The sequence below is a fragment of the Dermacentor albipictus genome, chromosome 7 (genome assembly GCF_038994185.2).
Source record: "Dermacentor albipictus isolate Rhodes 1998 colony chromosome 7, USDA_Dalb.pri_finalv2, whole genome shotgun sequence".
Classification (NCBI taxonomy): domain Eukaryota; kingdom Metazoa; phylum Arthropoda; class Arachnida; order Ixodida; family Ixodidae; genus Dermacentor; species Dermacentor albipictus.
This window is the reverse complement of record NC_091827.1, coordinates 108,207,779-108,313,058: the sequence shown is the minus strand read 5'-3', so window position 1 is coordinate 108,313,058 and position 105,280 is coordinate 108,207,779. Positions and strand designations below refer to the sequence as shown.

At 46.3% G+C, this 105,280-nt stretch overlaps 2 protein-coding genes across 2 annotated transcripts; both read left to right on the top strand.

The window, feature by feature from the left end:
- Positions 1 to 339: 339 nt before the first annotated feature.
- Positions 340 to 63,108, top strand: LOC135903488 (amine sulfotransferase-like). Its single transcript, XM_070522065.1, has 8 exons — positions 340 to 458; positions 4,120 to 4,244; positions 7,339 to 7,445; positions 11,521 to 11,665; positions 25,237 to 25,352; positions 30,601 to 30,856; positions 32,261 to 32,451; positions 62,108 to 63,108. The coding sequence occupies exons 5-8, from the start codon at positions 25,304 to 25,306 to the stop codon at positions 63,106 to 63,108; spliced, it is 1,497 nt and encodes a 498-aa protein (XP_070378166.1). The 5' UTR covers positions 340 to 458; positions 4,120 to 4,244; positions 7,339 to 7,445; positions 11,521 to 11,665; positions 25,237 to 25,303.
- A 31,641-nt stretch (positions 63,109 to 94,749) lies between these two features.
- LOC139047889 (uncharacterized) lies at positions 94,750 to 99,077 on the top strand. The gene is made up of 5 exons (XM_070522064.1): positions 94,750 to 94,906; positions 97,719 to 97,966; positions 98,047 to 98,106; positions 98,205 to 98,468; positions 98,691 to 99,077. Exons 1-5 carry the CDS (start codon positions 94,750 to 94,752, stop codon positions 99,075 to 99,077), a joined length of 1,116 nt encoding a protein of 371 aa, XP_070378165.1.
- Positions 99,078 to 105,280: the final 6,203 nt, after the last annotated feature.

Genomic DNA, 105,280 nt, shown 5'->3' with positions numbered 1-105,280 from the left:
GCGGTTCGTTGGTGGTTCATGGCATGTAGCGCCATCTGTTTAACGAGAGAAAACTTTTGCCAGAACAGACGAGCAAGTTACATCATATTGATTAAAAAAAAGGGTGAAGTTGTTTTTGCTGTCAAAGTTCAAAATTTATTTAGGTTGCATGTCCTTAGAGCAATTATTGAGAGGCCCCACCATTCAATTTGATGGCACTCAAAGAGCTTTTAGCGTGGAAACCGATGCAGCGAAACGCCAGTGATACCGCAGTCGCAGTCGCAGCCAAGCACAGAACACCGTTTGCTTGCGGGCCGGCTGCGTCTTTTGGCTGCCGGCCCGGCTTGCGCAGTGAAGTAAGGCAGCCAAACGAACAATGATTTGGTGGTTTAAATCAATACTGCTTACTGAACAAGTTGTACAGTCGGTGGAACACGCATTGGAAACACAACGCTACCACTATTCATGGAGAAATCAAGGTAAAAATTGAGGCAGCATGTTACGCCCCTATAACACGCGAAGGCGAAAGCTTGCTGCGCATGTGGCAATGCATTCAGTTATACCGTCGGAGTGGTCAGACGTCTTGCGCGACATACGAGCTGATGTGTGAAGCAAAGATAAGTCCCTGTGGCTTGACCTTCTCAACGGCACTTGCGAGCACATAATGCACTACCTAAATGCTCTTGCGTTCTTCCTTTCCTTCTTTCTTTCCGTTTTCTTTAGTTCTTTCGGTCTTTGTTGTTTTGTTCGTTCTTTCGTTACTCCTTTATTGCGCTTCTTTTATATTCAGCCATTAGATGTAGGCTTGCTACGGTGGTATGAGCTGTTCCTTATAATGGCGTTTCTCGCATCACTGGGCTAGACGGCGTTTTTGTCGGGCATGAGCCACTGCAACAAGCCACTTAAGGCTCTCTCCTTTATAATATATTTAGCTGATTGAATACTACGAAATGGATGATTGAAGTAGTAACTAGCAGTAGTAGTAACCAGTACATTTCCTGCCGCCACAGGCCTGTAGTTCCTAAATTTAAAGCTCTCTTTTGAAGCCGCTCACGTCTGCTGGGCCCATCAATTGCTGCCGTTTGATTCCGCACATTCGAAAGTGGTAAAACGAGCAGTAGGTAGCATTTGCTTACATTCAGCTTTGCGAAAATCGTGCGTGAACCAAATGCAGTCTAGTTTCTCAAACCAAGTTGGACGTATTTTGGCAGCTTCTTTCCCTATGACGGTTGTCAAAGCTATAGTAGAGCCTCTTCTGCAAAAAGTAAAGCTTGTAGTACGAAGGGCAAGAGCAGAGGTCCAATGACCGAAGGGAAGACTGGAGGTTATACCCTACGTGCAAAATGTGTCACACATCAATAAAAAGGTTGTTAACCGCCATGGTATTCATCCGTTTATTTTTTTTTCTGCGGCCAACAAGCTTTCGAAGCTGTGCTCTAGAGTTTGCTATGTGAGGAGGCGGGGCTGCCGCACGAACCATGAGAAGCCCTCTGTAAAGTACACCAGAGAGGTTGTATATGCAATTCCTTTGTGGGCAGATCTACACTGGAGAAACCGGGGGTTGCTGAATGACTGTTTAAGAGAACATGCGTGAAAACTGAAGAAAAAAGAGGATGAGTGCGCGCACACATGGTGGGTCATGTTACCGCGAGTGGTTGTGACGCCCGATTTTCTGTGACTACTATTCTGGGTAGGAGCGCAACGCCTCTTCTAGTGTTGCACTTGAGGCCTTCTTTATCAAGAAGAATAGAGATAGGTGTATAAATGAGCCTTCTATCTCATTACTAGATGCCGAATTCGACTTGCGCAACCGCCCTTGATGTGCATTTGCCTGTTCTCTTTAACTTGGTATGCGCAGTCTTAACAAGAGAATATATATCTACGATTATATTCTTTCTTTAAGAAGTTGTGAGTGTAGCGCTTTGCTTTGTCCACTTTTCTTGTCTCCGTAGTTTTGGCGCGCTAAGTTATTACTTCAATTACGGAAAACCACCTAGCCCAACACTCAACTCTTCTAGAATAATATGTACATAAATGAACTGAGACAGATTTAAAATTGGTTCGCGTAAGAGAATGCTCTTGTGATGTTTTTTCGTATTGTGGATTACAGCTTTCTCCGTAGACTTGCCTTTTCTAAAGTCGAAATGCTGATTTGTAATCGCATTCTTTCAAAGAAAAAATTAATAAACATGCACGTAAATTGCGTTATGCAACATCTTAATGCAACGATGTCACGCAAATGTGTCTGTAATGTTTAGTTCATCATACTGACCACGCATCTAAATTAAGTGACGGGAGCAACTTTTATTCAATTTGATAAAAATCACATCTTTGCACATTATTTAAAATATAATTTAAAACTTGTGCAGCTTCAGATGTAACTGCTTTTATTCGTACAGCCTTAACACCTCCCCTCTGAATGATTATCACGAGGTTGGAAATTACAATATCATAGTCGTAGGTAGGAGTGAGAAACAAACGGTCATAGACAGTATAGTTTATGTAAATGAAGAGTCTCTGTGCAAGAGGGAAGTTTATGAGAATTGCCTGACAGCAACATTGCAAACGTAATCGTTAAACAAATTTGATTCGTGCTTTTGTCACGTAAAACCCTATAATTTATTTTTTTTTATTTAGCAAATTTGATAAACATATTTTCTTCAATGACGTTGTATGCCTAATGGCACACCAGCGTTATGTGTGTTATATAATTCACCAAAGAGTTTCCACGTTTCCTCACACTTTTGCTGTGATAGCAAGTACATGCAAACTACAAACAAATTTTCGCCATCACCGTCAGCGTGGGCGTCGCCATGTGGCCGCGCATAATTTTAAGCATATGTATGGAATATGCTTATCCATGCCGTACATGTGGGTTATACTGGTACACTATTCAGTCACTAATGTTGCTCATACCAGGTCTTAGGTTCTTTAGTAAATGTTATTTTTCAGACTTTTGAAAAATTCCGAGCAACAAACAAATGCATGGAAATAAATCATTGACAATGGATACCTGTTATGCTTAATCTTCTCAGAAAAAACAATTTTGTTAAAGTGAAGCAAGCTATCGGTGCCGAAATCTGAAAGTGATGTCTTTTTATTGGCACAGCTCTTTTTGGGCAGTGGTGCAGGAACCTGTGCAATGTCATTACAGGCCTTACACGATGTGGAGAAAATTTTGTAGGTGCCAATAATTTTCACGTACCCGCATATTTCGCATGTTCTTCGTCGAAGCCACGTGTAGTTGGAACACCGCCTGAGACATTCAAGCACAACGCTAAAGCTTGCTATCATGGTCATTGCGGCGCCCTTCGGATGAAACTCACTACCTCAGTCACCACTCCTTCCTCATTTTACAGGCTGTTTCACTTAAGCTCCGAAATGCTACTTTCGCTTTCCGTAGATAAATATATAACTGATTTGTAAATATTTTTTTCGTGATCGCGTGATTTCTGTGTCGCGTGGCTTCAAAGCTGATTGAGTAGCCTTTCTGTCCCTTTGATGCGGCTAAAGACATATTTAGTTATCGAGGCGTTCATTGGATATTTTACTTTGTTATTGTCGTTAAGGCAAATGTAGTGTGATAACAACATACCGGCGCCAAAATAAAATTGTTTTTGTTAGATATCTCGCACCTACTAAAATAATCAACGTCTTTTACTCATTTCAGACACCTAACCTTTATTTACTATTCACAATGGCTACTGTCTCTTTTATTTATAAGTTCATGAATTCTCATGCAACTTAGCATGCTTATACAGTAATATTTTTTAAACGACTACTTTCACTGCAGGGTAACGTGAAGAAATATTGAACTCAACTTACTGTCTCTCACGAACTTTACAGAAATACTTTGCTTCCGCCACTAAAAGAAATTTAACAAGCAATGCGGAGTTAGTTTAGTTTTATCAACGCCGCTCAGCTATATGTGAGATTTGCTTGAACCGTCTACGTCTAGAAAATCAAGAAAGGAGAATTCGTCCACTTGCTTAGGTCCTCATATTTGGACACATTTGCTTGAAACCAAAGAATATAACACACATTACATTTTCATGCAGTTTGAAGTTTTGCAAACTTGCGAATGTATCAAACTGCCTCCATACTGACATGCATGGCTCATATCATTTTCTTTTCCGGTAGATTGAACCTGAACTTTACGGATGTGGTTGTACTGAGTGATGTAAACAGTATCAAGAAATTCTGCAAAAATAGCGATGGACTGTACCGTTCTGGTTGTTTTATCGTCGGTCGCGACTACAACAAAGGTAAGACAAAACATGACTTCTAATGCCACAACTTTATTTTTTTTAATGCTCTAGTACACTTAGGGACAAATTACGCTCTAAGCTTTAGTCGCCTCTTCGCGGAGTATTTCTAAAGCTAATACAGCGGTAACTTAGTGCCACATGAGACCGAAATGCGTTAGAATTATATCGCACCTCTTTGAGATCCTGGATACATTATTTAAGCCGCATTTACCACATTGCACAGTTTTGTTAAGTAGCTCACTAGAGACACGTCTTTCCTCTCCAAGGAGCTAATTGCAACTGATGGTGGTCCTGAGAACCGACTGTGAGTTGCATTAAATATGTATCATATGTATTTATCATTACCAGCTAATAGGCTTCGCACACTTCCCACAGACACCCGTTTTCGCTTTTCGACATACCCAGTGACCCTTTGGTTCACTGTAGAGTGGCACAAACCTAATGTGTCACACAGTGCCACAATTTAGCATGAAAAGGGGGCACATACCTGGTGGTACATACTTATCCATACTGTTTTTGGAACACCGTTCCATGATCACAGTAGCCCAGTGTTCTACACATTATACCATGACCACTCCTCAACCCTGGCAAATCTTCATTGGAACTGACAACTTGCCGTCCAATAGCACTGGCCAGCTGTTTCAGTAACGTAATGGAGCGAATGATCATTACACGGTGAGAATGCTACTTGGAATGTTACAACGTCTCTGTAGAGGTAATGGCTACCTTGTGACGCAGACGCTTGTCAACAAATAGCGTCATTGACCTTGTAAGGTATGTGCAGCAACAGAAACATCTGAAGTAAGTAAATGAAAGGTGTCTACGACAGAAAAAATTACGCGCCAATTCTAGACTTCTTAGAAGCTGTAGGGATTGGTGGAGACGCCTTTCGCTGGACACGCAGCTATCTTAAATGAATGTCTGCTAAATTTGATTGAAAACGGACCAACGCGGTGTAGCTATACAAGTAGCGGGGTACCGCAAGGTGGAGTACTCAGCCCTACCCTGTTCAAAATTGGGCTAGTTGGTCTCCCCGATTTGTTACCGCAAATCGTAATGCTTTCCGTATAGGCAGTCGGCATTTAGAAATGGGCTTCAGCAGTGACACATGTACAATCCATGTATGACTCTGAGGGCTTCAACGGCCGCGGAAACATACCTAACCAGGCAAGGCCTCAAGCTTTCGCCTGGGAAGTGTGCACTGGTTGCTTTTACTCGGAAAGCGATGGCCCCATATGTTTTGCGGATTAATGATAAAACTGCACCATACACATGATTGGGCCAATTTACTGGCGTCATCATTGATAGAGGCATGTCACGACGCCATCACGTCTCGTACATGACAAAGCGTTTCGCCGCCATTGTGGGCTATGTCGTTTTCTCGGCGGGAAGAGCTGGGGTGCCACAGCAACATCAATCTCGCAATTATATCGAGCACTCTTTTTTGGCTTCTTGCGGTACAGCTTACCTGTATTAGGAAATACTTGCACTATGAATATCCGCCGACTCCAGAGTGCGCAAGCCCAAGCACTCGGAACTTGCCTTGGTCTCCCAAAAACTACGTCATCGATTACGACAGTGACTATTGCCAGAGGCGCTTCTTTGACAGTCTACATTGCTACAGATGCCCTGAGAGCACACATGCGGTCCCTGAATCCGATTTCCTCATACCATTTTGCTTACTTGCCGGCAAAGAGGCCACATTCAACATCTGCCAAAAGAATTATAAGACATCAGTCCTACTTGCCATCCCAATTAACGCCTACTACACGATTGTCAAATTCAATGTCGGGTCTGCGTAGGCCGCAAGTGCACTGACAATGCCAGGAATAAAAAAAAACGCTAAAGGCCGTTGCAAGCTATGAAACAGTCAACTTTGGAACACATTCAGAACATGCACAGATTCCAGCAACATGTCTACACAGATGATTCGGCAAAACTCAACAGCTCTGCTGCTGCAGTCATCATCCCGGCACACTCCAAAAAAGCCAAACTTCATGCGTGACCACATCAACGGGTACACAGTTGCGGCACTCCATGCTGCACCTGGTTTCATTAATAAGGAATCACCGCAACAATGTACAGTCTTTAGTGACTCTAGGACGGCCCTTCACTACATACAAAGCCCAATGCTGCACAGACCCAATGAACAACTCGCCTCAGAAATTCGACAGATATATCATCGAAGCAATGACAAGGAACTCAACACACTTTTTCAATGGCTTCCTAGAGATTGCAGCGTAAGTGGGAATGACCACGCCGACGTAGCCATCCACATGAACATGCGGAGTCTGCTTTCGCGAACAGGCACTTCGACAGGTCTGCAATTAATGTCCCGTGAATGTACTTCGCCCCTGTGGGACTAGAATGTATTCACAACGTGTCGTTTCCGTTCGTTCTTTCCGGATATACGTATGCATCTACCGGCTGGGTTGCCCCGACATGAACAGACTACGCTGTACCGTCTGTGGTTAGGCGTAGCAGTTACGAACGAATACACCTTCCTTATTTGTTTGAACAACAGCCCCACGTCTGAGACGTGCAGCAGCGAAGAGACGCTCGCACTCATTATCTGTATCTGCTCACGATATACTGCCCAGAGACAAGTGATGTCCAGAGTGCTGGACCAGATAGTCAATCATCCACTATCAAAAATAAATGCTTTAGGTCAATTCTTCCAAAGAACATCCGCGCTCAAGGCCCCATTTGCGTTAGTAACGTTCCTGTGGTCTACGGGCCTTCACGATAGACTTTAATAAAGCCGCCCCCTACCTCTGTATAGTGCACGTGGTTTGTTTATGCTCCTCTCTTTCTCTCTCTTTATGTCCCCCTTCCAGTCCTTTTCCTCCTTTTATCCCCCTACTCCTTCCCCCAGTGCAAGGTAGCCAACCGTAACTACCTCTGGCTAACCTCCCTGCCTTTCTATACATCATGTTCTATACACATTAAAGTTTTGCGTACACCATTTCCTGAGTGCACGACTTTTTCCTCATCTATTTCCACTACACTCTCGCGCATAGGCATGCTGCTGTGCTGCTCAAATATTTTATGTGTGTTTGCGCTGTAAGCATCTTGTTCTAATTGTTTTCAGGGCTGGCAACGCAAAACGGGGATTGCTGGATTGCAAACAAGCGGTATTGCATGAGCGTGCTACGAGACCTTGGTTTTGCAAAAACCTCAATGGAGGAACGCATGATGGTGAGAACAAATTACCGCAACGTATAAAAAGGGATATTGTTCTGTCGGGTACGTAAATATAGCAAAACAATCGTATACTACGAATAAGTGACTCAAAAGGCTGCCATCTCTGGTTTTACGTTCTTTTGAAGCAGCCTGGCTTGGTCAAAATTCGCATAGGATAGAGAGCACAACGTTGCAATGACCATGCGAAGCAACACTTATAAAAACACATAAGAATGGATACAGGCATCAAATCACATATGACTCTAAAGATGGCCCTTGTATACGACTCTTAGACAAGACAAACTTCCATAACAAGGCGCGACGAAGAGGAAACCTGAAACCGCGAGTGCACTTTGCCTGAGTAAATCTGGTATAAATGTGTCTGCGCACCATGAATAGCCCTTTTCAATTAAATAGTGATGTTCCTAAGCAATTAACATGGATCTCTCTCTAATTGTGAGCATGCCCGCTTTCTTAAATCTGCAAATTTCTGCTGCATGGGTGTCATATGCTGCATGGTGCATATTATGCAGCATATTTATTTAAAAAATTGGTTACTCAGTGTTATGTCTGCCATGTGTTTTTCATACAATCTTTCGCACTTATTCATGCATACAAATCAATTCATCAAGTTGTCATTACAAATTTTTGTAGCAAAACCACCAACTGAAAGAAAAGGCAAATGCAATTTTCTCATTTCACCGTATTCTGCATAAAAACCCAGATCTCTGGTAAGCATCTTTTGAAGAATAATATCTTCTAACCGGAATGGTGCATATGTCAAGGCCATGGTGGTTACCTTCAGTCATACGCATGCAGACAAGCCTCACCTAAGCCGGTGTTTTCTACCTCAATCCCCCAAAACGAAGAATATTTTTTCAACATTTACTCGTATAATGTGAGAATACGTTCAGGAGCTGTTCGCGAATTCTCTTTAAATGCGATGCATTTCTTTACCTAGCCGGAGCCAAGCTTAGAACAAGGTCACGCCCAAGGAGGCGCCACATATGTCTCCAAAACATGTGAGCCGATGCTGGAGATGGGGCAGCTCGAAAGAACACCATACATAGGCCAAACCAACATTGCATAGAGTGCAAAATTATGTAGCCTGCGGCTGCAGCAGATGCACGTGAGCGTAGACTTGATTTCGAACAGCACCACACAGTGATCGTCATGCTGAAGTCGTCGTTCCATAGCCGTCATTTCATTGGTTCATGACACTCTTATCATTCTCCTGTTCACATGTCATCATCTTAATCCCACCATTTTTGCTTTGTTGCTGTCAGTGAGTTGTCAGGTCCTCATCACGCCGTCTTAAACCCGTCCATGTCGTTAGTCCATCGTCCTCAAACCATTGCCGACTTCGCGTCGTCATCACAAATTCACGGCGACGCCATTATGGTGGTTCCATTGTTTTAGAGCACAGCTCTTTGGGGTCCGTTCCTGGGTTTCGCGTCGTCGTCGGCGTTGTCGTCGGCCTCGTAACCAGCTGCGCCCTCCTTTCATCCCCCCAGCGCTAGCAGCGACCGACTGATACCGCTGGATGCCGCTGACGCCGCTAGAGAGTCAAGATAACGTGACTGCATAGAACACCGTCGCCACCATGCAGAAAGAGGAGGAAAGGGTCCCCCCCCACCCTTGTTCTTGTGTGGCGGATAGGGTGCTCTTCAGTTGCCGACGCGCCGGTTATTTCACGTAGGCCCCGGCACGTCGACGAATACGTGACCACCTTCCCACGGCTAGACCTGGTTCTTAGCGCTGCGGAAGCGAGGGTATCATATTGTTTGTGTCGGCATCGGCGGCGTTGTCCCTGAAACCAACTCCGCAGCTGGGGTTGACTCACTATCGGCGTCAGCGGCATCAGTCAGTCGCTGCTATCTCTTCCCTCCTCCCTTTATCGTGTTGTCCGCTTGCTGCGCGCGCTTCTGCCCCCATCGTTTGCCGCTGGGTGTACACGCCGCCCCCCTCCCTCCTCTTCCTGCGAGTCTCCGGTTGTCAAAGCGTCGGCTCGAACTTAATTCCTTTCTTCGCTCCTCCTCCAATGCAACCCCTGTGCGGTGGCAATCAGAGAGCCAGATCGGTTACGGCGGATCTGTATATGTGCACCGCCCGAGCCGAAATTGCCGCTGCCGTTCGCCCTGTGCGGTGGCAATCAGAGAGCCAGATCGGTGGCGGCGGATCTGTATATGTGCACCGCCCGTTTGCTGCGCTCAAATTTCGCATTAGGAAGTAACGTAATCGTCGGTAATTTTTTATTCTTTTTCATAGCACTTGTACTGTCGGTAATCATTGTCATCATACCTTTTTTGTCAAGCCATCATCATAATATCACATTGATCATCTCTTTCTTGCCGTACCAGCGCCGCCATACGGTGCTCGTCACATTGTCGTCCTTATGCCGTAGTCATACTGTTGTACTCATTTCAACATAGTCACTCCAGCGACATGACTGCAGCAGCGGTATCACATTGCCGTCGCACGGTCGTCATCACACCACCGTAGTCATTGCATGGTCATCATGCAGTAGTCTTTGCAACGCCGTCATCATAGCATGGTCATTACTCCGCCATTGTCACACTATTATAATGCCATCATTGTCACTCTAGCGCCATCATCCGATGGTCGTCATCATCACACGGTCGCTGCTCTCTACCCACATTTGTGTCATTTATCCCTGTCAGGAATGCTTCGCATGGATAACATAATCATGACGTATGGATCCTTCCCTAATTTTTAAATGCCTATTACATACTTTTTTTCAAAAAGCAATTTTTTTAGGCACAAACAACGATAATAAGACGCCGCGTTGGCTTAGAGTGAGCTAAACGCGAGGTTACGGGCGGAAATGCCAACAATGGAGTCGGATTTTAATGCGGGTTCAACTTTAAAATGTCCCTGCACAGTGCATTGGCACACGGTAAAAAAAACTTGAGGTGTTCTCATTTAACCCGGAGCATCCCACTACGCAGTATCGCATACTGAGATCGCGCTTTGTGCACCTAAAGCTCTAAAACATCCTAAACAAGAACACTATTCGTTCAAGCTGCCGAGCAGAATTAAAAACCAAATGGCGGCATAACGTGTTTCTTCTGACTGGGTTCATGTTACCGTATAGACGCACAAATACTCTGAAGCTCATTATTGAGTGATAAATGCGCAAAAAATAACTGCTCTGAGCTTACTTACAAATAATGAAAGAACCGGCACGTGTACAGCTAAAATTGTTATTTTACGCGGGCTTCGCTTCTATGAAGGTGCTAAAGTCTGGCACAGTCCAAGTCCTCGAGTTTCATGCCCGTACCTGCCCCCCAATGCAGTGCATCATTGTGTTCGTGAAATTCTGTTCGCGTCCTTAGGATGCGAATATATGCAGCCTTTCATCACTACGCATCTTAAATGAGTAGTGACGTGATATTTGTGACTTATCTTGTTTTGCATAAAATGAAGGTCCTATACTTAGAAACCTTAGAAAAGATATGGGCATGTCCTGTTGCTGCATAAAAATTTACCACCATAGCCTTTCTACGAATTCTTTTGATCTCATTTTCAAAGAGCCGCATGTTTCCTGACGTCACGACAGTGGAAGTCGTCACATTGGAGCAAGTCATCGCGACGTCTTGGCTTTCTTCCGGGCTTGCTCATTGCTATGTCAGCTTACTACATCGGGCCGAGCAATTAGTAGCGGCAGAACACACGACCGATTCAGCCGGAGCTAAGACCGAATCGTCGCAATGTCGTGCTCTACACTGACCTCCCATCTCATGAAATTAGTACGGATACAGTTTCAATCGCACAGTTTTGTTTTGTTGCCTAGAAATAAAGAAGTAAAACATTTATGACACTCCGAGGCTACTCAACTGAAGGTCCTGAACCTTCATTTAGCGCAAATAGTGCAAGTTGGAAACGCCATATCAGTACTCGTGGAAAGGAATGCCAATAACACAAGCCCTTCACTGAGAAATGCCGTTACATGTCATGGAGAAACAGGCGAAAAACTACTTTTGTCGCTTTCTGTGGCTCAAGGTATCTTACAGCGCATAAAAGACGGGAGAAATAGCACAATGTTATATCATCTCTTTCTAACTTACAGGATGACTTCCGTCAACTTGATGCCAGGATAAACGACATAAAGGGCCAGGCTGTGCACATTCGCCCGCTTATCCTATCCTGCGTCGCCAGCAACATCATGTCCTTTTTCTACCCTAACGGACTTCCCGGTGAGGACGAGGCTTTACGTAAGGCGACCAGTATTCTAGACAGGATGAGAACCATAATGCTGGGAGGTGCAGTCATTCAGTTCTCACCGAGCCTGATCCGAAACCTGCTCTACCATATTCCTTTCTCAAGGAATGGAAAAGTGGATAGGATAATGGACGAGATGGATAACTTTATTCGCTAAGTGAAATGCGTATTTTTAAAATTTTTATTACTTTGAAACAACTTCCTCCTAATTGCATCCTGATTTATTGGGACGAATTGAATTAACCTCGCGAGGAGGACATCTGCTGTTAGGAATGCTTCTGGATTACGAGTATCATTGTGACTACAGGCACGGAATTTCCAATGTGGTGACTGACATACGAAACGTAATTCTGTCAAGCTTTCATATTTTCTCAGCTCTGCTATAGTACATCATAATTTGTGCAAGTAGAAGGCCGCGGAGTGGTGAGGCTTTGTTTAAAAAATTGAGCAGATTCAATGGGTTGGATTCTATATACAAAGAAGCTTTGTGTGAGTTCACAAAGGATATAAACACAGTACTCGCACGCACGCACGCGAACAAGCGTCTGCGCATACAAATTATACCGAACCTTGTGTAAAGCGGAGTCACTGACTACTAGCAAGTACGGTGGGCACCTTGATGCATCATGGTTTCAGAGACAGCACACGCGTATGTAGACCAATTTACAGTCTTTCTACCCGCAAGAAGCATTTATTTTCTCATTACCGTGCAGTCGGGGAAACGCGAAGGCGAGATTTCTGGTCATTTTATTGCGATAGTCATTATATGGACACTCCAAGCGTATTTCTGCCGTCAGTATCGTCGTCGCCGTAAGGTTCCGTATAAAGTCCAAGGGTGATAACACCGTTTCCAGGTGCCCTACGCTGCTTCTGCGAGTAAAGACGTGCGAGGGGAGCTGACGTTCACGGCTTAATCTCGCCCGCAGGCAGCGCGTCTTCTCCTGTCGTGCGCAAGACGACGAACTTTCCGAGGAACCGGGGGGAGGAGAGAGAGTTGGGGGAGGGAGGGGGGCGTTCTACTCGGGCTGCATCTGCGCATGTGGCAGCTGTGCGCGGTCGCCCTGCCGTAGCTTGAAAGCGATCTTCGTTGGTGGCAGAGTCAAGGTGCGTGGGCGGCTCGTAGCTTTCTGCGTGGTGCGTTTTCTCGGTGCTCACTTTTTCTTGAAGCGATATGCCGCACGAATGTGACGTCGCTCGCTGCTGCTGCAGCGTTTACTGAGGCTGGCTTTTCGACACCTAGTTTCTGCTGCCGTAGAGACCGATGTGTTATTGTTTGCTGGTGCGGACGTGATACAATGCTTGTTTATTTGTTTATTGAATACTACGGACTCAAGGTCAAACTAGGGTGGTTTGTGTTATATACGCATTAGAGCCTTTTTCATATCACGTTCACAAGTATCAATGTCACGTTTAGTATAAGGGTCCCATATAATGCACGCATATTCTAGCTTTGGTAGCACAAGAGCAGCGTAGAAGAGAAGTTAGCATTATTAGGAGCATATTCAAGTTTATGTTTCCGGACACGTAGCTTGCGGAAGGCACATGAGCAAACATTATCAATATGAAGATTCCAAGATAGGATAGAAGTCAGTATCACTCCAATATATTTGCAGCAACTTACTTTTCGTAATGGTAAAGACGCTTATAAGTATATGCAAGTGGATGTTTTTTACGACTTACTGGAAGCCAGACACATTTGCTCGTATTGAGTGACATTGTTGTTTACACCATTCATGTATGTTACCTAGACTAGTGTTCAGGTGGTTGTAGTTGTTTGCGCAAATAATTTCTTTACACAAAACACAATTATCCGCAAACACTATCAATAATAAACAATAACAATAATAAACAGTAGCAATAATAATCCAACAGGGACCTCTCCATTTCGCCTGGATCTCTGGTACTCCTGTGGTCCTCGGCTCCTCACGTTGGCCTGTGCGAAAAACTGCTGTCTCGGTAAACAGGCCCATATCGAGTGCTGTGTGCCGTGACTCCAGTTACGTACGCAATCGCGCCAGTCAGTACCAGTGCCTCATCTGTCCCGAATCGAACTGACGTTTTGCCACACGGCTCAAACCTTATTACTCTCCTGTTATCACCGATACTTAGACGCCCCACGACAGTGCTTCTGCCGCCGTGGGTAATGATTCATGCATATTGCGTGTTTCTTGTGAGCGATGCATGCTGGCGCCCCGATGAAGACGACGAACGCTCTCTGGCTCTCGAGCTGTCGGCTGAACTGGAAAGCTCTGCAGTTATCTTTTAACGCGACAGCGTTAAGGAGCTCGTGTCACAGAAAAGCCGGTGTCGTCGGCGTTGGCCGTGAGCGATAAATCCCAGCAGGCACATCATGAATAAAAAACTACTTGCAAGATGGGCTAGGTGGGAATCGAACCAGGGTCTCAGGAGTGTGAGACGGAGGCGCTACCACTCAGCCACGAGTTTTTTTTTTCTTTATTGCACTCAGCCACGAGCTCGATGCTTCAAAGCGGTACAAAAGCGTCTCTAGTGAATGCGGTGTTGCCTTAGAAACGCGCTGTTTCTAAGGCTCAGGCCTGCGTCGCTTGCTCAGGCGCACATTTCGTTGCCGCGCCGAACGCGGCACTGCTCGACGCCCACCGCGTCCGATGCGGGGCGCGTAGTCGCTGCGCCATAGCCCACTGTTTTACACCCCTTGGTGGGTCGACGGGAACGCCGTCGCGTTCCACTCTTGAAGGCAAAGCTTAAGCGCCCTCCAATTTTTGTAAATGTACACTGTAAATAGTCTCCGGTTCATAATCCTTCGTTAGTGTAACAATATACAATATAAAGAGCAAACCGGCTAGCAGAGTGCCCAGTGCTTTATCAGATGCGACATGAAGGCAATCCGAGAGTTGACGCTGCCCATCTATGTTTTGTTGTGGTTAGTTAAGTAGTCTAATTAGTTCATTTATTTAGTATTCCTATATATACAATTTTACACGGCCGATAAAAATACCATCGTCACTTCGTATAGCTGTCCACGAATTTCCTATTGCAGTCGATGCTTGGTCTTTCAGGCACAACTGCGACTTTCTTTCCCTGCATGGCCAGCTACGCCTCTGCCGTTTATGCGTGTAGACGAGCGCAAGGAAGGGGGTGGCGCAAGGAAGCCAGCACTGCGCGTGCGCAGTCCGCTGTGATTAGTTGGTCTATACACATAGAGAACAGACAAGTTGCCGCTCCAGCGGTCACAAAACGCGGCAATGTTGGGAAAGAAAATATTCGCTTTTAAAAAGCACGACAGGTAACGGCTTTCGCTACGCCTAAACAATGCATTGCGTATACTGTTAAGTTTACTTAGCCTAAGATATTGGCATAATAAGTCATGCATTACCACTTCTTTCTTGTTTACAATGTTAGCGCATCAGCCTACTGCTGGCTGCTACTGTACCTTTTTTGTAAAATCAAAGATAGACGAATTGGTCACTATAAAATGAACACTTTAGACGATGGAAGGTAGGACGACAAGAGAAAGCTACTTTTGGCTACATAATATTTGGTTAAAACACGTTGGCGGGCTAGTTGGTTAGAATCCACGGTAGAGTAGAAACACGTAGAAACAGATACACAGACACAGCGCTTCACAGAAGCGCTGTGTCTTTGTATCTGTTCCTTTCTACGTCCTCGTCCAGTCGCCCTCATACACTCTACCATGGATAATATTTGGCCAACGTTGGCGCCTTTGGATGGGGAGGGCTACTCCGTGTCACATCACAAGAATAATAATAAAATTGAAATACTAGAGTGGCACTGCACAAAATAAAGGCAAGAAGAATGAACTAGCCAGGCTTCAAGTCAGGTGAAATGAATTGCTTATGAACAATTATTAACAAAACCACTTGAACAGAGCGAGGCATAAAGTCAGTTTATGCGAATGCTCTATTGACAACTATTGGAAGAAGTTCATATAAAACACGCATGGAATAAAGTCATAGCATGCACATACACTATTAAAGCACAAGGGAAGGCAACGTCAACATACAAACAAGCATTAGAAACAGAGAACCTGAATTCACACCGCGGAAAAGCACACTAATGAAGCTACAGAAAGAAACACAAGCTAAAATGAAACCGGAGAGCTCACGTAGGTTGAAGCAAAGTGTGACCAATAATTTCCAGTAATAGTGCCCCCTTCCACAATATACTACATGGTAACAGGCCATCAATTTCGTCATGTGTTTGTTGCCCATAGGCTTAAGATCTTTGGCCTAAGAGCCAAAGTTCTAACGCGATTAGACTGAACAATCATTAGCGTCTTTCAGTATAACAGCGCCGATAGTCTGCTAGACGTGCATGCTAAGCAGCGTGGCCTGATGTGCCTTTGTGGACTTTCAGCGTGTTACATTTTATGTAGAATGTAGTCGAAGAACCCTTATGCAAAAGGCAGTACTTGTACTAGGGGACGTGTTTCTGCAACGTCGGCGGCTGCTTTCCCAGACACGGGTTAGCTGTTAGAATGAGGTCGGGGGGGGGGGGGGTACCACACATTGTTCTTTTGTACTTGAAGTATGCGACAACTAGCAATTAAACCAAGCAGCCGCATCGAGGGCGCAAAATCCAATCAACTAAAATTCAGAATAATAGGAATAACAATATTAACACAACAATAATAAAAACTGAATAATCAATTAAAGGTGTTTAATAATGCGCCCACGAACAGCATCGAAGGTCTTGGTGCTGGAGCACTCGGCACAACATTGCAGAGAAAAAATAGTGCAAGCCCCCCACCCCGCCCCCGCCCTTCACACACACGCGCGCGCGTGCGCGCATATAAAACTTAATTTCGCGAATACAGGTTTTAACACACTATAAAATGTGTACAAATATAGGATACAAAGCAAATTTGAAGACACAGAAAAGAATTAGTCAATGACAGAACACACAACAAACGGGAGTTTTAGTTCAGTTATTAAATTCGTCTGGAACTCCTTTCAGAAAAATATTAAAATTAGGCGTGAAGATATCTAGGCACTCTGCATGGGCGTTATGTGTCACCTGCGCTCTAGATAGAGGGTCACAAAAATCGGGAGGCTGCAAGGCGCGTTGTTTCCTTTGGCTATTCTGCAGAATGTAAAAACGCACATCAGAAACCAAGTGCGAGCAGCAGATTTTCCGGTCGATTAAATTGTGGAGGAAAAGAACATCCCTTTTTTGTGTGTCTACAGGTGAGAGCAGCTAACGTAAATGGCTGTGCCAACTCTTTAGAGATGGATGGTGTTTTAGAGTACTGATATTAAAATTTCAATTTCAAATTTTTCTGCGCCCTTTTGAAAAATTAACAATTTGACCTACACGTGCCGAACCAAACGATAGAGGTGTGCTCTAGAACTATAGTGCATACGCTCTTATATAAAGTTGCAAATGGCCCAGATTGTGTGGAGTATCTCGTCATTCGACATAATGTCCCGAGCGTTCAAAGTGCACGCTGCCTCGTCTATTGAGAATGGGGCGAGAAACTCGGAGAGCTACCGAAATACACTCCAAGGTCCTCTGCTCCCTCAGCTCTTGGCAGAAGAACGTCTTTAACGCTATACGGAAATAAGGTCCCGTTTGTCTTTCGCGTGAAGCTGACAAATGTAGCTTTTCATGGATTTATGGCCAGCTTCTTTCCGGCGCACCATGACGCAAAATTCGCAATGTCTTTCTGATGATCGGCACAATCATTAACGTTTTTACTGCTTTGAAAAGTATCGCGTCACGGGCATATAATTTCACTGAAATATTTTCAATGACAGCCGAAGCGTCGTCAGTAAACAACGAGAAAAGAAGAGGGCCCAGGACAGACCCTTGAGGAATGCCACTTGTAGCTGCATAAAGTTCTGACGACTGGCAATTTAAGCTAGCGTTGCAGCATCGGTCGCATAGGTATATTTTTATCAGCACTGTGGCAGAACAGTGCAGATAAAGTTGTGTTAACTTTTGAAGGAGTATTTTGTGGCATACAACATCAAACCCCTCTCCAAGGTCAAAATATGCGGTATCCAGCTGTCTTTTCTTATGCAGATTTTGAGAGGTATGCATCATGAAGCTAACGAGGTTCGTATTTGTCCAGCATCCTAAAATGAAACCATGCTCCTGAGGAATGATACCATCTTTAATAGAACACGCTATGATTTAGTACAGGGTAGACTTGAATAAGATGCTGCGCATAAGATAGAAATACACCTGCAGTTGCTCGCAGCAGTTTTTACCCCTGATTTAAAGACGGGAACAATCCGCACTGTTTTCCAAGGCTTTGGGAATGTGTTGGTCTTAAAAGCAGAATTAAAATTACAAGCACTGGAACGAGCAAGACCCCGCACTTCTTCCTGAAAGCAGGTGAAACGTCATCAAGACCAAGAAAAAAAAAACAATTTCAAGCATTTATTGCTATTGAAAACAAGTTCCTCGGAGACCTTTAGACATGTGCCCAGGGAAAGGTAATTGGAAAGCACACTAACTGCGTCACTGTACCCTTCACCGCACACCGACCAGAAGTTTAGGGCGAAGGCAGCCGCAACATATTGAACATGTTGGGTGCCGCCGCTAAGTACGGAGATGTCTTGTTTCGTATTGTGAGATGCCTATTCACATTTTCACATTAACTGAAACACTTTGATTTAGTAGAAGTACTCACCTTCACGTGTGCTGTATAGGCGGAATGATCTGGCTTGTAAAGACGTTTAGAGATTGCCGTGCATATTTCAAAATCTATATGCCAGTGTTCCTGATTTGTACGCTGTGCCTTCCTGTGGGAACGCCATATTAAGCTTGAATGGTGTTTTCAGTTCAATAGAATACCAGTGGCCAAATTTAGAGCGTTTAGCAGCTTTTAGGGAAATAAACTTTTTACTTCTTCGTGAAGACTATTCATAAATACCGTGACATGGTGATTAACATCTCTTAGTTCTACTACTGAAGATCAGTCCGCATTATTAAGATAGTGGTAAAGACCCACATAATCTCCGGTTGAGAAATTAAAAGACCGAAAGGTTGTACCCTTTAATCACCTGCTACTACGTGTCGCAAATTGTAATGAAATATAATGTGGTGGATGATATTTTTCTGCCTTCACAAGGGCAAAATTTACACTTACAATTCGCATTCACAGCTTCTGCGTTACACAAGCATAAGTCCAGTACAATGCTACAAGAATTCAGTATATTGTTAAATTGCCACAGAAATGTAACATATAATAAACGAAGTAACCAGTTCTACTGGGCAGATAAGTGAAAACAATGAGTTGAAATATCACCAGTTTTGCACGAAATACCAGGTTTATTGAAATTACCAGTCACGAGTATTTTAGAGTTAGCTTCGGCCGATGTAATATTTTCAGTAGGGGCTAGAATAGTCGTGTACATCGTCGTGTACAGTTGCTGCTGTATAATGCTGCACTCCTGTTTGAGAGATAAAAGCCGATATTGCTTCTCTCTCGCGCCGTTTCCATTCTCATCAACTACATTATAAACAGCAGCGGGAATAGAGGGCACCCCAGTCTCAGTCCCTTGCTGATATCAACTTTTTCCTAGCTCTAACCTCTTCCTTTTAAACGCAAACACTATTTTCTCGATAAATGTCTCTGAAAGCTGTATAGTCGTTTCCTATACCTTGACATTTCATAATACCTAAGAATATTGTTACGAAGCCAACTCATTCCGAGAGAGATGTTCTGCAGGCAGCAGGCGACGAAGAAGACGGGTCAGTCTGGTGTGCAGGCTGTCCACCATCTTGGTAGCTGGTGTGCACCTCGTTGTAGATACGCTGTAAACAGTCACGCCTCGGGTCGTTTCAGTTATCAATATGAAACGCTCCATGCCGTCATACGCTTAGGTTGTGTCACAGACGCCAGATGTAATGTCTCCTTCATTCTCTTGATATTTATATGCACTGAGCGAAAAAAAAATTATTTATCATCCATAAATCTAACGATTCTAAAAAAATTCTGAAGGTCTCCCAATATGCCATATTGCCCATGCTTGTAACCATACTGCCCATGCTTCTATGTCATACTGTCATATGTAATATGCCATACTGCCCATGCTTGTAGTTTTGCATTTTGGGCGCTCCTGCAATTTGGGCGAGGGCGCGGCACCTAGGTTAGAGGGCGCTTGGCGGTGGCACTGGAGAGAGACAACGAAAAGAGGCCTATATTTCAGTACATCTATCGTTGTGAACACTGCTTTTTAATTGCGTTGTAATCTTGAGTGAGAGGCTCGCCCGTGTTTGGGCCACACCTTCAACTTGGAAGCAGAAAATATGAAACAAAAGAGAAGCCACGCGCACGCATCAGTGACTGTTTGCGTGCAGCACGCTTTCGGGAGTTCTTCGCGTGCTTCCTGCAGTAATTGATGCACACTTGCAACATGTACTAAATGGCGAGAGGAGCGCTTTGAACTCTGGTATCCAGCGCGTGGTCCCGGCCCAGCTCTTCCTTGTTCCCCGAGGCAACGCACAAGTGAGCGACGCCATGTTTATTTGTCCGACGAGTTTTTGTAGTAAGCGGCTTCGGTCGATCTGTGAGCTGCCGGGAGTACACAGCTACGACGAAAAAGTTCGGTAGCGTATGACGTTGCTTTTAACTCGATGAAATTTGCACACTCCGAGGAGCATGGCAAGCAAGAAGCTAGCCGCAACTTCGGCATTGTCGGCAAAAGCGTACGACAGTGGCTGAAGTCGAATATGCAGCTCTCAGCCACGAACAAAGCAAGGAAGGTGTTCCGTTGGAAAGCGTTCAAGTTTCGAAAACGAATGATCGAAACAATTTGAAGAAATATCCCGGACATGTGTAAGGGTAGCACGTCATCCAAAGTGCTCAGCAAAGTGCGGCTATTACACGAGCCTTTATGGCACATCCTTACTTGTGAACTACTTGTACGTGTTCTGTACCTGACGAGATATAATTTTATACTATTGTCATGTTCATACAATATGTACAAGTAAACCACTCTGCTCTACTTGTCCTAGAATAGGCTACAAGATATTACCAAAATACAAAAAAAATCCGCCTGAAGTAAGCTGCGAAGGCCTTGTCTTCAAAATTAGGAGGCAAATTTTCTACGTGCGCTCAATTTTTACTACATTGGTATGGAACACGTATTCATAAACATGCAATGCATAATTCAAGCTCCAGGATTGGGTGGCATGACCCCTACATTTACAATATCAGAAGAAGCCAACAAACACTGACACTAAAAACAACATAGGGGAAATTACTTGTGCTTAATAAATGAAATAAAGAAACAATAAATTAGTGGAAATGAAAGTGGATGAAAAACAACCTGCCGCAGGTGGGGACCGAACCCACAACCTTCGCATTTCACGCGCGATGCTCTACCAATTGAGCTACTCAATCGGTAGCTCAATTGGTTAAAAGCAGAGTATAGCGAAGTGTATAGCTCAACGCAGAGCATAGCGGGGGATGAAAGACGACGACAGCGACGAGAGTGCACGAGGGAGAGCGGAGGAGGAGCAAAAGCGGGAGGAGAAAAGCGCAGTGCCGCCCTAAATGGGAAGTAAGGTGACGACCGCTACGACATGGCGCCAGAGTGGCGGGCCGTCGTCTATTCAACGATGACATGCGGCGAGCGCGTCGACCGGTAACATATATGGAAATAAAGCGCTGCATCAGCGGAGGTCAGTCGGCGGTGGCTGCTGTGAATCATGCCCACGTGTCGTCCAAGCGCTGCCTCTCGCGATCTCCCGATTAACTAAACATGTTGTCCATGCCAGCCAATATATCGGGAAAAAAGAACACGTATATAGCTGTGCTCAAATTTCGCATTAAGGAGTGCTGTGTCCATTTCACCTGCCGTCACACCTACTTCAGTAGTGCGCCAGCTGTTGAGTGAGGGTAGTGGGCATCGCCGCGACGCCACGCAGCAAGCGCGCCATGACGGAGCTGGTTGTTGTCGGTGAAGGCCGTCGCGCTACAGGTGACTGCGGGAGCTGCCAGCGCGCGTTCAGTATCTCTCTCTCTCTCATCCTTCCCCTCAATGGGCTTAGCTGTTACGCGCGCCTGCCGGTCCTGGTGGCGACTCCCGCTTCCTCCGTCTCTCGTCAAGAAGAAGGTCCGTGGCATACGGTTTCCTTGGTTCCTCAGCAGTATCGTCCGAATGACTCCGGTCTACAGCCAGCTTGTTGACCTAGAAACTATAAAGAAAAGCAAAAGGACTCACACCAATTTAATTACAAAACTCGATAACATACCCCGAAGGAAAACTCGGAAACCTTCGAAGAACCATTCGGCAGCGTTCACATGGAGATTAGTGCTATCGCACTCACAACTCCTCAGAAGTACTTAGACTTTTTCGAATTTTTTGTTCACCTAGTGCTAAGTAATGATTTCAATGTCCTACGGCCTAAACAAACACAAACAAGGAAGACTTTTACTGTAAAATTTATGTTGTAGGACTTATACTAATAAGGGAAACTACTATCAGTTCCCTGTGTAATTATGTCGTGATGCTAGCGCTGACCAAAGAGCTGCGGAAGATTCCCGACCTAGGTTACGCCCTGTACGCAGACGACATCACGCTCTGGGCCACCAAGGGCTCCCTAGCGCAAAAAGAGGCGACCCTTCAAAAGGCCGCGACGGCCGTGGAGAGATTTGCGGCAGCGAGCGGGATGCGTCGTGCGCCCGAAAAGTCCGAGGTGATCCGGGTGCACGGAGGAGGAATCTACAAGTCCCCCGGCCCTATCGACCTCTATCTTGAGGGCCAGAAGATAACGGATGGCAATAAGACTAGGATTCTGGGTTTTTGGATCCAGAGGAACCTGAAAGCCTCCCACACCATCCTAACCCTAAGGTCTGCCACCAACCAGATCTCGCGGATTATAAAATGAATTACAAGAAGCTGAAGGGCATGCGAGAAGAGGACACGATTCGCCTCGTCCAGGCTCTGGTGATCAGCAGAATAACGTATAGCATGCCGTATCACTATCACTCGCTAAACAAACGCGACCAAGAACAAGTCGATGCCATCACCAGAGGCGCGTACAAAACGGCCCTGGGTCTCCCTGTCACCACCTCAAACGAGAAGTTAGCAGCCCTCGGGATCCACAACACCTTCGCTGAGCTGTCGGACGCGGTTATGGCTTCGCAAAAGGCCAGACTACAGAACACGGCGGCGGGCAGAGCCATCCTCCACCGGACCGGAACGGCAACGGAGCTCCGTGCCCTCGATGGGCAACGATCACTCCCGCCTGAGGTCAGAGGCAAGATCAAGGCGAACCCGATACCGAAGCACATGAGTCATGAACTCCATAAAGGACGACGCAAGGCTCGCGTCGACAGACAGTGCCGACAATTCAAGAGTGACCCGTACGTAACGTACGTGGACGTGGTGGCGTACCCTGTGGGGGGCCTCTTCGCGGTAGCCGCCGTGAAAGGGAGAGACAACTCCTTGACTCTCGCGGCCTCCGTGAGGGCAGAGACCCCAGCTGCGGCTGAGACCATGGCCGCGGCGCTGGTAATAAAGCAAGAAGACAGGGCAGGCAGGGAAGTCCATGTCATTACCGACTCGCAACAGGCCTGCCGTAACTTTACGAACGGACGAAGACCGCTGCTGGCGGCTCAGATTCTCGGCCCGAGGCTGCAAGAATACCATCAAATCACGTGGACGCCGGGTCACGCCGGTCTGGAGGGGAACGAAAGGGCGAACGCCCTAGCTCGAACGCTAATCAACCGAGTGGGGCAAGACCAATAGTCTCATCAATCCCCACCCTTTACCTTCATGCCCGTGCCATCCAGTTATTGCGACCGACTGGAGATCCAGCGACTCAACCGCAGGATTTATCCCCCGCCTCACAAAAAGCTCAGCACTGAAGATGCCGTAGCTCTCCGACTTATACAGACCAACACATTTCCAAACCTACACAGATACAGTAAAATGTTCCCACATAGATATCGCGGCATCGGCCTCTGGTGTGGCGACACACGCCCTACACTCTCACATCTCGTGGGGGTGCGAGGGCAAACCTCAACACTTAAAGACGTCTAGCACGTCATTTGAGCGGTGGGAGGTACAGCTGACCGGCGATACCCTGGCGGGACAAGAAGCTCTCGTCCAGCAAGTACGTCGAGCAGCCACGGCCAGTGGAGTCCTGGAATGAGGACCCCACCCACTCGACCTCAAGAGCAACCACCTGGATGGTCCGAATAAGTGTTTTTTTCTCTCTCTCTTCAAGCTAGGTACATTTTCGCTAAACTTTTCGAAATAGCTGCTTCGTATACAAGCGGAAAGCCGAGCATTTTCCGTATCTCAAAACAAGAGAACATACTTCGATTTACTAAGACTATTCCGAACAAGCACCTGCACCATGCATGCTAAACGATAAACAAATTTTCAATGAATCCAAGTATGAATGTATGCGACTTCTTTGAAAGTGCTGAAAGCATTTATTGGGGTGCAAAAATGAAGGTGTCGCCAGACACCAAGTCCAATATATAGAAACAGTTACTCACAAAGGCGCGTGAAAAAATGTTGCGTGTGGAAGAAAGTCGCGTACACGCAAGTGCAGTAATGAGGTAAGCGCTCGTTGAAAAGCCCGATACACGTACAGAACAAAAGCTCCACAAGGAATAATCATGAATTTTCGCATGGCAAATTACCGGCTCTTCTTGATGAGCGAACGTTAGCATGTCAGGTGAAACTAATGGAGAAATTGGTACATTACCCTGACTTTGAAACGCTTTGCATTCCTCGATATGTTGTCAATTGTTTAGCAGCATTTTGTTCCGTTCTGCTGAAAAGTCTTCGTTGGGATTATCATGACGTCATTAAATACACACTAGGCCAAAATATTTTGTGTGCCTTCTTGTGTTGAAGGAGTTTCCTTAAAATGGTCATAATTTTTCATGAATATGCTTTTAATATGCTACATTTGCACGCCAGCAGCTCGCACTCATTACCCTCCTGGTTCCACGCAGGCACATGGATGGGAAACAGCGAACCACTTTATATTTTTTTCAGCGTAATGCACTTTAAATCTCTGCGGAACTAGAGGGATAGACAGAAAATAACTGATACGAGCACCGTAATTCTTGAGCTCAACCGGCCCATTAGGTGCCAGAACAAATAACCAGGATTGTAGCTATCGTGACCGTGTTTGGAAAGCTTCATTTCTGGTAAATAAGGAACTCCACCAGTTGAAATGCAAATATCAGGTGAAAACAGGCAAATACGTACCACCTCTTCAAAGCCAACTGGAAAATGCGTTTGCCAATAAAATCTGAGGAGGTTCACGTTTTTATTTAAAGCGTCTACTTTTAGACATTTCGGAAACGCGACACTAATCTCATGCAGAAAGAAAATCAGAAACGTTCTAATTGGCCTGAGGCATCAATTACATTTACGAATTTGGCCCGAGGGTGCTTCACTGAATAGCAGTGATTGCTTTTAGAAACATGGTGGTAAAGTGGGACACTTATAAAGGAATGTATTCATCTTGAGACACGCAGGTTTCGAAATTAGGGTTTCGCATTACTTTAGGATGCTTTTTGTTGTTGTGTGTACTGAAATTATGAACACTAACCCACCGAAGCGAATGAACTCTTTTATAGAGACCAGATTCGGAATTACAAGCCAAGGACGTGTGAAAACGATAGACGAGGATTCATCGAGGGATATATGAAGAAGATAGAAGAAGTGAGACCGGAGCCATTGCCGAAATTTCAAGGTAAAATGTCACTGCTGCTCTTCTGAAAAATGACATATACATTAAGGGAGCCATATGAGACTTTATATTACCTTTATTGGGGCATTAAACGTGTTTTAGTTATTGCATGTGGCGCCAGTAAAAAAAATGTCGCTTTCAATACTTTTGGGGAGCGTATCGTTTAAAGTGCTTGGACGATTGCTTAGAGGAATGGAGATAGGTAATTTAGCATACTGGGTAAAATTTCTAGTAAACTAAAATGAATTTTGTCGTAGCGATATAGAAAAAGTTGCATTTTCTACTCGTGGCTGGTTTGAAAATGCTCCAATGCCACTACAACACACGAAGTTTTCGTTCGCAATTATTATGAGTACTTTAGGCGTCGTCGTTGCTGGTGTAGTTTATCCGATAGGAGGAAATCAACTTTTGATGCACGAAGAAAGCTCACACAAGCAAATGTGCGTACAAAAACATCATGAAAATTGTTTTCTGTGCTTCCAAATGTTTCACAAGATGCAGAATGTGATGACCCAAATATGGGGCCAAGGTTCGTGTACTCAATGGTTCAGTTGGTTCTCTTAGGCGGAGCCTCCGAGAACCCAATTGAGGACAAAGCCGTTGGTTTAAATACACACACAAAGACTTTTAATCAAACTAAAAAGAGGCATAAAGTAAATATAAGGAAATAGGAAGCATGCATAAAATCAACACTCAAGCGGACATTGCGGTAAGGAACACACATAGGGTTGCATGAGGTTAACGATTGCGCGAGTCCGGGCTTGCCACGAGGGCGGGGACGCGTCACAGTCTCGACGCGGCAACGCGGTGAGAAGCCGGCAGAAAGAGTGGCGCCGGTCTCACCAAAGGTCGCTGCGTAAGCTGACCGACCGGAAGACCGGAGCGCGCCAGCTCTGGCTAGGCGAGGTAAAGCTGGCGGCTTGGTGGCAGGTGTAGACGGCGGCGGCGTTCTGGCCGGGCAGCTGGCGTAGAACTCGGGCCCGTAGCCCGACTGTTCTCGTCACGCCCACGGACGCAGAAGCTCGAACGCCGGCCTCGGGCAACAGGCGGCACGACAGACGGGGCGGCGTTCTGGCCGAGCAGCTGGCGTAGAACTCGGGCCCGTAGCCCGACTGTTCTCGTCCTGCCCACTGGCGCAGAAGCTCACCGGCCTTGAGGAGCTGACAGCACGCTCCGGTAGACGGGCGACGCACAGGAACAGGTTGGCAGGAGGCCCCGGTCGGGTGAAGTCCTGGTGGGCTCGGGTCCGGAACCCGACGGCCCGTCTTCAACGCCCGCTCCGGTGGTTGACCTCCTCCTGCCGTCGCTTTCTGGGATTCTCCTGGCGTCTCCCTGCGTGGTGGTGGTGGTACAAGCTTTATTTAGTGAAGGCCAAAAAAGAAAGGAAATTAAGATGCCGCCGTTCCGTGGGTGGCCTTCAGGCTGCCGGTCGTGGCCACCAGATCATGCCTGGCGGCGACTTCCGCTGCCCAGATCGTTAGCCGTACCTGGACATCCGGCTCCGAGCTGGCCAAAGCAGCCTCCCACAACTGCGGACTAGATACATGCCAAGAGGCAGGGGGTGAGTGTTTAGGGCATGAATACAGAATATGAGCATAGTCTGCTCGTGGGTGACTGCAGAGCGTGCATTCAGGTGAGAAGGCACCGGGGCGAATAGGGGGCAAGTCGGGCAGGAGAGAGGAAAGTGTGGGCCTGTAAATGGCGCCACGTGCTCTGTTGGAGCTTAGACAGGGATTTGTGAAGGGGAGGGAGAGATAGGCGAGAGTTGCGGTAATGAAGGGTGATGTCATAGAAGGTGAGGAAGGAGTCACGCGTGTCCATCCCGGAATGGAGGGGGCCAGCTCGGTCTGTCATCTCGCGAGCGATGGAATTTGCCGCCTCGTTGCCAGGGTGCCCCGCGTGAGCCGGAACCCAGAGGAGTTGGATACGACGAGAAGGGGGAGGGGAGTGCTTAAGGATGCTGAGCGCGGAGGAGGAAATGCGACCCTTCGCAAAGTTGTGGACTGCAGCTTTGGAGTCGCTGAGTATGAAACGGGCTAGGGTGGTGGCAATGGCGAGCGCAATAGCTGCTTCCTCTGCGGCAGTGGAGGTGGGGGCAGCTATAGTGTCAACGGCCAGGGGAGAAAGTGCATGGGAAATGGTGGCGAGGGCATAGGCGGGGTGGGAATTGTATGGCGCCGCATCGACATGTCCTCTCGTTCTGCCGGCGCACCACGCTTTTTCTTCTGGTCTGGCCGATTTGGCATTCTCGGATTGGCTGCCTTACGCTCCGTGGTCTCTTCTAATTAGTTGCTTTTCTTCTTTTTGTTGTTTCATGCGCCGCGCGTTTTCATGCCGGACGCTCTTCAGCGTCGTTGTTTTCCTTCTTCCACCTCGGCGCTCGTGCACTCAGCGTCGTCTGCTGCTGACCGTCCCGAGCACCGCACTATGTCGCGCACTACACATCACACAGAAATTCCACTACGGGGGACATGCTGCGCAGCAGCTTCAGTGAGTGTGTGTGCCGAACGTTGTCTTTTGGTGTAATAGACAACCTTTTTGCCATCACTATCAGAAGCGCATTGCAACACAAGCGTCTAGATGTGGCACACGTTACTCTGCCTTATAGAATACGAAAGAAACATCCCCTTTTGCCGTTAATGCCAAATATGTATTGCAGCGGTGTTGCCTGCTATTTATTTTGGAGGGCGGAGACGACTGGACAGGCGATTGTTGTTGCACTTTACTTTATACCACATATCTTCATTTAATAAATTTTGAAGTGGAGAGGAAAGGGGTACACGTGCCCGGTGTGCTCCCTCTTGCCCCCTGGCTACGTCTGCGATAGTTTTGCATTTCGCGCATTCATATGTCGCTTCTCAATTACCGACCGACGCTTTGCATATTTGTGCAGTTTGGTATTTTCGACAGTAAAATTATTTGAAGCACCCATGACTCTCGCGCTGGCAAAGAAACTTGCATGGGCAGGAGGGGTAGGGTAGGGTACATTGAGGTGGTAAGAGGGGCGGTTACCTCATTCAAATGCTTCTCCCTAATAGCTTGCTGGGACGTATAATGCACAGAGTGCTACTACCTGAAAATATGGGGCAAATGCCAAGAACTAGTTCCTTGAAAGTTAAAGGAGCCAGGACAGCGTTATTCAGAAAATGCTTCCGTGCACGTTTTGTTGTTCCTGCCATGCATGGCGTCCACTACAGTTGCCGTTTATGGCGAAAGCCTTGAATGGCTCATATCCCCGATGGCGTGGAAAACGCGGTGTCCGCTACTGAAAGTCAAGTGAGCTCGCCTCGCCCAGACACGCGCTCTCGCCTCTGCTCTCGCGTTCGTCATCGTCGTCTTCCACAGCTGGCTCCAATGCCACTCATCATGCCGTAATGAGGCCAATTTAATTAAGATCCAGGTAATTCAGGCACTTAAACCCACGACCTCGAGCTCATTCGGAAGTCGAGTTCGAAACCTTTGGTGTGGAGGAGAAGGTGTTTATGGCACCGTTAATTAATATAGCATTAATGAATGCACTCGAACCCACTATCTTTCGTGGCAGAAAACAAGCAACAACAAATAACAACGCATTCCAATGAAAATCTCAAGTAATTTAATGAATGTCGCTTGAGCGCGCAGGCTTTCAGCTTCACCCTCTTTGGCATAAGTTAAAGTGACTTTCAACTTTTGATAAAATGTATTCCGCAGATAGAACTTTGCATCAGACTGCCACAATATTTGCACGCCTTGCCTCTGAAGGCTTCTCATATCGCGGGTAGGCCATTATATGCACAAAAACGCAGTGTCACGACATTGTTAGGCAAAAGCTTGGGTACGTACGTGACTTAGCAGCGGGAACAGCAGGACGCTATCTTTGAAGCGGAGTTTGGTAAAAACGGTGGCCGATGGCACCTTCTAGGGCAGCCATAGAAAAGATTTGTTGTCTACTGAACTTGATGCTGTGTCCAAGAGCATCTGCGAAGCACTAAGCTTGCTCCAGAAACCTAAAAAAATATTCACTGTATTGGACAATATGCAACAAAAGGGTAAAAATCACTTGGAATGATCATAGGGAAAGTACTTCAACATTGCGCAATAGTTTCAACCATCGCTGGAGAAATTGAAGAAAACATACCTTACACAAATTGGCAAAGTGAGCACCACTTTGTAATAACTAGACTGTGGTTGTGAAGGCGTTTATTCCTCTTCTTGGGTTCATTCAGGTCAAAAATTTTCCTACTACTGAGGCACGAAGCACAAAGGCATCTTTCTTGTGAAGCGGCCCTTCTCCGCACTAACCAATGCTATTTTATTGCGGTAACAATCATACGCGCAACACAATTTCACTAGTAGCGCTGGGGTCATGTTCCGGGTTAAGCAACGCTTAGTTCGCACCTTCCGACCACCTTCCGATAAAATTATGTAGTCTACCTTCCCTCCCACTCTCCCACAACAGGAGTGTAATAAAATAAAGAAACAGCCAACATTTTTTTTACATTTTGTGAGTGCACTCTCCTAGGCTAAGGAGATATCTTTCAAATTGTTTCTAAAGTCAGCGTTTCCCTTCAGTGAAAATATAAAAGAAGATAGCGTGGTAAAAATACTCCCAAATTTCATCATATTTTTTAATTTTTGCTGGGGTGACAGCTTTCGTATTAGTAGTCGCAAAAACGAGAAAGAGAGATATGTCTTAAGTGCAATTTTTACGCAGTAATAGAAGTACCCAGTTAGGAACATTGTCTACGGGGGCAATTTTGTGTGGGAATTTGATTTTATTCACTCAGTATGTTGCTGCCACTGATGTAAAAAAATAAAAGGTCTTGATTGTGTTCGTTGTTGCAACGGATTCCTTCCTTTGCTTATAGCAGCGAACAGCTGTGGAACGATGCTACAAAACAAGGATGGAAGCAGTACGTGTGCCTGTAGCTATGCTATGGAGCGAAAAGATTCGTTTTGCTGTACCATAACTAAGGTGGCACATAGTGCTAAGCTGCAATGCGATAAGTGGGTGGTTTACATTTCGAATATCCTGGAGGGTGAATTGGAAATTGAACCGTGATTAACACAGTCCGTTATTTGTGTAAATCTATGAAAGAAGGTTTTGGATAGAACAAATGTTTCAAAGTCAGGCACACTGGTTATAAGATTACCAGTTCAAACATTTAGTTGGTTTAGAAGTGGCACTCAGGACAACTGCGCGGTTTATATATTTGTACAGCAGCCTTGACTGTTAAATGACTATTTTGTTTGCCATTTATTTTTTCAACAGAGCGGGTTCTCGTAGGTAACGTGAAAACCTTCCTAATTGCTGGCACGTTCAGCACGACAAACACGATGCATTGGCACCTGCTCAACTTTGCCGCAAAGCAAGATATACAAAGTAAAGTGCACCGAGAAATTGATGAAGTCGTGGGTACCGAGAGGTTACCCACATGGGAAGATCGCAGGCGTATGCCTTATACCCTGGCTTGCTGCTGGGAAATACACCGATGGAAGCCAGCACCGCCACTTGGAATGCCAAGAGAGTAAGTCGGACCTAATTTTCCGGGTGATTGCGTGTCGTCACGTGCTGAGCGGTAGTTCATACTTTGGTGAAATTATAAATGATTGCAGTATGAATTCCAGACGCTGTTAAATACCCTGCGTTGCACGTGAACAATTTTACAATAGTTTTACCCGTAAACTCCACACAAACTGTTTTGGGAGGGTTCTATTTTTTCATTCCTAGGCTTTTTATGAGTGTGACTACATGACTGCGTTTTCTGTGTACAGTAATATTGCTCATAGCAAAAAGGAAGTATGTAGGTGTCACACAATAATACGTTCAGATACTGAAGGTTGTTGAACCGATGGACGTTCGGTACAGGGGAGGAGGTAATGAGAAGTAAACATCTATAGATGAACCATCAACAGATCGCATATCACACAGAAAAGACCCTGATGAGCAGATATAGTAAATAAATTGTATCACAAACTTTTACTGCATTTTCTAAATGTATTCAGTGCTAAACGCGTCACAATGAATTTCAAAACTGATTGGTACTACCTATTACTCACTCCATAACCTAGTACTAAAATTTATTCCAGAAGAATGCACACAGTGCGTGAAAACTAAACGTTTATTTTTCGCATGCATTCCATAAAAATGAACACAATCACCGTATTTACCTTAACTGTGCACTAAATCGCTCAAAGAGGCCAGAAGTGGCCGAGTCTTTTATTCCAGCCCATGGTTCATTAGTTGTGTCTTCCGGATATAGCTCCCGTAGATGGTAAAGAGGTACCGGCCATAGTGGTTGCAATCAACAATCAAATCTCCGCGATGCCACTTCGGGACCACCTAAAACCGCTTCATCTATATATCTATATATCTATCTATACTTCATACATACTTTTGCAGTATAGATATTGGACAGCCGAGTTTACATCTTCCTCGGCGGTCTGTTGCGACTAGGTACGAGGTGACCAGATGCATTCAACTTGCCTGCATACTCTGAATTACTTGGGTCCCAGAACGCAGACTCGAGCTCGTCATGTTATTCACGCATCCATTTATCAGCTGCATAGCGCGTATGAAATTTTTGCATGACAACATTCTTAAAGAATTTACAAAATATGTCATGTCCATCATATCTGTATAAACGGTGTCATACGTCTAATGAACCAAGGAACGAAAGAAGAGACCTAGACACCTTTGGCGTCCTTTCTTATCTTCTCTTGTTTTCTTATATTTTATGCCCTTACCCCATCCACTTGTGCAGAATACCCAACGTGGCACTTTATCTTGGTAACGCATCTGCCTTTCACCTCTTGTCTTCCTTCCTTCCTTGCTTGACATAGGTCCTTTGTTTTCCTTTGTTTCTTCAGCAAATTCAGAGGAATTGCTTTAGCACTTACTACGTACTTCTTAATTGTGCATTTTCATGTAGGGCTAAAGAGGACATCGTAGTCGATGGCTTCGTCATACCGAAAGGTACGGTGGTCCTCTTTAATCTGTGGGCAGCCCACTATGACGCTGACCTTTGGCCCGAACCACAACGTTTTGACCCCAGCCGATTTCTTGACAAGGATGGATTCTTCGCACCTGAGAAGCTCGATAATGTGATTGCATTTTCTGTGGGTGAGTTGTTTGTCTTAAGTGGTTTCAATATTGATGCAGCCAAAATTGAGACTTCGTAATTATTATTGCATAAATATGTTGAAGTCTGTGCGGCTAATAATTCACAGAAATGTTTACTGCATGCCATATTTTTTATGAAGTACATCGGACCTAAGGAGGTTGTCATTAAGGAAAACCATCTGGTGTGCTACACCAATTTCTAACAATTACGTGAGAAATAAAAACATTGTCAATGGAAGCAAATTTAGGGTCCATATCCGGGATAGAGTGGGGTTGGCGGCCCTACGAAATGGGGTTTAGGTGCTGTGATCTCCGCTTTAGTACGCATATGACAATCGAATGAAAATAATAACCCTAAAACTGCACTTACCACTTAGCATGATTCGAAAGTAATCGCGAGTTTGAAGCTCAGGGTGACAGTCCTTCCTCTTGGAATGTGGGAGTCAGCCAAGATAAAAGAAAATAATTGCGGCAGACACGCGTGATTCTGTTTGTAGAACAAGATCTTAAATGCTAGGGCGTGCACACAGAATAAAATCGGTAGCACTCTTAAACTTCGTCTTTAATAGTGGAACGCAATAGCATTGAAATATCCATGACTGCTTCTCACACTTCCAGATAACTGCAGCGTACGAAACCATAGCGTTTAACGGGAAACACCGGCACCAAACGCTGTGCACGAAGGCTAGCGTTCCGGTAGATACGCGGCCTGTTGCGTGGGCCGCGGATGCGTGGAGGCCAGCGCCATCGAGGTGGTGTCGCTAGGAACTGGGCGGGACGCTACGTGAATGGCAGAAGAGCTGGAAGAGAGGGGCTTCTGTTTGATTTGCCGCGAAACACAATTGTGTTCCTCATATATTAAAATTGCAATACAACTCTAACATGTCTGTAGGTTGAGTGTAATTGTACTTCACGATTTTCCGGACGCATTCTCCTTTCAGAAATTCAATTGCTTCAGTACCGTATTTGCGCTAAACTGGGGTACTGCCTAGTTGGGTATGCGTGGTTCGGAATAGTGTTTCGCCCACAAAACGGTTGATGCTGGACGCGCGACGCTGACGCCGGACTTTCAGCGACGCGGGGTCCTCGACACTATTACGTTAAAAATGCAGGGTGGGTGCACCTGCGACTGCAACATCACTCCACCGTGGTGTCGAAAATTTTATTTATACTTTTAACCCTTTAACTGGCAATATTAGAAAAGCTTGGTGTAGAACATTTTTATTGCTTCATTTACTCATTACGGTGCTCAAATACAGACGAGATGAAATATTGAAGAGTTTTATAAAAGTGGGCGAGAACGACAATACGACGATTATTAGGACATCACGACCGCGATCACACACCTAGTAGACCGCGCTTGTAGGCAGCTTGGCTGACTAGGTCGCCGTAAGAAGCAGAATAGATCGATAACGACGCTCAAACACCCAAACGCTTGTTGGGAGCTTGATTTAGCGGAGGCAAGTAATACGCGTTTTGGCAGGTTGAGGAGAAAGAGTAGACTGGCTTTATTTCACCGTGAAACAGGTTTGCCGTGTGGCAGTGGTGGCGGCCCTCTCGGGCAGCCACCACACGTCCAAAGAAAGAGAAAGGGGCAATGACCCACAGGTGGAGGCCCGGCGAAGATGGCGGGTGTTTGAGTGTAAATGACGGAAGGACTGAAGCGTTACTGGTCAACATAGGCTGGTTTCGCGTGGTCGCACGACACTCTCTGTTCTTGGCCGCATACGCCAATATTGAAGGTTTTCTCTGAACGCGAAGCCCCAGGAAAGGGGCCTTCGTAGGACGGAGTCACCAGTGGCTTGATAGAGTCGCGTCGCAGGAAGACTTGCGTGGTTGTTTCCATTGTCGGCAACCTAAACCCAGGCTACAAGCGGGAGATGCGTGGGGGTGTAGGCCGAAGCTGGTCGAGCCAGGAAGGTAGCCACTTTAAGTTCACCGCCACCGCTGGCGGAGTGCCTTGCTGGGTGCCGAAAAACTGGCCTGGAACGCGGATTGCTAATCCATAGAGCATCTCGGCAGCGCTGATTCCAAGCTCATCCTTGATTATTATTCGTAGTCCCAGTAGAGCTAGGGCTAGCCTTTCAACACAGCGCTGTCTGTCTAGGGTGGCAGTCAACGACGCCTCCAGTTTCGGTGGAGACGCTCTCTATGCCGTTGCTACATGGGCGGTAAGTCGTGGTGTTATGGAGGCACGTGCCGAGCAGTCTCGCCAAGGCAGAAAAAAGCGAGCTTGGGAATTGTCGCCCTCGGTCTCTAGTTATTCGCAAAGGGTACATTACCGCGAAGCCCACGTAGCACTAAATGCTCCCGCCACTGTTTCGGCCGTGAGGTCTTTTAGAGCGTCGCGTCAGGCCACCTTGAGTACTGGTAGACACACATGAGAAGGTATCTGAAATCTTGGTAGGGCAGAAGAGGCCCCACCAATTCTAAATAAACGTGATTGAAATGACTCTCTCGTGGGCGGAAGGGCTGCACCACTGAATACGTGTACAGGGTCACCCTCACGACTATACAAAATGGTTTGTGATAAGCCTTTGTGTCGCTCTGATGTTGGGATGGCTTAGCCTGTGCAGTGAATTTAATGTTGCTGACGCTAACGTTCTGAGTATGGGGAACTGTTTTTCTTGAAAGCAAAATTTAACGGCTTGTGGTCGGTGAAAATGTAAAGAATGTAAATAGCCTTCAAGAAGAAATGGAAATGCTTGACAGCACAGTAGATGGTCAACATCTCCCACCCGAAGGTGCTGTAGCAAGGTTCTGTGGCTAGAAGGTACCTTGAAAAGAAACTCAGCAGCCTCCAGTCTCTGCCATACTGTTGCGGTAGTACTGCACCCAGTGCCGTAGTTGACGCGTCAACCATAAGGCTAGTTAGGGTGCTGTGCAATGGATGGATCACCAACGTTGCAGTAGCCAAGAGTGTTTTGGCTTCCTGGAAGGAGTGTTCCTGCTGCGAGGACCAGTGGAATGTAGGCTGTTTTTGGCGCAGTTCAGTAAGCGGCCGAAGAACTTGCGCAAATGATGATATGACGCGCCTGTGCAAATTTATGACCTCTAGAGACTAGCGCATCTTTATTATAGAGGTTGGAAACGGGAAGTCCTCAATTGCCCCAACCAGTGATTCCAGTGGCTTGATGCGTAGGGGTGAAATGCCATGGCCGAGAAAATTCAGGGCTCCAACACAGAAAATTGATTTCTGAGGCTTTAGGACTAGGTCACGCTGATCCAGCCCCTCAGATAGAAGGCAAAGATGCTCTTCGTGTTCTTCGTCTGTGTGACTTGCAACGAGTATGTTGTCAAGCTGGAGAACAATGAACTGAATTCCGTGCCTAATCTCGACCATGAAACTTTGAAAAGTTTGCGCCGCATTCTTCAAGCTGTGGGGCTTACGGAGAGACTCAAACAGGCCAAATGGAGTAGGAATTGCTGTCTTCGGAATGTCCAATTGCTAGAGAAAGGATAAATAATGCCCAGCTGAAGCATGTGTTCCAACTCACAGTGGACGACTTCCAACCTCAGTCCCACGAGCCTCCGTGGCTGCGTGGTGACAGGTCAACCTGTAAAAACTTTCGATGAAACGCTGGTAGTATGCGCAAAGCTCCAGGAAGCGTTGGACACCTTTCTTGTCGGTTGGTTTTGGAAACGTGGCTACAACGGCAGTTTTCGTGGGATCGGGCTCACGCCTTCCGCGCTGACCACGTGTCCCAGAAACATCAGCTCCTTCTGGCCGAAATCACACTTCTGAGGCTTAAGGGTAACGCTAGCCGATCGGATGCCTTCGAGAACTTGCCGCAGTCGTTTCAGGTGGTCGTCAAATGTCGCCGAAAAAACAACCACGTCGTCGAGAGAGCCGAGGCGGCTTTGCCACTTCAGACCAGCGAGAACGCTGTCCATCATTCGCGGGAAAGTTGCTGGTGCCGAACAGAACTCCAAAGGAAGTACCCTGAATTCGTAAAGGCTATCTGGAGTGACGAAAGCAGTTTTTTCGCGGTTTCGTTCATCTACCTCAATTTGCCAGTAACCGTTCTTTAAATCGAGAGACGAAAAATGCTTAGCTCGCCGCAACCTGTCTAAAGAGTCATCGATACGTGGTAGTGCGTATACGTCCGAAGAACTTGACCCTTCTTGGCCCCTTCTTGGTGACATCGTTGAGGCGTCGATAATCAACACAGAAACGAAGCGTTCCGTCTTTTTTCTTGACCAGAACGACCGGGGACGACCACGGACTGTGCGAAGGCTGAATGACACCATCATGTAGCATCTCATTGACTTGAGCTTTAATTTCCTCACGTTCTTTCAACGAAACACGATAAGGCTGTTGTTTGATGGGGCGTGCGTCGGCGGATGTCGTCATTCGGTGCTTCATGATTGGCGTTTGGCCCACCTTAGTAGACCGCGCGAAGACCGCCCACCTTAGTAGACCGCGCGTCTCTTTTCCCGGCAGGGGCGTCTGCGTAAGCAGGCGTTTGGTGTGTTGCGACACCACGGACCCGAGCACACGAGGGTTGGACCCTCCCGCGTGTAGCCGTGCGCTGCTTAGCCGTGTCTGGGGAAAAGGGGATCCTGGGGGTTGAGCCGAAGCTGGGTGTTTGGACCTTTAAGGCCCCTCGGCGGAGGCAACACACCTCTTCGGCCTCGGCTTCACATAGACGGCACCTCCAGGCTCACCCACCTGGAGGAAATCGGCAGTCGCCTTTTCCTGTCTCTCTCTTCCTACAACCTTCGTCTTTCCCTTACTTTCCACCTTTCCTGTCTCCTTCTCTCTTCTATTTACTTCCTTCTCCTTGGCGGCAAGGGTTAACCCTGTGTGGTTATCCAACCTTGGGTACACCATATTTGGTTATAGGGGCGGCGTACGACTAGCGTCGGGCAGACTTGCATGCAAGTTCTGCCGCGTCCCCTCATTGGGCTCCGTGGTGGGCGGTCGACGCTGTTGCGGAATTTAATACATTTTCATGGAAACTGCTTTCCCCAAACTTCCTGATCGCCCTCAGAAACGAGGGCGCACCGAAGATCTCGTTCAATTTTTCGTACGACAAGTCCACAACTTTCCTCGATTCCACGTGATTCACTCAGAAAAGCCAGACAAACTAGTGCGATCTATTTCACCGTTCCTTGTTACCAAGTCTTTGACCGAAGTTTTCGGTACAGGATATAAGGTGTCGAGAATGTCAAGTGGTGATCTCCTTTTGGAACTCCAAAATCAGAAGCAGTATGAGAAGCTGCCGAAACTTGTCTCATTTGGGGAGACCCAAGTAACAGTAACCCCGCACCGTACCATGAACACAAGCCGCGGTGTTGTCTCGGACGATGACTTGCTGGAGCTCACTGAGGATGAACTCTTGGAGGGCTTCAGTGACCAGAACGTTATCAATGTTAAAAGAATTAGGATCAGGCGTGACAGCAAAGAAATCAAGACCAAACACCTTATATTGACTTTCGGCTCAAGTATTCTGCCCGAGTCTGTAGAGGCCGGGTACATCAAGCTCCGTGTTAGGCCATATGTGCCAAATCCGCTTAGATGTTTCAAATGCCAACGCTTCGGCCACAGTTCGCAGAGCTACCGAGGCCGTCAAACCTGTGCGAAGTGCAGTGAACACGAACATACTTCTGAAGCTTGCGTGAACACTCCCCATTGTGTAAACTGTGAAGGCGAGCACGCCTCATACTTGCGGTCGTGCCCGTCATGGAAAAAAGAGAAAGACATAGTCACAATCAAAGTAAAGGAAAACATATCATTCAAAGAGGCACGCAGGCGGCTAGCATACTTGCCAAAGAAAAGCTTTGCCGAAGTGGGGCGTCAGGGGGCAGCGTCACAACGGCCTCCGGCGGTTGTCCGACCCACAGGCAGTGAGTCGGCAGCTATGCCATCTGCCCCCGCGGCGGTTGCAGCTAGCGCTGCTCCGTCAACCCTGAATGAGGGATCATCGACCCCGAAGGTTGGCGCAGCCGAGGCTGCCCTGGCCTCCCCAGCCCCTTCCTACGCTGGCAACAGCCGGTGCAGCCATATCCTTCAGGGAGCCCCATAGACCTCCGGGCTGGTGGGCGCAGGGGTCTTGCCCTCCAAGGCGGGACCCTCCCTAGTAACTTCTCGCTCGCAAGAGCACGTGTCCGGCGCCTCACACGAGGCAATGGACACTACACCTACTCTCAAGGTGCACCAAGCGCCTAAGGAGCGGCTAGGCTCACTCGAACGCTTCAGAAAGAGCTAAAACCCGATTACAGGGCCTCGAAAGAGCTCTGTAATCTAAGGCATCGCTCCGTTTCCGTCCACACAGCACCAACTTACTTTAAATAGGGATACACAAATCATACAATGGAACATCAGAGGTCTTCTTAGAAACCTTGATGATGTGCAGGAAATCATCCGCCAAGACAATCCAAAAGTGCTGTGTTTACAGGAAACGCACCTAAAATCCAAACACACAAACTTTCGCCGACAGTACATACCTTTTCGCAAAGATCGCGATGATGCTGTCGCATCATCGGGCGGTGTCGCCATTGTTATCCATAAGAGCACTGCGTGTCAACTTTTACAGCTACAAACGCCTCTCGAAGCAGTGGCGGTTCGAGCTGTTCTCCTAAACAAACTCATCACCATTAGCTCTGTTTACATACCCCCAAATTACAAATTAACGAAACATGAATTTCAATCCTATATAGATCAATTGCCAGAACCTTATTTTGTTCTGGGCGATTTGAATGCGCACAGCTCCCTGTGGGGCGACTCTCGTACAGACGCGCGAGGTCGTCTTGTTGAACAGTTCCTTTTTTCTTCAGGTGCGTGCTTGCTGAATAAGAAAAAACCCACGTATTACTCCCTAGCAAACAGAACCTTTTCTTCAATAGATCTTAGCATAGTTTCCCCGTCCATACTGCCCGAACTCGAATGGGAAGTTACGAACAATCCTTACGGGAGCGACCACTTCCCTATACTGATAAGAACATCTAAAGAAAACGAATATCCTCCGCAAGCTCCTAGGTGGAAGATAGATACAGCCTACTGGGAGAAATTTCGAACTCTCACTAACATCTCATGGGCAGACATATGTTCTTTAGAAATTGATGCTGCTGTGGAGTATCTTGCATCATTCATAATAGATGCAGCATCAAAATGCATATCCGAAGTGAGTTGTCTAGCATGCAAACGACGTCTACCGTGGTGGAACAACGAATGCAGGATTGCCCGTAAGAATCAGAACAAGGCGTGGGGGTTGCTACGCGCTTCTCCCACTGCAGAGAATCTTATGAACTTTAAAAAAATAAAGTCCCAAGGCAGGCGAACCCGCCGACCGGCCAGAAGAGAAAGCTGGCACAAGTTTTTATCAAGTATTAACTCGTTTAGGGATGAGGCCAAAGCCTGGAACAGAGTAAATAGGATTAGAGGGCGTCAAACACATTCACTCCCTCTAGTAAATGCACAGGGCGATACACTGAAAGATCAGGCCGACTCACTTGGGGAGCACTTTGAGAGTGTATCAAGCTCAAATCATTATTCGCAATCATTCCTGAAATATAAACAAATCGAAGAATGCAAGCCACTCATCAATAAATGCCGACAGAATGAACCGTATACTTGCCCTTTTAGTGCTGCCGAGTTGAAAGCTGCCTTGAGCGCATGCAAGAACTCTGCACCAGGATCCGATAGAATCATGTATGAAATGCTAAAAAAATGGCTGTGGCTTAGCTAAGGTTAAGCCCAGGATGCGAAGCATACTAGCCTTTATTTTAGTTGTTGAACCACTGTTTAGCCTGGTGAACTGCTGTTGCTTGGCTATATTTCGTTCGGCTAGACGAAGAAACAACTCATGCGTTACTCTGCTTCGCCTTCAAGAGTGGAACGCGACAGCATTCCCGTCGACCCGCCAAGGGGTGTAAGACAATGGGCTACGGCGCAGCGACTACGCGCCCCGCATTGGACGCGGTGAGCGTCGAGCAACGCAGCGTTCGGCGCGGCAACGAAATGTGTGCCTGAGGAAGCGACGCCCGCCTGAGCTAGAAACAGCTCGTTTCTAAGGCAACACCGCATTCACTAGAGGCGCTTTTGTACCGTTTTGAAGCGTCGTACTCGTGGCTCAGTGGTAGCGTTTCCGTCTCACACTCCGGAGACCCTGGTTCGATTCCCACCCAGCCCATCTTGCAAGAGTTGAGCCAAAGCCACCTAGAAACAAGCGCAGCTGCTTATATACCGCCGCGACGCCGCGAGCGACGGCGCGAGTTGGAGCCCCGTTTCTCCTCTGTCGTGACGTCACGGTGTCACGTGGTATTGAAGGCGACACCGCCGCGCCTGAGGAGCTGGGTTGAGCTCTCGTAATATGCTTCGCATAAAACTTACACAATGACACGCAACTTACATTACTCACACTTTTCAACACCATCTGGGATGCAGGGTACCTTCCAACCACGTGGAAGGAAGCCAATGTGGTCCCTGTTTTGAAACAAGGCAAAGACCCTTCCTCAGTGGCAAGTTACCGCCCGATAGCCCTCACAAGTTGCATTTGTAAGGTGTTTGAAAAAATGATAAATCGGCGACTCATTCATTTCCTTGAACAGAGCAAAATGCTTGATCCTTATCAGTGCGGCTTCCGAGAAGGGCGCTCCACAACCGATCATCTCGTACGTGTTGAAGGGAATATCCGGGATGCATTTATACATAAACAGTTCTTCCTATCGATATTTCTCGAAATGGAAAAGGCGTATGAGACAATGTGGCGTTACGGAATCTTAAGAGACCTATCAGAAATGGACATCCACGGTAATATGTTTAGTTTAATAGAAAGCTATCTGTCAAATCGTACCTTCCGGGTAAAAGTCGGCAATGCACTCTCACGCTCTTTTACGCAAGAAACGGGTGTACCCCAAGGAGGCATGCTCAGCTGCACGCTCTTTATCGTGAAGATGAACACGCTTCGTGCTTAACTACCACCCGCCATCTTTTACTCTGTCTACGTAGACGACATTCAAATAGCTTTCAAATCTTGTAACCTCGCAGTCTGCGAGAGACAGGTACAGCATGGCCTGAACAAAGTGTCAACGTGGGCAGACAGGAATGGATTTAGGATCAATCCTAACAAAAGCGCTTGTGTTCTTTTTAAAAGAAAGAGAGGTCTTCTCCCAGATCCTTGCATAGAACTGCGTGGACAACAGATACCTGTAAACAAAGAACACAAATTTCTAACTGTCATACTTGACTACAGACTCACTTTCGTCCCCCACATTAAATATCTTAAAGAAAAATGTCTGAAAACAATGAACATAATCAAACTTCTATCCCAGGCTACATGGGGTAGTGACAGAAAGTGTTTAATGAATATCTATAAGAGCCTCATTCGATCACGACTAGACTATGGTGCCGTGATCTATCATTCTGCAGCCCCGAGCGCGCTAAAGATGCTAGATCCGGTCCACCATCTAGGAATCCGACTGGCCACTGGCGCTTTCAGAACGAGTCCCATACAATGTTTATATGTAGAATCAAATGAGTGGTCACTTCATCTGCAGAGAACATACATCAGCCAAACATATTTTCTGAATGTCCACTCAAATCCACAACATCCGTGTTTTAATACCAATAATGACATGACATGCTACACTCTTTCGCAATCGTCCCTCCGTAAGACAGCCTTTCTCGCTGCATGTGAGGGAGCTTAGTGAAGAAATGCACGTTCCACTCCTCGAGCTTCCCCTAATGCATCCAGCCAAGCTGCTACCTCCTTGGGAGTGGCAGCTCATACAATGTGATATATCTTTCGTGGAAGTCACAAAGCATGCTCCAGAGATTGAAATCCAAATGCATTTCCGGGAACTCCAGTACAAATACTCCTGCACTGACTTCTACACAGATGCATCGAAGTCACGCGACGGGGTGTCCTATGCAGCCGTCGGTCCATCCTTCTCGGAATCCGATTTACTGCATCCGGAAACTGGTATCCTCACGGCTGAGGCCTACGCAATACTGTCGACCGTGAAGCATATAAGGAAATCAAAACTCAAAAAATCAATTATATATACGGACTCCCTAAGTGTTGTGAAGTCTTTGATATCGTTCTGTAAGCACAAAAATCTTATAATGATTGAACTCTATTCCGTCCTAAGTAAAGCATATGTATCTAACCAGCATGTGATAATATGCTGGGTGCCTGGACATAGGGGCATCCAGGGTAACGTGTTAGCGGGCCAAATGGCCACATCAATTGCATCACACACTGTTAATTCTACCGCTACAGTCCCTGTCGCAGACCTGAAGCCTTGTTTAAGAAGGAAACTGCGAAACTACTGGCAACACATGTGGGACCTGGAAACAAATAATAAGCTGCATGTAATAAAGCCACAGTTAGGTTTCTGGCCTCCTGTAACAAAATCACGCCGGACAGATCTCCTATTCTGTCGTCTAAGAATAGGACACACTTTTGGCACGCATAACTTTTTACTTACTGGAAATGAGCCCCCAACCTGTGGGAGATGCGGGGAGAGGCTGACCGCCCTCCATGTCCTCCTGGAGTGTCGGAAAGCCGAATCTGACAGAAAGAAACATTTTCCATTAGCATACCGTCAGCACATTCCCCTTCATCCTGTAATGTTACTCGGCCCAGAACCACTCTTTGACACTAACGCAGTCCTACACTTCCTGAAAGATGTTGTGTTACATGTAATTAGACCTATACGTTCATAGCGTCTCCTCTCTCGAGAGGATGCCGCTGTGATAGCTATTTTGTATAGCACATGCCTCTCGGCCCTTGCGTTTCAAGGGCTCTGGCGAGGCAGTAGTGCTCTTAGACAATTTTAGTCTCTGGCATATTTTATATAATGCATCATTCCTTTTAATGTATTTTAGTGATCACAGTACATGTCTTCAATCATTGCCATAATTTTATTACGGGTAATTTTTATGCAATTTACACAAACTCTTTTAGGCCCCTCTACAGCCAAGGCACATTAAATTCACAGAGCCCATCGGACCACGACATATTCATTACCACTAGCATGGCGCTCTTTGGCCATACCTGGCCCTTGCGCCATTAAACCTCAAACATCATCAAAGTGTCTCTTTTATTGGTTATGCTTCGCACATTTGAAAGCAGCAAATGTATGTTTCGTGGAACAGGAGGCGTAACGCTTGTGATAGGACAAGGAAGTGGCACGACCTGCAGACGTAGACGCGGACGGGAAATCGTTCGAACTTCAGGCAATGCCAGATAAAGTAGAAACGTCGTCGTCATGCATTCGTCCTAATAGCGTGGCATGATGCCGTCGCGGTCATTATATTGTCTTCGTTCCAACATTGTCATCCAACTGTCGTCGTTCCGCGTTGTCACACGGTCGTAGATGTAGTAAATTAATTTTATTCGGTCCCGCATCAGAATTATATAATGTTTTGCATACTTGTATTTACGAGAACGGTCTTCTTGCCTCTGAGCGCGTTGCGAGAATTTGCGTTGATAGTTTTATGACCCCAATGGAATTTTATCGCTGTTCCACATTTGTTACGTGCGAAGAGCATGTTTATGTTCAACGGAACGGGATCTCTATTGGATCGTCCGTAGCCCCAGTCCTCTGCAACCTGTTCTCAGATCTTCTGACAGAGCATTGGCTCGGGCCCTTGACAATGCAAATGTGCATAGCGTTTCTAGATACGCGAATCATTTTTTTGTTGTTTTAAAACACAAACCGTGTATGAATACCCCTAACCTGGTGAATGGAATGTTAAATGAATTCAAGCAGCATGTGAAGGGGTTGTCCTTCATGAATGAGCGGCGTAGTAATAACAATTTGCAATTTCTGCGTATGAGCCTCACGCTCTGAGAGGAACATATTTGCTTCGCCTACTATCTCAAATCTTTTAAAAATTTGTTGTTCTATGAGTCGGACCACTCAAAAGTCATTAAGACAGGTATTCCCTCTGTGGATTCGGAAGGTGCGCTGGTGTGATATTGACCTCTCCAAATCACGGAGAGCTTTGACAGTCCAGTCAACCGGCTTTACTGAGCTTAGTATTCTCGCTCTCTCGGAGCTGTAGCTGACTCTCCTTCAAAAATTGAAAAGAAAAAGAGATGAGACGGCATCGAATGGAGGAAAGGCCTACAGTTGTACCTTACGCACATAAGTTTGTGAAGGACCCTAAGAAGGTAGCTAATAGGTGCAAGGTACCTTAAATTAGGGTGACAGTACAGGCTACAATTCATATTTGCAATACATGGCACGCTTGAACAAGGCACACGTGGCAGGTGGGCTTTGGAAAAATACACATTTAGAAACGCATACACAATATATGGATACGCTGGTGGCGGCGGACGCTTCCGGCCCTTTTTAGGTATCGTGGAACAAACATCGATTCGTGTGGACCTCATAAGGAGCAGCTGGTGTACATCCGGATAATATGCGACCCATTTTTAACTTTATGTATTATTTTCCCGTGTTTTCCGGGCTTGCCTGGATGATTTATGCTGCTAGGTCCGTCGCTTACCTCTACGGATATAATTGTGGATATATATGCGAAGGTTATATAAAACTACCACCGAGATTACTTGTACAACTATTGTATGCTGACGAGGGTGCAGATAAGAATGATCATATTTATTATACTAACTTTCTACGAATAAAAATATGAACGTGTAGTGTCAGCTCAAAGGCACCTCCAAACACACCTATTAGTTAATAGATTTGTGAATTATATTTCGCCGATTCTTTGGTTCGCTTTAATTTGTTTAGCCATTAGGTATGTTCCACGGTGAATGGGCCCGTTCTCGGCCAATTCTGCAGAATGGGTGTGTCGCACTGTTGCACAAGACGTTCTGAATCCCTAACTGTTTCCTGATATGTGTCCTACTCTTCTGCGCACACACCTGTCATCGCCATTCCACCTTCGACAGGCATCATGGAGCGGCTTCGTGATCACGATATTGCTACGTATACATCTCACACTGTGCGGTCGCCAGCATTTGGAGTTCGCGTTTCGGCATAGCTTGTGAGCGATGCAGCACGTAAACTTAAAAATTGCCTGACAATCAAGTTTGAACTTTCTGCTGGGCAAACATAACATTCCATGAGGTTCCACCTTTCGTGGGATGAAAGTAAACTAAACTGTGCGCATCACCGTGCGTACGTTTGTGGGTGCGCGCGCGCGCGCGCGCGCTTGTTTGTCTGTGCGTGTGCGCGTGTGCGTGTGTGTACGTGTGTGCATGTGTGCGTGCGCACGCGCGCGCGCGTGTTTGAGTGTGTGTGTGTGTGTGTGTGTGTGTGTGTGTGTGTGTGTGTGCAGCATGAAATTGATAACGCCTGAGTTATAGCAAGGAAGCGAGGACGACAAAGTGCAGTGCCCGGCTCCGCTTTTTGCCCCGGCACCAATGCTGGCATCCCCAGTGATTCTACGCGCCCGAATATGCAATGCAATTGAGATTGTGAGGGGAATTTATTCAAAATTGTAGCGCTTGGTCTTTTGATCTAAATTCCGTCTCTTGGAGAGGAGCCTCGCTTAAACGGCGTAGGCCAAGTATAGTTAGTATCACTCGTTTTGTGTGAATGAGTGCACATGTTGTGACTTTGACTGGCAGCCTTGGCAGTCTTGACAGTCTTGACTGGCTGAATTGCTCCCGTCAGTGTTCTTCATGATCTACGCGTATTCAAATAAATGCAGGTGTGGCAGTGGTCATCCTTACGCTTGTGCGAGAGTAGCGGTAGCGTAATGGGCAAGATCCCGATTTGCAGTCTCACCTCGTCGCAGAATCGCAGCACTCTCATAGCATCGCATGAAACAAATGTTAGCAGGAGGAGAACGCAACACCTGGTCTTCACAACAACAGGTGCACAAGAAATTTTAGCGCGAGGACCAAACCTAACGAAAAGGAGATGCTGAGGTCCGTAGATGTAATGTATACAGTGAACGCATAGTTTTGCACGATTAGCAGACATTTTCGCAACATGAACGAACGAAGTATTTCACAAAGAATACACCATCGTCAGTACATTAATTCAGTCTTATTGCAGTAACGGTGAGAAGCGTGATGTGGTGTGGCTTCGTTTCACCTTCGCAATATGCGTGAGATTTTGTCACGCATAATAGAAGCTCTTCTGTTTTGCGGCGTGTAACACCTCGAATGCGTGGCTTGAAGCTATTCTCTGACACCATTCATTTATGCGCGTATCTCCAGCACTCCTGCGCATCACACCTGCCAAGCGCGAGCGCGTGCAGTTGCGATTTCACGTTTGCAAAGCATAACTTGAATTTTATGCATGACTTTGACGCTACTACGCCGTAACGCTTAGTACGCGTAATCATACTCAACTTTCAGCACGGTTGCAATATGAGCCAGAGTTTTTCACTCTTAGTAAACATTCTTTTCAAAGTCATAAATTCGGCTGCGTATATGGGTATGCTGCGTATAAAGCCTCCAGAGCACGATCTGCAGTTATTTATTTTACGCATCGATTACGAGTGCGTCTTGGAGACTTTGTCGTCCAGCCCCGACCTACCTACCCAGCTCTCATTAGCGGCTTGGGGCCAGGAACTCCTGGACACATATGGGACCTGAGAAGGAGGTTCCACCCCGTCTGGTGCCAGCGCACACCAACCTTTACTAAGGGCTCAATAAAAGTTGATTCTCTCTCTTGGCCACTTCTGTCCGTCTGCCTGCCAAGCCTGAGCTCAGTTGCTATTCCACACTTCTAAAGCCTCACTTCACTTGTACGTTCGGTTTACGTATTAGTCGGATTGCTCATAGGTATGCCCGATAGAACCTTTGTGGAAAGCCCACTTTCATGCAAACACGTCAGTGGTCTGCGAAAAGATTTTTATAGAAATGAACGCAGTGGTCGGTATGTGGAGTAGCGAGACCTTCGCTCATCTGTTCAGTATCAACATTCTTATAAAAGAAAAATAACTCGTTCTCATTTAGTTACGGGGAAGCGGCGACTGCCTCTTCCACATTATACTAGAAAGCCCAACATTCTACAGTGATCGCTTATCAGGAGAGTTAGGTGAGTAGCGAATATACAGATAATACGGATACATAAGAAATGCTATGAGAACGATACTATATTTATACAAGTTCTCGCAAGTTATGCGAAGAATTCATGAGTCCCTTTTTGCTTGCATTTTAGTGAGCACTTCTGAAGGCCACCGGCGCTCGTGTTACATGTATTAAGGATGTTACATGGTAACGCGCGGCTAAATGTTCGTTTGCTAATTTTGCAGTATTGGAAGAATAAAATAAGAAAGATTAGAGTTATTCACGGAACCTTCGATTCTAGCGAGACCAACAGCTGTGGCACAGTCTATTTAAATCACACGTGAAGCGGTGCTGACCTGCTGCTACCGCTGCAATTAACTTCACACGGGTTCACCGCTAATGGCCCACACCGCTACCCTCCGCCCGCTCCTCATCGCTCCTGCTCGAACGACGCAGTCAGCGTGTGCTGTTCTCTTCGGCTGTCCACGCTGGCACTCATCTCAAATGGACTCTTTCAGCACAGTTCTGCTTCTCTGCCGTCACCGCTGCTGTCGCCATGATCAGCCAGCTTGGCGCGCGTCATAGCCAAGCCGCTAGTTCACGCGAAAGTCTTGCACGTGGGGCGGACGGTGGCGGTAACGGTATCCGTCAGCAGCAGTGGGCTAAAATATTATATCATTCTCAGCGAGATCTGGTCCCTCTCCCTAACCCACGTCATCGACACCCTACTCTTCCAGGCCCCAGTTTCATTAGAAGGCAAGGTGGAATCTTCAACACTCGATGCCGCTAACCGCCGCAGCATACTGCCAAATTAAGTTATCGCTGTAAAAAAAAAATGTATTCTCGGCTATATAGCGCGGTCTGGAGTCTCTCCCTCTTTAAATACATGAGGAAAGAGACAGCTGACGCAGTCCCTCACTAGCGTCTACTCATGTTCATTCAAAAAGATAGAAATGAGTCCTTAGGCTGGTACTGTATAGACATCGGGACATTTTCGTATGCACATAACCAAGCTTTTACATTGTAAGGGCTCTCTGCCATTGTGTGGCCGCTCTCGCTTAATAATATGTCCGCCATCACAATTGCCTGATATGTACTCTTTCGAACAATCCCTGCGGATGAGCTTTTTTGGTGAATATGGGGTCGGATTTAGTGGGACCATTTATGTGGAGCAGAAGAAGAGCACGACGATAACACTTGTATACGGACGAGATTAGTGGGGGTGCATATGAACCACCTTGAAGGCCAGAATACATGGAGCGAACTTTCACGACGAAGTTCAGGCGGCAGAAAATCTGCCGCTCCGCGACGCCGTATGTTCGTCGGGCTGCGCTACATGGAGCGAAGACACGGCGGCCGCCGCCGGTGAGTCGCTGCGTTGTTATCGGTGTGGCTAGGCAGTTTGATTTGCGCTAAGCCACTACTTCAAATATAGACGAGGCAAATGCGCTGTAGTGAAACACATGACACAAAAAAAGAACTTTAACGACAACTATTATCGCTTTTGAATTGCGGAACACTCTAAAAACGCGTAAATTCTTGTTTAGAAATGATTTCCAGTGTTTTTTATGTGTTTGAGAGATTCATGTGCCGATGTAGTCTAAAGAAAGCGGCTATGCTATGCGCTGTGGCAACACTTGGCGGGTAAACAACTTTCGGCACCTCCAACTCCGCGGCTCTGTTCTGTGGCTCAACGCGCGTGCGGCCGTAGAAAGCAGACCCGAAAGTAGCGCACGTGAGCTTGTCTAACCATGGCTGTTATTAACTTATTAACCGGTTCGGATGCCATGAGTACGAAAAGCAGGAGACCAGCGTGAACAATAGAGCGGGATCGGGATGCACGGACATGCGGGGAAGCCTAGCCGGAAGTCGGGGCGGATAGTGAGACCTGATTGGCTCGCTTTGGGGCGCCGCTAGTTTGCCGCTTCCGGTATCGTCGCCGCCCGACGAACTTTTCTGCGCCAGCTGGATCGGCGGCGAACGACGTTTTCTCCGCCGCCGCGCGTCGCGCGTACGCCGCCGGGCGTCGAACGCCGACTATTCGTCGCATATTCGCTCCGTGTATTCAGGCCTTGACTTCCAAATTGAAGGCGTCGGTAAGGTGGTGTCTGTCAGCCTCAAGTGCGCAGGTCAAATTTAGGTTGTAATACTCATAGAATAACCCATGCGCTCGCAGCAGTTGCTGACCTCTCGACTGAGCGGAGCTCACATGACTGGTCAACACATTCATCTCTCCCAATTCATACACGGTGCGAAGGCAAAGAGCTAGTGCTGTTACATAGGGCATACGTGTCTGCTATCATAGCAAGGAACATATGGTGAAGCTGCATGTGCCGTTCATTCAATCACACGCTTGTATATAGTGTGTTTCGAGCTGCGCCATATGAATTTGCGTCGTGCGATGAGTGCGACGTTTGCTTCATTTATTTGTTCACAATACTGAAAGTCTCCTGTGGGTGAATATCGGGTCAACAGCGTTGCGCAGAACTGTATCATGGCGTACGTTTATCGATGGCTTCATCATCACAAGGCTCCCTGTATCTTCGCAGCCAGTTTTGAGCAAAGATATGGCACACAAGTTGCAAGGGAACGACTTTTCAACACACAAAGTGGTGAACATCTATCTAACTCTGCCTGCATTGCATGAATAGTAATAATAATAAAAAAGGAAAGCGTGCAGTTTAGATATGGGCCTTCGTTTTATCGAGTGCGCGCCACTGTTAGCTTAGTGTGGGCCGAGTCAAATGGCAAAGGTTCCTTGCATTGAGGGTGGACAGCAACAGAAATAAAATAGAAAAGCAATTAAATTGTGCGATTTAGGTTGCTGTAGGCGAGGGACTCCGGATTAATTTTCGCCAACTGTGGTTTTTTAACCTGTACCTAATGAATGGTAGAAGGGCATTTTTTTCGCATTCCCGCCCCGCCCCCCCCCCCCCCCCCCCCCCATCGAAATGCGGCCGCCACGGCCGAGATTGGATCCCGCGTCCTCGCGCCTTGCCACGCATCGCCATCGCCACTACGCCACCACGGTGTGCAGTGCAGGCCCGGCAGATTTGCCGTCGGGGAAAGGTGGGGCTCAAGTCGAAGAGTCGCAAGTTGACATTTTTTTAGGCCTTGGCTAAACTGAAACTTGTGAACAGGGCTATAGCCTCCTTGCGTATAGATACGGCATTAGCTGTCTTGTCATTTTGTAGAAACAGTTTAATCGTGTGGTCGCACGGCTATATGCTCAAACGGCTTTCCAAGCTCTGTCGTGGTTGCAGCGTAGATGATAGCCTTGTTGAAAAAATGAATGGCAAAAAGAAAGCCAAACTTCTAGTGAAAAATAAAGAGAGATTGAAAAGAAAGAAAAACGTACATGTTGTTTATGTGCACAAAGTGGGAGGCTCACAACCTGAAGAAAGTGGCCGTATAATATCGACAAGGTAACTATGTTTTCTCAGCACTTGAGAAATTGGCTAGCCTGTGCCCACGCATTTCAGTATACTGCAAAAGCTGTCCAACTGTATGAACAACCATGCTAACGCGTATCTTGCCTTTGTCATTGCGATTGGTGGGATGTAGTCCCACTCACTTGCTATATATTGACCAAGCAGGCAGCTGCAATGACTGGGCAAGGGCGGCCCGAGCTTTCTGCAAGAATAAGACTGCTGAGCATTTGCCTATGCACTGTGGCTCCGGCACGTCTGAACCATTTCTTTAAACCTAATTCTTATACTCGACATACGCATTGATGCCTTGATGCGTGAGCTGGTGGAGGCATAATACAATCAAAAATAAAGGCCTCCTTTGTATCAGCGATACGTCCGTAGCTCAGAGCAACCCTAAAGATCACTTCTTTGAGTGTATGTGAGAATAAGCAGGCATTTTCGCAATTTACCCTCCGTGGTTTGGCTGCTGCACTCAATCTGTTTGAGCGCTTTGCCAGCTTCCCTTGTAAAAAACTGGCCAGAACGTTTGTTGGGCTAGTTGGCTTTTTATGGTGCGTAAATGACGCCAGAAAAGCAGAAGTACAAGGAGGCATCAAGACGATTTGAAGGCGCTTACCTGCGAAGAGCAAATCCAATCGTTCTGAGCAAATTCAGGTGCGAGTGACGCTCTATTCTGCCCTGTGCGTGTTGTTCTCATTTACGACTCGCGTGCTATTTACCCCGAAAGAAGTAGCAAAAATTCACTGACCACTGCGATACTGCCTATTACGAAATTTGAGCGCACCTCAGCACATGTTTCCATTTCGCGATATATTGGCTGGCGTGGACAGCCTGTCTCGTGCGGCCCGTTGCAAACAGAGCGAAGTGTGGCCCGACTGCCTCTCTACTTTGGAGATAGCGAGAGGTGGCCCGTGGGCGCGAACCAAAGCAGCCGCCGCAGGCAGACTTCCCAAATGACGCGCGCTACTGTGGCGCCAACTCGTAGCCATCGTTGCCGCATTACGCTTTTCTTTCCCATTCGCCATATCCTTCTTCTCCGCTTTCCTCCTTGCGTCTTTCATCCGCCGCTGTGCTCCGCATTCGCTCTTTCATCGATTGTTGTGCTCGTTCGCTCGGTTATGCTGACGCTCACCGCAGCAACGGGCGCCTAAGAACAGCGTTCAGCTACAAACAGTAACAAATTTATCGGCTGTTTTCGTCGCACCACCTGCGCGACACGCATCCGCCTCTATACCGTATGCCCGTCTGTATCACACATGCACATCCAGTATTTCGCGACGGAATAGGCAGCGTATCCGCACTTTTTTTCAGCTTACAGCCTTTTTTACCGCTGCCCAAGCCTTAGGTCGTTTTGTTGTTACCACGAGCCCCATAAGCACAGGCAACTCGTGTCTGGTGCATAAATAACGACGTGTTGTTGTTCTCTGGCTTCCGTTGGATTTTGCAGCGAAAAGCATGCCGGATAGAGAAGCCTTGGAGGAGAGGCACGTCAAGCAAGGTGAGAACTAAAAGTGAAGGCTTCTCCTTGTATACTCACGGGGTTCATGTGAGCCTCGTTAAGTCTTTGGGGTTCTTTGCGCCGATTCTATCATTTATGCGATGGGTGGTTAGTTGAGAGACGATCGCCAACCGTAAGAGACGGGATGTGGTAAACACGCAGGGTATCCCAATTATCATCACGCACCAAGATTTAAAATTGTGCATACGCCACGTAGCTGGACAGAACGAAGGTAATTGCCGCCAACTGGAGATACTCTGATATTTCTTTAGAATCCGCCTACTTACATAATTAATTTTTTTTTAAATTACCTCCTCAAATAGAATTAGATCAACAGTGCCGATTAGAACATTATAAAGCAGCATATTAAGCTCCGTATACAGCTTTCTTTAATCTATACATGCTACGTAGTAGCGTTTTTCCGAGTGTACAAAAACCCCGAGAATACACTAAAAGTTGCTCGAGCTGCCAGTCGTGTGGCAATATAATGCCACTTGCAGAAATTCCACTGAATTCGAAAGTTCATAAGGCTGTCTTTGATGACAGCTATAAAGGCTGCGGCTAAAAGTGCGTCGATACCTCCCTTCAACTTTTTGTTCTCACAGAAATGTTAGACAAAATGAGCAGTGTTTTTATGGGAGTACGTCCGTCGTTGTTCGTTGGTAGTATTGTATGTTACGGTAATATACGTCGGGCATTAGCACGCCGAACAGCTAAGCACATGCTTCCCTCGCGTCGGCGTTTATTGTGTGTGTGTTTCGGTAGAGCGTGCCTGGGTCAGCGCCGCTGGCGCAGGTCGGCGTGCTCATTACTGCTGCAACAACTGCCGCACCTGCTTCCATAGCATCGGTACGTGCTTTCATAGCAAAAAAAGAAAACCGCATTCTATTCGCTGCCCCTCGTCGGGATACTATGACCATCTATGTGTCTCGCAAGTAGACCACTGATGCAGTTACGCTACGCTATCAATCCATTTCAGCAATTGGGGCAAATGTGTGCCATTTAAGAAAGAAAATTGCGGGGCTTAGCACAATATTGTTAGATTCTGGAAACTACAATATGTCAATATACTGTATGCTCTAATAATTTACGTCAGCTTGAGGCATGCGGTTTATAAATATTGCCATGCTTCCATATTTATGTTAGGGGATGATATTGGCAATTTTCGGAGACCAATATCTGTAGCTGTTGTCATTGGTGACTGAAAAGTGACCGACAGCTATTGGCTACTCCGGATGGTCTGGCGAAAAATAAATGCATTGTCAATGTTTCCAGGGCTAGAACACTGTTTTTTTTTTAGAATCTAAGCGTACGATTAGGTTTAGTACACCTTCGTAGTAGATAATATCAATATTTTAAGACTTCGTGTCACCACCTGAACTGAAACAATCACTTTAAAGGTTATCTGGTGCAAACAGCGTGTAAAAATACTCGTTAAAGGCATTGCTTATAATATTTAGGTAACTAATAGATTCTTCGATAACTTAAAATGTATCAGTATGGCGCCCATTAGGTAAAATAGACGATCAGAATTTTTGAGAGTGCTACTATGTAAGTCTGGTAGCGTTAGACGGAAGTAAATGTCCTAATAGTTAATATTTTCCGTAGAAGTTCCTCCTAATTGAAATAAACTGTCGTAATCGCTCAGGTTCCCTGTTACGATTTGAGTGTCGTAATCTGTGAAGACGCCGTTGTATATGTAAAACGTCTCTTGTTATCGTAGGAAGAGTCTTCAAAGACGGATAAGCGATAATTATTAAGCGAGTTGCCAGCTTTGTTTTCTGTATCAAATATGTTTCTAACCTGTTATCGTAGGCTGTTCCCTCTGTGCTATTTGGCAACACGGGTCGCCGTGATGTTCCGAACACACACACACACACACACACACACACCCATATATATATATATATATATATATATATATATATATATATATATACAAATACCTTTATTTCAACATCAGGGATGTTAGGGGTGCACCCAAAAAGCCTATAACTGGCTTGACAGAGGGGCGCACCCCCGTACATAAAAACCGGCAGCAACAGAACATGGACAGAACAATAGTAATAAAAAAAGACTACAGTGCATAGGTAAACATCATATTCAATAAATATTAGTGAACATCTTCTTGAAATAACAAATTAATAAATGAAGGCGGCAGAATTAACACGATAGGCTCAGGAACACTAAGAATGCAAAATGAAGAATAACAATAAGAGAAGAAAAAAGAGAGGAAGGAGGTGCGTAGTAAAAAACACCCGTATCGTAAGGTTTTCAGTGCTCATTGCGCCGATTAAGAAATGTTGGTATTATATGTTGGAGCATATAATACCAATAATAATACCATATATATATATATATATATATATATATATATATATGCGCACAATGGTCCGAAGGCTAGATTCGCACACCGAACAACGGAGGCCTTCTAGCACAGCAATCCCGTGCTGTTTTCGACACAAAGCGCATGCTTTGTGTCGAATACACCTGTAGGCGCATCGGTACATTATCTTTGACCGTTTCTCCCATTGAAGTCAGCGTGTTGAGGCGCTTGACACATTTTATTGCAATATCAAATGCATGAACACTCCATTGGATCCTTTCCATGTCATCGATTATTACGCATGAAATACTGATTTACTTAGTTTCAGTTTTCGTTTTCAGTTTCAGTTTATTATTCGTTCATAACAACTTGTTACAAAATATGGTATACAGACAAGGGTCCCAAAGTCAGAGACTGCACCGGGACCCTTGGTTTAGAAGTTATACAAAAAAAAATGTAAAGCGGAATACAGAGCAGAGAAAGAAATCATGAAATAAGCAAAATATAACCAAGAAACTCAGTGACGATACACATAAAAAACAAAAGGAAAGATGCACAATCAATGGTAATTCCACAGCTTCTAATGGAACATTACTCACATTACCCGTACGCTTTTCATCTGTGTCAGAATTTATCGCCACGTGGCGATATTTGTCTAGGCGCGTTGATATTCCCGTCGGACAGACTCGTGCACCGAAGCAGCTGTATTTTAAGATCTAAGTTTAAAGAGTTTTGCCTGATCGATCAAATCGTAACACAGCTCTACAGACCATGCCAGCTGTGTGCGTAGTTGGTAGATGCGATGGACACCACGTTTCTTTCGACGAATTGTTTCTGAAGAGAAGCACGACGTCCTTCACATCTAGCAAACATGCCTCCGCGTGTTTATTGTCAGTACACCAGCCGAAAATATCCGCTGAAAGGCTAGCCGCACTGGAGCAAGGAGGGCCCGCATATCGCGCCAGCACCACTGCATGGTCCAGCCGCATGAACAACGTCCTGCTTCGTACGCGTCATGCGCTGCAGCTAAACGCCAGACGCGCCCAGACGCGGCGCTGCGGCAACAGGAGGCCGAGGTTAAGTGACAGTCACTGCACAGCACGGACAGGCAGTGACACTGCATGGGCACGCGAGGCCGACACTATAGGGGACAAGACCAAAAAGACCCTGTAGTTCTCATCGATGCCACTCGCGGGCATCCAGTTCTCTCTGTTCAGGTGTATGTGTACACATGCCCCGCCATGTGTCTTTAATTAGTCAGCTTACGCTTACTGCAACTCATAACTGCCACTGAGGCTAGATGCCTTACTTCGTGTATTTTTCAAAATAAGTGTCGCAATAACATTCTGCGACTGTCGGATTCGAACAGGAAACCTCTAGCACAGATTCCCGACACTGCAACCATCGCGCCATGAACGCTTTTCCGCTTTAACGGCGCGCCTCATATTAGGATCGTAGTTTTCACACGTTAAATCCTATAAATTATTTAAAATAGGTTAATCTTCGTTTTACGTCAAAAAGCGTGCCGACCCCGAAGATAGTGCGATAAAATAACTCATTCGGTGTCCCTCCCTCTACTCCCCTCACACGAGAAGTTTCGCGATAAAGTGCCGTGTGCATAGTGGCTCCGCCCTGGTCTCATCTCCCAACTCGCCCAGAAAGGCTTTTGTCTTTCGTCCACTTTGACTGTAAGTTGAATCGCCTTCCAGCTTTTTATTTTTACAGACACAAAGACGAATAAACGTTTCAACAACATCTTCAAAATAAGCGGCACGGCTATTAACATCACTGGGCAAGTAAATTTGTTCAAATCGACCGAAAGACTTATCCAACTAATCTGGAATAGACTGGTGATCAGCACGGCTGAAATCACGAAAAGAAGTGTATGCGTAGCGAGCTTTTTCATCATCATCATCATCATCATCAGCCTGGTTACGCCCACTGCAAGGCAAAGGCCTCTCCCATAGTTCTCCAACTACCCCGGTCATGTACCAATTGTGGTCATTTGTCCCTGCAAACTTCTTAATCTCATCCACCCACCTAACTTTCTGCCACCCTCTGCTACGCTTCCCTTCCCTTGGAATCCGTTCTGTAACTCTTAATGACCATCAGTTATCTTCGCTCCTCATTACGTGTCCTGCCCATGCCTATTTCTTTTTCTTGATTTCAACTAAGATATAAACTAAGATAAAAGCGAGCTTTTTGGTATAGAGCAGGTAAAAGCACTGAGGACTACTTTACGATCTGATGAGCCGTCGATGGCATCGAACTGAAAGCCATTTTCATGTCACTGCGGACAAAGAAAAGCAAGATCTAAAACATTTCTATACGTAATAATCAGGCATTACCAACGATGGGTAAGGAATGCCACATAATTCGAGGAACGTTAAAATCACCCATGCAACGAAACCTGTTTGGACATCAACCTCGTTCCTGCATCATACATCTGGCAGTGGCGGGTTATAAATAGATTAGTAAAAAAAGCAGTTGAATGCATACTGTAGTACTTGTAGGGATACAGAAAGAGAGAACGGGTGAATGCAAGCTATATATGGGATATTAGGGCATGCAGTTCGAAATAAGTGGCATAGGAGCTGAAGCGGCAAGACAATAAATTCCCGAGTAATTGTGGAGGCATGCACTGACAAAAAGCACTGCATAAATGACAACCTCAACTGCAGAACGTGGAGAAAAGAAAATTAAGAACACTTCGATTGCATGAGGATTTTGCGACGCCCGGAATTACTGATGTTCTGCAACCTAATGTCGGCTCCATTAAGCCTCCTTACGATCCATGTAACCTGATCGGCACTCTTTTGACATTCATATACCCCTTCTGTAGAGCGTTAACGTTTAATTGACGATTTCCGTTTTACCCCGCTTCCCTGAGCACCACAGCGCTGTTACCGTTTCGCACTCCACAACAATTCTTTGTGCGTGTGTGTGCACGTGTGTGTGCGTATTCGTTAGAAATACCCCTTATTTATTTTCTTCGCAACTATTCTACATATCACCGCGTGAACTAACTATCGACACGCTCGTACGTAATTAAGCCATCCTGGCCGTGAGCGCACTGCCATTGAACCGCCCGCGCAGGTGACGACAAGGAGAATGTACGGGAGAAGAAACTCCCGCGATCTGATCCCCTTTACAGGGCGTGGTTTGAAACTGTGGGCCCTACAACGTAAAACTATTCCAATATGTCTTTATTACAATCCCCTGACGTCAAATTTGCGTAACCGCCGACGTAATCATCGGGCGGTCACCCGCACCGTTGCCTGAACAGACTAATCAAACGCTCTCCTCGTTCATAGGAGGTCACTTTTGTTTGCTTGAAAAACGAATAACATTGCCTACACTGAGGGGCTTGTGTTATATAATTGGCTGACAAGAGGCGAGGAGTACGCTCAAGTAGAGAGAAATTCGATAGAGCCGAGCCACTGCACTGAAAGGTGAGAACCAGATGAAAAGGGCGGTGCCAGCGTCTGCGATTGGTCCGCTTTCCCTTACTTACTTTGCGTGGTTGGTCGAAAATCGCGGCAGCATGCAACCGAAGGTTAAGACTGACGCTAAACTAGATCCTCAGCATAGAAGAGTTGGCAGAACGAGGTCGTAAACGTGCAGAAAGTGCTCGAAAAGATTCCACGGTCACGCAAAAATTTTATTATACGCAAATCAACCCGTGGTCTCCGGCAGGTACGAGTAACCAGCGCTGAAGCGATCGGCGGCCACAATATGTTATTCCTTTCGGAACGGGACCGCGTGCGGCTATTAAGAAGAAAATTCAGTTTTGTTTGGCATATTATTGCAATTTGAACGCGTACACATCACTTTTACGTGGTGAGTTCTTGCGCTTTTCTGACGTCGTGTGACAGAAGGGTGAAGTCGGTGCAGCGCGAAAACTTTTGCCCAAGAGGCGAGCGCTTTTACCGAAAAGGCGTCGAATAAGTATTAACCACTTTTTTTTGTTTGGTCAAATCATGCATATTCAGTGTGTACACAACATATCAAATGGGGAGCTATCATGGTTTTCGTAACGTCGCGTGAGAGACAGGTGAAATGGGGGTGGTCCAAAAATGTTTTTGATGAATCGCGGAGGGCTGATTGCAGAAATGGAATAGAAAAGTGTGGAATAGTTTTACGTTATAGCGCCCTATATTTCCTAAAGTTTGCAATGTGTCGTTAAACAGAAAAACCGCCTGAAATGTCTTGAATTCTTTGTAGTTCGCAGCGTGAGCGAAACAACGTAGAATATAGAATCGGTTAACTTATTTTAAAAAGTAAGAATTCAACAAAAGGGAAGTGATTCACAGAACTGTTGTGGATATAAAAAATGAATGAATGAATGAATGAATGAATGAATGAATGAATGAATGAATGAATGAATGAATGAACGAACGAATGAAGAATGAATGAAACAATCAATGAATCATTTTATTAAAGAGAGGATGCTTGTGACCTAGCATGGGAAATGGGTTAGGAAATGGGAGAACAGAGGCGGCCACTGGACATCTCGCCGTAAAATTTCGCCTCATATGTATGATGAATACCGCCGGTGTCTTGGGCGTATACCGTAGGAGCACCAGCACCGTGTTGTGGTATAGATGTTTGGGCACAAATGTACTGAAGCCAAAAAACCCTTCAAAATAAATGATGTAGACAAATCTAAGTCGGCGTATCTGATTTCAGTTCTGTAGAACTCTTGCCAAGCCTTACAAGGTCCATGTGCGTGTTGCGAGAGTGGAACCAACATAGTATTTATCCCTATCCTCCAGAGTAATTCAATGTATTTGATATTATTTTGGGTAAATAATTACCGATGATAAGTTAACCAGCTTCAAGATGTATCACTCTAATTGTAAAAGTTTAATGTAGAAGTTGTAGAGCCATTCAAAACAGTACAAAACACTCTTTTTGGTGATGATAGCTGCCGAAGTTTGAATTTTTTTCGGGCTACGAAGACAGCATACAAGATTTGTAAAAAGTACCACGTATCTAAGTGTCTGCGTAAAGAGACATTAGTGCCCTCAATGACGCTACCAACGCATGAACGATTCTGTACGCAAACAAGATACGAGCATGTCTTAAGCAGTGGATGTAAATCGAGTACAATGCTACGTAATGAGTACAAACAATGAGTACAATACATCAGTGGTAAGATTTCCGAGACATCTTACCGGCTGATGTAATTAAGCCATTGGAGCCAAGGCTTATCCAATAAATAAGGCCTGGTAATGTGTGAAGCTCGGTCAGCATTTTAGCTGTTGGACGACAGCGTAAAGGGCGAGCACGTTTTGGATGCGGATGCGATCTGTCGGCAACCACGGGTGTGGCCATCGCCTATTTTTCCGTGTGGCCTCTTCATTCTGTGAGTCTACTTGATCTGCGTGCAGCATAGAACATTCGTTTGTTGCATGTATAAAAAAAAAAGACAAGGTTTTACGCTCCAAAGACACGATGTGATTATGAGGCACGCCGTAGTGGGGGGACTGCGGAGTAATTTGAACCACCTCGGGTTCCTTAACGTGCACCTAAATCGAAGTACGCGGGTGCTTTTGCATTTCGACCCAATTGAAATGCGGCCGCCATGGTCTGAAGTCGATTTCGTGTCCTCGTGCTTAGCAGCGCAAAACCAAAGCCGCTTAAACAACCACGGCGGGTATAGCATATTTCAGGGCCGTAGGGTCGATGCCCGCAAGCACCTAGTCACGTGATACGTTTGTTAAATTTCGCGTGCGTTCATTATTTAGGTAAGAAAAATTAAAACTAATTTATAAATAATAATTAAAAATTATTACAGGTGACAAAGTTATTACAAGCCAAAGTAGCTGTTCCAGCTACTGTTGCTTTAATTATAAAGCCACAGTAGCTATCATCATAGGAAGACATTATTAACAAATTTCTCAATAAGGGATGCCACAACTTATCCATCGAAGATTCTGCGTTTAAAGCAATGCTTCAAATGTTGATTCATTGATAATTTTTTAATAATTACGTAAGATCCTCCTAAAAGATACTTGCAGTTCCTGAAGTAGACAGTGAAATAAGTTTGTTGCATTCTCATAACGCACACATGAATGTTTTTAAGGAACTGGCCCCAGTTAACTGAAAAAAAGCTATACACATATGCTTCGTGCATATATTGAACTGAATTCTGAGGTATTACGTGCCGAAAGCACAATTTGATTATGAGGTGAGTGGGAGACTTCGGATTAATTTTGACCACCAGAAGATGTTTGACGGGCCAGCAGATAATGGGACACGGGTGTTTTTTTTTCAATTTGGCCCTATCGAAAAGTAGCCACTGCGACCGGGATTTGATCCCGCGCCATCGTGCTTAGCAGTGCAGTTCCACAGCTGCTAGGCCACCGTGGCTGGTCACCCACGTAAATCATCCAGTCATCGTTCAGATGGACATTAGTAAGTATCACAAGCCAATGCTCGGGTATGAGAGAAATATTTATCCTTTGGTGGCAATGGGATCTATATCTGAATAAGCGGGAATATGCACCTGATACACATGCCGATTTCGCAAGGAAAACAGATGCAAAGCTCTAATTGCTTCTTGTTGGTATGAACATTGCTTCATACCAATAATTGCTTCAGGTATGAACAAACATTTTTTGAAGTGTCTACAGAAAACGAGTTACTGGGGAAAGGGAAATTGGGAGGGAATAAACATTTCTCTGTACCTATCTGCGCTGTCTCACACAGTCGTTCGGGCTACCAATCACCTACGCTTCACCATGCGTATTCGGCAAGTTCCGGCTGTACACTTTAAAACAGTTGCACCTTCTCGGGGATATATTTGTCCCCCAACGGGAACCATCGTTTGCCTCGCTTTCGTTTCCTTTCTTGCAAACGCAGCACTCGCTACTTTCCTGTCGAGAATGCTATATGGCGCTGATAACGCGCATGCCGTTCGTGATTTGGAAGTACCGGGCTTTCAGCCTTAAACAAAGGAAATGCGGGCAAGGCAGATGTCGATTATCGTAGTTGGACAAGATAAGCCTCAAAGGGTGCAAACTTTAAAAAAAAATGTAACTATTCATCTTGCGTGCGATTCTTTTATCTCTTTGAGTTTGCTACTATATCTTGTCAGGAAACGCTTGCAATGCTGAGAAGCGATGCCACTCGTAACCTCCAAGGTACCCTGCGTGAAGCGTCAAAGAAGTGCACGCACGTTCGAGAACAATTTGTGTTGAAAGACAAGACCGCAATAGTGCGTGGCCGGTATAATATAGCGATTCCTTCCGCTAGATTCCATTGCAACTCTTACGCTCTTCCATCGTTCACTGCTGGCAGATCCCGTTCATAACACGGGCGGAGAGCCGGTCTGGCCACTGGCGAAGCACGGCAAGGAATGGCTTTGAAATACAATATATCCAGGTCTAGCCTTTTGAACACGTACTATAGCAACGACAATCGTACCTTTAATTTTCTTTCCTTTAAACAGGTCATAAAGAAAGCAGAACCAAGAAGCCGAGCCTGCAGCTGGTGAGGGGCACGCAGTTCGCCACGCATCTCCTTCGCGAGTCCATTGAGTCGGCCATGGACTACAGCCACCGGGAAGGCGACCTGTTCATCGTGACCTACCTGAAGTGTGGCACCACGTGGATGCAGCACATCGTGTACCTCATCCAAAGCGGCGGCGTCCCTCCGGCGAATGCCTCCCAGTTCCACAGTGCATCGCCTTACTTCGAGGTGAACGGTTCGCACTGCGTGCAGTGGACGACCCGACCCGGATCCATTAAGAGTCACCTGCCACTGCACCAGACGGGCTACTCCCCGGAGGCACGCTACATTGTCGCGATCAGAAACCCTTTCGACGTTGTGGTGTCGTTGCACCACTTTTGGCGCATGATATCGTCGTACGAGTACGACGGGGACTTCAACGACTCCTTCGAGAACTTCGTGGAGGGCAGCATCAACAGTGGGGACTACTTCGACTTCTACAGAGCATGGTGCCAACGCATCGATGATCCAAACGTGCTTTTTCTCGTCTACGAAGACATGAGGAAGGACACCGAGGCAGCGATACTGAAGGTGGCGAGGTTTCTCGGGCACGAGCACGAAGAGCGCCTGTTGGCCGACCATGGCAGGGTTCTCAAAGACGTGCTCAGGTACAGCAGTTTCGAGGAGATGAAGAAGTACACGAACAAGATGATCCACGACTTTTACGAAGGAGAGTTCCCGTTCCAAGGAGAAGAGTACAAAGGTCTTCGCTACCTCCACGAAATCATTCGCCGAGGTCGCGGCTGTGCCACTGGCGACGACGCTGCATGTTCGGCGGACAAGGTCGACTACGTGCGTAAGGCAGTCGTTGGTGACTGGAAAAATTATTTCTCACCAGATCAGACCAGGCGCTTGAGCGAGAAGTTCCGGCGGGAGACTCGCAACACCCCTCTGGCAAACTTGTGGCCCGAGTTGAACTCTGGCGGCCAAGAGAGCACTTGAACATAACAAATTTTGCTTCTTTCCGTGAGCGCGTGTTCAGCTGGCACTGTCAGGAGTATCGCTCTATACTTTGTTACCATGCTCGCCTTCTCTTTCGTGTGTACTTCTTATATTTTTGTGTGCATCTGTATGTATTGCAATTCTGCATTTTCTGTGTTTATTTTATCAAATCTGATTGTTTTTTTACGTTTTCTAATTGTGCAATGCCTAGTGTTCGCTCCCTGCTTTCTGATATTCATCTTGATTTGTTACCCCCTTTATACAATCCTCTTTGGGTCTCTAAGGCTGTATAGGATAATTAATGAAATAATTATTTAATTATTACTTACCCACTCAATTATTTATGAAATTATAAGCGTTCTCTTTGTGTGTCCTACTGCTGCATGTTGAGCGCTACGATTTATGCTACACGTTCCGTGACGCACATTAAATGATGCAATCATGTTTCTTTGAAACCCCAGTTATGCCTAATGACATCCATTTCTTAAAAAAAGTGCCTCGCCATTCCAGCCATGCGAAAGTGGATGTGCGGCGAAGCTGTAGAAAACCGCCACTACAGATGATGAGGGGGTTGTGCCATCTTTTCTGGCTTTAGAGTAATGGTAGTTGTGCTATTTTAGATTGATGGAAGGATTGGGAATAATGGTAATTTTCACAGCACCACCACCCATAGCGGTGCTGCAACAAAATTGAAATCAATTGCTAGGTTAGTTTGTTTATGCGAGAAAAGCTAGGGACCTCCCTCCCGACGTCGCAAGCAGGGGTCACCACGGCAGCTTGAGCAGCAGGAATTCTTAACGGGAAAAGTATGCGGGGAGTGCTACTTGCTTCGCATTGTTAGCAGGAGCGCCTTATTCTCCATTTTGTGGTTCGTATGCTTGTTTTGAAATTGTTTTTTTTATTTAAACGCATGTTGTTCTGTAGGTGTATGCTTGATACCAAAGAATGTGTGCACTGTTCACTCCACTTTGCTGAGTGCTTGTAGCCTCTGCCTTACGCGGGTATGGGCCATTGCGTACAGAGGTATGAAGGGATGATGCTAGTTTTTGACATGCTCTTCAGTATGTTGAATGCGGGATTCCAAAGAATGTAAACAGTGTTCGCATCACTTTTCTGATGGCTTTTAGCCTCTACTTTACTTGGCTGCGAGCCATTGCATATTTTTTTTGCGTGCTTACGATGGTATGAACGCTTCGTGCTTAAGGTGGTATGAGCCATTGATGATGATAGTTTTCTGTCGATGGACGCGAAAGAATACAGGGATCGTAGTCATATACAGCTTCGCTGTAAAATTTGTTATAGATATGACGCATAGATATATCTAAAGTAATTGTTCTTAATATGTACTGAAGAAAAAGCTTTTAATGGACATTTCTTGGCACCATGGCGGCCAGGTAAAATAAACTGCTACATTTATAACATATTCTTATTAAAGTTGCATTAAAGTAGCAAGGGGATGTATTGTAGCACTACAGATGGTTACTCAGGCTGCCTTACATCGAGTACTGTAGTGTACCTTGCGAGTCGTTTGTTGTACCGATAACGGATTTCGCTACTGTTCCAGAATCATTGCTTTCGAAGTCATTCTTGAGTGTAATGAGATTAACGTACTCTGGCGAGAGAGATGCTGGACGCTTATTGCAGAGAAATGTCAAATTGGCCTCGATGCAGGAAATCGCAGGAAAGCAAAAGCATGCAACCACCTAGAAGCTTATAATGTTAGTACTGTGCTCACAATGACGCCGTCTGGTGTACGCTCGCGCATTCGGATCGGCAGTGTTATCCGAGTCAACGCATGCCCACCGCTGGCGTGCGAGTATAGACAAGAAATATAAATACGAGGCCTTCGCGCCTCACGCGGGTTGTGTGTCCGGTTGTGCGGCACTCAGTGAGTTGGAATTGAATTTGATTGTGGGGTTTTACGTGCCAAAGCCACAGAAGATAATATCTGCACAAACACCAATGCTGGAGGAATGCTCGTGAAAGGGAGAACTGGCCATCGACCAGATTGTTCACGGCCGACCGATCCCGGGAATAGCGTGGGTGGAGCGTCGTCGCTTGGACCAATGACGGAGCGCGATAAGGAACAGGATTGTCAGCATTTCTTGAGTGCGAAGCACCGACGCGATGCCCAGAAAAGCAAACACCCGGGCTTTGCTACATATCCCTTTTGTGTTGGTGCTTTGTTATGAGGGTTAATATTGGTAATCATGTCGAGGTTTTAGTCTTTACATTACCCCGACCATAGGTTTGTAGTCGGCTACTGAAGTACGATGATATGAAATCGTATCGTTATCGTTACATCGCAACATTAACAGCGACATTAACCTGTCATCTGAAAGATATAACGCAGAGGCTCAAGAACCAGGAGGTGGTGATAGTGGAGGTGCGTGCGCCTCCAGAAGCTCCATTGCAAGAGGCAATAACCCATACCCCAATTTTCGCTGAAGGTTTACCGCTCTGTGATATATCATATTAAGCCTGGGTTTCACAATACAAGAAAAAAAGTATGGAAAAGTGAAATAATCCCTGGCTCCTATCCCTATTCCCGCTAAAAATACACTTCCGTATGCCCTATTTCACATCACACAGTCTAGACTGGCCAGCTTGAATGGAGGATCAAAAAGCATATAAATTGTAGGAACACAAACAAGGCTGCGTGAGACGTGATAAAACGGATAATTCCGGGCAGAGAGAGAGCGAGAGAGAGAGGAAATTCCGGTAGCACCGTATTCACGACGAATGTCCTCGTCAATGTGATTATCAATGGAACGATTGTAATGGCCCGCCGCAAGGCCCCCGCCGAAACGCGTCATCGATGAGGCGTGTATGCGTGCAGGCAGCTCGTCGCACTGGACCCGTTTCGCCCTCTTTTGGTACCGCCTAGAACTCCGCGCACAGCACGTATGTGAATATCTTGTCTGATTATATAAATATATATGGGGGGTTCAATTACGCTCACCAAAGGAGGAATATTAAAAACATTTTCTTTTTTCATTAAATAGCTTCGCACACCCAACGGTACATACTCAGTGACCCGAGTTGGTGCGACGGTAGATTTAAAAGCCGGCTCCCTCCGCAACAGCAACCCCATCTTTTACAACAGAGTGGGCCAAGTAGGCGTGTATCGGGGAACACGGGCATAGATAGATAGATAGATAGATAGATAGATAGATAGATAGATAGATAGATAGATAGATAGATAGATAGATAGATAGATAGATAGATAGATAGATAGATAGATAGATAGATAGATAGATAGATAGATAGATAGATAGCCAAACAGACACACAGACAGACAGACAGACAGACAGACAGACAGACAGACAGACAGACAGACAGACAGACAGACAGACAGACAGACAGACAGACAGACAGACAGACAGACAGACAGACAGACAGATAGATAGATAGATAGATAGATAGATAGATAGATAGATAGATAGATAGATAGATAGATAGATAGATAGATAGATAGATAGATACCTGTAAGTGGGTGAAGTATCATAGTGTTACTTGCCTTAATAAAGGAATAAGAAAAGTTAACCAGGTGGTCTGTCGTGTTGGTGGCATTTCATATGCTAAAGAAGGAGAACGAGAGTATGAAACATGGGAGAAAAAAGAGCAGAAAAGGAAGCCAAAACAAGCTACTCTTCGGGCTCGCATATTTTTATGTATATTGGTGTCGCACAATCTCCAGGCGTTGGGAGGTTTTATCTAACTTGACACGCAAGGCTATCCTCTAAAAACCTAGTCTCCCCTGAGCAGGCACCTTCAGTCGACTGGTGTCGCGAGGTCCACAATTTTTATTTGCTGAAGGACTGCGCGTTTTGCATAAACATTAAAGTTCTACACCGCCAAGAACATTGTTCGGCACAGTCATTTCAATCACACGCAGGTGGCGAAATACGACCGCGCCACGTGCAACCTCTTGGAAAAACTTTGTTACGGCTCCTCCGCGACGAACTCATTTGCACACCACGAAAGTCGGCGCCAAGGCCCTCAGACTATCGCTCGCGGTACCAATATATTTTGTTATCGCGCGAAAGACGCGAAACCATACAAAGAAGCAACCGGGAAGGAGAGAGAGGCTATTTGCTCTCCCACTGTTGCTTGATAAGATTTCGCGTCTTTTCCACCATAATAAGTATGAGCCGAGCAGCCCGTGCAACACATCGTGAAAACATTTCGGAAGCTCATAAACGCTGAGAGCTCCGTGTTTCCCTCTTCGGACATGAACGAGAGCATCCGCATGCGTAAACGTCTCTGTGTGAGTTTATATTCGGGATGCTATATAAAATGAAGTGTGCCTCTCCCGCAGAAATAGATTTCGCTTTTCTTTTTGAGCACCTTTTGCAGCTCACTGTTCTCCACGTAACAATGTGAGAGCCTTGCTTTTCGTTCTACGTCGCCACATCACAGCCCGCGCTCTCCATAGGTCTAGGTGCTCAAACTCCAGACGGCTGGGCCAACGCTATACTCTTGGTACTGAGGAGCCACTTGCAATAGTTTGAAGTGTTGGTATGAAGAAGCACGAATGAAAATTATCTTGCCATCGTGGTCGTCATATTTATGTCCTCATGTCGCTTTGTCATCGTCATGTCTTCATAGTTGTATCATTATCCTCTTCACTGCATCATCACCGTCGTAGCATTGTCACCATCATCGTTGCTGTGGTTTGGCGCATGACCAGAGATTAGGATGGATGGATGGATGTATGTTATAGGCGTCCCCTTTAGAACGGGTCGGTGGCTTTGCATTTGCCACCAAGCTCTTGCTACTATACTATTATTTAACAGTAAATAAACAGTTCGTAGTTTGCGCTATGTCCGTCCGCGTCCTGTCCTTCCTTAAGATCGTCTGTGTAAAACTGAGCGCAATATAACCATGAACGTTCACCAACTAGCCCCCTTCATTGCTTTACTGCCTAATGTCCTACCTAGGCTAAACAATAAATAAACGCTATGAACTACAACACCCAAATTTTCTGATCCCCGATTGCGAACTGTGCTTTTGTACATCTCGATCTTTTGTCGTTTCCCTACTTTTCTTCCACCAATTCTCCAATAACCTCTTATTAATGCCTATTGCGGACATATTAATTTGCCACTACTGCGGCTGAACCCAAGCGCTTCAAGGAGGCCAGTGGTGCCTAAATCGACCACTGGGTAGACGTCTTCACATTCTAATAAAATACGCTCCATTTTTTCCCTAGCTTTACCGCAGCAAGCACATGCTTCTTCCTTCTAATATATCGCTTTATAGGGGCGTGTTCTAAGGCAAACCCATCTCTCTTCAAAAAGTAATGAGCTTCCCTTTCAGCTTTCCTAAATGGTTCCTTTCCTGATTTCGTTTTTTCTGCTAAGTAGTTACTCAAGGCATGTTTTTTTGCCATTGCCGCCACCCATGAGATTATTTCCGCCTCTCTCACTTTCCGCTTCATGATAAGCTTCATCACGCAAGACGTGATGAAGCTTATCAAGTGTCAAATCATTGACAACACCACAAGAGATGTAAGATGCATCTTAGGCTTAGACCTGGAGAAGGCCTTTAACAATGTAGCCATGCTCACATTCTTAACTCCATCTCCAAGCTCAATTTGGGAGACGCCTTCCACAGATACATTAGCTCGTTCCTACGGGATCGCAAGGCCAGGCTCAAAATCGGTGACCTCAAGTCCGACAATTTCATTTTGGGCCCCAGAGGCACGCCACAAGGAGCGGTAGTCTCACCACTGCTTTTTAACATCGCCATGCAGAAACTATCGGAAAGGCTCTCCAACAAAGAAGGGATCACTCATAATCTCTACGCTGATGATATCACAGTCTGGTGCACCGGAGGAAGCGACGGAGCTGTTGAATTAGGCTTACAGGAGGCTGTACATCAAACAGAGATGTACCTGGAAAATACGGGGCTTAGATGCTCCCCGAGCAAGTCTGAGCTCCTCCTCTACAGGCCAGTCGGGAGAGGTCCCAAACCTTGAGGCTGGAAACCGTTGTCAGAAATAAACATCAACCTCCACACTACGAGCGGCTGTACCATCCCCAGAGTAGACACCATTTGGGTGCTTGGCATGTTCATCGAATCAAATGGCAGTAACAATACGACGCTCAACAAGCTCACAGCCAAGACTGAGAACATGATCAGACTTATCAACAGAGTCTCGAATAGGCTTGGAGGCTTAAAGGAAGACAACCTCCTCAGGTTGTTCCACGCCTTCCTCATGAGTCATATAGTTTATGTGGCAGCCATGCACAAAGGGTATAACTCCGTGAAGAAACGATTAAACACGCTCATCAGAAAAAAGTATAAAAAGGTACTAGGCATTCCGTTACGGGCGAGTACGGATCTCCTTATGCAACTAGGAGTGTACAACACATTGGACGAGATAAATGAGGTCCAGGAGTCAGCCCAACTGGCCCGTCAATCCTGTACCCCGCCTGAAAAGAAGATCCTGGCGGTTCTTGGTATCAACCCTTTCCTCATGGAAGAGCGGAAATATGAAATTTCAGAAGATCAAAGGAACAACATACGAGTTGCACCATTTCCTCGTAACGTTAATCCTCAACACAACGTAGGCAGACGCAGGGCAAGAGCCCTCGCCCTCATCAAGCGTACCAAGGACGATCCCTACTCGGCATGTTTTGTCGACGCCGCCCAATATGGACAGTCGTCTAACTTCGCTATTGCCCTCGTTGACCACAACGGACAGATAGTTAATGCGGCTTCCCTGAAGTGCTCAACACCAACCAGAGCGGAGCAGGTCGCAGTTGCTATAGCACTCCTAGACAACAGCAGATAACAAATCTTCACTGATTCGAGATCGGCGGTCAGGGCTTTCGCTTCAGGATCCATCGCTGAGGAGGGTCACAAGATTCTCAAGAACAAGATCATCTCTCCGCACACCATCACGTGGTTTCCGGCTCACCTCGAACCCCAGCTTGACTCGTTTCCCAATCTCAATGACATCACCCACTCCCAAGCGCGCGCATTTACCCACCGCGCGGGAGCAGGATCGAGCTCAGACTTTGGGGTCCTCGAGTTTCGGGACACTCTCACTACTTTCAGCGAAATTACTACGCACTATCACAGGAGGACTTATCCTCCCCCTCACAGCAAACTGGCTAGACCTCTGGCGTCCACTTTACGCATGCTTCAGACTAAGTGCTATCCAAACCTGGCCCTTTTCCACACGATCACTCCAGAGGCTTTTAGCTCTACTTGCCCCGACTGTGGGGCTGTTAGCAATCTCGCACACATGCTCTGGCGATGCCCATCGTTACAGGGACACAATCGCATCACAGAAGAAGAATGGAGCTCTGCCATCCAGAGCTCCGACCTTTCACGTCAAACCTGAGCTATCCAGAGAGCCCACGATGCGGTGGTTAGGCTCGGCCTACCCGTCCCCACGTGGGAGTGGCCCTCAGCTCGGCCCTAGGGCAAAGCTTCTCAGGACCTTGTAATTAAAGTTCTTTGTCTGTCTGTCACTTTCCGCTAGACCTTTATTGTTGCTGTGTTGCCCACCCTACAGGCCGCATAGTTGCTGGTAAGCTTCCTAGTTTATTTCCTCTACTGTGAATCAATGTTTTTCCTGTACGGATACCTGAACACTCTCTCAGCCCATTTACTTTCTTCCAAATTCCTCAGCCGTTCTTCATATTCAATTATACTGCGAGCTTCCCTCGCTTCAAAACTAGTCCATCCGATATCACCCTGCACAGCTTCATTTGTAGTCTTCCCGCGAGCGCCCTATGCGAGGCGACCCATTGACCTTTCGTTCCCGTCGAGTCCTGATTGTACCCCCGATTTAAAGCAAACAACCACATTTACGAATCTAAGTCCTGGAACCAGTACACCTTTCGACATACCCCGGAGGACGTCGTACCTATTGTATCCTCATGGCCGACTTTCTCTTCCCCTTTACTGTTATTGTTTTTTCCTGTGGTTCCATATATCTATTGCCTTCGTTTATCCATATACCAAGGTCTTTATATTCTGTTGCCCGAGGTATTTCCTGGCCCTGTATGTCTCCTGTCCATTGTTTAATACCATAACACCTGATTTTCTAACACTAAATTTTCAACTGAAATTGCTGCCTTCCTGTCCACAGATATGAGCCAGACGTTGAAATCACATTGCCTGTTAGCTAGCAACACAATGTCGTCCGGATAAAATAAACCTGGGAGCTGCCGCTCCACTACTGTAGCCGCCTGTTTGTATGAGAGATTAAACCCGATATTACTTCCTTCTAGCTCCCTCGCCATCCTCACCATGTACATCATAAAGAGCAGCGGAGATAAAGGGCACCCCTGCCTCAGTTCCTTGGTGATATGAACTTTCTCCTCGCTCCTCATCTCTTTCCATTCAACGCAAACGGTATTTTCTAAGCAGAACTCTCTCAAAAGCTGTAGACAATCGTCATTTAAGCCTGCCCCTTACAGAATGCCCCACAAATTGTTGCGGTCTACGTTGTCATAGGCTCCTGCAATGTCTAAAAAGGGCACATATAACGGTCTGCTTCCTACTTTTGAGACTTACATACACTGGGTAAGAACAAGTAAGTTATCAACTAAACACATACCCATTAGGAAGCCATTCTGAAGTTCTCCCAAAATGCCATTATTATCAGCCCATGCTTGAAGCTTTAATTTGATTGCCTGCATTGCTAGCCTGTATATTACCTATGTAATGGTTAAGGGTCCATACGAATAAATTATATCTTTCTCCCGCTTATATTTATAAATTCAATTCACTCTACTTTGCTGCCAACTGTCTGGTATTCGTCTAAGTTTTTTCCACTGCTCTCCCCTGAGCTTTCTTACTTTTTAGTCCTAATTTATTAATCAGCTAAACGCAAACCTCGTCTAGCCCTGGGGCTGGGCACTTAGGAATTTTCTCTTCGGCTTTCGTCCAGTTGAAATTTGTCAGCGCCAGCTCCTTTCCCACCTGGGCCTCTTGCTCTTTTTTTGCTTCCAATACAACCTTGTGATTGCCTTGGATTTTGCTAGTTTTCGGATAAAATTTATTGCCGCTTCTCCTTCTAGTCTGTTTTCATCTTCGTCTAGGATATGTTGTTGCATTGTTTTTGACTTCCTGCCTAATAATTTTATGTGGTTACAATATAATTTAGGTGCAGCCTTCTTCTTCTCACGTATTTCTGAGAACCAACGTTCATTTTCACCTTTTATTTTGCATGCACCAGTATTTGAAACATAGACCTTTTCTCCCTGTATGTTTCCCATTTACTGGTTACTTCATCCCGTAGCAACGGCGCCTTCTTTGCCTGCCTGTGCTCTCGAGATGCTTTCTGTCGCTCGGCGATCGCTTCTCTTATCTCCTTGTTCCACCAGCTTTTTGGTTTCTTTTTTTCCTTTCCAATGAACATGTTTTCTCTTTCCGTATTTCTGTCATTATTATACTTAGAACCTCCCCATATTCCCATTCTTCACTTGGCCATTTGTCAAGTTCTTCCTAATCTTTGGCCAATAGCGTAAGACGCCGTTCCTGTTCATGCTGGGACAAAGCAGTGCTGACGTCAAGTGCAGGAGCTGGGACTTGCGTAGGTGCTTGCTTCTTCGAGTAGTGAACAGAGTCGCGAGTGTCCGCATCGCTGTCAAAATAGGCCACAGCGGTGCCTTTGGGAAGGTGCCGTCGCTATGTGCTAAAGTTTGTTATTAACTGGTTCGTGCGCCCATCGGTGACATTCATGATTCCCCGTGCGGCCGAGATACCATGAGTAAACAACAATGTGGTTATTTGGTCGGCAACTCCTTTAAAACAAAACCGTACGCCCCATGCAACCGAAACAAGAGTACATGATCGAGGTGGGATGACGACGTCGTCTCCTGTTAGAGGAAAGGAGTTGTGTTGTGGCGATAAGCAATGGAATAAACCAGAGCTGTTATAAAACGTCACCGTGTGATCCATGATGTTAAATACGGCGCAATATTTTTTGAGGAAGTCCATTTCATGCGGTTTACGTGTACTATAATAGCGTACGTTATTTTGCTAGTTTAACATTCGCAATGTGTATGGACGCGAAGAAATAACGTCGAACATGGGGGCACCCATTGCTGTTGCTTCAGCGTCAATTCTCTTGGTGGCTATGCTCTTATTCGCGTTGATCGCCAGTAACTGTTCCAATGAGCTTTCGCTTTCTCTAAACACACCTGAAAGGTTAGTTATACGTGCATAGCGCGTTCATTTTCTGAGATCGTTTGATGATTCTTGCGCCCGTATGCCTAACGAGACGCGCCCACCTAGCAACGGCAGGAAGGTTGCTAACGGATCGTCTTGGCTTGAATACGTTTGCCATGAGGCACCCGACGGCGCCCTGTTTTATAATGTTTTCCCTACGTTTATATTTCCATAAAGTAAACTAAAAGACTTCAAAGGACACGCATCGTAACGTCCCGCAAATGTGCTTACGTTTAACGTACGTAAGGCTACAAACGCTATTCTAAAACTGTCTATTCTGTCTTCCGAATGGCTAAAACAAGCTTTGCACCCACGCATTTGTCTCGCGTGTCAGTAGAAGGAATTCTGCAAGCGTCTTGCATGGTCTGCCTGACAGACTGTGTTGTGGCCTGTGCATATAGCGTACTATCGCGTCGCATCAGGCCAAGTTGTTTTGGAAATGTGTAGTTGCCCTCGTATTTGTGCTCTTAAAGTGCGGAGAATATTGCTCGGAAATGGGGAATGCTCGGACATCAGCTGCGTCCTTCATAATTTATTGTTTGGCTTGGAATGAGTCCGGTATTTTCGACGTCATTATGTAAAAGCGAATTGATCTTGTTTATAATGTCGCCCATTCACAACTTTCGCACGTTTTCTATCTGCACGCAGCACTCCTATAAGATATAAATAAGAAAATAGCACATGTTTGTAATCTACTTCCTTTAGCCGATGCACTCTGGTGGAGCTTCGTTTCGGAACTTCTGCTGCTTACATGCTGCCACAGCCTTGGATGTACGCATTGTACGCATGTACGGATGTACAAGCATTTGTATGGAGCTCAATAAAATTTCCTCATTTACAAGGCGTTTTGCGTCTACTTTACGAAATTGCACGTGACAAAAATTTTATGGAGGCTTGTAAAAATTGTTTGTAATCATTTTAACAAATAAAAATTTCGCACTCACACCACGTGCGAATGAGCAGCAGAAGCAACAATTAGGCGCCATGTAGCAGAGGTGGGATAGCATGTGCCAGCTCGAGTTCAAAACCCGCGCGCCCAAAGGATAAACCGGGTGCAGTTCTTCCCATACGCTTGGTGCGCTACACTCAATTTGGCCGCTGGGCTGTATGGGAGTGTTCGCACTTGTCGAATGTCTTTCTCTATGCAGACACCCGGTTTTCTGCAACACAAGATCTTTAACAAATGGTGATTGAAGGAGAAGAAGGACGGAACAACAGTTTCTGCTGGTGTTCCTGCTTGTTTCACGTAGGGGACGTCTACCTTTGACCCTTTGGCACCTACAGCGTCGTGGGCACCCTCGAAGGACCAAGTATTCGATAAAGTAAACTTACCTGGTAAAGGACTCTGCACAAGTAGTCGAGTACTTGTCAAGACAGACAAAAGCAGAATTAGAGGCCTTTTCTGTAGATCTGAAAGATCTATATTATAGCATGCCAAAAGCAGAATTGCTTCAGTGCGTCCAGGAAGGCATTGACAGTTTCGGCTCCCTGGCTTTTCAGAACGAAACTGGTATTCCGGAAGACAAATTCTTGGCTATGCTAGAACATTACCTGGCTTCCACCTATCTTGAATGGGACAGTCGTTTGTACCTGCAAAAGAGCGGCGTCTGCATAGGGTCGTGTTTAGCTCCGATCCAGAGTGACTTATTTTTAGCTCGTGCTGGCAGAACCATTTCTAGCAGTCTCGAGGGTAGTAGCGTAGTCAAAGTTTTTAGATTTGTTGACGACTTCCTAATTTTGGTAGATAAAAATTGCAGTGACGCCGACTTGGTCGTTAGTCAAACATTGACAACCTTCAGGCAGACTTTATCCCCCATTGATGTGACCCACGAACTTTCGGTAGATTCCTCCATCCGGTTTTTAGATCTTAGATTGTTTTTAGCAAGTAACCACGTCTGTTGGCAGTATGAACCTGGTGCTACTAAACCTCTGCTGCCTTTTAGTTCCTCTCATTCTAAGCTTGTTAAACGCAGCATTGCCAACATGTGCCTGCTGAATGTTTTTAAGAAGTCCTGTCCACATCGAGCTGAGGCGAGTTTTCTTAAGCAGATTGACCGCCTGGAAGAGGCAGGCTACCCGCAACCTGTTTTAGTGTCCGTAGCGGAAACAATCCTGAAGAAGTCGCGAATCCGCCAACCGGACCAGGAGTCACCCCGCGAAAAAGAAAAAGTTGCTGTCATACCTTACATACACTGCATGTCACATAATTTGAAAAAGATTGCAAAGCGAGCTAACGTAAATGTCGTGTTTTCTGCTCCGTGCAAGCTCTCTAAGCTATGTCGAATGACCAACCCTTATTCCCGCAAGGCACCGGCCTGTTTTACAAAGCATGAAAACAAATACGTAGATTGTCAGGCAGGAGTTGTTTATGAGATTCCTTTAGATTGTGGAAAAAAGTACGTGGGCCAAACAGAGCAGTGCCTGAATGACAGACTGAGGCAACACAATAACAAAGTGAACAATGGGAGGGAGGGCCACCTGGCAATTCATTGTAGAAATTGCAGATGTAAGCCAGACTTCCACGCCTGCGCTGCGGTTGCCAGAAGCCGTGACAAATGGGTTAGATTAATAATTGAGACCAAAAGAATCATTGAAGCAGCTGATAACTGCGTAAGTGTTGCATCCATATCACTGTCACGCAAAGAACTGCTTTACTTGAACGCGAATGCGCCCTGAGAACCTGTGATTGCGCTCGTAGTATAAATCGGTGGCGTTTTTTCCTGATTAAACATTGTTGGAAGTGGCGCCCTGTGTGTGTGTGTTTCTTCTTTGTCCTCCGTCATTTTAGCGCCTTCACTTCAGAAATCATCTTAATTACGGGAAATGGTCCCGAGACTGTCGTCGAGAAGACGGCACCAGTAGTTGGCCTCTCCGACGTCTACTGCGTTCAGCACATTGGAGACCTCAACCTCCAAGTCACCGTCAATAGACTGTTTCATAGGTCGAGGAGGATAGGGCGCGCGGAGAGCCTTTCCTCCTCTCTGGCTTAAGTGATCCGGCGCGGCGCTGCTTGAAAGTATTGCTGTCGCGTGCTGCGGAATGATTTCGAGATGTTTTAGACCTTACTTTGTGAAATTTACGCCAAGTTCATTCATATAAGGTCGTCAGGGAAGTCTTTCGTTGCATTGGTAACTACTGTAGGCAGAAATATGTCTTGGGGGCGAAAAAATGTGACGCGCATAATCAGCCGCGGTGTACGCGCATTATCAGTCGCAATGCATGCATGTGTTGTTTACTATTTTGCTTGCATCAATTGTAACTCGACAAAGAAAACCGGCGTCTCTGCATTATTAGCATTAAATTGTCAATCATCTCACTGTCTGATGATTGGCTAGGGAGTGAAACATAAAACTTAAGATCGCATGCTCTTGCACGGATAACCTAAGGCAACCACGAAACATCTGATAGGCAGGCGCTATCAAATATGTGTGATTTACTGGCATTGTTCTCACGTATTTCAAATACAGTGTGCTTGAAATTACCGTATGTCTACGCTAGCCTTGCTGCAAGAGGCCCATGGCGCTGCTCGACACAGCGATCACTGCGGTTGGTGAGCCAGCACGATACATATATAAGCTGTGTGCTTCGGCATTGCCTTTTTGGCCTGTATGTTTTATATATGAGAGGGTTCGCATAAAAAGAATGCGATGGCAATTTTTGAGTGCAAAATTTCTGTAATACGTGTGAGTGCATCGCAGAGAACTGAACGAACACAACCGAAAAATAAATTCGGTTATCATCCTCTTTCTCTAAAGAAATGAGAAAACGGGCTAACGTCGCACAACGTTTATAAATACATAACCGCTGATGTGGTATGTTTTGACCACGCACTATATAGAGCAAATATATCTGTAATCCAGCACCTACTACTGCTTAGGACGCACGCGAATTTCGTAAACGGTCGCTTTGATGGACAAGCTTAATTCAGACTGTAAAATATGCTGCTATTACTAGCCAAAACGATTTTATTAATGGGTGGAAACCTCATCCACCCAACGGAGTTGTCACGCAATGTAACTGCAGCGAACAGTTTGAATGCTTGTCAAAGTATAACAGCACAGCTCCTATCGTAGGAGAAGGTTACCTACGCTGTTACGATCGTCGCGTATGTTTCATGGCTCCTAAAGCGCAGCTTGGAAATAGAGGATAATACTGCAATAAGGTCACATTAGTGATTGGAACATCCTGAAATACACAACTGATCTCCGAGGCTGAATGTAGGCTCAAATGTGCGCGCACACATCGCGCTCAGTGTTCCGTCCACCTCAACGCCAGCACAAATTGCGGCCACGATGCCTTAAACCACTCAGCACGTCTCATCGAACCGTTTACCACGTAGAAGACGCACGTCATACTAAACAGACCGCATGACCACGAAAACAAACACCAGAACCTACCACCGAGCGTATACCAGCCATGCAAAAGACCGCTTTCACCCAAGCCAGTATGGCGCTGCTCATAGGCGGCGCCACTGCATTCACAATATGCTGGCGCCTACCAAAAAGCGGACTATAGCGTGGCTTCCATGGCTCTAATCGTCGATGCTGGCTACCTTGTCATCGGTGGCGAGCGTCGTCATGTCGTTCCCGTCGGTGTGTAGGTCACCGACGTAACCCGCCTCTGCTTGCCATCCTTTCTTCTGAACGAAGTCCTCGTTTAGGCACTATCACCATACGGCAAGGTTCTCTCTGTCAACACTGGTCTTATGAACGCACGACTTGGCATGCTCACGGGCACCCGCTTCATTGAGATGAAAATGAGCACCACAATCCCTGTCCCCATCTACCTGCCAGTCCCTGCTTATCGTTGACGTATGACTACCACAGCTTGTAACGCATGTGTCGTCAGTGCCGCTCCAGCGACCAATACCGTGCACAGTGCACCACAGCGTTTCCTGGCCGATGTGGTATCCATAGCCACGAAATTGACTGATTTGACCGTCCTTTGCGGCGGTCGCATTTCCTGGACGGCGTCAATATTTGGACGCTGCTGGTGTAGCCTTTCCCCCATTACTTCTGGCATTAGTTGCGGTCGCGACTGCGCATGACACCGTAACCAAGGAAATTGCCCTGACGCCGCATCAACTGAATGACACCTTGATAACAATTTCATTACCCGCAATGAGGTTCCGAAGTCCTATAAAATAACCGGAAAATATCATCGTGACCCGCGCTAAAAGTTATGACATTTTGTGTGTGCAAGAAACGATTTTTTTTTCACCACTGGACATTTTCTTGCGTTCTAACGCACTTTCAACTTCAGTTGTTTTTTCTCTTTGGCGACATCACGCTCTGGCGGAGTGGGTACTATTATTTTCCATAGAGCTGTCGTAGGAGATAATAATTTTTTCTATGATGAGACAAGGCGAATAGTGGCATTTGATTGTGCGTTATCTTCATTTAGGTTACGTATATGGTGCATATACAGACACGCACAGGCTTCTAAGTCTAACAATGTTTTTTTCGTGACCTGGAGATATATTTCTTGGACGGTCATTACAAGCAAGCAGATGGGTAAGGCCCAGGCTGGGGTTTCCTTGATTGGAAAGCACGGGAGTCGTGCCGCCTCGTCGAGCACTATCGTTGCTGTATGCATATCAACTTTTTCTCTGGACGTGGCGACGCGGCGTGCCGTCAAGCAGGTTAGGCCGTGCGTATGTGCCAAGCAATTTATATGGATATGTTTCCTAATTTGATGTGATAACATTACCCATATCCCCTGTTTATATTTCCGATCACAGATCACTTAGGCCTAAATTTCGCTTCCATGCTTCCTCATCAGTAAAAACTCCGCGCCTGACGCGTGCTCACGCTCTTATTAAGAGTCTTGAGTGTCTCTCTTTGTAGATCTGACTCAGTGTCATGGGGCGCGCTCAAGGTGCAGTGGCGTTTGCATTGTTCAGTTAAAGCACGTGGAGTCAGACGACCTATGTCAGAAGAACTGGTGAAATCTGAGATACGGAGATGAAGGGCAATACGGAGATGAAATGCCGCATTGCCCTTCGGGTCAGTCAACTGACTCCGCTGATGTGGCCATGACAGCCTTAGCTACGGAGCCGTTGCCAACGCTTCGTCACAGCGTCACCTTTTTCAGCTGCTGGTTCGCAATGCAGGCGTGATGCTTATGCACACCCTGAACTTCTGCGCTTTGTAAGAAACTCGCTTTTTAAACAGCCGAATGCATTCGGTTCTACGGCCCACATAGCACTTCATGTTATGATGCCTCCAGTGCGTTCTTATTTGCTCTTTGTATGGGATTCAAAAAAAAAATATTGGCTGGGGCTTAGATAAGGTTAGGCCTGAATATCTCGAAGCGAAAAGGTTAGTTATACTTATGGTTTAGCTTATTGTTATGCTTTATAATTTAGCCTTTGGTTGTGCTTACGGTTTAGCTTGTGGTTATGCTTATGATTTAGGTGATGGATATGTTTACAGTTTAGCTTATGGTTATGCTTTATGATTTAGCCTATGGTTATGCTTACGGTTTCACGTATAGATATGCTTTCGTTAGCTTATGGTTATTCTATACGTGTACCTTTTGTAGTTATGCAAATTGCTTATCAATGATATTGCTACGAAAAAGCCACCATAGTGGGGCTGGAGTGAAGAGGAGGAAGACGACGTGGACCCGCTTAATATAGCGTCGCCATTTTGGCCTTCCGTTAGCTTCCTCTAAATAAATTGTACATAGCATTGGGCTACAGCTGCACGTAACATTAATTTGGTGGAGGTGGACGTTCCCCGTACCCGTCATGGAGCTTCGCAGCGGTCGCAATGGCCACAGTGAAACTTCGGCCCCTGCTGGCGGCACTTCATCTACGCAACCGTCTCCGCCTGCAGCCCCGACCTACGTCGCCGTTCCCCCCCCCCCCCCCCCCCTCGGGATCATGACTGGCTCCGCTTATACGAACGTGTCAGCATCAGTCACAGGTGGGATCCGACTAATATGCTTGCGAAGGTTATTTTCTACCTAGACGGAGCTCCACTTGCATGGTTCCAGAGTCACGAAGAGGAGATCTTGAGCTCGGATCTCTTCAAAGAGAAGCTCTGTGACCTTTTTGGCAATCCGTTCGGTCGCCAAGTCAATGCCAAAAAAACCCTTGCCACACATGTACAGACGTCACTACGTGTCGACCGAGTCCTACGTCTTGGCCCTTTGTGCCAAGGCTGACCCGGCCATGTCTCAGCACGTGAACGTTAATCACGTCCTCAAAGGCATTGCTGATCACGCCTTCAGTTTACTGGTGTTTACGAACGTCGCCAGCATCGATATGATCCTCAAAGAGTGCCGCCGTCTCGAGCATGCTAAAAGCCGCCGCGTATGCCAGTACATCACGTGACTTCCCAACACAGCCGTTACGTCACCCTGTGACGACCTCTTCCACCAGCCGTCGCGATGTGACAACTTGACCCCCATCATTCGTCGTCAGGTCAGAGCGGCACAACCGGCGGCCCCTTCAGTTATCCATCAGTTATGCAGGATTATTAAACTTCTTTATTCATCATTGTTAAACACATTGTCTTGCGATTTCTGTACAGCCATAAACACAGCTCTCTGTATTGGTAGTATCACTCTCTTCTCCTTCCATGTTGAATGCGCACGCCTATTCTCTGGCAAGTGGTTATATAGTCGGCATCCATATTTATAGTGCACTGAACTCGTTCGGCGTTTCGTCAAGCTTTTTGAACTTATTAGGAATGCCTATCCAAATATCCGAAGTAGACTGTTTCGTGATGCTCTTCAAAGTACGCATTTCCCGTTACTCGTGGTGTTCGTCAAGAGTGTCCCATATCCCAAGTACGCCTTGTGCTCAGTCTTGAGCCATTTCGGCGCTCAGTACTGAGAGCCCCTTACGCGTGCGGTCTCCCACTTCCTGGCAGCGGTGCTGTTATAGTGACAGCCTTCGCCGATGACACCACATTGTACCTCAGGAATGAAGATAGCTTATCCCGTAGTCTTCGAATTTTCACTTATCACGGAAATATTTCTGGTACTGTGCTATATTTTTCAAAATATCCTTTTTGGTTCATTGGTTTTCCACAGAAAGGCCTAATTTCACTTTCCCGTCCTAAAAAAAAAACATTTTTTTTCATATTTTAGGCCTTGATTAGACCTATCATGGCATATCATACTCTGTGTGGCTCTCAATTCTTGAATATTTAAGGTGAAATATTCAGGATGTTCAGGGGTCTCATTTACCGTTAGAAAAAAGGTACCTAAAACAGTCGGTATTTGGCGGCCGACTGTAATACCTTTGTTATGTTCTACAGCCACCATTACGAGTTACTAGGTGCTTGCAGTCCCTTCTTGGTTCCTTCTTCTGGTTGGGCAGTACAGAACTGGTTTGTCGCGCGCCGCTTTGCCTACCGCGCTCTCGCGGTGCGTTCGCGCTCCTATCCGTGTCTGCCCGCTGCCGCCTGCTTCGTCTGCGACTTCTGCTCTACCTGTTACCCCGTGATCAGTGTCTGCGCGCGAACTCGCCTGCTGTTTCCTTAGCACGAGCATTTGTTACACGTTACGGCGCGTACATATAAATCGTGACCCAAAGAGGTAAACGCACCTGCATTTCACTCTACGGCAGTGGTATTTTATGGCCAGGTACAACAGGTATGTCCTGATGTACACGTTCTCGAAAACCGGGTTGAAGGTACAATGCCAGCATTACTGCTTCCACTGGTTGCCCCAGCGTGCCACGCACGTTTTGATAATGTGTCATGGCATGCGATAACGACGTAATTTCTGCCTACTCACCTATGCGGCTTCATTTGGCCTCAAGGGTGGCAAGTGCTTTCAACACGGGATAGGCTAGCGCGGTGGGGTGAAGTACGATCTTCTAAAAATTATATTATGTAAATCAAAATTCAATTTGTTGCAGTCACTGTAATTTGCCTTTCTCTCTTAAATGCAACAAATTTGATTCAAATCGGTTCAGCGGTTTCCTCATAAAAGTATTCTTGTGTTTCAGATGTATTTGAGCAGCGGCATTGGAGATAGACCCGAGGTAAAGGTTCTTAAACAGTGGGTCAAGCCGGTTCTATAGGAAACTCATCAAACAGAAGCCTAACGGATTCACAAGCCCATGACCACCATGTCGCAGAAATAAAAAAGAACGCTCAAGAAAGATACATTCAACGGACGCTTCGCAGGAGCGGTTATCTCGGCCAGACGTCTCTTCTGAATGCCGACGCGCTGTCTGGCCAAGTGTCCAGCAAAATCGTCGACTCATTGTTACTAGAGGAAGTAGTTAGCCGTCTTGATGACAATTCTTATACATAGGCACACTCATTTCCATGTACCGAGGGTAAGCGACACTTTTAGGTTGCGTTTGTTTTTATTGTGTTTTCTTTAGTTGTGTTTCATGACATACCTCATGGCCCGATTTTCGAAATCTTTTCGGCTGATACACCACGTGGTGGCAAAAAAAAAAACAGAAACTGAACGAAATGCACTCAATTCCTGGCTATGGTTAGAGGCCAGCGAGGACCAAGAGATGTTTTCGGTGTGCTGTCGACAAAGTAAACGCAGGCAGCAACAACGTGGCGCTAGGCAGATCCAAGGACCAGAGCCAGATGATGCAGGAAAGCAAGCAAGCCTAGTGGAACATGTTCGTCGCCTTTGCCAACGCGTAGTAGATGCAGGAGCCTACAATTTCATGCTGCAAGCAAGAAGCATTCAGTGTCAGACGCTCACTGAAGACCAAAACAAACACAAATGAGAAGCGGACGCTGCAGCGAATAAATACCAGCAAGAGGATGAAGCATACCGCTATGCAAAAAGATTCATTGAGTGATTGATGTGTGAAGTAAGGTGTAAACTTTCCTAATAACTTTTTTGCTTTTCTATAAATGCCCCATCAAAATGTCTAAACTTGCGTCAGAACATTCTATATTTCCTTTATCGCAGAATAGTAAGGCAGGGTTTTTTCTTATTCGTCTTTCATAGCCTGATTCTCGCATTCTATAGTTGCCTTCTTTTCAGCTTTTTTTTTTCATTTCTGTTCTGCTGATGAATAAGCATTCAGAGCGTGGCATTAGCCACTCAAAATGCGTTTACAGATTACATCAGCTGCTGGCGGAACCGCGCTTCCCAGGCGTCCCCTCAACTATCCCCTCAACTATCACAGCGATCGTTGGGCCTTAGACACATCAGGGTACACGGGTGTAGGCGTGTCATTGTAATCTCACAGAAACGACTAAAATTAGCATTATGGTTAGCCATTCATAGCAAAAAGCATTGTAGCAAGCCCCAGGGGAGCCTGTCAATAAAGTAGAATGCATTATTGCCGCAAGTTCAGGTAAATTACGGCGAAAAGAAATGTAGAATGTTCTGACGCAAGTTTAGACATTTCGCTGGGGCACATATAGAAAAGCAAGAAAGTCATTGGGAAAGCTTTCATCATAAAAGCATTTGGGAACGATTACCACATCTTACACATGTTGCTCGCGTCAGATGGTTAGATTGTCTGTCCAACTTTTCTTTTCTGCAGCTCATTGTCCTAGATGGGCACAGGCACGGACACTTACACATACAAGAGGAGAAAGAAAAACAGCACCATGGCTCCATCTTGACCCGCTGAATATGCAAACAGCAGTGCGTGTTCTGAATCGAAAAAAGTTTAAATTTGCCCCAGGTTAGAATAAAAGTCAATGTCTGGCAGGGCAAAGAGCCATGCCTGCAAGGCCCGACGATCGCTGTGATAGTGACAGCCTGGGGAGCGTGGTTGCGCCCGCAGCTGATGTAATTTGTAAACGCATTTTGAGTGACTATGCCACGCTGTGAATGCTTATTTATCAGCAGAACAGAAATGAAAAAAAAAAAAGCTCAAAAGAAGCCAACTATAGAATGCGAGAATCAGACTATGAAGGACGAAGAAGAAAAACCCTGCCTTACCATTCGGCATTAACCATTGCGTCTTTTTTAGTTACTACTAATTTCAGAACACCCCTAAAGGGCCCCCGAAGGGGTATTACTCACGGGGAAAGATACATGAAATGATGCGAGTTTTGCGCCTTACAGAATTCAGTTATACAGAACTATGGCATCCAGCAAAATATATAGATAAAAAAATATGTAATACATTCATCATCGTCATCACCATCGTCATCGTCAGACTGGTTACAACCACTGCAGGGCAAAGGCCTCTCCTCCAACTACCCCCGTCATGTGCTGACTGTCGCCATGTTTTCCCTGCAAACTTCTTAATCTCTTCCGTCCACCTAACTTTCTGCCGCCCCCTGCTACGCTTCCCTTCTGTTGCAATCCAGTCGCAACACCTAATGTCCATCGGTTATCTTCCTTGCCTTTTCTTATCTTCATTGCCTTTTCTTAATTTACACTAAGATGTCATTATTTCCAATTTGTTCCCTCCCCAATCTGCTCTCTTCTAATCCTCTCAGTGTTACAACCATCATTCTTCTTTTCATAGCACGTTTCGTCATCCTCAATTTAAGTAGAACCCTTTTCGTAAGCCTCCTAGTTTCTGCCCTGTAGATGAGTATTGGTAAGACACAGCTTTTATACACTTTTCTCTTGAGGGATAATGGCAACCTGCTGCTCGTGATCTGAGAATGCCTATCAAACGCACCCCACCTCATTCTTATTCTTCTGAGTATTTTATTTTTATGATCGCGATCCGCCGTGACTACCTGCCCTAAGTAGATGTATTCGCTTATTACTTCCAATGCCTCGCTACCTATCGTAAATTACTGTTCTCTTCCGAGTCTGCTAAGCAATACTTTAGGTCTCTGCCAATTCCCTTCAAACCCACCCTTCTGCTTGGCCCTTCCAGGTCATTGAGCATGCTTTGCAAATGGTCCCCTGAGTTACTAAGCATTGCAACATCATCAGCGGATCGCAACCTACAAAGGTATTCTGCAGTAACTCTTTGCCCCAATTCTTCCCAATGCAGGTCTCTGAATACCCCTTGTAAACACGCTGTGAATAGCATTGGAGAGATCGTATTTCCCTGCCTGACGCCTTTCTTTATTGGTATTTTGTTGGTTTCTTTAATTGAGGTCTATGGTGGCTGTGGAGCCACTGTAGACATCTTTCAGTATTTTCACATACGGCTCGTCTACACCTTGATTCCATTATGCCTCTATGGCTGCTTAGGTTTCGACTGAATCAAGCTCTTTCTCGTAATCAATGAAAGCTCTTTATAATCGTTGGTTACATTATGCACATTTCTCTATCACCTGATTGAAAGTGTGATTATGGTATATTGTTGAGTAGCCATTACGAAATCATGCCTAGTCCTTTGGTTCACAGTAGCGATACCGTGAAAGACAAAACTAGTGTTTCATTGGGCGAACTTGTGGCCTCAAAAACAGGCTACCCTCAAAGAACGGTGACAGTGGGGAACACAGTCGGTGATCTTCGAAAAACTGATCAGCGGGTCAAGTGCGTCGGCTTTTTTATATCAGTCATCGAATGTTCCAGAGTAATCGCTGTGACCCGGATACCTTCCACAAAATTCTACACCATTCGCGTAGCGCATACATGCAATCAGATTACATAGGTTCGGCGACAACAGACACCGGACAACAGCATCGATAACATTCTAGAAACGTCCGATACCTGTAGATGCGGCCGGCGCTGAGCGATAACATTTCGTGGATGGTAAAAGCACTCACCCATAAAAGATAAACGAGTTCACGTGTCAATTCCACCCTCTGAACAAGCATGGTCCCGATGCTGCAAACAGGAGAGTGAAACACAAAGGGATACATGTTAAATAAAGTAACAACGAAGAAATAAAAATCCAAAGTCCAAAGGTGAAACGGTTTATGACGCACAACATGAACTAGTTCAGGTCGTGAGCGGCGCCGCTGTGAATGCGAAATGCCGCCTGGCACGACCTCATATTCCAGTTCACCAACATGTCGGATGACCTTGTAGGGTCCAAAATGGCGTCGCAATAGTTTCTCACTGAGTCTTCCGTCGACGTATAGACGAGCGCACGCCAAGTTTCGCCCGAGACGCCAGCGCTCGTTTCTCCCCTGGCGGCACGGTTTCCCCTCCCCCGGGTGTTTGCTTCCGCCGGTTCCCTTCGCTCGCGCTGAGCCAGAGGAGGCCAGGCTGAGCGCGCACTGCACGCGAGAAGGCTTTTGTTGTGCCGCATCGTATGTGCTGACGATTTTTCCGGCGGCACATACGATGTCGTTTCCAATTACCTGCTCAGCGTCCCTTACAAGGTTAAGCAGACGCTGCCCTTTCGCCGCATTGCAGCCATAAAAATAATCGTCAAGCGTACCGATCTTCTTAAAGGCAAATATAGCGTGTGCAGTTTGTTTCACACTAAGGGGAAAACTCGGAACGTATTGCATCGCGATGCGGCAAGCAATGGAGTCGTGCGGCGGGAGCAGCTCGAGCAGGCGCACACGCTTGAGGGGCGGTGTCGTGATCTGCGTCGTCTGCTACGGCGGCGCGCGCTGGCCGCATTTTCGGGAAGCGTGGTACTGTCACGGGCAGTGCACCGATTTCATCGGTACTGCGGGAACTGAGCTGATATTCTTTACTAAACGTTGTACGTCGCCACACTCTGATCCTTCATTGGCGCTAATGGAGTTCCACAAACTTCTTTTGACAACATGGTTCATTTGTTCTTTCGAAGGGCCGGAGTACTGAGCGTGTGCACGTATATTTCTTCACTGTGTGTGCTACCGTAATGAGCAGCGACAAAACGCACCAAGATGTGCGCGCAACGTGCTCAGTCTTTGTTTGACTCGAAAGGAAAACAAAGCACTCAACAATGGGAGTCGAACACGGTGAAACAAACGGACACGATTAAATGAACGTTTTAGGTTCAGACAATGAGCTGGAAGTGATTTTTCTCGATAATCATTCGCTACACCAGACAGACCGTGCCCGCCGTTGGGGAATTGGACACGTCACGCTCGGAACTTCAGTTAGTATCTCGTCATGTCCCCAGCGGCAGCGATGACAGCGCTCATCCTGGAAGGCAGTGAAGTGTACAATGACTTGATCAGGGATGTGTTCATTCGCTGCACGTCTCAGTCACTGACGATGGTGGATCGAAGCCTATCCTCGGGCGACTGATAGAGGGGATGTTGCGCCAGCGATACTTTCAACGAGCCCCATACATTTTAAATGATGTTGGCGCCCGGGGATTGAGGCGGCCGCTCCAAGAGAGTGACTGCGCGCTCTTCTAGCAGTTCTTGCACAGCACGAGCAGTGTGGATCGGCGTCCTATCGCGTTAGAATATATAGTCGCCTTCCAGAAACGGGCCGTCAAGAATGTATGGAATCAGTACGTCGTCTATGACTGCCATGCAGCGATGAACTTACATTCGAAGCGTATCAGTGGGCGTCGCGCAACGCTTAGCAAAGAATACCGGCTCCTTTCACGCAGTAACGATGTGATCAGCGCCCTGCACCTGACAGTAGAACGTTTCTCGACAATGCGGCCAGCGTGCGCCACCATAGCAGACGACGCCGTTCAAGATCCCGCCCCTCGAGCATCTGCGCGAGCTGCAGCGCTTCGAGTTTTCCCCTAAATGTGAGAGAGACTGTACACCGCCCTTCGAAGGAAATGTCCACGCGCACACACCGCGCGCGGCGCGAAACGTGCCCAAACACGCGCAGTGCAGGAGGCAATCAAGGCGGCGCGAACGAGAGATGGGAGAGGGGTACCACCGCTAATAGAATTTTGCTCCGCATGCGGTGCTCTCAACGCCGGCGCAGCAGCGCCGCTCTCGGTGCCGTTCTTGTCTATTGGGGTCCAAACCCAAACACAGTCGCCAGGCTACTACTGGATGTAGCGTTGTGGGAGGTTGTAGTGTCGGCTGTCGGCACGCTGCTGGTTCTTGATCCGTACGTGGGCGAGCTGTCGGTCTTCATCGGCGCGCTGAAGATAGGTAGCGACGTCAATGTTCTCTTCGTCGGTCACGTGCGGCAGCAAGGCGTCGAGAGTCGCCGTCGGGTTCCTGCCGTAAACCAACTTGAACAGCGTCATCTGTGTTGTTTCTGCACCCCCGTGTTCTGAGCGAAGGTTACGTACGGCAGGACCACATCCCTCGTCTTGTGCTCGACTTCGACGTACATTGTTAGCATGTCAGCGAGGGTCTTGTTCAGGCGCACCGTGAGACCATTCGTATGTGGGTGGTAGGGAGTTGTCTTCCTGTGGTTGGTCTGAGTGTATTTTAGAATGGCTAGGGTGAGCTCTGCTGCAAAAGCCGTTCCTCTGTCGGTAATGAGGACTTCTGTAGCACCATGTCGCAGCACGACGTTCTCAGACACTCATGCGCGTCGGTTTTAATATATCAGTCATCGAATGTTCCCGAGTAATCGCTGGGACCCGCATACCTTCCACAAAGTTCTAAGCCATATGCGTCGCGCATACATGCAATCAGATTACACAAGGTTCGGCGACAACAGACAGCGTATGGAAGCATCGATAACATTCTAGAATCTTCCCATACATGTTGACGCGTCCTGCGCTGAGCGATAACATTTCGTGGACGGTAAAAGTGCTCACCCGTAAAAGATAAACAAGTTCACTTGTCCATATCTTGGCGTTCTTCCAAGATTCCGGTATGCTGGAGGTCATGAGGCATTGCGTTGCAGTTTTTTTAAAACAATCTGCCCGCCATCCTTCAACAAGTCTGCTGTTAACTGATCCTCCCCGCTGCCTTACCGATTTGCATAGCTCCCAAGGCTTTAATTACTTCTTACCTTAATTACTCATTGTCGTGGGCGTAACTGGTACTGTATAAATCTCTATTGAACTCGCCAGCCACTCGAACAATCTCATCTATATTAGTAATGATATGGCCGGCTTTGTCTTTTTAGGCATACACATGTTTCTTCACTATAAGTAGTTTCTTGTCGACTGCTTTTAGGCTTCCTGCAGCACTGAGGGCAGGTTCAATGTTTCCATATTATACTTTCTTATATCAGCTGTCTTACGCTTGTGGAAAAACTTGCAATTTTCTGCCAGTTCTATTCTAGCTGTAGGGTTAGATGCTTTCATACATTGGCGTTTTTTAATCAGCTTCTTCGTCTCGTGCGATAGCTGACTGGTATTCTGTCTAACGAAGTTACCAGGAACTTCTATTGCGCACTCCTTAATGATGCCCATAAGACTGTCGTTCATCGCTTCAACACTAATGTCCTCTTCCTGAGTTAAAGCCGAATATCTGTTCCGTAGCTTGATCCAGAATTGCTCTTTTTTCCCTCTTACCACTAACTCATTGATCGGCTTTCTATGTACCAGTTTCTTCCGTTGCCTCCTCACGTCTGAGCTATTTCGAGTTCTTAGCATCATATGGTCTCTGCCAGGGTTAGCGCAGAGTACGAGGTCTATTTCGTTCCTTGTCTCACCATTCGGGCTAATGCACGTCCACTTTCGGCTATCCCGCTTGCGGAAGAAGGTATTCGTTGCCGCTTATTATTCTGTTCTGCAAACCCTACTAATAACACACCCCTGCTTTTCCTAGAACCTTTTGCCATATTCCTCGACTGACTTGTCTCCAGCCTGCTTCTTGCCTACCCTAGTATTGAAGTCACCCATCAGTATAGTGCATTTTGTCTTATCTTTACCCATTGCCGATTCAACGTCTTCATAGAGGTCTTCGACTTTCTGGTCATCGCGACAGGATGTAGAGGCGTAGACTTGTACAACCTTCAATTTGTACTTCTTATTAAGTTTCACAAGACCTACCACCATCTCGGTATTGCTATAGTGTTCCTGTATGTTACCAGCTATATCCTTATTAACCAGGAATCTTACTCCACTTCTAGTCGCTCCGCAAAGCCCCGGTAGCACAGGACGGGCCCGCTTTTTAGCATTGTATATGCTTCCTTTGCCCTCCTAACCTCACTGAGCCCTTTTATATCCCACTCACTGCCCGATAATTCCTCCAACAGCATTGCTGGACTCGCCTCACTAGATAGCGATCTAGCGTTAAACATTGCCAGGTTCATATTCCTATGGACTCCTTTCCGGGCCTGGATATTCTTAGCAACCTCTGCTGCGTCACAGGTCTGACCACCGCCATGAGCAGTTGCTTCGCAGCTGCTGGTGACTGAGGGCAGGGGTTTGATTCTTTTATTTGTAGAGGAGGCCGTGGGCAAGTACTGCACCATGGTTGCCAATCCTGTTCTGGTGAGGGAGCGCGTTACAGTTTCTGGCCACCGGGATCAGGTCGCACTCCAGGCCTGTTTATGCAATTTTATCAACCCACCGATTCTTGTTTTTATACCGGTGAAAGATTGCACAGCTCCGGGATTCGAACCACGGTCACCTTGCACGCGAGGTGGATGCTATACCTCCACGCCACCGCTGCACCCATAATTACCCATAATAAAATACATTAGGCAAGGGAAAATTAGGCGAAAACACAATATTTACTGAGAAAACACAAATAAAGGGCATTGAATAGATGCAATATACAAGGAAAAGAACTAAAACAAGGTATACCTTGGAAAATGCGTAAGTTGTCAACATAACAAATGCGTAATCCATATCAATACACCTTTACAATGTAAACGCGTCTTTTAAACAAATTATCACAACACGCATAGGCGGAAACCTTTCATTTTTCCTGGGAAAGGACCAGGTTTTCGAACCCACCATGTTGCCGTGACGAGGTCACGTTCTAGTTGCGCGCCCTTCGTATTCGACACAGTGCACGTCGTACCGTGGTATTGTTCAGCAACAACAGGTAGGGATCTTCGTGGCATGGGTAGCCGGTTGGACCCGGCTCGCATGCCCCACGCACATGAGGTGTCACGCGAGAAGAAAGAAGAAGACGGTTCGAGGCCAGTTTGAGAAGGCGACTGCCGGAGATTTCTTCACCACCGCAGTGACTTTTAGCTTTGGGCACAACTTCGCCCTTAACAAATGTCGTTGTTTTATTAACATCGTTACATTTCTGGTAGAAGTACGGTGTATGAGGCGAAGCCCCAAGAACGGAAGTCAGCATAGCCCCGACCACCAGCGAGTCCATCCCGTGGAACTGACACCTGTACACCAGCGGACCAGCCGCCGTCTTCGAGGCGAATCGTCCGAATTCAGCCCTCTTCTCCTCACGCCAAGGGAAACTTAGAGAACGGACGCTGCCCCAATGAGTAGCCAGGTAACACCGGAACCGCTGGTCTTAAGCCAACCTCAAAAGCCGCCCACATTCCATGGCGACTCGTTCGAAGACGCGGGAGGCTGGTTGGAACTGTTCAATAAAGTGGCGAGCTTTAATGAATGGAATGAGAGACAGAATCTCCGTAACGTATATTTCGGTTTGGAGGACTTCGCCAAAACTTGGTATGAAAACCACGAACCCTGTTTGTCCTCTTGGGTGGAATTTCGACGACAACTGCTACACTGATCGCAAAGAAAAGACGGAAATTGCACTGCGAGCTTGCAACCAGCTCACAAACGAGTACGTGGCGATGTACATCGAGGACATGTCCCGCCTGTTCAAGTGCGCTGATCCAAACATGAGTGAAGATAAGAAGCTGCGTCATCTCATACGGGGAGTAAAGCAGGGATTATTCGCAGTTCTCGTACGCAACCCACCACTATTGGTCGCCGAGTTCAGATACGAAGCAACGACCATCTAAACATCGCTGGAACAGCAGGCTCGGCAATACAACGGTCAGGCAAGCTGTGCACCTGCCCATGTCCTCTCTGGAGGCGTGCCAAATGACCTTGAAGCCCTGCGGGAGCTCATCCGGTCAGTGATAAGGGAAGAGCTCAACAAGTTGCAGGCACCTCAGACTCCAACTGCACTATATATCGTCGACATCGTCCGGGATGAAATGAGGCAGGTCATACGGGATACAGAGCGTGAGCCACAACCAATGCGGCGCACCCCAACGTACGCCGACATACTCAAGCAAACCGCGGGACGCAGTAGTGGAGCAGTAGCGATGGCCGTTGCCTACCCGCCGACAGTACGCAGTGCACTCCTCTGCTGGAACCACCGGCTGCCTATCCGTCTTTAGCACGTAGTGCACCTCGTTTTGTGGAACAAAGGCCCCGGAAAAGTGACGTCTGGCATGACCACAAGCGCAGGCCTCTGTCTTTTCACTGCGGAGAAGCGGGTCACTTGTATAGGTTCTGCCCGTACTGTCAAGCTTAATTAAGGGGTTTTCCCTTAAGTTCACCATGCTCCCGAAACGGTGAATGGCTAGCGAAGATTAAAGAATACTCGTCCACATGCCAAAGTCCCATTACTCCTCGCGAACATGAACCACTGTCACGCTCGCCCATGCGCTACCAATCGCCTAACCCAAGCGCGTCTCCAAGATTGCCTAGGCGTCGTTCACCCCGCCCACACCAGGAAAACTGAAGCAAGCGACCTTTGGAAGGGAGGCCGCTATTAACCAGAGTTACGAAAACTCCCCAACGCAGTTCCAGTACGACGACGAGATAATTCTATTAAACAGATGCCAACAGTTGACAGCAGGTGCTTAGTCGACACCGATGCTGATTATTCGGTAATAATCATCAAGATGGCGCAGCACCTAACAAGTTGTGACGCAGTGGATTGGACAGCAGATACACATGGCAGGCGATCATCTTATTACGCCCCTTGGATAATGCACCGCAAGACTTACGATAAGAGGCTTGACTTACGTTTCTCGCTTTATTGTACTGCCAAAATACTAACGGGAACTTATATTGGGAATTGATTTTCTACAAGCTAACGGCGCCATAATACCCTACGTAGGTCCAGCGTATCTTTCGAAAGAACAGTCTATATCTGTGGAATAATTGGAGGAGAGACGTCTTGCTTCACTGCGCTTCTGTTGATGATGATGTAACTGTGCCGCCACACTGCAGTATAATGCTTCTTGTAGAGAATGAAACATTTTAGACCGCGATGGCATACTGGATGGAAACACAGAGCTCCTTTTCAACAAAGGTATTTGAATGGCTCGCGGTGTTGTTCACTCCAAAAGAAACAGATATATGCCCTGAAAAAGAATTTTCCTGACTGCTTCTGCACTTCCTCGAAGGTACGGTGCACGTCTGTTGCAAAGCACAGAATCATAAAAGAGGACGCCACAAGACCAGTATGCCAGCACCCGTATCGAGGTTCCCCAAAACAAAGAGAGATCATCAAGAAGCAAGTAGAGGAGTAGCTTTCAGACGACGTTATTCAGCCTTCAAGCAGTCCATGGGCGTGTCCCGTAGGGCTCGTTAAGAAAAAAGCAAACACACTTCGATTCTGCGTCGACTAACGTAAATTGAACTGCGTAACTCAGCGAGATGTCTACAGCCTTCGGCGTATCGACGATACGTTAGATGGGCTCCGATGTGGAAAGTTTTTCTGCTGTCTGGATCTCTAAGTGCATATTGGCTAACAGAGTTGGATGAGCGGGATCGTGGAAAGACAGCATTCGTAACCCCTGATGAGCTCTACAATATTTAAAGCGCTTCTATTCGGCCTCTGTTCCGCGCCTACAACTGTCCAGCGAACGATAGACACTGTGCTAGCAGGAGTGAAATGGGAGTCGTGCTTAGTGTATTTGAATGATGTGGTCGTATTTTACACCGCATTTGGCCAACATCTACAGCGCCTTCGACTAGTATTAGAGTCTATTCGCGCAGAAGACTTTACAATTAGACGGGAAAAATGTCGATGCGGCTTTGGTGAACTTCGGTTTGTCGGACACGTCATCATTGCTAAAGGCGTCCGGCCAGATCCCGAAAAGAAAGCAGCTCTTGCGAGGTTCCCGACACCCAAAGACAAAAAGTGAATACGACGTCTTTTGGGTTTATGCAAATAATACAGAATATTTTTGGAAAGCTTTTCAAAGATTGCTGAGCCCCTTACAAGGCTAACAAGAGAAGATGAACTTTTCATGTGGAAAAGCGAACAACAAGACGCATATAACGAGTTAAGGAAACGCCTGCAAACTTCTCCAATCCTTGCCCATTTTGATGAGACAGCCAACACTAAATTTCATACCGATGCGAGTAACGTCACCCTCGGTGTCATACTAGTATAGTGGAAGAACGGTCAAGAGAAAGTAATAGCTTATGCCAGCCATGAGCTCTCGAAAGCAGAGGCAAACTACTCAGCAGCCGAGAAACATATGGGCAATATGTAAATTTCGGCCCTACCTCTATGGTAGATCATTCAGAGCAGTCAATTATCACCATTCACTATGCTGGCTGGTGAATCTCAAGGGTGCATCCGGATGACTAGCAAGATGGAGCCTTACGCTTCAAGAGTATTATATTACTGTCGTATACCAATCCAGCAGGAAACACAGCGTTGCCGACTGTTTGTCAGGCGCACCAGTCGAGACAACTATGTCAGAAGAAGAGGATTTCCCGTTCCTTGGCATTGTTGACGCATCACAAATCGCACAGCAACAACGATATGACCCAGAATCGCTTCCACTTATACAACGCCTGTAGGGCATGACAAGGAAGTTCCCGTACAGGCATCACCTATAGGGGTACGCTGCGCCATGAGGGTGGCAGCTTACAGTTACCATCTGGTTTACCGTCTGGTAAATGAACTGGGACCCGAGGATGCCCTCAGCCGCCTGCCCCTGCCTGAGGTGCCTGATGCCGTTTCAGAACCGGCTGAAGTGTTCATGCTGGAGCACGCATGCTCGGAGGCAGGCACGTACCCCAGATTTTTTTTCGGGGGGGGGGGCCACCACCTCCATCATCATCACCACCACCACCACCACCACCACAACCACCACCACTATCATCATCATCATCATCATCATCATCATCATCCTCAGCCTGTTTTATGTCCACTGCAGGACGAAAGCCTCTCCCTGCAATGCGATCTCCAATTACCCCTGTCCTGCGCCAACCGATTGACAACTAGCGCCCGCGAATCTCCTAATTTCATCGCTCCGTCTAGTCTTTTGTCGTACTCGATTGGCTTTTCCTTCTCTTGGTAACTATTTTGTAACCCTGATGGTCCAACGGTTATCTAACCGGCGCATTACATGACCTGCCCAGCTGCATTTTTTCCACTTGATGTCAATTAGAATATCGTCTATACCCGTTCGCTGTCTGATCCAAACCGCTCTTTCTCTCTCTTAACGTTATGCCTAGCAATCTTCGGTCGATCGCTCTTTGCGTGGTCCTTAACTTGCTCTCAAGTCTCTGCCCCATATGTCAGCACTGGCAAAATGCACTGATTGCACACCTTACTTTTCAATAATATTGGTAAGCTTCCAGTCAGGAGCTGGCAATATCTGCCGTATGCGATCCAACCTATTTTTATTGTTCTGTGAATTTCCTTCTCATGATCGGGGTTGCCTGTGATTAATTGGCCTAGGTAAACGTGCTCCTTCAAAGTCTCTAGTGGCCGACTGGCGATCCTGATCTCTTGTTCCTTTGTAGTTGTTGTTGTAGCCTGTGGCACGTGTGGCTCCTACCCACGATGGGGGATTGGCCAAGAAATGGGTGGATTATTCCAAAATAATATAGAGCATAAATTTCCTAATATCTATGCGAATAGCATTGAATAGGGTTGAATTACCGGCTAAAATAAAATCAGGAAGGTGCTATTGAATGAGGAATAATTAATTTAAAAGTAATAAAAAATAGAATTTATCAGGGCATTCGTTTAGATTCTGTAAGGAATGGTTGGACAGCGAAGCATGCATCCCTGTGGTTGAATCCCAAGGTGGACGCCCCGAACAAAAGAATTGCAGTTTTTGTCAAGTCCAGGCCAATTCTTCGAAAAGGTATCTCCAACAATCTTTTTCTTAACGCAGCAAAGCGGCGGCAAGATAGAAGAAAGTGCTGTATCGTCTCCTGTTTCTCACAAAAAGAACAAAGGGGAGAGGGAACCAAACTCGACCTGTATAAATTGAAATTTAAGGAGGGAATGCGGCAGCGTAATTTGGTGAGGCAGACCTCAAGCATCTTTGTGTAACAAGATTCGCTATGCCAGGGAAATGCCAGGTGTTTATAGTCTGGAGAAGCTGTCAAATGTGGGTTCCTGGGTTTCTGTGGCTTTCAAATGTGGTTTCTGTCAAATAGGAGTTTCTGTATCCTGTTCATTACTGTTTCTAAGTGAGACATCGCGACTTCTCTTAGTACTGTATACAGGTCAGCTCAGAATTTTTCCGCTGCTTTTACTATATCTTCGAGATTGCTGATGATATTCCCCTTTTTATCTTTTAGTGCATACATCATGGTTTGTCGTATGCCAGGTTTCTTTTTTACTGATTTCAGGCTGCGTTCCTTTTTTTCGGCTTCTTCAGTGTTTCTCATGTTATAGTTTCGAATATCAGTTATTTTCGCCCTGTTGATCAGTTTTGACAGTTCCGCGAATTGCGTAACGCTGTGTGGCCGCCAGTCCCATACAACCGCGTAGAGCGCAGGACTCTGCGATTCTAGACGTACTGCGCTCACCGCGAAAGGTTAGAAAAACACCCACATAAGCACAGCAGAGAAGTGGCTACGTGAGGCGGTTCGACCGATAACTGTAGAAGCGTCATTCAAAACAAGTAATTGTTCTCCACTTCCGGCGCCGTTTCCTCTACTTCCTTTTTCAATAAAAAGATGTTGATCCATAAATAGTCTCATAAGCAACGCTGAACTTTTTTATTATTCGCTTTTGCTTGCAGTTTGGTTGTTGCCGCCTTGGCTCCCTCCCTTAGTATATCGCTTAATTTATCAACTCCTTGCGATTTTTGTTTCCAGTTGCCAATGTTGCACGAAAAGTGCTATACAGTTCGAAAAACAGACGAGGTAACGGGTGACAGTCATCTTGCTTATGGGTTTAAGGGTTATTGCAGGGTTTCATGATGGACACTCTTTCACATTATTAATTTCTTGCCTTATCTAACCCATATCACGTGTATATGGTTCCGGGCATCTGCCAGCGTCGCGGCGAGCCGTAACTCACGGAAATAATGAAGCAAAGGGAAAAGTTAAACGCAGTTGGCGTTTTCTCCGGCCGCAACTCATTCATGAGAGTACAGACCAGCTGAGGAACAGCCGCATCCCTCTCCTGGTCCCAGGATCAGCCTAAACAAAGAAGGTTGAACTAATAAAAGCAACAGCTATGCGCGTGACGGTTGAATAAATGGTGACAACTGAACGCATCGCGACTTAATCACGCGGGTGCCGAATCTATGAGAAACCTGTCCTTCACATTACAAAAGGTGCCGATAACTACCGCTGTCTAAAAGGAGTGAAAAAGGCAGCATAATGCTGACCAATGAACAGCTGTCAAGTCTCAATATTGATCTGGTGGCGCTTTAGGAATGTGTGAGGAGTGGTGGCGTGGGTGGGGAGGGGGGCGGGGGGGTATGCCATTTAATTTCGGGGGGGGGCCCGGGACCCCCCGGGCCCCCCCCCCTGGGTACGTGCCTGCTCGGAGGTTCTCTCCAGATGTGCGGTACCACACGCAACCAGCCGGGGACCAATCCTGTATGAGGTGGTCAAGGCGGTGGTAAAGGTGGTGGGGATCAAGGTGGTCATGGTGGTTGCGATGAATTGGTTCAGCAGGCCTATAGCGACAAGGACGCCGAGCTGAGCTTGCAGCAGGGCTGCCTGCTATGGGGTTCCCTGGTGGTGATCCCACAAAGCCTCCGCTCCACGGTCCTGCAGTTGCTGCACGCGAGTCATGCTGGCGTGAAAAACACCAAGATGCTGGTCCCGTCCCATGTATCGTGGCCTGGTCCGGACCAGGACATCACTCACATGGTGCAGAGCTGCCAAATCTGCCAGGATCATTACCGGGCCTCACGTCATGCGGAACTCACCCCCTGGCCGTTCTTACATAGATCCTGGTCCCGCCTATATGTGGATTTTGGGGGCCCTTCAAGGACCATTACTTCATGGAGGTACTGGACGCCTTTCCGAAATGGGTGGATGTTCTGCCTGTCACCATTCATCAGCAGGCGCGAGCACTGCAGCTCTACGACAGGTCTTCACCCCCCAGGTGGTGCCGGTCATCATCGTGTCCGACAGTGGTGCAGCTTTTCCCAGCACAAAGTACTTGGACTTGCTGACAAAGAACGGAATCAGCCAGAAGATGGTCACACCAAACCACCCTGTTTCAAACAGCGCAGCCGAGCGGGTGGTGCAAACCATTAGGTACAAGAAGAGCCAGACTGGGAATTGCCGGATGCCGATTGCCCATATTCTGTTTGAGTACCAGACCACGCCCAATGATGTCACTGGCCGTGCCACCTATGAGCTCCTGGTGGGTTGGATGGTCAAGACGCCCTCGGGAGTCCTGCATCCGGATCTCAAATCCACAGTGCACCTGAAGTAGCTGAAGCAGAAGCTGGCTGCTGACCGAGGATGCCGTCTCGGGCCATTGCCGGAGTCGAAAGCTCCAGTTTGGGCCAGGAACCAGCGCCCCATCGCTGCTCATTCGCATGTCAGACGGGGCCACGTGGTACAGACACGCCGACCATGTTAGGCCTCACCTCAAGACCTGGCCGGCACCCTCGACTACCACTTCAGAGTGCTAGCCCACAGGAGGACTAGCGGCAACACCAGTCGCTTCCAGCGGAGCACCGCCAACATCGGAGGTGGCATGGGCTGGCAGTGGTGCGGCGCTCGTTGGGCCGGTGTCGAACCTAGCACCACTCACAAGGCCGACCGCTGCGGACCCTCCGGATGGAGCGAAGCTGGCTCAGGCAGCACCTGGCGTTGCCACAACTGGCCCGTGGAAACCAGTGCCGAGGCAGAGTACTTGACCGCGGAGACCGCCGGACCGTTACTCGCCTGTATAGCAGGCGATCTGGACTCGGCTGGTACGGCGGCAGAGCCCTATGCTCTGAACAAGGACATTTGTGTCTTTTAGGTAAAGAACTGGGGGTAAGGGATGTAACAGGCATTCAGCAGCAGCGGCACCGCAGGAGCTGCTATGTGGACCAAAAAAACTTCACCCTAAATTGCAGGAGCTGATTACGTACGCCTAGCCTGGATGAGCTATTGAAGAATGACTGGCTATCGGAAAGGTGTCATGGAAACTGGCTGCTAGTATCAACGTAGCTTCCGACGTAACCACCCAACAGCTATAAAAGTAGCTCGCCACCGAAGACCTGCTTCACAAGCATTCAGCTAAAGCGGCACCGCAGGAGCTGCCATCCGGACCATAAAAACTTCGCCTTAATTGCAGGTTGGTCTTTTGCATTTTTTTATTTTTTCTGTTAGCCACTGCTGTTGACTGCTCGGTCTGTGACGATCGCAAAAATGACTGACACATGTCTTACATGCAACGAAGAGCTTTCTGAGGATGCAGTGTTCCTCACGTTCTCGGAATGTCATTACATGCATCATATCGGCACATGTTCAGGGGTAAATGAAGCCGCATAGAAAAAAGACAGAAACTGCAAAAAAAGCATGGAAATGCCCACCATGTAAAACACCTAAGGCTCGAAGCAACCAGAGTGGTAAGAATTGAGGTCGGGTAGAGTACTAAGAAGGTTGCATCTGTTCTTCTGCGCTTCGTATCCCGTTCAACCATAGACGCATGGCTTGCAAAAAAAGGACAGCTAAAGCAAACGAAATCTCAAATATTCTTCAATGAAACCTGACAGCACAAAGCAAGACGCTCCTCTGGAAAATGAACAAAACGGCGAAATAAAATGAGTATGGGTTTACCTGGCTAAAGAATGGAAAAATGTTTGTTCGTCGGGGCCCCCGCAGCCGAACTATCAGGATTTGGATGACAAACGATCTGAACAAGATACGTTGAGTAACGGGTGGTACGCGCATCGCGGTAACTGATAGCACTGACACCCTCGAAAATGGCAGTCCAGTTCACATATTCTTATCATGATGCTGATTCGTTCAAACATTCAAAGCACCTACGAGAAAAAAAAACATCATCATCATCATCATCAGCCTGGTTACGCCCACTGCAGGGCAAAGGCCCCTCCCATACTTCTCCAAATACCACGGTCATGTACTAATTGTGGCCATGTTGTACCTGCAAAACGTCTTAATCTCATCCACCCAACTAACTTTCTGCCGCCCTCTGCTACGCTTCCCTTCGTTTGGAATCCATTCTGTAACTTTTAATGACCATCGGTGATCTTCCCTAACAAAAAAATTTACCTTATTCCATCTGTACCCTCAAAACCTTCGGAATAAACAGGATTCTGTGGAAATCTTCCGAATTAAATTAGAGCGGAAATTTGAAATTTTAGCTTTTACTGAAACTTGGTTCACCGACGATTACGATGTTATACAGTTTTCAGGATACAAATGCGTATCAATTTCATGGAGTGATAAGAGAGGGGGAGGTGTGGCTATTTATATAATGAACTACCTAAATTATGTTACCATAGAAGAGTTTTGTATAATGAATCAACACTTTGAATGTCTCATGTTAAAGTGTGCTGATGACATACTTGCCATTATAATAGGCCACCTTCGGGATCCCAGGCAATTTTTTTAGAATTTCTTGAATATATGTTAGAACAGTGCATGCAGTTTAAGTTGCCTGTAGTTATTTGTGGTGATTTCAATATCAATCTTTTATTGCTTGATTCTAGTCAACAAAGAATGCTTGATCTTTTTTCACTCGTTTGGTTGTGAAAATGTAATACATATGCGAACGAGAGTGACAGACCTGTGCGATACATTACTAGGTGTGCGTTTTACAAGTTACTAAAAAGATGATGTGCAAGCAGGTGTACTAATAGCTAATATTCGTGACCACTTACCTATTTTTATGTTTTTAAACTCTACTGTACACCAGAGTCATTCCAAAACATGTGCAGCCATTACATAGAGAATTATTCTTGAAGCTAAGACCACAATATCTAGAAACGTAGTAGGAGAAACAAGCTGGGCAGGTGTTCTCTAACTATCTGTCCCCGTCGCAGCATATGATGTCTTTATTAAAACAATTACTGAGCTCTACAATCAAGCCTTCCCTACCGTACAATTCAAAATATGTAAAAGAGCCAGAAAGCCATGGAGAAATGCCGACCTTCTAAAAAGAATTAGAGAACGTGACAGACTATTCGCCTCTTTTATGCAAACGAAAAATATGGACTGTTTGGCTGAATACACACAAATTCCTAATAAGTTAAGCTCTGATATTAAATAAGCCAGGACTAGTTATTACGAACGTAAGTGTACTGATATCTGCAACAACCCTAAGCAAGTATGGAATACAGTAAACAAGCTAATGTCCAACAACAGTATAGACGGAATCTTCGAACTCGTTATAAATCCAGTGTCTTACACAGGGGCGTCGCTTGCTGACAAACTTATTGAGCACTTTCTTATATGAGGGGCTGCAAGTAAATCTCAGGCAAGTAATTGTGATTTTACAACGAATATTACGTCCAACGTCCAAAACTCAATCTTCATGTCTCCAACTAGAGAATTAGAAATCTGCACAGTAATAAACCTAAAAAAATAACAGTGCATGTGGTGCTGATGACATTAAAGTTCACCCTCTATAATACATCAGTCACATGAATAGTCAGCCACTTACGCAAATATGCAACCACATTTTTAGTACCGGAATATTTCCAGATATATTAAAAATTGCAAAAATTTCTGTCATACGCAAGGGAGGGGATAGGAATGACATAAATAAATATAGGTGAGTTTCAGTCCTACGAATCCTCTCGAAAGTAGTTTAACAAGTTTTAAATATCAGGCTACTAAACTTCTGCAAGCGAAACGATATCATCACCGAGCAGCAATACGGACTTCAAAAAGAGAAATCTGCTGAAATGGCGCTAATAAAAATTAAGGACAAGATCATAGACAACTTTAAGCAGAAAATGTATACAACAGAGGTGTTTCTAGGCTTTAAAAGGCATTTGACTCCATTAAGCACCCAATTTTACTGTACAAGTTATATAAATGAGGCATTAGAGGAACGGCTCTCACATTAATAAGGAATTACCTCTTAAATCGTCACCAGCACACGAACATTACGAATGCAAAGTCCAGCTTAGGTCAGATACTTTATGGAGTTTCACAAGGATCAATCCTTGGGCCGCTGTTACTTCTGCTTTATATAAATGATTTAATTACGTGCCCTCCACACCAGAAATAATAGTGTGCGCTGATGATACCAATATATTTTTTCTGCAGGCAAGACCTAGAAGTCTTCCAAGTAGAAACCAGTGTATGGCTGGAAAATTTGTCCACGTGGCTCCACGGTAATGGACTAGAGTTTAACACCAAAAAACTAAGTACGTTACATTCCGCGCTCGTAACAAGCGTATAAAACAAGAAATACTTGTCCTATTTCGCGAGGAATCTATCGAACGTGTAGCAACACATAAATTTATTTGGGTCATGTTTCACGAGCATCTTGACTGGTCGCCTGACATTGAAAAAGTTCGCACTGGTATATCTGGGTCCATTGGTATGATGTATAAAATAAAGAACCTTTTGCCTATCTGGCTAAAAAAACAATCATACTACACACTGGTACATTCGCGTTTCCACTACTGTCTTCTTGTTTGGGGCAGCACCTAAAACAAGCATAGAAAACATACATTTTTTTACAAAACAAATTTTTGCGCCTAATTGAAAATGCACCATACCTTAGCCACACTGTCCCAGTGTTTAGAAAACCTCAACTGCTTACACTGTGGAATGTTTTAAATAAAAAAAAAGATAGCGTTAGCTAGTTACCTACAAATGCACTCCGATCCTACGGACTTTTTTGATCAGTAGCTAACGAAAACACACACCTACAACACACGGCACCTATGTTGCAATAAGAAAAGAAGACGTACGAACTACGGCACCCTGAAACTTAGCTACAGAATTTCCAGTTGTTAAACGATCACCATCCTGCTGTAAACATTATCCTGGAAAGCAAATCATTCAAAGCTTTCAAAAATAACATCACTATGTATCTATTGTCACTGCAGGCATGACCGCTCCTTTTGTTTTTTCCTCTTGATTCTTACAGCATTTTCCCAATTGTAAAAAAAATGTTCAATATGAAATACCTCCCGTTTCAATGTTAACCAACGACTCTGTATTTCCATCTCATTTAGTGTTTGTTTTGTGTGCTGAATGTCTTGTGCTCTCGAAGGGGAACAAGAAGGGCGCATACTCCTTGTCAGGCATCATCTTGCTCTTTGGTCTGCGCCCTAGGCAACTTTACCATACGTTGTCTGAATAAACTCTTTGACTGGTGACTCTTTGACTCATGTAAAGCTCCCTCGGGCATAATCTTCGTTGGCCCGCCAGGCTTGGTGGCCTGACAGGCTCGATAGGCAACATTGGTGACCACACCCAATAAACATCAGCCAGCACAGCTGCTTGACGGTCAGTCATAGTTCATCACCACCACGCTGCGGAGCATCTGTCTAACGGAGGGTGCCTCGAGCCCTCCCTCGTTCACGAACCCCGACGGATGGTGACAATAACTGCGAGTCGGCCTAGTTGAAACAGATTTACTTTAAGCAAAGTTTTTTGCGCAAAGCAAACAGGTGCAAAGAAAAGGAGCAACACAAGGACGAGCGCTTGCCAGAACGGCTGGGTTGTTTAAGCCATAGTTAGTACACCTAGAAAGAGTGCCGGAAGAACTAGAAATGAACTGCAGCATAACTGCAAGTCGGCGTAGTTGGAACAGATATATTTTTAAGCAAACTTTTTGCGCAAAGAATACCGAGACAAAGAGAACGAGCAACACAAGGACGAGTGCTTACCAGAACGGCTGGGTTGTTTAAGCCATAGTTAGGACACGTAGAAAGAGTGCCAGGAAGAACTAGAAATGAACTGAAGCATAACTGCAAGTCGGACTAGTTGGAACAGATTTATTTTTAAACAAACTTTTTTTGCGCAAAGAATACAGGGACAAAGGGAAGGAGCAACACAAGGACGAGTGCTTACAAGAACGGCTGGGTTGTTTTAGCCATAGTTAGGGCACGTAGAAAGAGTGCCGGAAGAACTAGAAATGAACTGGAGGATAACTGAGAGTCAGCCTAGTTGAAACAGATTCATTTTTAAACAAACTTTTTTTTACGCAAGACAAACAAGGACAGAGTAAAGGAACACAAGGACAAGCGCTCACCAGAACTGGTGGGTTGTTTAAGCCATAGTTCCGACAAGTAGAAACAGGTCCAAAAGAACTAGAAATGAACTGAAGCATAATTGCGAGTTGGCCTAGTTGACGGTTCGAAAATACGATTGCGTATTCGCGAACATGGCTATCATGCATGCCCTCTAGATGGTTATATACGAGGAGCAGATAGAACAACCAACGCGGCCTGGGCGCACCATGAGACGCCGTTTTACGTGGTTTTTACGGTGCTATTTTCTTGAAAAGACCGGCTAGCAGGGTTGTGAATGGATGCTCGAATGGCTTTACTAGGAAAGGGAGCACTAGTTTAGTTCAGTTCCTGCGTGAGAAGAGCTATGCTCCGAGAAAAGCAGCATGGTTAAGTGACAGCTGGAGATGCCATCAAAGAACACAACTTGCGCCATACCACTCTCCTGGCAGAGCCGGTTCTCATCGTGCTGCTGGCGGTTGCTGAATTATCAGCACCGCAAGGTAATTTCGGCCTGCAAGCTCGAGACGCCCTTAAACGCCACCACATTTTGCTGGAAATGTGGAGAGCTCAAGATGGACGAGGACGGACAGGGCTTGAGAAAGCGGAGTGGTGTCACTCAGTTGTCGCCGACATGTAATAATAATAAATATTATGAAGTGATGTAAAAAGTGCGCCTCATATGAGAATCAGCACTCAGCACTACACCACTGATGCTATCGAAATACATTATCTGAGGGAAGTTGGTTACCCAGACCGGCAGCGCGCCGCAACAACTGTGCGAGGCATTTCGGCTCATTTTCGCTGCTGTCGACGGTGAACCGACATTCAAATGTATTGTAATTTAGGATTTTATTAATCATGCATGCATTAAAGAGTTCACAAAAATCTATGCGTTCAATTGCTATCAGAGGTTTCTTCGTAACTGGCGGCACCTATGGCCAGTGAGCAAGGCGTACCGTCTTCATTGGTGGCAGTTAGGGCATGCAGTCGAAGGAAGGGCGCACCGTTTGAGACATTC

Bases quoted from the DNA above. Each gene is read 5' to 3' on its own strand.
- LOC135903488 (XM_070522065.1), top strand. From the start codon at position 25,304: ATGAAGAAGATAGAAGAAGTGAGACCGGAGCCATTGCCGAAATTTCAA. The intron at 25,353-30,600 runs GTAAAATGTCAC...TTTTTTCAACAG, and splicing joins GCCATTGCCGAAATTTCAAG to AGCGGGTTCTCGTAGGTAAC. The intron at 30,857-32,260 runs GTAAGTCGGACC...ATTTTCATGTAG, and splicing joins CCACTTGGAATGCCAAGAGA to GGCTAAAGAGGACATCGTAG.
- LOC139047889 (XM_070522064.1), top strand. From the start codon at position 94,750: ATGAGGGTGGCAGCTTACAGTTACCATCTGGTTTACCGTCTGGTAAAT. The intron at 94,907-97,718 runs GCACGTACCCCA...GCGGTGGTAAAG, and splicing joins GCACGCATGCTCGGAGGCAG to GTGGTGGGGATCAAGGTGGT. The intron at 98,469-98,690 runs GTGGGTTGGATG...CGACCATGTTAG, and splicing joins GTGCCACCTATGAGCTCCTG to GCCTCACCTCAAGACCTGGC.